We start from the raw sequence: 140177 nt of genomic DNA, 5'->3' as shown, positions 1-140177 counted from the left end.
TTTGTCCACCGCACACGAAGCAGACTCTATGGCGCTCATCTGCATCCACACCTTGCTGTACTCCGTTACGTGCTTGTACTTGTCTTTGGATGGCAGGGTGGCGTAGGCAGAGAAGCATTCAACAGGCTTTTCTGCGTGCTGCAGGCAGATGTCGAAGCCTGGCATCACACACCACAGCTGCACAAAGGGCACCAGGAAGCCCCGGTAGACATCGGAGGTGAGCTGGAACTGCAGCACGTCGCCGGCGCTGAGCTCCAGGGACACCTCCATGTAGTGTGAGCATGGGCTCCTCCTGATCCGGCCCACGTGCCGCCGGTACAGCTCCTTGCTCTTCTCCAGGAGCGAGGCAGCGGTCTCAAACTCCTCTCTCCTGATGGCCGTGAGCACGTTTTGCCAAGTCTGGGTGCTGAAGAGGGTGACGCTGCAGTCGCAGAGAGGTCCTTCCCGCAGGCTGTGCTCCTTCATTGTCTGCATGGAGTACACCCTCCTCTTCCACATGAGCTTGATGCTGTTCCGCTCCTCGATGAACACGGGCTGCTCTATCAGCTGAAGAGACCTGTAGCTAATTCTCTGGGGATCTGGAAGACTCTCCTTGTTCAGTGGAAACAGGGCTTTAAAATACTTGTTCATCCCTTCAATATCCACTACAAAGGCGACCTTCTGCAGGGCTTGGTCCTTCAGCTGGGTGGCCATCTGCAGGCAGTGGGCTCTCTTCTCATACGTCGTTGCCTGGGAATTCTTCTTGTTGAAGTCACGACAGAGAAACTCAATGTCATCCAAAGAATAGACGATGGGCTTCTTGTGGAGCACAGAATGAAGGTGCCGCTGGACCACAACATCCACGTACCGGCGGATGGGAGAGGAAGCCCAGGTGTACGAGTCAACGTGCAGGGAGTAATGGCCCACTTTCGACTGGACAGTGGAGTTGGAGCGACTGAAATAGGAGCGGCCAAGTAGCCTCCTGAACTCCAGGGCCACGGGGGCCAGCTTCGGGTGGATGTCATCAGTAACGACAAGGTCTAGCATCTTGTGGAAGTCACGCCGATTAGCAGCTGACTGCAGGTGCTGCCAGATGGGGGCCAGGAAACTGAACTTCACATTTTTAGAGGAGTCTTGGCTGGGAGGCACTTCTCCCAGGTGGTGCGAGAGATGGATGGACAAAGGAAGGATGTGGTTGTACTTGTTTTTCATGAGTGATAACTGTTGAGGGTTCGGCTCACACTGACACCGGAGAGGAGTGGCATTTCTCGTGTCCTCCTGGTTGGTGAGGAACTCGGCCACAAAACTGTTGAACATGATCATTAACTCCTCTATCATCTGATGGGACCCCCTGTTACCTGGGGAGCTTTCCTCATCCAGCCGGTCATAGAAACAGTCCTCCTGCAGCCGAAACTTCCGATGGATCCTGGAGAAGTGATAAGCCACAGCTATGCAGTCCTCCAGGGTATCGAAACGCAGGGGCTCTGACGCTCCTCTGTAGTGGCTCTTAATGCAGAGCTCTGCCTCTTCATAGGACAGCTGCCTGTCCGAGCAGATCACAGAGATGGTGAAGACTCCCTTTAACATCCGATCCGTTGTCTTTTCTACCGTGACAAATAAGGAGATCACACGCCGATCTTTCTGTGGCAGGAGGCTGCAGACATCTTGGCTAATGTGGGGTGGGAACATGCTCAGAGGCTCCTGGCTGGGAGCGTAGTAGGTGACACCCCGCTTCTTTGCTTCCAGGTCCAAGGCACTGCCTTTGGGAATGATGGCAGCCACGTCTGCAATGTGGATCCCAATCTCATAGTGATGCCCGAGATCCCTAACACTGACAGCATCATCCAAATCCCTGGCACCTTTGGGGTCGACAGTGAAGGTCAGGTAATTCCGACAGTCCTTCAGGTTTTCCTTGGCGAAGTTTAGTTTGCTGCTGGAGGCATATTTGGCCAACTCCTTGGTGACAGCAGATGGGTATTTCTTCTCCAAACTGTACTCCAAGTTGAGGATCTTTAAGCCTTCTTCCAATGTCAACGCTGCATGCAGAATCTCCGTTATTATTCCCAAAGGGTAGTAAAACCCTTCCCGCCAGGAGATAACCTGGACGCAGAATAACTGGCATCTCCTCATCTCCTGGCTGATCTTCTCACAGCTGATCACTCTGTACTTCCCATTGACAAGCCTGCGGATGGGAATGACGTTGGGTTTCTCCTTCAGCCCTGGGACGAATATTTTGGTGACAGTGGGATCGATGGGTATCATCACCCGGGGATCAAATTCATCCATCATGCAGATGAAGGTCCATTCTCTCTCTGCGCGCTTTAAGATGCCCACCACCTTCCCCTGAGGGCGGTGGCTGCCGCTGTCAGCCGTGATGTTCTGCAGGATTTCCACGAGCACCTCGTCCCCTGTGAAGGCTGTCCCGCAGTGAACTCTGCCTTTGATCTGAATGGTCATCGCAGGGGAGTCGTTGAGGGTGAAGGCAGAAGCTCTGTCAAACCCTTCTTTGATCAGCTCGCATCTCTTGTACATTTTAGGGTGCATGTGCAGATACTCCTGCATCATCCGAGAAGAGAAGCTGACGTATTCCTGCCTGTCTTTCCACAGGTTTGAAGCCTCAGACTTCACGTTCAGCAGCCCTTCTTCAGACACCGTCACCAGCACGTTCTTGCTCTCATCTAAGAGCTCCTGGAGGATAGGATCATCGGGATTCATGCTCTCAGCCTCAGAGCTCCAGGAATCCGTGTCACTGTCCTCCTCATCGCCCTCCGGGCTCCTCTTGCTCCAGCTCTCTTTGTCACATGCAGCCTGTTTTATCTGAGCCATCGTCAGGTTCTCCGGGAAGATGCTCCCCTTCTCGATGCACTGCTGGATAAAGCGTTTCCACACCTTGCTGCACTGGCCATGGGAGCACAAGGCGACGGCATCCCCCACCACAACAACCAGTGACTGAGCCCGGGTCATGATGGTGTTGAGCACTCTGGCTTCGTTGAAGAACTCGAGGTGGTGGGAGGCTGAGAGGCGCAGGCTTTCACTGGTGTGGACTGTGCTGATGATGATGACCCGGAATTCCCGCCCTGCACCAGAGGGGACAAGGGAGAAGTCACTCACAGGAACCCAACAGGAAAGACCCTGTCTGAATGCTGCCCAGTGCTCTGCCCATCTACACTGTGTTACAGGGCTGTGGGCTGATGTAGCCTCGCTTGGCTGAGTCACGGGAGCCACCTGTTCTGAACAGAACCATAGAATCATTCAGGTTGGAAAAGACCTTTAAGATCATCAAGTCCAACCATTAACCCAGGACTGCCAGGTCCATCACTAAACCATGTCCCTAAGCGCCGCATCTACACATTTTTTAAACACCTCCAAGGATGGTGATTCCACCACCTCCCTGGGCAGCCTGTTCCAATGCTTGACCACCCTTTTCGGTGAAGAAATTTTTCCTAATATCCAACCTAAACCTCCCCTGGTGCAACTTCAGGCCATTTCCTCTTGTCCTATTGCTTGTTATCTGGGAATAAAGCAGCTCTTGGGGATCGTGAGGGCCTCCAGGCACGAACCAGGATGGACGCCACAAGGCCACCCACCAACCACCCACACACAAGGGAGGGAAGGGCAGCGTGGAGACGGGAGAAAGGCAGGGAACTGGACCAGTGCAGCTGTCAGTGCCCATGGAGCAGCCCCTGCATGCCCAGTGCCACCGGCAGCCCCCGCCAGCTGCTCCTCATAACATGGGCAGACTTTTCTGTGAATCCCAAACTCCTCAGGGAACCGAGGGTCTTGCAGGAACATGAGCAGTGACCGTTCGCAAGAATCCCTCTCCCCTCAAGGACGGCTCTGCTGATCGCATGACAAATAACAAACAGCGAGAGGCACCCTGGTGATTTCAGAGCTGGGAAGAGACTGCAAAGAAAGGGTGTGGAGATCAGAAACACACCCCAGGGGTCAGTTAATCTCACCATGAGGAGTCCCAGCTGCACAATAATAATAAAAAAAAAGAAAAATAAAAACATGGGTGAGTCATAAACTAAGTCCTTGAGGACAAAACAGCCCTATCCCTCACTTGTCATCCAGAGCAGCAGACGCCTCCTTTAGTGAGTCGCTCTGTGATTTTTGCTGCGATTGGTACCCACAGGCCATCCTGGTTTCAATTCCCTTCTATTACCAGCCTCCCCCACTGGTATCTGGGGCTTCACATGATTCACACATGCTCAAGTCCCTGGGATTGCATTTACAGGGTTTTCACCCTCCTACAAAGCAACGTTCGTATATTTGAAACAAGTTGACAGTTGGGTGCAGATTTAATTTGGTGTGAAATCTTATTAAGGAAAAGACGAAATCAAAGATTTACCAACCAGAAGGGGGTGGAAATCAGCCAAAGGATTTCCAGGCACTCCCATCTAATCAGTGCTATGTGGGCTGCGGCAGCTGCAGTGGTGGCAGAGCCACAGGGAAGGGCAAGGGAGCTCTGCCGAACAACACCGCATGCACCCTTCCAGAGAGGTATTTTGCCACGAGATCAGCCAGTATTTTGCATTTTAGCAAGGAGGACAATGTTGAAATGGTGGAAAGACTTCTGCTAGCCACCCAGTGTCTCCTCCCGCTGCCCATGACACAGTGGCTGTGGCTGCTATAGACTCTCCTGTCTATCAACATGACTGGAGAAGTTCTCCCTAGCACACAGAAGACCTCAAAACGTAGCCAGGCACGACCAACTATTGCACAAGACACAAACCTGGCAAGTTTTCATAGTTTTCTACCACCACTTCTTGCAGTTGCTTTTTCCTCAGCTCTTGTCTTGTTGCAGAAACCTGGTAAGAAAGAAAGAGGCACAAGTGAATACAGTTTCAGCTCAGAAATGGCTCCCACCCAACACCAAGGTCCCTCACCCTTCTCAGCTGCAGGTTCTCCAAGAAAGTTACTCAACAGCAGCCACATGTCCTGGGATGACCTCAGCCAGTGCTCCCAGTCTGCCCTATAGCTGACCTGCCTGGAAGATGCTGAAGATCTTCAACTAAACCATCCCACCACAAGGCATGTCTGCTCCCACCACCCCTGACATACTATCCAAAAGGAAAGCGCCTCAAAAAAACACTGAAGGTATGCAAGATCCCAGATTCCCTACTTTTACTAGCACAAGAGACAGGTTTATTGTAAAAAGAGTCCAGAATTTATCTGGGAGTGTTTAGAGAGCAGTCAGCAGCAAGCGTAGCCCCTTCAGCTGGGAAACGCATGGTTCTCCTACTTACCTGCATCCCATGGGAGACCACGCAGATCCTCTTCAGATCTCGGACACCCCACTCATCTGGCCACCTCTGATAGATCTCCTTCACTTTCTCAACCACTTGTATTATCTCAGAGGCATTGTGCCAAGAAATCATGGACATATCTCTTTCAGCCACGCCAGACACGTGGCAGAACACGAGCGGGTAGATTTCGGGATGGGGTGGGATGTTCCCGCTGGCTTGGATAGCATTGCCTTTGCCGATGTAGAAGTGCTTGGAGACAAACTCAATTATGCCTGCAGTGGAACGATAATTCTCGTTGAAGATGATCCTGCTTTTCATGGCCACTTCGTGCTTCTCTTTCTGGTAGAACTGAAAGAGTCGGTTTAACAGGGTGTGATCAGCAGATTGTCCATCCTCAACACAGAACAGCTTTGGGGTTATCTGCATGTGGTCCCCAGCAAGGACAATCCGGGTCTCAAAAGTGGCGTAGGAGAGTGGAACCAAAGCCTCGCACTCCAGCATCTGAGCAGCCTCATCGATCATGATGTGGGTGAAGTAACCAGGGGCAACTTTCAAGTTCTTGGATAACATGGAGGTGGTAATAATGATGCGGTGCCTGTCGATCTCCACCTGCGTGGGGTGGCGGAAGGAGCGCTGGTCTGGTGAGATGCAGCAGTACATCTGCGTGATGGAGTCCGTCAGGTTGATGGGACGGTCCGTGGATATAATCCTCAAGGGAACAGCCCACGGATGCCCATTGGTTACGTAGTGATGGAAATACTCCCGGATATAGATGTCAGCAGCACTGGAAGGGAACAAAAGGGGAAACCATCAAGGAATTGTTAGTGCTGTTCCCAAATGCTATGACCATCATTCCAACGCACCATCTGATCACTCACCAGCCCGCACCCGAACTCTTCCCCAGCTTTGGCTGACAACACACTTGCCACAGGAGGTATTCACGTACGTGCAAAGACACCGGTGTTCACGCGGTGCCCGGTTCCAAGCCTGTTTTGAGGGTATGGTTTAAACAGGAGTTGATACTCGAGGCTAGGGCATGTCTTAATGCTCACATGGAAAAACGCAACGTGCCTAACAAAATCTGTGGCCCTGCTGCTCTCTAGGGCCAAGCCACCAGACCTCTCCTCCAACAGCTGACCACCCGCAGCCCAGGCGGGTGGCATGAGATCTGTAGAAGACGCCTCAGTGCAAGCAGACAGCCCGAAACAGGCCAGGATTAGCAGTCGCTCACTCATCTATTATACATTAAAAAACTAAGGCAGTAACAGCCTGCAGGATCGGATGTGGACACTCTTTTCAGTCTAACTGCTCTAATTTTAACAATCTTGTCCTGGTTTCTCTGAAGGCAGATTCAATGGCAGTCAGAGCAGATCTGCATTTCCTCTTCCCCAAACCCTCCCTGGAAAAGTAAAAAAATTGGCCTGTGTGCAGAGCATAATCATTTTGAAGGGCAAGCAGAGTGCAACACTACCCCAGCAAGGTCAGGCAATGGCTTTCTACTTCTGCCGGCACACAGTAAAGGCTGAAAGAACTGTCTCTCCAAGCCCACCCCCATTTTATAATGCTTTAAAATGCATATTTTTGCCTCTTTCCCAAAGACTTCCATGCATGCCAGGGTTCTTCCTAGCAGGATGTGCTAGAGCAGTTTAAGACATACCAAATAAAAATAATTTATTTAAACAAGTAATTGAAATGCATGCTAAGAAAAGGGCTGCTCAGCTCTGTCCCATGCACCCTGGCTCCCTCTCATCCCACCAGGCAAGTGATGGACCAGTTTGCTTGGACCCGGCCCACAGCTCTGGTGGCCTCTTCCCTCACCCCCTGCTAACCTGTTAGTGTGAGTGCAGATCAGCACCCGTGTTTTGGGCTGTCTGAGGATCTCCATGGTGGCCATGGCCAAGGTGAACGTCTTCCCGGTGCCGAAGGGCCCGTAGATGAGAAGAGGTGGGACCTGCCGGCTGGTGGTTGCCTGGCCCGTGATGAAGGAGATGGCTAGTTTCTGCTTGCTGTTCCCTTTCTGTGGTGATCCAAGAGAGTAGGGGACAGAGCAACTGGCAACATCTGGTAGGACCAGCTTCTCATCCAACAGGCGGTCCACAGCCTGATGCCACTGCCGGAACAGCAGCTGGTCGATTTGGAACTGGATCTCCACCTTGTGGGAGGTGTTTGGCTTGAATTTCAACTCTAAGCAGCATCTCTTTGGTATCTGTAGCCAGATGGTCTTCTCTGTGGTGGCTTTATGCTCCACACTAACCTCATATACCCGATTGTCTACAGGTGGGTCAAGTGCCAGGAAAGCGGTGGGCACAGACCTGCTCAGCAGATACCCCTCATCTGTGTCCGGCGAGAGGTTATAAGGGGTAGGCACTTCAGCAAACAGCTCACCAGAGAGGGCAAACTTCATCCCCACAGAGAGGCTTTGCAGCATGGGGGTCAGCATGATGAGGACCCGCAGGTTGAGTCTGAAAGGAGGAAACACCTAAATGAACCACAGAGAACTTGGCCCACCAGTTCATCAGCAACTGCCCCCCTCACTGCAGAGGGAGGATCACCACCGACACCCAGAGAGGGTCTGCTGGCCTCCTGAGCACACAGAAACTGTGCTTCTCGCTAATCCATGGCCACAGGACAAGACCCAGCCCTTCCCCTCCTATTGCTACAGAGCAAGCCACCCTTCTTGGCAGGTTTCCACTTCTCTGGGAAGGCGCCCCAGGACCCAGCCCAGAAGGGACGGAGGTTTCAGCAGCAGCATAGCCCCAAGGGTTAGCATGGTCCACAGCAAGGAGGAACCCCTCTGGATCCACACCTGGCACTTACTTGGCAACCAGGGCCTGTTCAGCTTCTTCCTCACGGAAAAGGAATCTGTGCATCCTCTCGCGATAGTTGAGGCGGGTGATGGGAACAGTGGCACCACCCTCACTTTGGTAGTCCAGCGCAAGAGCAGGAGGTTTGTACTTAGCCAGCAGAGCCATGTCTTCACCAGTCCTTGGCACGCTGGGAACAATGATCCGGTTACCTCTATCCCATCGCACAAAGTTGACGGGGCGGCTGCTCTCCCTGCTACTGGGGATGTGCTGGGGGGTCTCCCGCCGGCCCACCTTCACCTTGATCTTCTGCATGAGGACAGGGCGTTTGCCAAAGTCAAAGACCACCCACTGCTCGAAGATGCCCAGCGTGCAGCACTCCATGCAGACCTCCACCAGCGCGGCGGGTGGGGAGGAGGCCAGGGTGGCCACGTGCTCCCCCCGAATGTAGTGGAGGCCCCGGGAAAGCCCATTCCCCGAGAGGTAGAAGTTGACTCCAGGTTCCCGCTTCAGTAGTGCCACGTGCTGCAGAGGCATCTGCCAGTTGAGAGGAGAACAGGGATATGGTCAGGGCAGCCCACGGGAAGAGCCCAGCGGCTGACGAGGTCCTCCCAGCAGCATTTCCTACTGAAGGCTGCTGCAGGAACCGAATGCCATGCTGGATCTACAGCACCACTTGACATTCTCCTTAAAGGAGCTTATTTTTCATGCAACCCCACAGCAATTATTTTAAGGTCTTAAAGAATCCCAGGTTCCAGTTTTACAGCAACTGAGCCAGTCTGCTGCAGACGGGAAATCTCCTGTGTTGGTAAAGGGACAATCAGACCCAGGTTCCTGCCCACAACACCCACAAAATACTGGGCAGGGAAGCAGCTGAATCTTGTTATTTGTGATGATATGTGGGAGGTGCTGAGAGCAGCCGGGTCCGCCCCAGCCCCACCGCACACGATGAGACAGGAGATGTGGTGGCTGCTCCCCTCGCGTACAGCCCCAGCTCGGGCACCACCTGAGCTGCTCCTCAATACCCAACACACACCCTCACTCAGACACCCCCACATCCCTGTCCTTACGCTCCTTGCAGAAATAATAATTAAACAAACAAAAAACCCCAAAGGACAGCAGGTGCTGCCAGCGGCTCACAGCCCCCCACAGCACAGAGCTGGGCTTACCTGGGAGTGGACCTTGAACTTCCAGCAGTATTTCATCTTCCTGTCCTCCGACTGCACGTGCAGGGGCTGCTTACACACAACTCTGACACCCTCAACGTGCTCAGCCATCTGCGGGGGAAGCAGAGGAGGAGCGGGACTGAAGGCAGCATCGCAGGGACACTCTGCAGAGCCCTGCACGGAGCCAGCTTCATCCTTTGCCTTTACGCTACATCCTCCCAAGAGGGGATGGTCAGTCAATCCCCATGCTCAGGCCTCACCCACCGCTCCTCAGTGTCCCCACGCAGCAGCCTTGGGAAATGAAAGGACCCGGCACAGCAGTGTGCTCAGGTAGCCTGAGCAGGGTCTCAAAAGGGGGTGAGGGAAAGGGGGATGCAACATCCCTTTCTGCACCACCGTTAGAAAGGTGAGTGGTGGACCCTGTTCCCAAGCTCTTACCCGTGAGGTCTGTCGCGATGTGCCTGACCAACGCTCACCCACCCTGCACCCGTGACTTACAATCAACACCTCGTTGGAGCACATCTGATACTCAGCGATGAGCCGGTCCTGGTACGACAAGAGCCCTTCCTTCAGCGCTTGCTTCTTTTTCTTCACAGCAACCTTCACCCTCTGGATCCACTCCTGCAGCTCCTCAGGGGGAATGAGCCTTGGTGCAGCTGTTCCCCATCTCACACACCTCTGCTCTGTCGGGAGAGAGGTATCCAGGTGCGACCCATGCCCGGCAGCTTGGGGGTCCACAGGGAGCTTGTGGCTGCCTGCTGCCCCTGCCCTCTCCCTCGCTGCACTGGGTGGACGCCTTACCTGCTACACAGCGAGACTTGGTCAGCCCGAGCGGCGGCGTGCGGTGTACCCACTGGACAGAGCTGTCATCCGAGAGCATCTGCACGTGCTCCACGGAGGCGCAGTGGCTCTCGAAGCTCTCCTGCGAGCTGAAGGTCACCAGGCAGACCCGGCAGTAGAATTGCATCGGCGTGGGTGCCACCAGCTCGCCATTGGTGCTGCTGGTCCCCACGGCCGGCAGCAGGTCAGAGCGAACCAGGCCATGCTCCCTTTCGGCCTCCCAGATGGCCATCTCCACGTCGCTGTGTGCGTACCGGCAGCGCTGCGGGCCGTGCTTGCAGGGCTGGCCCTTGGAGACAAACCTGCAGTAGCTGAGGGTTGGCATGAACTCGGGGAAGGGCCGGATGGCAGAGTACTGCTGCTTCCTCCGGCTGTCTGACACCACGTGCACCAGGAGGGGGTCCCAGGTCCGGTGGGACTTGCAGAGCCGCCCCTGGCCGCCCACTGAGATCCGCTGGGGGGCAGCCAAAGAAGCAACGCTTGCAGATCTCCTGGAACTGCCCCCCGAACTCGCTGGCGATCTCGCTGGCGGCGCTGGCCGTGGGGTTGGGGGTGGTGGCGGGGTGACCCTCCCAGCTGCTCCTGCAGCACTGCTGCCTTCAGCTGGCGCCGCTCCAGCTGCTGCTCCCTCTCAAAGTTCCAGACTATGGCCTCCTCCGAGCTCCAGGCGAAGGGTGCACTGGCTCTTGTGCCTGCTGCAGCCCAGCCCCGCTGTGTAGTACCTGCAGACGGCGTAGCGGGCCGGGTGGGGAAGCCCGGCCGCCTGGACACCTTCCTCCAGGCTGAGCTCCGACGGCTGTGGCAGCGAGCCAGGAGGATCTCATACATGCACTGTGCTCCACCTCTCGCAGCTGGTAGGTGATCTCGTTCTCCTTGATGCTGCACTTGGAGCAGACCAGGCGCAGCTCCAGCTGCTGCTGGAGGCTGCCCAGCAGCACCGCCGGGCCGTTTGCCGTCGGCATCCTCGGTGCTGGCTTGAGCGGAGCAAAATTAATGGCGGGAAGTTCCTACAAAGCGCTGTCAGGGGGAGGAGGTGCCATGGGGTGGCCGTGTCCTAGCTCACTACGTACCTGCCAGCCATTGGTGAGAGTTCACAAAGCCTGACAAAGAAACGAGGAACAAGCGACTTAGCAGGAAACATCAGCTGGTCCCTGGCTGGGCGCGTGCCGAGGCACCGGCACAGCCTGGCCGCCACTCACCAGCAAGTGGCCAGGAGCCTCACTCAGCACCCACAGCCACCAGACACCCTTGCCCTCGGCACCCAAGTGCCTGGGCTCTGCCCTCACCCGCTCACCCAGCTCCATTCACCCGCCAGCCCAGGTCCCCAGGGGTCCGTGTCCCGCAGGAGCAGCAGGGGCTCCCGGCAGGACTCGGCTCGGTCCCGCAGCCTGCAGCCCATCAGCATCCACCACCCAACCCAGGAGAGCCGGCTGCAGCAGCGGCTGCCCCAGAGGGCCTGGCACGGGCCCCACAGTGGCCACCGACCTCCTCGCAGATCACTGCCCGGATGATTCAACTTCCTCCTCCAGCTGCCACGGCCTCCCCGCCTCGGTTAGCTCCTGCCAACTTTCTCTTTCTTTTTCCTGTTCCCTCCCCTGGGTCAGCTGGGCAGCCCCCACCGCTGCCCCATGCCGAGTGGAAAACCCAGCTCCAGCCCAGCCCCTTTCCCTCTGTGGCATGAAAGATTAATTGGAATTAATTAACAAAGCAACCACCCTCTTTGCTCCTCGGATGCGGCACCCAAGGCCGGGCGATGGGCATGCTGGAACAGGGACCTGCCAGCATCTCCAGCCAACGGCTCGGTAACACCCAGCCGGGAGAGCTTCCGTGACTCACCTCCCTGCCCTCCCCGGCCACCGGCTCCAGCATTTGCCAGCAGTTTCCTGGGTAACCACAGCCCAGGAGGATCCCTGGGAATGATGCTGCGGGGTTTCATGGCTAGGCCATGCGGCTGGGCCGACGGGAGCGTGGTGGGGCAGATCCGTGGGCAGCGTGTGCTGCCAGGCAAAGCCACCAGCCTTGAGCCAGCATCGCAGCCACGAAGGACCGGCTCTAGCAAAGCAGGGGAAGAGCAATATTTACTGCTGCAGTTTGGCAGACCACAGAGCAGTGGGACAAATTTTGCACTGCTTCTGCAGAAATACTTTTCATTTTTTAATTAACTCCTTTCCCCACCTCTGGGATAAACGGGGTGCTTGGTGCCAGAGGAGGTGGGCAGGGGGGTGCTGAAGCTGCTGCTTGGGCTGAAGCTCCAGGCAGCAAACGCTGAGCCAGGACCACAGGGGAAAGCAGCTGGAGCATTACTCACCCTCCCAGCTCACCATTAGCGAGCTCCTTGCATCCCATCCCCACGCCATAGCACCCACCCGCTGCCCAGCTAGGATGAAACAGCCTAATCCCACTTTGCCATGCATCAGGTAGGACACGCGCTCAGTGGATAAACACCAGCCCTGTTTATCTCTCAAGGTCTGGCAGCGAGCCTGGCGCTGGGCAGAAGTGCTAGTTTCTGTTTCAGTAAACCGCAAGACTCCGCGGTGGAGTCCCACGGCAGCGCTGACGCTGACTCTGCCATTATTCGGGTCACTGTGCCACACCGTCAGCTCTCCGCAGCGAGAGCTGAAACACCCCAACTTCTCTCTGCGCCTTTGCCTCCAAACCTTTGCTTGCAGCACTCCTGCGCTTGCAGCATGAGCTTATAGCCAGACGGGCAGCACGGCCCTGCCACAGCTCCGCCTGCGTTCCCTACAAACTGCCCAGAGCTACAGCACCTGCAGGGACCCCTGCGGTCCTGATCCGGCAGCATCACCTATGTGCTGCATCCTGCGCGTACCCAGGCCCAGCAGAGCTGCTGGACATGAACGCAGCGCAAGGAAGAGCATCCCTTACCCAGACCTGTGCTGGGGCCAGTGGAGAGCCAGAGTATCCCCAGCCTCTGACTGCAAGAAGGTCACGGTCATTGGAAGAAAACCGTTTCTGCAGCCCAGACGCTGCACAGAGGTCGAGAGCTCTTTCTTTGCTCTGGGTCTGCCACAAAAAAAAAGGTTGGGGCCACCACAGAGGTTTTGGTGCTGCCTGACTGCCAACTGATGTAGAAAAAATGCTTCGCACTGAAATGAAATAACTGAAAAAACAATAAAAATATAGGAGAGCACCTATAAGCAATAAAAAGGCTGGAGGGGGAGTGGGGCGCTGTGTCTCCTGCCCAAGGGCACCAAGGGGTGCTCCGCTGATCCCCAGCAAGACAATGAAGGCTACACAGCACTGGCATGGGGCTGCAGACCCTGTGCCTGGGGGCTGCTCTCGCTGAGACCCCCCAGGGTCGTGAGCACCTGCAAAACCCCTGGCTGCTGGGAAAGGAGACAGCAGCGTGCGGAGCTGTGGTCTGCCCTGAGCATGGCTGCAGGAGGGGAAACCCCTGCAGAGGCAAATATCCCCCCTGCGCCAGCCTGGGGAGACTGTCCTTCTGCAAATCGCAATGCTAAGAGGGAGAATTCCTGCTTGGCTTTCCCTGGGAGGTCAGGAATCGGCTGCAGTTAAGTCGGAGCCCAGGGCAGAGGCACAGACTCCCACTGCTGCAGGCTCAGCTTGCTGCAGGAGCTCCCAGGGTCCGGCACAGCAGGTCCAGCAGTGGGAGGGCAGAAGCGGGGGGGGCAGAGGGGACAGCAGCAGCAAGGGGCCGGGGGTGCCAAGCTGCTGCTGAACCACAGCCAGCGGGAGCACCCAGAGAGGGACCCAAGGTCACGCTCAGCCTCCAGGAGCCTTTCAGCTCCTTTGAAGCTGGCCTAGCGGCACCGGGGCTTGTTCTGGGGCTGACATCTGCAGCCTTGGGAACACTTTGGTTTCCCTCCAATAACCGTTTCCCCTTCCTCCTTCTGGAAGGTTCCTCCTTGCGACAAGCCCTCCTGGGAAAGGCACTTGCATTCAGGACTTGTGCAACATCTGTGCAACGCTGTCACTGGTGAAAACTCCAAAACACCTCAGTAATGCACACAAGAGAGGATGAAATCTGATTGCTGGCACTCGGCTCCATGGAGCTGGAGCCGAGCTTCCCGGTGCTGGTACATCCACAGGCGCAGAGCCCAGAAGAGACACGGTCCTGTGACACGGACCCGCTCAGTTAAACGCTGTGAGAACTACCCACAGAGGCTGCACAGGACAGCTGGGCTGGGTCTGGTATTCCTGCCTAGGCAGACCATCCGGGTTTGAAAAAACTAAGAGGGAATATTCCACCTTTAAAGGGTCAATTCTCTTGCTGTTTATTTTTTTTAAGAAAGCCTTTGATTTTGAGCAAGCTGCCAGAACATGATCTGGGTCTGGAGGTGGGAGGGAAGAGGAAGGGGAAGTACAAACTCCTCTTAAAGTCCCCACACAGCACCAGCACTCAAACCAAATTAAAGCCTTTTTCTCTCTACAACCATCTTATACCAGAAAAGAAAGAAAAAAAAAAAAAAAAGGAAAAAGCTACGGGAGCTTTTGCAATCCAAGCCCAGGCAGGGGGAAGATGCAGGGCAGGAGGGAGCTTGGGGAGCTGTACGGCATGGTAACTGTCCTGCCAATAAAACTCTCATGTCGACAGGGCAAAATCCAAGTGCCCAGAGGAAGGTGGGAGCTGAGTAAGAGCAGTATTTATCAGCAAGCCACAGACTGTGATTTGCAGGCTGAATTTTATACATTTTAAGAAAAAACAGTCTCCTTTAGACTCGTCCTGAAAAGCCCAGCCTGGCATTTGAAGCCACTTCCATCCCACTGATGGGCAAAACAAGTCAGTCTGGCAGACGGAGAAACCAGTTTATTGCGTGCCCAGCTCCACACCCACTCACCGCCCCAGCGGGGCGAGTATCTGCCTCCCCCGGTGGCACGGACCCTCGGGAGACACCGACATGGACACAGGCACCCACTGCCCAGCCCCGGCCCAGCCCAAACCGTGCCATCGCCTCGTTGGCGGCATTTCCTCCGTGCTCAGGAAGACACTTCGGGTCAGGGCCGGGCCACACTATGTCCGAGCATCATCCCCCGGCAGGCGCCTCGTGGGGCTGCGCTGACGCCAGGGATAATCACATTTCCCTGGAAATGGCGAGTCGAAGCAAGGCGGTGGCAGAAAAACACTCATCATGCCTCCGCGGCCGAGTCCTGCTGTGCTGCACCTCTGTGCCATCCCAGCCTACCGGAAAGTGGCCTTCTTCACAGGTCTTGCCGCAATTAATTATTGACAGGAGATTAGGCAATATGCTATGCTGGAGTAAGCCAAGTGCCCCTCGATCAGAGCAAGCAACATGGGTCAGAGTGCTGGGACAGCCCTCTGTGGGGATGGGGACAGGCCACCGGCACACCCGGGGGACTGTGCTCCTTGGGCGACCGCAGCCCCCACCCCAGTTATCGGTCCTGGCTGGGCACCAGACCTGGGCACCTGGGGAGTTTTTCCTCTCCTGACTGCGAGCGGCTGGAGCAGCGGTGTGAGACCAGCACAGCATCCCTGAGCACCCCGCGAGTGAACGGCACAGCTGGGTTGGCTGGAAGGGTTTGGCACCGTTGGAAAAGGAGCTTCACCGCGGATGCTGTCCTGTGCCACCCCATTGCCTCTGGTTATCGTCCCGGCTGCACCAAAACCGCACCCCCTCCGGTACTTCCTTCTTGAACAAAACCAACCTCAGAAATTCTTGGGGCTCCTCCTTTCCACAGTCTTTTTCAACAAAACAGTTCATTCCAAGTCCCACCCAGAGAGCTGGCATGGCTCTGCCAGCCTGGCCGCTGCCAAGCACCAGCCACAGCACCGCTGCCACCCCAGCTTGCATGCAACCCCCAGGCACCTGCACCCCCAGCTATTGCATTTGCTTTACCCAACTATCCAAAGTTGCCTGGCAGCTCCCAGACCACATCCCCGGCGCAGAGAGGGGCGACCTGCAGGGGTGGCTCACCACCAGCAGCACCCCGCACCCCTGCCAGCCCCGGGCTCTGCACCCCAACACCCGCATCCTGACATCACCTCCCACACCCGCCGCCAAAATCCAGCGCGGGCAGGGATGCTGCGGGCAGGGATGCTGCGGGCCGGGATGCTGCGGGCCGGGGCAGGAGCAGACGGGAGAGCTGAGCACCCCACACCGTGCAGCACCCTAAAGAACGCTGCAAGGCTAATGGGAGCACCCCGCGCCCTGCAGCCCCCCAGGGGGCTCCGCAGCCCCCTCCCCGCTCCCGGACCCCTCCGCCCCGCTCTCACCGCTGCCGGGGGCGTCCCGGGGACTCGCTGCCAGCGGCGGTTTCGTTTCTGGGGCCTCCCCGCATTCAAACCGGGGCCGGACTTCGCGGAAATTGCATCACGGCGGCCCCGCCCCGCCCCGCCCGCTGGCACCGGGGGGAGCCGGCACCGGCACCGGGGGGGGGGGGGGGGGGGGGGGGGGGGGGGGCGGGCAGCCGGCATCGGGGAGCAGCGCTCCACGCAGCCAACGAGAGGGGCGATACCCGGGGGTACCAGCTCCCCCAAGTCCCACTTCTCCAGCATCGGGGGACGAGATCCTCCTGCCCACCTCCGCCAAGCCCCCCCCGGTTCCCCCCAGGGCGGAGGGGATGCTGCCGCGGGTGCTGCCCGGGATGCTGCGAGGATGCTGCCGGGAGTGCTGCCGGGGATGCTGCCCGGGATGCTGCGGGGGGTGCTGCCGGGATGCTGCCCGGGGTGCTGCCGGGGCCGACAGCCGCTGCTCACCTGAGGAGGGGTCGGGGCTTTCCCGCACTCAGCCTCTGTCCAGAGCCCGGTACCGGCCGGCGCCGGGGAATGAATGAAGCGAATGCTGGAGCGGCCCAGCGGCAGCCCTGGTGCCCAGCCCGGCCAGCCCCCCCCCTCCCCGCCCGACGGCCCCGCTTAAAAAGGGCGTCTGGGAGGGGCAAAGCCCGCAGGTTTCCTTTCGGTTCAGCAGCACCAGTTTCGTTTTCCATTCTTTTCCGGGCCTGAGAGCACCCAACTGCAGAAAGGTCAACCTCGAGCCAAATAGAAATAACCAACCACCACCCCAAACCCAAACAAACCCAACGTCCCCCCCCGCCCCCCGCCCTCCCAGCAGCTCTGAGGCCAGCCGAGTCGCATTTGCAAATGACATTGTACCAGGCAGCAGCACCTACACCCTGGGTAGCAAGAACCTGCACCTTGGTTTGCAGGCACATGTCACAGCTCAAAGCACCATCCCCTGATACTCAGCACCCGAGGCCTGGGGGCTCCTCAGCCCCCCAGCATCACCCCTTCCCAGCTCACCCAGCCAAACCCGCAGCAGCTCAGCACAGCCCCAGCGCAGCACAAAGCAACATCCTCCCCACGCACGGTTTGGTGCTGCTGTGAATTTGAGGGTGATAGACACAGATAACCAGCAGCCTGAGACCCCCCCAAAACACAGGCATCCAACCAAAGGGCCCAGGAGGTTCCTCTAATGCCCACCAGAGCACAGGGGCTGCGGCAGCACATTGTCTCACCAGCCCGGACACGACGCTTCAGAAAGCACCAAGCTACAGCGCGGATGCTGTGCTTGACACAGCGATGTGGCCAGGCCCCCGCCTTCCCACTTAATAAAATTATCTTCATGCCAGCAGCCAGCTGCAAGCCCTGGAAAGCAACCAGGCAAAACATAACGCACCTCCAACCACGAGCGACTCTAGAAGATTGCAGGCACTGGAGGCAAAGTTCCCGGGCTGACAGCAACACTGTTAAATCCCTCTGTTGACGGATGGGCACATGGTGCTTGGTGATACTGCGCGGCTGCCCTGACATGAACCAGCATCAGCGAGGGAAGTAAAAGCTCATCCTTGAAAGAAGTGGGAAGAGGAAACAACGAGGAGCTGAGAGGCAGCCCGTGGGGCATTGCTGGCAGCAGGAGCAGGGAGGAAGGAGGGGCAGGGACTGGGTTCTGGCATGTTTGTCAACACTGAAGGAAGGAGCAAGAGGAACCATTTGTTTTGTCATTTTTTTTACCCATCGGATACCTCGGGGGGAGCCCCCACCCTGCTCCCATCCAGCAGCACCCAGGGAGCCCCGAGTGCTTTCACACCAGGGAGGGGTGTGGGGCAGCCCAGGCCTGTGGGTGCTGGATGGACCCTGCTGGAGCAGTGGGTGGCCATGGGAGCTGGCTGAACCCGCCTGGTCTGTGTCCCAAAGGCCCTGTCACTGCCAGACGCGTGGGCACGGCCACAGCTGCAGGGTCACACTGCTCTGCTCTGTGCCTCGTCACAGGGGCAAGTGGGTGGCTCAGCCTTGCAGCCCCAGATGGCCCCACAGAGCTCCTGCGATTGGCTTCCCTGCACAGGAAGGATCTTCCCAGCCTTTGCCTTGCAGCTGCCTGGGGAACCATTAGCAGGCCGGGCAGCGTGCGGGCCCCATCCCTGCCCAGGAAAGGAGTGGTCCCTTCCCCTGTGAAGATGCAGCCCTGGAGCCAAGTGAGGCCAAAGGGCTCCAGAAGGCAGCGGTTCTGGTCCCCAGCTCTGGCATGGAGCAAGTGCAGGCGCACGGATGTGCAACAGCATCCTTGGTTTGCGTTGCCCGCGGGCAGAAGCGGCCCTCTCCACAGCCCTTGCTCTGAACCACAGCAAATGACTCTGTCATAGCCCAGGCAGCATCAACCAGCAGTGAAAACCAGAAACAAAACACCCCCGAACAACCCCCCAGACGCCAGACCCCGAACGGAGCGTGCCAGGCTCTCCCTGGCAGAGCAGCTGGGGCGCCGGCGCGTCACCCTGGTTTACGGGTGGGATATTGCGGGTGGGATATTTGGAGGTTTCACTGATTTTACAGGTGGGACATTTTCCCTACAGCTCCAGGAGAAAACAGCTTTCACTATCTTCTCTGAAGCTTCTCCCCCTGCTCAGCACGCATGAAAAAGTGGTAGAAACAGAGGAGAAAGCCAGGGAGAAGCCGGGCGGTCCTGGGACTTGGTCCCCGGGCAGCAGAGCCGAGGAAGCCGCAGCGGCAGCTGGAGCAGGGAGGAGGTGAAGCTGCGTCACCGCATCAGCTGCGTCAGGTGGGAAGAGCCAAATCCCAGGATCTGCTGATTTTAAGACAAACACACACCCAGCTGGAAGCCCTGAGTTTCGGTTTCCGTTCCTGCGGCGGCGACGTGACCAACAGCCATGGAGGGGTTTCCCCCCAAAGTCATCACTGCTGCTCCGGGGGTGTGTGCTGCTGCAGCCCCCCCAGCCCCGGGCACGCTGCCTTTTGTGCACTGCACAACTGCCTGAGGATGGGCTGGGACCCGGGAGGGCCTTCACACGACGATGCTGGAGCATCTCCTGCCCTGGTAACACCCCTAACCAGCCCAGAGCAACCCGGCGGCTGAGGAACTGGGTTTCTCGCAGCCTCCTGCTCCCTGGCAGCAGCGCAGGCGTGCAGGCAGCGCTTGCAGGACCACGGCATGGCTCTGTTTGCAACGCTGCCGGTTGGATGTGGGTCTTTCCCAAATGCTGCAGGCTGCTCCCGCAGATGCCTGGAGGAGAAAACACAAACAGCATTGCTTCCATCATCACACAGTCTGAAGAAAAACAGTGACTTGGTATGAGTCACCTGCGTCCCTTATGTAATTTGCCTCTGGATATGAGTCTTCCACACCCGGCTGGAGCAGAGCAGCCCTGCACTCCCCACGGGACGCTGACCGGCCTTGTACCAGGGAGGAAAGGGGAGCACGACTGAGCACCCGAGGGGGCCCTGGGAAGGCAGCTGCCGGCAGCACCGGGCTGGCAGGGTGGGCATTGGGGAGCCCCAGCCCTGCTGCAGGGACCCCAGGTGGGTTGACCCATTGGGATTCACCCTGATGCTCCAGTTGCAGGGTGCATAACACCCGCTGCAGCCCTGGGAGCCCACCCCAGCTCCATGGCAGCACTCAGCCCCCGAGCGCAGCCTCGCTGGTGGGGTGCAGAGCTTGGGGTCTCCCCAGTGCTGAGCCTCAGACCTCGGTGCTGCTGTCAGTGCCTCTGGTCTGCAGGTGGGACACGCTCCCCATGAGTGACGCGTTACCAGCACTGCTGAAACCCGGGCTGAAGAGCCAGGACACAAGTCACCACACACACCACAGGACCTTCCCCCTGGCCAGGGTGTCTTGCGCAAGCCCCAACGGCCGCGTCCTTGTTGCATCCAGCCCAAAGCCAGTTATCCACACACCAACTGATCTGTTCCCAGCTTGCTGCAGATGACTTACCTTTGCTTTTCCTTCTCAAGCCTCAGCCCCAGCCCTACCATGAGTCACCGACAACCCTGCAAGAGCAAGGAAGCACCACGGCACGCTTGGGAGTGGCACAGCCCCCCAGGAGCAGAGCACACTGCCAGGGCATCCCAGAGCATCACAGCCAGTCTCTCCAGGGAGACGGGGCTGTACTGCCAGCATCTCCCTGCCGAGCTGCCCCAAATGCTGCTGCAAAGGGAGGGGAGGATTGCACCAGCCAAAATCTGCCTGCAGAGATTTTATTGCTTGGGGAGCTGTTTACTTCCCTAAGAAGCGTTGCCTTGCAGGGCAAAGTACGCCCACACTGGGAATGCTTTGCTAGCAAAGTGGTGTGTAGTCTCCAGGGCAGGTAAAGGTGCGTGGAACCAGGGAAGAGCTGCTGCCTCCTGCCCACTGCCCACTGCCGTGTCCCCAGCACTGTTCACACCAACGTGGAGATGCCACAAACCCCGCTCCACCCTGTGCTCAGATGCCACCTTTCAGATGACCTTAAAGAGGAGCCAGGAGGTCCCAGCAGCCATCACCTTTCAACCTGGCCATTCCCTCCTGACTCATAACCCTAGGATAAGCTGGAGGGGGTTGTCCAGAGCAGAGGTGGCTGGGGCAGGGTGCTCAGCCCGCAGCTCTCCAGGGCTGGGCAAATTCACCAATGCTTTCCTGCCTCAGCACTGCTAGGGGACGGGGGTCCCTGTGACCAGAGGGACCTATGCTCACTGTTGCAGCACAGGAGCGGGGGGTTTTGGGCTAGAAATGCACCCCCTGACCTGGCTCAGCACCACTGATCATGCTGGACAGGCAAGCAGAGGCTCATGGTGATCACAACCCTTTACATTTCCTTGGCCTGACATACTCATGCTGTCCCCAAGTACAAAGATAACAAGGAAGAAACAACTGTGATATCTTAACCGCAGGCAGCCTGGGAGGGGAAAGCCTCTGATTAGGCACAACTCCTCCTAATGTCTGTGGCCCCACGTCCAGGCTTGGCCAAAACGAAACAGAAAATAATGCCTTAGAAGAATAAATCATTTTTCCTCCTGACTGTGTGTCATAACTCTTCCAAATACAACTCAAGACACTGGCGGTTATCAGTGCTGGGCGCAGCCCGGTTCGCCCCAGCCGTGCCATGCATGACCAGACTTTGGAGCCAAGTTTCAGGCTCACAAGCCCCCACACACCCTGCCCACACCAGGGACACCCCATGAACAGCCCAGCCCTGCACAGCACCCTCAGAAGCACTGGGCTCATCTTCAGAACTACTGGCAGCTTTTCAAAGTTCAGACTGGTACTTTGCAGGAAGGATGTTACGGGCAGCACGGGGGGGAGATGGAGATGGCATTGAGTGCCACGAGCAAAGCCAGTGGCATCCAGTGACAGCCCCGCCACCCTCCTTGCACCATTTCAGGATGCAGATTTCAGTGTAGGCATGGCTGCAGGGAGATTTTTCCCAGGATGATGCTGCATCCACCCACATTCAAATCTCAGGCAAAGGGTGGAAAAATAAAACAACACAAAGCGCTCTGAGCATCCCTGAACAAGAGCAGATGTGCAGACTCCATAAAAAAACCCCAACTTTCTTAAAGACACCAAAGCTGTCTCCAGAAAGATGCCACTGCTCACAGCATCCACTGTGGCTTGGGGGCGCACAGGCTGGACCGGGGGGTGTTCAATGGCTCCCCCACCCATCGGTGGGCACACAGGCAGGACAGACAGACATCCCTCTCCTGCTTCATCCACTTCACACCAGCATCCTTGCAAACTCAAAAAGCCTTGAGACAACTCTGTCTCCCCGCACCTGCAGAACGCTCCCTTTGCAACACCCCTCTTCTTCATCACCATGTCCATCTCACCAGGGTTGGACCTGAAGACAAAATTAATTATACACAAAAATTGCTGAAAACCCCTGAAAATATTAAGTGGCTGAAGCTATGGCAGATCCTGCCCCCAAGAGAGGATGTGGGAACATTCCCCCAACAGCAGGAGCATGGAGAGGAGCCCCCTTGCAGCCTCCTCCCCATCCTTGGTGTCCAGGGCAGGGGCTGGGGGCTGCAGGAGCAGGTGGCACTGCTGAACTGTGTCCTCACCCACCCACCCCAGTGACCACAGCCTGGCCATGCCGTCCCCTCCCCGGGGCGAGGAAGGAGTTAACATGTATTTGCTAGGAGAAAGGAAGGACAGTCCAAGCTGGCCTGGCAGAAGAGGCAGAATTAGCCTATACTGGGGTGAATTAATGGTTTTGCTGGGGCGGTGACACACAGAACTGGAGGTTTCCTAACAGCAACCCTGCGGCTAATGGAGAGGGACCCCATGGCAACGGGCTGTGCCTCCACACGGACACACGGCATCGCCCGTCTGCTGCCACGGGAAAGGGCCAAGTGTCCACTTGAAGTGGAGCTGCAGCATTGACACCCCTGGGCTTCATCTCCAGGCTCTTCCCCCGGAGCAGCACATGCCCATGGGCTCTCGGCTCCATCCCCTGCTCCCACAGTGCCTTCCCGGAGCGCCAGGAGACGCCAGCACAGCCACAGCTCTTAACTTGGCCTGGGCAGCCCCATCCTACAGCCAGGCTGGATGATCCTCCATGCAATGGCTGCTCTGCCAGGCTCGCGGGGTAGCCCCAACCTTTCCAGTTCCTGAAATTAAAGAGCATCCTCTGCAAAGAAAAAAATAACAAATCCTTTTATTCTATGAACACATTTCAGATAAAAACTGCTCCCACTCACAGAGGTAGCACCAAAATTGCTTAAACTCACATGCGTGTCAGGGTCGACAGCAGCATCAGGAGGTTTCTCTCCCTTCCTCCAATGGGAGAATCACCCTCTTCTAAGGCAAAACTCTGCTCTTGTGTTCCCTTAACAAACCCTAGGGTTCCCCCCCACCTCCCAAGTTTCACTCCTGGTGTTTTAGCAGACAGCACCACAGCTAGCAGATTCAGACAAACAAAACACCCCTTTATCTTCCCTGTGGTTCATAAATCCCTCAAATGCAGTGGTGTATCTAAGCCCAGACCCTCCTCAAACACCAAGGATACAGTCAGAGCATCACAACGTGCCCACAACCCTCAAAGGATTTGGAGCATCTTTGCACATGTGCAGACAGCAGGAAGCACACAGTACATGTGCCGGTGCATTTTTAGTTACAAAAAGCACATTCCTGTCCCAACTCAGCCCCACTTTGCAAGCCCAGCTGTCACAGTCAGACACAGAAACACAGTCAACCAGCAGCGCTCTTTCAAAAAAAATATTTATTAGCTCATTAAAGTGACCTGTCATCGCTGCTGCTGCCAGATCAAGTTTGTAGAAACCCCAACACTTCAAGCACCTGACTCCTTCCAGCCAGAGACAGCGTGAGCATCGCCGCAGCCCCACGGCATGCGCGTGCCCTAGAACAGGACCAGGTGAGACTTGCAGCGAGCTGAACGGTCGAAGGAGTACTGAGGGGGCCAACCACCCCATTACAGAATGGCTGCTCAGACTCGGCGGGGAGGCAACAGCAGCATCCAGCTCCCACGGGATGAGGCGATCAGCAAGATGCTGGGGACCAGGGACCAGCCGGATCCTGCACCAGGGTCACACCTCAGTAATAAGCGGAAGCTCCTCGGAGTGCTGCCGTCCAGCTCATCTCCCTGCATACATCTCTGCCTCATGGCATGATCTTCACTACCAAAGGGCTTTGCTGAAAAATGGCTGTTTGCTTAAAAAAATCCCCCCAAAATGGATTTTTTCCTTTTTTTGTTTTTTTTGTTTGGTTTTTTTTTTTTTGAGAAAACTAGAAAGAGACCCTAATCCTCAGAAGTTACAGCTCTTCCTGGCCTTCTGGGTTTGTGTCTCCCCAGTCCTTCCCCCAGCAAACCTGGGCAACCCGCAACGACCAGTGTCATGAGAGCTCCTGCTTGTTCCTGCCACCCAAAGCCAGCATCACGCAGAAGCCAACCTCCCAGGGCTTGCATCTACGCTGCCATGTGGAGCCTCTTCCCGGCTGCGATGACCGCACAACATCCCGTGGACAACCTACCCTTGGTGTCCCCTCTCCCTCCCTGGAGCCCCCAGGCACCAGGCGCAGCCAGCTCCGATGCACCCCAGCAGTTCATGCCAGACCCCTCGGCAGCCAGATTGGTGCCTGCTCAGCACTTCGCCTGCTTTTCCCTTCGCTACTGCCTTCGCCCTGCCCTGCGCCCCTGCTCCTGCCCACTCTAACCGCTCCAGCTACACCTGCAGATGAGGCAAGGCTGACGAGCTAAAACAGAGTAACTATTCCATGAGAGCAGGGGAAGAACGCTTTATAAAAAAAAAAAATAAGCTTTTTTTTTTTTCCCTTCTCTCCTCCAAAAAGGGCAGAGCGTTTTTTTGCCTTTTGCTTCTTCAGGCATTATTTCCTCCCCCTCCTTCCCTCTGACCTGCACCTTCTCATTACAGACGTGAGCTGCTCTGAGTCTCGTTAACCCGTGCCCCTCATTACACCGCTCCTCATCCCACAGCGCAGCCAGAGAAAAAGGCAGTTCCACCCAGAGCGGCACGGCCAGCGTCCCTCCAGGCGAGTCCCCCCTTTCACTTCTGCTCTGCCTCGTCAGCCACTGCAGTCACCTCGATGGCGGCGGCAGCGTGCTCGTCCCCGGTGGCACCGGATGGGACGGTCACGACCGTGCTCCCGCTGGGAGCCATTTGTGTAACGTTCTGGATGGTCGTGCCAAGTCCTGGCAGCGTCAGCAGCTGGAAGGGGCTCACCACCTTCACGACTGTGCTGCCATCCTGGACTGCTGCCGTGCTCAGCACCGTCAGGTTGGAAGCATCCGGGTGGATCTCCACCGTGCCAGGGAAGGTAGAGCCGGCGGAGGCCAGTACTGTGTACCCTCCCAGCAGTGGGGAGGCCGGGGAGCTGGCGGTGGGAGGTTGGGACGGGCTCTTCCCTAGCACGGAGGGCGGGAGGGCTGAGACCACTTTGCCAAGAGGGATGTTGGCAAGCTGGGAGACGGGCACGCCGGGGGTGACGGCGAGCTGCGCTGGCTGGGACAGGACTTGGGAGGTGATGGCAGCTGGTCCAGAGGTGGCCCTGGTCAGCCTGGGACGTTTTAAAGGCGTGGGGACGGAGACAGGTGTGAGGGTCATCAGGACATTGTTGAGATGCTGTGATTTGTGCTTCAGCTCCTTCGCTCGCTTGCGGTGCTCGTCACACTGCTGCTCCAGCGCTGGAGAGAGAAGAGGGTTGGCTCAGCCCGGGCCTGGGACAAGCTTCCCAGGGACTGTGACACCGCCTGGAGCAGTGGCAGCCAGCCCCGCCGTGACTGGGTTAGCACGCACCAGCTTTAACACCCCCCCCACCCCCCACCCACCTCCTTACACAGGAACAACCCATGCTAGCAGCGATGGCCACTGGCAGAGCACCGGCATGTCCCAGGGGAATACCTGCCAAATCCCGCGTGTACTGCTCCCGCGAGCGATCCATTTGACACTTGTGGCTGGCCAGGACCTTCTTGACTAGGTCCAGCATACCAAAGTTCTGGACTACGTTGTTGAGTAAAACAGCATCTTAAAAAGAAGACACAGATCTTTGAGGAAAGCAAAATTCCCCATGCAAACTATTTACGGCTTGGTAAAAAGCCACACGACAGCAAACACATCAGCTGAGACGGCCAAAATCTGTGGGAGGGTAACGCAAGAGGCTGGGGAAGAGGAGAAGACAGGAGAAGTCATGAGAAAGTGCAAGAGGTCACTAGAGTACAAACAGTGCTCTCCTGCTTAGCAGGGGTGATAAGAAATCTGCTGGCACAGTAGCTGGTTGCTGCACTGTTATCCCGATGGCCTAAATTCCAGCTCGGTTCCCAAGCCAAGCGCTTGCTCAGACCCAGAGCCAGAGCCAGGATGCCCCAGGCAGAGGGAATTGGAGAACTGAGGCCACCTGAAGCATCCCCAAGCACAACCACGAGCCTGCCCAGGGAGCAGCCAGAAATGGGATTTATTGATGGTGAACTATCTCCCTGTAGTCCCACCAAGATATCCCCGAGGAGGAAAAAGAAAAAAACAAACCACAAGCCCCTCTGCCGAGATGATCCCGAGCACCCATGGCTGGGTCCTTACCGCTGAGCTGCAGCGGGGGATCCTGCGCTCGCTGCTGCAAGCCCTTCATGGTCTCCACTAGCTCCTGGTGGAACTCGTGGATCACTTCTTCCAGGAGACCTGTGTCCTTCAGGCCTCGCCAGAAAGCAAAGGTGTCATCTGGGGAAAGAGAGAGCACGGGAGAACCTCAAAATCCTCGGAGGGGGTTTGAAATGGCAAATGCGCTCTGAGATCCCCTTCTGGCCCCTGCAAGGGTGAAGCCCCGACAGGCTGCAGGCAGAGGGTGCTGGGGCAAAGCCCCGCCAGCGCGTACCCGGAGGGGCAGCTGGAAAAGGATACGCTTTCCCCACCCTCTGTCACACACAAACAGGACACCAATGCTACAGAAAAGCCTGTGGCTCAGAGCACACCAGAGGAACAAGTAAGATTTTATGACCCCTCTGATTATTTTTTTCCCCTCTTTCTCCTAGAGCCACACCGAGCACTTGGCCTACACTTTGATATCTTAGCGCTTACAAACAACTTCATCCCCAGCCGATGCTGCCGCCAGACCACACGCAGACAGGATACAGTGCAGCACTATGTGCCGGTAAGCAGCAAACAAATAATGCCAGTGGAGGCTCAGGCAGGGCTGCTCCAGCAAGAAGCGTGCTGCTCCTCGTCCCTGCTGTTTCCCTCTTTCCCTTCACCTCCTCCACCCACTGCCCTGGATGCGCTGAGCCCGAGCCCAGTGGGATCCTAAGCCGTACCTCCGATGCTGGTGCTCCAATCGCTGGCATCCTCACAGGTTTCTATGGTAATCGTAGCTGGGGATCCATTCACTGCAACCAATAGCAAAAAAAGAAAAGAAAAAAAAAACCCCAAGTCCTGATTTTTCTCTGTATTTTTCACAGGCTGTTTCTGAGGGAAGCACTCCCTTGCTGCATTTCTGTGACTTCTCCTTTTTACTGCACAGGACCACTTTTCCTGGAAGGTGGCTCTCAGAGCAGAGTGGAGAGAGATGCCTAAGCGGGTGGTGGAGCCACACGCGTTGCTGTGCCACCAGTACTTATTTTTCCACAGTCGAGTGCAACACCCTGGGGATTAGTTCTGCAACCCCTGCACAAGAACACACGCCCAAGAGCAGCATCTCCCTCCTGTTTCCCCCGTGCACACACAGTACTACTGCTCAGGGCAAAAGTCAAACAGATTTAGAGTCTGATTTGTTTTGGCAGTGCTTTTTTACCCAGCTTACAGTTTTGCAGGACTGGGATGTCTGGAGGGTTTCTAAAGCCTCAAAGGGGAGAGCATCCACCCGCTGTGTGGGGATGCAGGGGGGCTCCCTCCCTCCAGCTCTGCCACATCTCAATGCTTTTGTTACCATAGAGCCAGGGGAACCGGCGTCATTTGAGCCGTGCACAGGAGCGGGATGAATGGGAATCTGGCCAGAGACCTGTGGTGCTGTGTGGAGCGTTTGTAATGCTCAGCCGCTGCCACTGAATCCAATTACTCTCCTCCTTTACTCTGCAGCCTTCAGGGCTCTGGTTATTCCAGCCCAGCCCAGTAGCGTGGGAAGCATCTCCCCGTTAGTGAGCTGATGTCCGCGTTTGACAAGAGGGCTGGGGACAGGCTGCACTGTGCCCTGGCATCGGCTTCCCCACCACAATCCTGCGCTGTGGTGCTGAAGGCAGGTGCAGAGGCTGAAGGCTCACTCTGTCCTTGCTCCGCTCCCACAGACACCAGCAGGAGCCGAGGGTGTGGGGCTCTTTGGGGGCTCCTCAACTCTCAGAAGTAAAAGAAGTTAAGAAATACACAAGTACTTAAAAATCAGAGAGCTTTCCAGTAAAATAGTTGCCTGTAATTATAGGTTAGGTTAAGTTTAGGGCTACAGCTACGTAGCCACATCATCATTTAAATGCAGCTTTATGAACTACATACACGAGTGCAGATAAAAAAATAAATCTGTTGTAACCTCTAGTTCTTTTTAATCTTTCATCAGACAAATCCCATAATAATTCAGCTGAGGAGCCTTAATTGAAAATCCCTGAGTTATTCTGGAAGTCAGGTCAGAGCTGGGAGGAGGAGGGACCCCTTCTCTGGCACCTTGTGCAGGAGAAGCCAAGCTGATCCCTGCCTCCCGGGACAAGCCCTATGGACACAGTGCCCGACCGGCAGCGAGGACAAAAGGGAACTTCATCAATCAATGACTACTGTTTTCTTACAGATTAATTGTAGTCTTCTGCTTCAGCTACACAGTTTGGGGCAAGGCAGGAGGCCAGAAGGGCGGCTCTTCGGGTCATGCAGTGTTACAGAGCAACTAGGTGAGTTACTGCATCTCTGCCAAGATGCTCTAACAACGACTCTGCCTAGCTCTGCTATGGGGGATCCTGCAACAGAGCAGGGAGAGAAAGCAGAGGATAAAACAACCCGTAAAGCCAGAAAGAGAGGCAACCATAAGGGGTGTTGGTTACGCGGTGCTCGTTGTGCTTTAATGCTTTACCACCCCTGTTCAGGGTGCGAGGAGTGGCTGGACGTACCATCCGTAGAAGCAGGAGTGAGAGGGATGTACTCTGTCGATGTCTGGCTGGTCAAGGATACCCTGGCTCCGGTCAGGTCGATTTTGGTGCTCCGGCAGGTGTTGGAACAGACCTTTGTGTGCTGGTAGAAATCCAGCTCTCCTGAGTCCATGATCTTCCTGAAAGACAGGGAGCAAGCACAGGGACAGGCACATCAGCAGGAGCAGCGAGCTCTGAGACACAGCTCCTGGCAGCTTTCGCCCCCAAACTTCTTAAAAGTCTCAAGTGAAAAGCAAAAGCCAGGAGAACAGGCAGAGGCAACGTCCTGCATTCCCCTTGACAAGTGTACCTGTGTCCTGACCTCAGAGGCAGCATCAACTAAGAATTAATTAAACCAGCATCCACAGCCCGCTCCGTACTGGCCACATGCACAGATCCAACAACCATGCAATACTCCAGGGGCGGTAAAGCCTTTCAGGAGGCTGGGATGGGGAGAAAAAAAGCCCATTGTGCTGCAGCAGATTCAGTTTCTGACCACTTCCCTGCTGCATCCCACATCCTCCTGTGGGATGGAGGAGGGGGAGTGGGACTTCAGCCCTCTGAAAAGGTTCCTCTCCAAGTCCAACCCAGAGAGGATGAATTCCCTTTGTCCAAGAAAGAAAGTCCTTTTTTCACCATTGGAGCACTTGAGAGGCTCAAGAGACACATGAGTTTCTCCTAAGGATATATCCCTGTAAAACTAAACATACTTTGAGAAGCACTGGGACAAACCACTCTCAGCAGATGATCTGCTGGCTGGAAGCCTTCAGGGAACACACACCATTTAGAGCCCAAACACTGCCACTCCTGCAACGGCAGCACAGTGGGGAGAGCTTTGCTTCATCACCCTGGGCCACGCTCCCAGGCAGCAGTTTTAACCCTGCCCTGTGATGCTGAGCAGGGTTCTCCTCCCTGGGATCTCCTGACCTGCTCTGAGGACACCCCTGCCTTTGTATGAGCAGCACACACCTGCCCCGAGTGTTCCCACACGGCTGTGGGGTCCCCAGAGCAGAGGCAGAGCTGCCCTGTGCTGCTGCCCTCCCACCCCCCCAACAGCAGGGCAGTACCCAGACTCCAACCAAGCTGGTCTCACTGCTCTGAGCAGGCTTTTCTGCCATGGGGTCTGTAATTCTAACTCAGAACCCTGGCTGGGACAGAGGAACTCCTGGTTTGTTGAGGGAGGAAGAAGGTCCCAGCTCGGCCCCCCCAGCACCTCCCTGCCAGTGCCCTGCAGCTTCCAGCAGAAGGGTCAGCTGAAGCCTCAGCTCAGGGTGAGACAGCCTGCCGCCTCCTCCTTCCCATTTTGACTCTACACCTCAATGAGATGGAGCATAACCCTATTCATAAACTAAAATAAGGTGTCTCCGCTTAAGCAGAGGAGGTTGAAGCACTGGCACGTGATCTTCCCAGGCTAAGCACGCCGCCTCCAAAGCACCCCCAGGCCTTGCTGGCCAACAACAACCCCAGCTTCCCAAGATTTGCTCCCATGGGCTGCTGGGCTTGCCTTCACACATTCCTCATCAAGTCTTTTTTTCCCCTTGAAAGACCTGCCTTGCCAAAGCATAAGCCTATTATGCAAAATCTATGTGGAGCAAAAGCTGCTTAGAAGGAATACGGGAGCCGCCTGTATTGAAACAGAAGAATAGGGGCAAAGGCAATGTCACTCTGTGAAAAGAGTACAAAACCACTGACAATTCCTGGGGAAGGAGGTGATGCTTTTTTATCCTGCCTACAGGCAGAGACAGACTTTAATTAAATCACAGTCTCAGGCTGGTGTTCAAGAAGACCGTAGAAGAATTAAATTACCGTAGTTAAGACTACAGAAAAGAAATACTTGCATAAATAAGCTTTAAATAAGTCCTTGGGGGGGAAAAAAAAAAAAGCAATGTAAAGCAGACATGCTGCAATGGGAGCATTAGCCGATGACCAGACTGACTTCCATTTGGTAAGTCACACTGGGAACCTGTAGACAGCACGGCCTGATCACCAGCGGCCATTACAATTTTCAACGACCTTACACCAGGTGGGAGCTCAGTGTGCTTCAAGTCCTACAAAGACCAAGGAAATACTTGCCCCAGATTATTCCCTCGACACAAGGATAAAGGAAAGCCACTGGGCACACTTTGGGCCAGGCTCTAATAAAGGCAAACGGTTCAGTGGTGCATTTGCCGTGCCAAAGGCTCTGTTCCACTCCACCGTCATCCCCCAGAAAGTCTCCGCTGTTGCTCTGCAGATACAAACGAAGAGACTAACCGGAGCATGATCCCATTCATCCGGATCGCCCGCTTCCAATCCTTCAGGGTCGATTTGCCCGCCAAGTGGACAAACTCCTTGGGACTAATTAGGTGATCGTCAAACTGCAAAAGGCAGAAGTGCAACATCAGTGTGACAAGCCACAAGCCAACGACAGTGTGCCCTGCAAGCATGATTCAGCAGCAGAGCCGGGCTGCCTGGCCACGTCACAGCCTCAACGTGCTGTTTACTACCACAAAGACACAGGGATGACACACACTGCCCAACCTCAGAGAAAACACTGACCCAGTTAAAAAGATTAAAGACAAATATTGCTTTCACAGACGGTTGGTTAACAGCTGCTCAAAGCCAAGGGTTCAGGGGTGTGTGTGGCACAGGGGTTTGCTAAATACCCAGCCCAGGCGGGACAGCCGGGAAAGAAACTGTAACGTGTGCAAAGTGTAATTAAGAGCAGTAGCTGCTCACACTCTTGCTAACAAGCAGACTCACAACAAAAGCCAGGCTGTGACTGGTGACGTTTGGCTCCAGGGGCACGCTACACCCTCTGCAAGCAAGGGAAGGAGAAGCTCGTTCGGTCTTTGACCTCCTGTTACCGAGCCCAGCCGCTGGTATCAGTGAAACCTCTGGCCCCTCTCGCAGCGCACACACCCCCACCAAAACCAGCTCCAGGGAGCTGGCATACACCGTGTCAGCGGCCAGCTCTGCCCCCTGCTTTCATTGCCCCACACACCCAGCTGCGCCTGAACCCACGTGCTGATCTAAAAGCAGTCTTCAGCATCAGGCACTTCTCTACGGAGCTGCTTTACCCCGATCTCAGGAAGGATTTCCCAAGCCCAGGCCTCCCCTTTCCAATGCCCGCGTTGACCAACAGAGCTCACTCTGCACTACTGCACGAGACACTGCTTCTCTGAACAAGGACATGAGCTTTGGTGCCATGACTGATCTTGGGCAGCAGCATTATTCGCAGCTGTACCTGTCCTATTGCCTCACAGATGGAAAAGACCATCTCTCCTACGAAGGGCAAGGACCATCTTTCAGGAAACCCTCTTACAACAGAGCCCAGAGGGGACGCTGCCTCAGCAGGGTATTGTTTAGCCTGTGTATAACTGCCAGCGATGGCTTATGACAGCATCGCTCAGAATATGCTCCTGAATCATGCAAATTTTAACCACGAGTTACCCAGGACACAGTAGAAGCTCTTCAGCAGGTCCCCTACCACTGAACTTCTCAACAAATTCTCAACTTCCAAACTGTTCAGGCACTGGAAGTGCCCAAATTTCTCAGATTCTTCAATAATTCAGTTAAATTGAGGCAGTATCTCTCCAGCCAAGACTGCTCAACTTGGCCAAGGCAGCAAATACTAGGCATCACAGCACCAAGAAAATTTCCTCCTTCCCCACCACGACATGGTTTGATGCAAAGCAGTGTACCAAAGCTCATTAAAACAGGCCAAGCCAGGCGAGCCTGCAACACAGGCATGGGAAGGCAGGAGTCCAGCGCTGGGGCCCTTTATCTCACCTGCACGCACTTCACGTTGATCCCGGGGCACACAAATTTCCTCCAGATGAGGTTGGCTTTGCTGTCCCCACAGGTGATGGGGTAGACAATCTCTGCCTCCAAACTGTCCTCATCTTCAGCCATCTTCACTTCTCACAGGGAACAGAGGAAGGGGCAGATCAAAAAGAAACATGAGTCACAGCCCCCAGCTCACCACACCGAGGCACACGTACAGTGAAAAAGGAGTTTTGAAGCTCAGGATTAAAAAAAAACCCAAAGAAACCCACATGTAGATGATGCATTGCGGGGCGTGGTGGGGTTCATGGAGACCACTCACTTGCACTTTGCTACTAAAGCACCCAACCCCTAGATTTCTCAGGCAAGCGCGGACAGGCAGATTTATACTGATCTGGCTGCAGGTGAGTGCGTGAAATCCGCAAAGCCAGTGGCCAGGGCTGAAGAAAGTAAATTCTTGATAAAAATGAAAGCAGTGATATCGCCTGGGTAATTAAACAGTTTTACTTTAAAACTTTGGTAAATCAACTCCAGCCCAGCTGGCCACAGCCTTTGCTCACGAAATACACTATTGTTGTAACCAAAGCCAGGGAGTTCGCTGCAAACCCGACAGCCCCATCGCAAGCTGGGAGGGCAGGAGCCAGCCGCGGGCAGGTGCAGGGCCTCATCCTGCACCAGGAGAGGGCAGCAGCCGCCCAGCCAGCAGCTGCGGCTCCCTTCCCCTCGCCGGGCTCCCCCGGTGCTGGGCACAGCACCCCGGCACAGCACCCCGGCACAGCCGGCACCTCTGCACAGTCGGACCCTCCCGACCAGCACCGGCACCGGGCTGTGCCGCTTTGGGGCGGTGGAGCTGGCACCGCTCAACCGAGGGGCTACGGCAGGGGCTGAACCTACCTAGGACCGCTTCCTTCAGGTGCGTGGAGGCTGTAAAGGCGGCAGCAGCCGCAGCAGCTGCGTTTTCGGTCTCCAGTGTGTCTTCGTTTATGTCACCGCTGGTAAGAGAGTCGGAGAGGCAGAGTTAAACCATGCGGATGTGCCACCCCCGCACCCGATGCCCCACGGAGACATCACTTCCAAAGTCACTCAGACTACATTTTCCCACAAGAGCTGGAAGTCAGCTCTGGTTCTGAAAGGCTCAGCTCCAGTTGTCCGTAGGGAGACGCAGAGCCCCGCAGCAGGCAGGACCGCTGCCAGCAGCCCTTTGAATCCCAGCCCCACGGAGCTGCCTCCGGCACGCGGCCCATGCTGGGGAGCTGGCGTGGAAGGATGCTGTCAGCACGGCCCCTCGCTCAGAAGTCGCTGCCAGCCTCTGGCAGCTTTGTCTGAGAAGATTTCCCCAGGAAAAACATGTGTGAAATATGCTCCTGCTGTCTGGGTGATGAACTGGCTGAATCCCCCGGTACACGGGATACTCCCAGAAGCAAGACCTCAAGGAGCCACAAACATGCCCTAAAGGAGTTTGACAAACTGACAGAGGATCCGTGGGCAGAATGAACATAACATGAGCTGTAGACCCTCATGGTCCAGTCTCTGAGCCTCTTACAACTGAACACAGCCAGCTGTTAGTTAATGCCATGGCTATCTGGCTGCTTCCATCCGCACACACACACACACACCCCCCCCGGAGATCCCCGGCTTCTCTCGTGCTTTGCTGCTGGAGACACGCAGCTGGTGCTGGTCCTGCGCAGCACCCGCACCCTCACCATGCGCACGCTCAGACGGGAAAGACACTTAGGTCTGGGATCCAGGATGGTTCCTCACCCCCCGGTTGGGAGGGTCCGGCGCAAGGCAGGGAGCAGGTGCTGGTACCCCGACAGACCAGACCTGCGCACCCCAGCCAGCTCTCAGCATGAACCACATTCCTCATGGGTTTTGTGTTTGGTTTTGTTATTGAAGGTGTCTCATTACTGTGGCAAGCTTGACCTGCAGGGCCAGGGCTGGGAACACAGTTAACTTTTCACCTACTTCAGCACATAAACTTCCTAAGGAAAACTGTAAGGAGAAAATAAACCTGAAATCTACCCTGGTCTGGTACCACGGGTGAATTAAAAGAATGGCCCTAGTGACCCACTGGCAACCATGTTTCCCACCTGTGATGCCAGGGGACACGCAAATTCAAGAGCAACCGGTTTTTCCATCCTGGCCTCCTAACACACAGCTCCGGGGTGGAACTGCAGTTTCAGAGCATCCCTCCCCTTGCAGCTGCAGGGCAGGTACCTGGTGGGAAGCAGCACGGAGATAAGGGAACCTGTGTGGGCGGCAGCTCAGCCTCACCGGGTGAGTAACTCAGGAGATGGTGCTTCAGAGAGCTGAGCGTGGCCCCAGCTGTGGAACAAAAGCACTGCACGGTGTCACATCCACCCTGACCCTGGGAGGGAAGGGTGACGGGTGACACAAAAGGACTCAAAAAGGTAAACTGGGAGCCAAGGCATCTGCACACAGGTGGATGTTACAGAAGTGACAGCTTGACACGAGAAGAACGGAACTTGGGTTTTCTTCATCAGTTCGTGGCTTGGTTCTTGCACTTCTCCAGACACATGTGGAGACAAGCCAGCAATGCTGCTACAGCAGGGCACCAGCACCACAAGAGACAGCTGCCTCTGATGTGCCAAGCCCAGCACTCCACAGCCCTGACTGTCTGCCTCCAGATCAAAAACCTCCACTGACTTATCTAGAAGAAACACCCCAGCAGAAATTCAACACCTGAAACACAGCTTCCTCCAGGACTCCATCGCATTTGCACCGCTCCGAAAAAGCACTGAAAGGAATGACTGGATCGGGAGAAATAATCCAGCCCACAGTTTCAACTCCATCCTCCAGAGAAAAACAAACCAACCAACTTCAGCAGCTTGTATGAAAAATTCAATGAACTAAAGTCTGCATCTGCCATGGAGATGTAACTGGGTTGGGGGAAGAGAAAACCACAAAAAACCCCAGAGAGTTTCTTGACACTGCTTCCCCATCCCATTCCAGAGGAACAGACTGAGGCAGATACAGGAGAAGGAGAAAACTCAAACACCTTCCCAGCCCCAGTGGTGCATCCCACCAAGCCGGTCCTGCCTTCCCCAGTTGCCATGACAAAGCTGGGGGAGGATGGTTCTCGTCTTCCTCCCTGGGAGAATCCATAAACCAGATGGGAGGAAGAGAAGAAAGTGCGTGCTGATAAAGCAATGGGCTTGCCTCTCCTTTCTCCTCTGCTCCTGCCTCACCTGGAAACATCAGAGAAAAGGCCTCCATCAGAAACCTGTGCTGGGCTTGCCCATCAGAAATACAAGCACCTCATCAGAGCATCAAGTGCAGGTCCCTTCCGATCGCAGATGAAAGAGAAAAGCTTCTTGCTGATTATTACTATCTTCCCATTTCCCTCTGCCTTTTCCAGTCAATCTTAAAAACACATGAACTAATTAAGCTCTTAATCATTGCTTGTATAATTATTTTTTTTTTTAAATAGCAAACCATACCCAAAGGAGCACTAGAAATGGCATCAACCCTCAGGCTGAGCTTGGTTTCCGAGTGTCACATAAGACAAGCTGAAAGGCTGCTCCCCTTGTGAGTGGCGACTGAGCCAAAGCTGAGGAATCCCAGCTGGTGCTTGCAGCCACTTCCCTTATGCCAGCTGGGAGAGGGAGCCAGCGCCGCTCCGGCAGCTCCCCGGGAGGAGCAGAGCCTGGCAGAGGCAACTGTCCAAGGCTCCAGAGACTGTGGGTGGCTCGTGCTGCCACCCACCACCAGCCCTGCACCCCTGGGGAGTCCCAGCGGCTGGGATCTGCTCTGCAAGCTCAAGATCCACGTCCTTCCCATTGATCTGATGCCGTCCCGGAGCGTGGAGGAGTGAGAAGCCTGTCCACCGGCCCTTCTCCAGAGAGCTGCACGGAAAATCCTCAGGGAGACTCTGAATGCCTGCTGAGATATGCTCCGATCGTAGCTGCAAGTAAATAAAAATCATCCATCCTGCCAGCTGTGCAGAGCTGTCCTGCTCCTGGCCATCCAGGGGGCACTGGGAGGATGGGAAAAGGCTTCCAAAGTAAAATAGGAGGGGAAATAAGAGCAAAAGGAAACAAAACTGATGGAGCCAGCCTCTGTCATGATCCGTGTCCTCAGATAACACTGCGCTGCTGCACGTGGGTTGGCAAAGGCTCAGAGCCACATTAAAACCAGAAACCGCTCTGCATCCAGGAGAAGCCACATCCCAAGTTTCACATCTGGCTGCTTCTCCACAGAGGGAGCCAAGGAAGCCGCTGTGGGCCAGCCAGCAACACCCCTCCACCCCCCGCTCTCCTGGGCATGGATGAGGCGCTCAGAAGCGCTGGCAGAGGCGGGATGCAGAGGAGCGGGGGGCACCCCCGCTGCCCACCCTGGTGCTGACGGCTTGCCCCGGCCCGCGCCCCACCAGGGCTGCAGCTGCTCCAGAGTTTTACATCAGCTGGAGCAGGACAAGGGGAACAGCCCCTGTGCTGTAAGGTACCAGCTGCCCCCTTCTCCTGCTGCCCTGCCCCGAGCCACTGGGAACGACAGGAACAGCAGGGCGGATCTGAGGAGACAAACATCTCCTTTTTGCGAAGAGCAGCAAAGAGCCACTCGCCACCCCCTTATTCCCACACGCAGGGATGTCTGGATCAGACAAACCTGCCCGGATCCAGCTCCAGGTGTGAACCTGGGATTTTCTGCCTACTAAAAAGAAAAGCACTGAAACGTCTCTGGGCACTGTCCCATGAAAGACTGTGGAGACACAGAGCCAACAGCCTCCGCTACACGGGCCCTCAAGGTACCAGCCAGGCACTCTGGCCGTGGAAGCAAAGACCTGACCGACCTGCAGCTGAACAGAGCGTCCCGAGTGAACAGCAGGTCCGGATGCAAAACACCAACAAGAACGGCAGAAATTGAGCAAAGCAGCAGCACTTTAAAAATCAGACACAGTCACTCTGATTTTTTGAGCAGTGCCTCACTGTTCAGCGCTGCATGGTTTCAAGGCCACCTCTCTCGCTCCAATGGCTCTGCTCCTGCAGAGCTCTGCCGAAAAAACGGCCCCAAACCCGTGCTGGGAAGGGGGGCCCAGCTGCGCCGCGCTCACCACACTGCAGGCAGACTCATCTCTTGGGGGTACGCAGCCGAGTGAAGCAATCATGAAATAAATAACAGAAAAACATCTATTTAGCTACTGGTGTCCTGTTCCAACCCGGTTTGTGTCCCACTCCAGCATTTACATCCGCTCAGAAGATATTTTATTTTGGGTTTGCTTTTGGTTTTTTTTTTCCCTTCCCAGTTTTCTCCAAAACGTCCAACCCAAACTGTTGCACTGCTTTTTATTCCAGCTAACCCCAGCTTAAAACCACCACTGGTAACTCAGGTTTAATGGGAAAAGAGTGGAGCCTGCTCTGCAAGCTTGGAGCCACAGAGCCGGGAGCCCCGGGTATGGTCCTGGGGGTGCCAGCAAGGACCTAACAAGGAACTGGAGCTTGCCCAGGCATCGCCAAGGTCCCCGCTGTGAGAAGTGACACAGGACTAGGTAGCAGGAGATTAAACACACCCAGCCCAGCTGACTCCAACCACAGACAAGAGGTTTTCTAGCACATCACCATAGCGTACACTGACTTCATCTCTTACCCGTGCTGGGACAGGTTGGTGGTGACCAGCACCGTCTTCACCTCCTCCATGCCGCTTCCATCCACCGTGCCATCGGGCCGTTGTCACCACCACCACCTCCTCCATGTGAACGCTGACGTCCGGGGTTGCCATCGCGAGGCAGGAGAGCCCTCGGTCACCAGCTGCCTGCGGAGAAGCGAGGGGAAGCCCCACGTCAAAAGGTCCCCCCTGCTAAAACCGGGCACGGAAAGACCACCGGCGCGGTGGGAAGAAGGGGAGAGGTGGCTGCAGGGGACCCACGCTCCTAAGGAGAAGGGGATCAGCAAACCCCCAACTGCTCCATCCCCAGAGGGATGCGGGGAGGCTCGCAGCGCAACGCACGCTCTGCAGCCTGGCTGAGGGCGATGGGCACAGGAAGGGGCTGGGGCGCAGGTGGCGAGGGGCAGAGTATGGGAACAGGTGGGAAGCAAAAAAATGGCCCTGGCATTCACCAGACCTCCACGAAGGCACTCGGTTTGAAGGCGCGTTTCCAAATGTATTCCTACTATCTCAGAAGGGTTTCACGCTGCTGGAGGAGCTCATCACTGTCTCCTCCACGGCAGAAACGGGGAGTCTTCCCTCCTCCAAAGTCACACACAAAAGATCAAAAAAAGTACTGCAAGCCTGCAGGAACAAAGTGACATCCCAAAACTATTTTGAAGTGCACGTTTCTTGTAAATCAGCAACAGATTGAAGACAGCACTTAAACCAGACTTCAGCATCCGCCCCTGCAAAGCCACTATTTCATCTGCAAGCAGAAACCTGGGGAAAAACCCCAACAACCCCCTGATTAACTGAAGGCACAAGGCGCCGCGCAGCTTTATGCTCTCACGGTTTGTGTGACATCCCCGGCGGCTCCAGCCTCCATACCCAGAGCACAACGTAACCCACGGGCACAGCCCCGGTCCCCCGTCGCCCACCTCTCCTGACACCTCACGCCCTGCGCTTGCTTTCCTAGGGATTTCAGGTAACTATAGAATTAAAAGCAGTTTTAAGCCATTTAAGCAATAGGAGAGGTTGGAAAGAGAAATAAATATCCTTTACCAACACACAGATGCATAAACATCCTCCAAACACATCATTAACATTACAAGGACAGCGCAGTAAAATTTGCACACGCTATTTAGAGCCACAAAACTGTTCGCAAGTCAGCTTCTGAGGAGCTTCAGCCCGTCCCGTGAGCGAAGCACGGCTGCGCTGGGAGCAGCGCTTGCTCGCACGCAATGCCTGCGTCTCGAGAAGCAGGTGACTATGAAGCACCTCGGGGGGCAGCTGTGCGAGCACTCGCTCCCCTGCGAGGTCTGGCAGCTCCAGCTGGGACCCGTACAGAGCAGCGGCACCCAGCACGGCACCCAGCCCGGCAGAGGAGCTGCGTGGCTCCCAGCGCCTTTCCCGGGCCACCGCGCTGCCCCGACGGCTCCAACGTGACTTTGCAACAGGATTAGTGTCCTGCAGAAAGATCTGCCTGACCCCCCAGGAGATGAGCTCCCCCTCCCCGGGGCTCTTCCAAGCCCAGCAGCCACGGGTGGCGCGGTCCCTGCAGGGGCCAGCACGAAGCCAGCACCACTGTTTGCAGCAGCAAGGCACGAGGCGAGGGACGGCAACTGGGCGGAGGGCGCGAGAAACCAGAGGGTTTGCTACAAACCAGCACCGTAGGGACGGCGGAGCCGGGCAGGGCTGCAGCGCACCCCGGATCCATCGCTCCGGCACCCCGGCAGCAGCCGCTGCATTTTATCAGGATACAAACCGGCGCAGCGAGCGAAGGCGCAGCACATAGCGCAGGTGCTCAGCTGCGTCCACTTTAACTGCTGCAGGTATTCCTTGCGGTGCTGTCCCTACGCCTGTCCTTGGTTTGGGGGTAACCCCCTCCTTGCTGCGTTAGTGTCACCTGCGCCAGCCACCACCCCGGTGCCCGGGTTCGGGGTGCCTGGGTTTGGGGTGCTCTGGGCAGCCCACCCAGCTCCTGCAGGGAGGGGGGGCTGCACCGCGCTGCGGGAAGCCTCAGACTCCAGGCAGGAACCAGTGTGGGACGGAGCAAAATTGGGCTGAAAACACAAGTAATGACCAGCAGTGGGGTGCGGGGGGGCTGGGGGGGAGCAGGCTGGCAGGGAGCACCCCGGCTGTATCGGGGCTCAGGGGAGCCGCATGCAGCCCCCCGAGGGCACCATGGGCGGCACCGAGCAGGGTGCGGTGGGTGCAGTGAAGATTGCGGGAGGCGGGGGAATAATAACTGAAAGGGGACAAAATAATAAATAAAAGGGGGGAAATAAGAAATAAAAGTAGGTGGAAAAATTAATAAAGGGGGAAATAATAATAAAGAAAAGGGGGGGAAATAATAATAATAAATAAAAGGGGGGGAATTAAATAAAGGGGGGAATTAAATAAATAAAGGGGGGGAATTAAATAAATAAAGGGGGGGAATTAAATAAATAAAGGGGGGGAATTAAATAAATAAAGGGGGGGAATTAAATAAATAAAGGGGGGGAATTAAATAAATAAAGGGGGGGAATTAAATAAATAAAGGGGGGGAATTAAATAAATAAAGGGGGGGAATTAAATAAATAAAGGGGGGGAATTAAATAAATAAAGGGGGGGAATTAAATAAATAAAGGGGGGGAATTAAATAAATAAAGGGGGGGAATTAAATAAATAAAGGGGGGGAATTAAATAAATAAAGGGGGGGAATTAAATAAATAAGGGGGGGAATTAAATAAATAAAGGGGGGGAATTAAATAAATAAAGGGGGGGAATTAAATAAATAAAGGGGGGGAATTAAATAAATAAAGGGGGGAATTAAATAAATAAAGGGGGGAATTAAATAAATAAAGGGGGGAATTAAATAAATAAGGGGGGGAATTAAATAGATAAATAAAAGAGGGGAAATAATAGATCAATAAAAGGGGGGAAATAATAGATCAATAAAAGGGGGGGGAAATAAATAAATAAAAGGGGGGGGAAATAAATAAATAAAAGGGGGGGGGAAATAAATAAATAAAAGGGGGGGGAAATAAATAAATAAAAGGGGGGGAAATAAATAAATAAAAGGGGGGGAAATAAATAAATAAAAGGGGGGGAAATAAATAAATAAAAGGGGGGGGAAATAAATAAAGGGGGGGGAAATAAATAAATAAAAGGGGGGGAAAAATAAATAAATAAAGGGGGGGAAAAATAAATAAATAAAAGGGGGGAGAAATAAATAAATAAAAGGGGGGGAAATAAATAAATAAAAGGGGGGGAAATAAATAAATAAAAGGGGTGGAAATAAATAAATAAAAGGGGGGCAATAAGAAGAAAAAGAGGGAGGAAATAAGAAGAAAAGGGGGGGGGTGTGCATAATAAAGGGGCCTGTAGTATAACAAGGGGGGGAGCCTATATGACAAGGGCGGGTGGCCCATAATAATAAGGGGGGGAAATGAAAAAAATAGTACTGCCCCACTCTGAGGGAGGGTGAGGTTTTTGGGGTGCATTTGCTGCAGGGGCGGGCGCACAGCTGGGCTCCCACAGGTGCATGGGGGCAGCAAGCCGGGGGGGGGCGGGGGGGGACGCGGCGGGCTTGCAGGTGAGGGGGTGCACAGTGGGGGCAAGCTCGGGGGGGGGCGCACAGAGGGGGGGGTGTGTGGGAGGGGGCTGCAGGAGACCGCAGGGGGAGGGGGTGCAGGAGGAGTGTTGCACAAAAGTGTGTGGGGGGGGGGGGGGCTGTGGCTGCACAGACAGGGGTGCACAGGGGCGGGGGTGTGCGCAGAGGGGCTGTGGCTGCAGAGGGGGGTGCACGGGGGGTGATGTACAGGGCGAGGGGTGTCTGCACAGAGGGGGGTGCACGGGGGTGATGTACAGGGCGAGGGGTGACTGCACAGAGGGGGGTGCACGGGGGGTGATGTACAGGGCGAGGGGTGTCTGCACAGAGGGGGGTGCACGGGGGTGATGTACAGGGCGAGGGGTGACTGCACGGAGGGGGGTGCACGGGGGGTGATGTACAGGGCGAGGGGTGACTGCACGGAGGGGGGTGCACGGGCGGTGATGTACAGGGCGAGGGGTGACTGCACGGAGGGGGGTGCACGGGGGTGATGTACAGGGCGAGGGGTGTCTGCACAGAGGGGGGTGCACGGGGGGTGATGTACAGGGCGAGGGGTGACTGCACAGAGGGGGGTGCACGGGGGGTGATGTACAGGGCGAGGGGTGTCTGCACAGAGGGGGGTGCACGGGGGTGATGTACAGGGCGAGGGGTGACTGCACGGAGGGGGGTGCACGGGGGGTGATGTACAGGGCGAGGGGTGTCTGCACAGAGGGGGGTGCACGGGGGTGATGTACAGGGCGAGGGGGTGACTGCACAGAGGGGGGTGCACGGGGGGTGATGTACAGGGCGAGGGGTGACTGCACGGAGGGGGGTGCACGGGGGTGATGTACAGGGCGAGGGGTGTCTGCACAGAGGGGGGTGCACGGGGGGTGATGTACAGGGCGAGGGGTGACTGCACAGAGGGGGGTGCACGGGGGGTGATGTACAGGGCGAGGGGTGACTGCACGGAGGGGGGTGCACGGGGGGTGATGTACAGGGCGAGGGGTGACTGCACGGAGGGGGGTGCACGGGGGGTGATGTACAGGGCGAGGGGTGACTGCACGGAGGGGGGTGCACGGGGGGGTGATGTACAGGGCGAGGGGTGACTGCACAGAGGGGGGTGCACGGGGGTGATGTACAGGGCGAGGGGTGACTGCACGGAGGGGGGTGCATGGGGGGTGATGTACAGGGCGAGGGGTGACTGCACGGAGGGGGGGTGCACGGGGGTGATGTACAGGGCGAGGGGTGACTGCACGGAGGGGGGTGCACGGGGGTGATGTACAGGGCGAGGGGTGACTGCACGGAGGGGGGTGCATGGGGGGTGATGTACAGGGCGAGGGGTGACTGCACAGAGGGGGGTGCACGGGGGGGCTGTGACTGCACAGAGCAGGGACGCCATGAGGGGTGCACAGAAAGTGGTGCATATAAGGGGGTACACGGGGGGCCGTGGCTGCACGGTGTGGGGGGCACAGGGGGAGGGTGCGTGTAAGGGGGTGCACGGGGGGGGCTGCGACTGCACAAAGCGGGGGGGGCACTGGGGGCTGTGGCTGCATCGTGGGGGGGGTACAGGGGGTGCATAGAAGGAGGTACATGGGGGGCCATGGCTGCACGGTGTGGGGGTGCATGGGGGGAGGGTGCAGGTAAGGGGGGCACGGCGGGGGGCTGTGACTGCACAGAGCGGGGGGGCACGGGGGGGCCGTGGTTGCACGGGGGCGGAGGCGGGCACGGGGGGGTGCATGTAAGGGGGTACGCGCGGGGCTGTGGCTGCACGGGGGGGGGGGGGGGAGGCACGGGGGAGGGTGCATGTAAGGGGGGCACAGGGGGGGCTGTGACTGCACAGAGCGGGGGGGCACTCGGGGTGCGCCCGGCGGGCGGGCGCGGCTACACAGAGGTGGGGGGGGGGGGTCGCCGGGGGGGGCCGCCTCGCTTAAGACCCCCCAGGGCCGGGGCCGGCCGCTCCGCGTGGCGCCGGGCGGGCAGCCGGAGGGTGCCCACCCCCCTTCCCCCCCCAACCCCCCCGCGGCGCGCGCGTTCCCGCCGGCGGCGCCGGGCGCGAGACCGGCGGGGTAGGGGGGTGGGGGGGGGGAGCGTGGGCGCGCTCACGCCGTCAGCGCCGGGCGCGCGGGAGGGAGGAGGAGGAGGAGGAGGAGGAGGAGGAGGAGTGGGGGGGGGGGGGGGGGGGGGCGCGGGGCGGGCGGCCGGGCGCTGCCGCCGTCTCCTGCCGCTGCCGTAACGTCCTGACGCTCCGCAGGGACCCGGCGGCCGGACGGCGCGTGCGGAGGCCCCGCGGCGGCCGAGGCCAGGGCCGGGCCCGGCGCTTACCTCAGGCCGGGGTCCCGCTGCCCCGCTGCGGCTCCGGGCGCTCCGGCTGGGCGGCGGGCGGGCGGTGGGCGCGGGGAGGGAGGGAAGGGAGGGAGGGAAGGGAGGCAGGGTGGGGGGGAGCGGGGCTCCGCCGCGCGCGGCACTCGGCCCCCGCGCAGGCGCACGGCCGGGCCCGGCTCCCGGGACTTATTTCGCGGGGGCGCCGCGGCCCGAGCTGCCTGTGAAATAGGTGCCGGGCCGGCGCGGTGCGCCTGCGCGACGGGCGGGAGGGGGTGCGGGGCGGAGAGGGAGCGCGCCGCCCGGGGCTACCCGCGCGTGGGCGTCACCGTGGGCATCCCCCGGCTGCACGCGCGTGTCCCCCGGCCCGGCGCCATCCCGGGGCTCCTGTGTGCGTGCGGGCCTCCCGCGTGTGTCCGCCGCGTGTCGTCGTCCCCGTCCCCCCCCGTGTCCTGCATGCCCTGCGTTCCTGCGTGTGTCCCCGCGTGCCCCGCACACCCCTCCGGGGCTCTTGCACGTCTCCCCCCGTGCCCAGCGTGACCTCTGGGCTCCCGTGTGTCCTCCCTGCCCCGGGAGCAGCGTGCCCCCCGGGGCTCCTGCAGGGCCCCCGGCAGTGTCCTGCATGCCCCCCAGGTCTCCTGCGTGCCTGCCCCGGCCTGCCCCGCCAGTCCTCTGTGTGTATCACATGTCCCCCATGCCCCCCCTCCCCCGGACACCTACCCCCCCTGGCTCTCCTGAACATGTTCCCCCCGTGTCCCCCTCCCCAGGGCCCTGCATGCCCCCTGGGATGCCTCTGTGTGTGTGTCCTCCAGGGCCTAGTGTGCCCCCAGCCCCCGTGCCCTGCATGCCCCCCATGTCCCCTGCACGTGTCCCCTGGGCCTGGTGTCCCCCCCCATGTCTCCTGCATATGCCCATCCCCACTCCAGGGCCCAGCAAGCCCCTTGTGTCTTCTGTGTATCCGCCTGCCAAGGTCTCCTGCCTGCCCCCACCCAGGGCCTGGCAAGCCCCCATCTTCTGCCTGTGCCCCCTGTGCCCTGCATGCATCGGTTTGTGCATGCCCAGCGTGATCCCTTGCGGTGGTACATGGTGCCCTCCCTCTGCATGCACACCCTCCCTGGGCCCCCAAACGTGTGCCGCCCCCCATCCCAGGCACGGCTGCATCCTGCTGTGTGTGCTTGAGGCCAAGTGTGGGTGCTGGATGCCTGTTTCTTCCCCCCCCGTGTGGGGGTGTGCACGGGTGGGAGGTGTGCACATGCCACTTGGGGGTGCGGAGCATATTTGATGGGGGGACTGGGGCCTTTGGTGCCACTGGGGGACAGTGTGTGCCGCTCCCCACAGCATTTTGGGGTGTCCAGCGCGCAGCTCGGCAGTGGGTGCCACCCATGCTCCCTCTTGCCCAGGCAGTGCTGGCTGCCCCCACTGCTGGGCAGCACCGGAGGCTGCCGGGGTTCAGGGTGGCATCGGAGTGTCACCAGTGACCTCCCAGCCTGGACCATCCCAAGGGGGAGCGTCGGGCATCTCACCCTGCAGTGCTCTTCGGCACGGCCCGCGCTCAGAGGCCTAATAAAACCCGAAGAGATAAAGGAGTGCTCGGAGGGCTCTCGCTGTCCTTATCAGCAGCGAGTTGTAAGAGGGGAGATAGAAATGTGTGTTTTGCCCCTGCAAGGGAAAGTGCCCTCTCGGTGGTCTGCAGGCATGGTGGCTGTTCAGGGTGGCTCAGGAGTTGCTCCGTTAAGGCAACACCAACACCTCCTCCTACCTGAGATGCCCGCGCTGCCCCTGCACTTTGCAACCCCCTCGGTGGGTGCCCGGTGTGACGGCTGTCCAGCGGCTGGGCAGAGCCATTGTCCCTGGGAGGGGGACTCTGCATGGCACCCAGGGCATGCGAGGTGCTGGGGCGCTGCACGGCCGCCAGGCTGGTCAGGGGTCACATCAGCACTAAATATCGTGCTGTGGCTCTGCCCGCTGGCGTTTCCCCCAGCTGCCTCACGCTCACACAGGTTTTGGTGCAATTTCTGCCCTTTCTGGGTCACCGTGCCCACCAGGTCGGGGCTTTGAAAGACACGCAGTGCTTTTTAAGGGAGGACTTTTTCGCATCATCTTACTACACTGCGCTTTTTCTGCAAGTGAGTGGTTGACGCGCTCCAAAAAAGGCAGAGCCAAACCAGAGGCCCAAAAAGTCATGAATCCCTTTTTGAAACTCTCTGGATACTTTTTAGTTCTGTCGGGTTTTCAGAGCTATTTGGTGAGTGGCATTTTCTGCCTTGCGCTTGGGCTCTGGCTGGCCCGGCACGTGTGTGCTGTCTGATAGATTTGTAGTGGTTTATTTAATTATTTTTTTCTCAAAGCTCTTCCTTTCCTCTTTCCATTCTCCACATCCAAACCAAACCTGCCCAAAAACCAGCTGCCAGCTCTGCTTCCCTCATGTTCCTGCTTGCTTTCCAGTTTACCCAAGCTAATACTTGTTACGGTGATATTTCACAAAGAATTGGATTTCTGTTCCTTCTCCAAGATAACCAACAGTTACCAGTGATGTTAATTCACCTGCTGCAAATGGCCAGTAACACCCTTTTCTGAGGAAGCCTGTCTATATTTCTACTGATGCTGCTGTTGGCGGCTCCCCAGGGACCTGCCCTGCCAGCTGTGTCCTTGGACCTCAGCGGGGCTGGACGGGTCCCTTTGCCAACGCAACTGTCCCCCGACGGCGCCCAGTGGCAGAGGCATTATAGAGATGGTAAGAAGGCAGCAAACCCACGGAGGTGCTGCCCTGCTCCAGTTTTCCCAGCAGCCTGTGGCCTCTTGGGAAGCAAAACCTGGCTTTGCTGTCAGACCCCAGACAACAGGAACGTCCCTGGGCTCTCCCCTAGCACCCACAGCCGGGAGGGATTCACCTCCTGGCTCCTTATCTGCTGGCTGCTCCCGGTCCTGGGTCCTGCCTTTATCAGCTGGCAGACTCGCTCCTGCCTTTATCAGCTGGCAGACTCGCTCGCAGCCTTAGCATCAGTGAGGGTGCTGAGAAAAAGCAGCCTGTTATTTTTCAAACCTTCAGCAAATTACTCTGCAAAATCTTTTTTTTCTTTTTGCCTGTCCAGGTGTGCTTTTGCGTTCACCTTGCCAGAGCCGCTGTTCTCTTCCCTTCACTCAGCCACAGTTTGAGCCCTTTGTATGGATCCTTCCAAGAGTTACTTAGGTATTTTTGCTTTCTTGGCCTGGTTTTGATCTTTGAAGAAGCATTTTGGTTGGTTCTACAAGCTGCTGCCAAGACCTCAGCCTGGTGTCTTTAATCCCTCTGGGTCCTGCCTGCAGGCACTCAGCCCCACAGGGCTACTGGAGGGCGGTGGGAGCCTCTGCCCCAGCTGCTGCTCCTCTCTCCCCACCCTCTCCCTAACCGATCCCATTCCTCTGCAGTTTTCTCCTTCAGCTCACAAGAGGATGAAGGATCTGACTCAAACTAACTAGTTAGAGGGTGACCATGCTTGGTCTCTCTAATATATCTTGAATTTTGTGGCACCAAGGGCTGTGCCTGTCTTCCTAAGACAAATGCAGAGGCTTACTTTACCACATCCACTTGTTTTAGGAGCCTGGGTGAGTGGTCTGTAGCGAACCTTGGAAGGAAAGTGAGCAATGCTGCATTGGCAGTTAGGTCCTTATCTCTAAACTCAGGAAGGTCACGCTGCAAAATATAGAATTCCTGTTTGTGCAGCCGGCAGCATCCTGCACACATGGGAAGAGCATCAGGCGCTGACTCGGCGATGGCCCCCGTGCTCTCCTGTCCTCTCTGCTCTCCCAGAAGAGCTGCCCCAGGAATTAACATTCACCACCTGCCTTCCCCTCGGCTTAGCTTCTTGTGCACCAGGTGCCACTTGAGACTTGTGTGAAGTCTCCCACATGTTACTCGGAGAGGATCGTTAGGTGTGGGGCAGCCCATACGGGTGCTGCTGTTCAAATATCCCTTCGAGGGTGGGGGGCAGCAGTCAGTGACATCGGGCACTGCTCATGCCAGCAGAAGCCCCCAAATAAAAGCAAGTGGGGGGTCCTTTCTGCAGCTCTGGGGAAGCGGCCAGGCACCTTCCCCTCGGGTGTCCCTGTGGATTGCAAATGTCTCTGTTTCCGGTTGCAGCTTTTGGGGCATTTTTGTGTACCTGGCCCCCAGGATGTGATTTTGAGTGCTGGCCGTGCCGGGTCTCCCGGGCTGGGGCCCCTCTCGGTGGGAAGCACAGCCCCACTCCCCCTGCCGCGGCCAGCCCAGCGGGAAGGCTGGACCGTTTCTCAGGAAAAGCTTGCTAAGCAAGCAGTGGGTTTCTTTTAAAAAAGCAGCTCACGTGTTTTCTAGAACTGGATTTATTGTACTTGTAATTGTTTTATATCTTTTTCAACCTTCCTCTGTGAAGACTTTGCGTGCTGTCACCTTTCCAGCTGCAAGGGATGTCAGCAGTACCCTCATTCAAATGTCTTATTATTTCTTTCCTCTGGGAATGGCGATAAACTGCGGGTTGCTGCGTCTTTTATGCTGGGTGCATAGTACTCATACAGATGCTTAGTCTATTTTGTTAAATCTTTAGGTCAGATTTCCATTTAATGCAGTTTATTAGTATTCTCACAATACAAAGAGAAGCCTCAGAACTAAAATGATCCATTTATGGAGAGAGACGGACACATATGGTTTCATACCAAGTTTATTTCTTTTTTTTTTCCTTTTTTTTTTTCCCATAATCACTTCTTTTGCACAACAACAACCTCAAGTTGACAATGAAATGCACGCAGTAGACTGAAGGGAACCAGACAAGGCTCTGTTAGTGATGGAAAGTCCTTCCACGACACCACGCCAGCTCCCCACCCGGCACGAGCAAAGGTGGCCCAGGCTGCAGCAGGAGGAGTGAATCCTGCCCTGGAGGGCAGCCAGGGTGCTGAGCCCTGGGGTTACAGCTCAGCCCCGTGGCCACGCAGTCATCTTCCAAACCTCTGCCTGCAGCCATGGGCCAGTTTATTCCTCCTGGGGCGGACAGCTGTGTACCACGCTTGGTACTTCAGTACTTTCCATTTTCAGAGCACTTGAGAGACGTGTTTGTGTTGGCTGTCCCGTGGTCCCCGTGGGGTAGGGAGCGTCGGTGGCCCCTTGTCATGGCGTGGGGAGAAACTGAGGCATGGGGGATGCTGGGGCTGGGCTGCCCGGTGCCCCCCGTGCTCGCCTCCCAGCACCCCGGGGACCACGGAGCACCCAACCGTAGGCGTTGGCCAGTGCCCCTCTTTTGCTTTACTTAAAGACAACTGACTACAAAGGTGGAGTTTATTGGTCTTACTATGTCATCTCATCCCTAGCATGGATAGTAAGAAATCTCTAGCACCGTAAACAGCCATTCCCTGACTCATTTCACGTGGTGTAAGAGTGTATGTGCATATATCGTTTCCACGTATGCATTTCTGTGCGCATGTGCACAGCCCAGTGCACAGCCGCTGTGAGGGAGGAAAGTAATGCAGCAGGAGGGAATTAAACGGACAGGCTTTGCAGAGCCAGGGCCAGAGAGTCACTCCAGGCTAAGCAGAAGCAAGCAAGCTGAAGTTTACATTTGAAAAGGAGCAGCAATACCGACCTACCCCCAAGGTAGGATGCATGCAATCATGAACAGCCACTGTCCCTGGAAAGCCAGCTCAGAGGCAACCCCACCTCCGGGTTAGAGCAAGACTTTTTAATGACTTCAAATTAATAGGATGAGGAATGGGCTTAGTCCAGAAGCAGTCTGAGGGGCCAGCATCCCTGGGAAGCACCCGTTTACAGGCAGAGCCAAGCTCTTTGCTGTAAGGGCTAATACGAGCACAGAGCTGTGATTTGGGATCTGAGGCCAGTTGTCCCAGCTCAGCGCAACTTTGCTCATCACCCGGCTGTCGGTGCCAGCTGGGAACTTGTTTAGCTTTAGCTTCTCTGCCTTGCTCGAATCAGAGGCCCTGCTCCAGGAGTGCTCTTTGAAAGTTGGATGCATACACGTAATTCATTGTTACCATCTCGTCTTTCCTCCCTCACACAACTGCAAACGTTTGTGGTCCAGGCAGGGATGCTGCCAGCTGCCTTGAGGATGCTCTCCCTGCCACGCACAAAGTCTCATGTTCATATGCTGCTGCAAAAATGGGGTTGCTAACTGTCGTTACAAAGCTTGATTCATAAACATCTACGGGAATCAATGCAGAACCTCAAGCCCTCCCATAAGGAAGGTGGCCCTGGGAATCGGGGGGGTTGCATGCCATGTCTGTGACCGCAGGACGTGGGAAAAGTCTGGGAATGAGGGAGGCTGGGACAGTAAGGATGTTAATGAGGATACTTAATTAGTCTCAATTGAGGCATGAAGTATGCTGTTGCACACAACCATTAGCAACCCTGGGATATGGAAAGGCATGAAATAGCCATGATCCCAGAGGGTGTGCTGCCGGCCGGGCACGGCGCCGCATTAGCCGCTGGCCACAGCAGTGCCATCCCTCGGGTCTGGAGCGGCAGTAGGCGGGCGGACACCCCGTCTCCAGCCCAACCTGCCGGAGTTGGTGCACACAGCCAAAGCAATCACACATTTCCCTGATAGCGTCCAGTGGCACTGGACAGACGTCAAGCTCCCTAACATCCCTACTACATTCATCTGCACCGGGCAAACATCGCTCTGCTACACCTAAAGCATCTGGCCCCACGGATGAGCTTATTTCCTTGGCACAACGCGTCTCGGCAGCAGTTACCTGACGTTACCAATGCAAAACTCTCCCTGCACAAACCCGCTCCTCTGACCCAGGAGCTTACCCTGCACTAACACACTTCCCAGCCGCATCCACTGTCCCTCGCAGCACCAACCCAATGGAGGTGAGAAAAGTGAGTTTCTCAGTGCTCACACCTGCATGAGCACCCTGTGACGGGCCACTCTCTTGTGCCTTTCCCATGGGATTTTTTGCCAGGCAAAGGTATTGCAAGAATAAGTCCCCACCTGAGATCCAGGCTGGCCTCCAGGAAGGGAGAGGAGAGCAGGCGTGGGGCAGCACAAAGAACCAAGGTGGAAGATCCAGGCAGGAACCGAGGCCAGAGATGGGGAGGACACCTCTAACCATCACAACCTGCCACCGACCGCTCCTCCTTCAGCACACCCCAAACCTCTCGGCTCCTCTGGCTTCCCCTGGGGCTGCAGGGAAGAGCCTGGACCCCCACACACATGAGGAGGTTTGGGTTAACGCTAAATTATATGTACTAGAATTGAAGCATCACCTCTATTTCACCTCTCAGCCCTTCCTTCTCCTCCCAGCATGAGGAGCAGCCCATCACCGCTCTCACCGCCCTGCCTGCAGGACTCAGCTGCCTCCAGCTCCTGACTCCGTGATTTTCCAGCTGGTCTCTGGTCTGGCATCCCACCCTGCCGGCACCCTGCCTTCACCAGATCCTCTGACTCCTTCAGAGCCCCCAGAAGAGAGGGAAAACTGTCGTTTCTCTTGTTTGAAACTCCTGCTCATGAGTACAACATTTCTGATAATAGTAATCATAATAATCATAATAATCATAGTACTAAAAACAGTATTTACAACAAGCTCCAGGTCAGAATTACACACCAAGCAAACACTCAGCACCACAGAGAGTAGGACAGGGTTAATATCTCGCAGATACCTTCTCAGATCCCACAAACGTGCGGGACACAGACATTTGACAGTTTCAACCATTTCTTACACACAAACATTTTGTTTAAATTACTTTTAAATTTTTTTTTAAACTTTTTAAAATTTGTCATCACTATATGAATGAGGTGATGCTGGCGGTGATGCTGCGCTCTACACAGATGCTTATCTAAGACAGCTGCTACTATAAACTGATCATTAGCTACTGTTAAGAAATTCAACCCTCAGTTTCCTTCCCTTTTCCCTCTTAGCCCTAAATATAATTTATTATTTTTTTTGTCACTGACAGTGCTGGGGCATTCTAACAGTCCTGTGCTCCCGCCGGCCCAGGCGGAGGGGTTTGGGAGTAAGGAAGCCCACCCTTTTAGGAGCAGAGTCCCCTAACATCAAACTGTGGCCATTGGGGATCCCTCCCAAACCCAGCTGGGACTTCAGGGGAGATTAGCAAAGAGCCCCGGGGTCTGTTCTCCAGCAGCTGCTGCTCTTTGGCTTTCTGTGGGGTTTCTGCCACTGCCTGATGGTCACCCCAGGCCGTAATCAATTCTTCAACTAATTAAAGCACAAGGTAGATGGAAAACTTCAGCTTCTGGCAAAACACAGCAATGATTTCTTTTTCAGAGGGGAGGAGAAGCAAGGGGATCGCTATTCCCTCTGCAAACCCCTCATCTGCTCTAGCTCCTCGCTGTCCGCCACTGCTGCGCAGAGCATGGGGACCCTGGGTGGGCTGCGCCCGTGCCCACTCGGCACCCCTCGTTTGCTTAAATTATTCCCCAAGAATCCTGCAAAGCCCACCGCAGGAATCCCTGATCCCACCCATGGAATGGCTCTTTGGAGGCACAGCGTGCAGAGGATAGCAATTACTAATAATTAAACATCTTGGTGCCTTGGATGCCCCTTTGGTTTATTCTGGGGTCTGAGAGGGCAGCCCAGACGGAGGGGCCATCGCGAGGCAGGCAGGAGCAGCGCCCTGGTGTAAATACTGCCCAGGCACCCTGCGCCATGTCCCCGGAACACCGCACCGGTCTGCAAAAAAAAGAAGAACCCAGTGATCTCGAAGCATGGGACAGAGGGGAAGTCTTTTTACCTTCTGCTTCCAATGAAAGCAGCTTCCATGGAATCCTCTGCAAACCCTGGCTGCAGGACCCTGCTCCAGGGCTGAGTCCCAGCACGGCGTCCTGCGAGGCCCCGCGCCGGGAGGTGGCTGGTCCCTGCTTTTCGGATGCAACATCTCCACTTAGTTTCTCAAGGCAGAAGCAGAGGTGGGGCAAGGCGAGCAGGTCTCGGCAGGAGGGTGGCAGCCCCCTTGCCTGCACCTTGGCTACCTCCGCAGCTGTGACTCTCGAAGATGAGGAGCTCCGTGGGCTTTGACAGGCACCTATTTAGATGGGACATTACTACCATGCTTGTATCTTCTCTGCTCATCCCTACCTCCATCAAGAGGCAAGTTTTTTTCTTAAAAATAGGCCTTAAAAAGCGAAAGATAGACAAGGATCGAGCATGGGGACATCTCTTCACCCTTACTGCAGAATTACTGCCCCTTAGCTCCATCTCGCCCAAAGCCGCAGGTCCGGAGGGAGCAGCAGGCAGCTGGCGTGTGCTGCCCCCCAGGGTGCTGCCCCCAAGCCCCTCTCCACTCTCGGTGTCTGTAACGGCATCGAAGAGCGACATCCATCTTTGGAAACAGGGAATAAGGATGGTTATTCTGCTCACTAAAAGGCTAGTTCACAACCATGCACCGTCTCTACTGGATTTGCTCTCTTATGGAGTGACACACGGTGTTGTGGGAGCGCCGGGGAGTGGCAGAGCGAGTGCCCTCTCTCAGGGGTCCCGCAGAGCTGGGGGTGCCACCGCCACCCGCAGTGCTCCCCAGCTGCGCGGCCAAGACCTCTGGGGCTCGAGAGGGCAGCTCGCTCGACCGGCTCCTTCAGCCCGCGGGCACCCAGCGCACCAGGCCGTGCCAGGGGCACCAAGCTCTGGGTGGGGACCCTCCCCTATTTCCACACGGGTATCAAAGAATCCTGCAGAGACGAGGCCTTTGGCTCACTGCCTGCCTGGGCTGGCTCCGCGCACCGCTGAGGGCGGGAGGTTTCTGCACGCCGTGACTCCCGAGCCATCCAACCCTCTCATTCCTCTCTCCTACCGCTGGCAAACGTGGGGCTGTTCCCTGTTCCACTCCACACACAGAAATTACCACTTACTTCCCATTATTCTGAAACTGATATTTGGCTCAGAGCAAACACCAAGAGGAGTAAAAGCCCCAGATAAGAAATCCGTATCTCTGTGACACTGCTGGTTGAATTTATTAATATCTTAATTATTTTTTTTTACATCAGTTTAAGAAATATTTTTTTAAAAAAGGACAAAACCCTCCAAAGAAGCTGTTTGATTGACCGGTCGATTGACTGATTCTCTATTTCATGTTAACTAGTTGCTATTCTGCTTAGAGGTCCCTATGATCTGTGAATCCCCACAAGTACTGACTATTAAGGATGCAGAGATAGAGAAGCGTGTAGCTGGGGGACGAACACCAGGGGAGGGGGGGATGGAGAACCGAATGTTGCATCTAGACAAACAAAATAAAATGTGGTGGTTGGTCGATTGGTTGGTTTGTTAACAGGAATCAGGTGCTAGATGTGTAGAAAAGCCCTTTATCCAGAGATCTCCTCCCGCTGTTCCTTGTTCCTGCGAACTTCAGCTGCATGCAGTTCCTGCAAAGATGGGAGAGACACCACCAGGCTAACACTTTCTGTGCTTGCAATTTCTGCTTTCCTTCTCTCCTGCACACAGAATTGGCATCAGGCAAAAACAAAAGAAAAGACACTGGTCACCCATCCAACACACCCCGAGGGCAGCGGGTTATACCTGCAAGGATCAAAGCATCTCACCTGTGGGAGACTGGAGGTGATGCGAACCTACAGCAAACACGTTCGCGGCTCCTGCCTTCTGCAAAGCCCTTCAGCCACCCACCCGTGGATGTGGGGTGGGCCTGATCCTGTGCCTTTGAGCTTGCACTTATCAAGATCAGCCAGATGGTATTTTCTTTACTGACCTTGAAAGACACATTCCCCCCTCCTCATGCTGCTCCTGAGTGGAGCTGCTCCACATCCCGCTTCCTACCAGCAATGGGATGCTCACTCTTCTGTGCCCATCGCACTGGGACAAACCTGCAGGGACCAGACCCCAGCTCCTGCCATGGCCACCAGCACCCAGCCCTCTCCCACAGCATCGCACTCGCCTTCTCACGGAGCCGCTCCCTCAAGGCGGCAAGATGTGCTTCGCGGATCTCCCTGCTCAGCTCCATCTTGTAGTTGAGCTTCTCCTCGGCCAGGCGGCTGAAGTTGTTGTTCTCCTCCAGTGCCTTGTGCAGCACCTCCCGCTCATGTTCCCGCTTCTCCGCCAGCTGCTTCAGCACCTGTGCCTCCTGGGTCTGCCGAGGCGTAAGGAAACCGAAGAGGCTCTTCTAGCCTTCAGCTCCCCAGAAAGGCTTTCTGACCATCTCCTCTGCTCAAAGCCACACTGCCACCCCCCTCCATCCCATAACACTCTGGCTTGGAAGATACTTTGATACCTTTTTCCTGCGGTGGGGCAATGTCTGCTGGGCCCGGTGCTCCAGGCGATGCAACGCTGCGCCCACCAGCTCAGCAAAACCAAGGTGACCTTCACGTGGACGTTGAGTCTCCTCTCCAAGTGTCACCTCATCCTTTCAATGATTCCAGCTTGCTCTCCTCTTAGCCACCAATACCCATAACATTTATACTCTGTTTTACTCTACCGGTTTTCTCCTTTTCAGCAGTTTTCACCAGGAGACATTTCATACAGCACTTACAATAAAATGTGGCACAGCCAGCTGTCCGAAACACACAGCTGTGTTTCGGTGTGGTTCAGGCTGGTGTGTGACCACCTGCTACATCTGCAGCATCAGCTGGCGAGAACAGCCCCCACCGGCAGGTCACATGCAGAGGACACCATACCGTGTGGTTTTAGGAACAGGAGGACGATGATGATCATCGTGTCCAGTTCCCTGCCTAAACAAGGCTACAGAACCTCACTCCATGACTCCCATGTCTCACCTGACAATTTACAGTGGAATATAATGATAACTGTCAGAAGACTCTTCCCAGCCAATTTAGATTGCTCCTGCTAAGCCAGTTTTAGGGTTTGGTGCAACTGGTACCCATCACAGAAAAGTCACTGCTTCTACAGGACATCTCATTACCTTCCTTCTCTCCTCTGCAGCCTCCAGCCTCCTCTGCAGCTCCTCCAGGGACAGATCCTTCTTCTTGGGTGGGGAGGAAAGGATGGGGCTCTCGGGAGATAAATCTGAAGGCGACTTCAGGATCACTTCGAAGCTCTGGCCTGATGCCCTCTTATCCAGCTGCTTCACCTCCATATCTTTGGGGGAGGGGCAAAAAACAGCAACTCTGTGGAGCCATGACACTCAGGAAAGCATTCACCTGAGGGCACTGAGCTCTTCACATAGGAATTAGGGTGTTCCCATGCCCTGATATGGGTGATTTTGTTCTGTCTCCAAAATTTCCCGATTAGTGATCAGCTTCATCCCCCCTCTATGTCAATGCAATTAATTTAAATTCATGGCATAGTTACAGAATGGCCATATTGCTGTTAACATGTTACGCATCACCCCAGCATGAAGCAGACAGCTTCTGCAGGCACTTTCTGGGAAAATGTTGGTTATGTTAATAACATAAACTGTGAAAGGAGACTAAACAGAAAGACCCTGGGCTGAGGCATGGATTGCTGCTCCAGTTTGGGAAAGCCCAGCACTCTGACGAGCTCCCAAGTTGTCTGCTGGAGCATCACGCAAATGATGTCGTGGCCCCTGTGAGAGCAGGTTACGTACCTCCATACTGGTAGATGGTATTGGGATGGGGCTGGGTGTGGAAACAGGAGCAGATGAGGGAGAGCAGAGACAGCTCCTTCATTTTCTCCTTGTAGGCTGAAAAGTACAAAATAGCAATGAGAAGAGTGTCTAATGGCAGTGGCAGCTCTTTGTCACGGAGAAATGAAGCAAGTGGACAGAAGAAAACACATTTTCAGCTACCAGACTCTGTGGAATCTTTTCCAGGGTGCTATAGCTTGCCAAGAGGTTCCCAATGAGCATCTGTTCTAGAGCAGATTAAACTAGCTGCCAGTGTGGCAAATGTGGTAGGAAGACACAGGAGGAATTTGCCACATCTAGAGGTATAAGTTTCTGTGCAGGATTTTCACTCCGAAGGAGTAAAACACTGCAGCCCGTGTAGTTAACCCCATCGGGACAGCTGCCCAGACTCTTTCTCCATTCCAGTTCCAGACTCAGAGGTAAAACAACGCACATCAATACCTGGAAACATTGCTCAACCCCTGGCAAGTTAGGAATATGCATTTCTGACATCAGGGTGAAGAAGCAAGAGGCAGCCAGCAATGTGGAGAAAAAAAATGGGCATCTGAGTGAAGATACAGTTCAGGGTGCTGCTAAGCAGGGGGATTGCTGTAACTCAGCTTCCTGAGGTGCTTCCTTCCCTGCAGAAGCAGATAAGGGAGGGTGTAAGTGGATTCTGTCACCACCTTGGCCCATGCAGGCAGAGGCTGATGCTGGTCTGCAAATGCTGTCCCCACAGCCTTCTGCATAGGACAGGGAAATACACAAACCCTTCGAGCTCCACTGCTGCAAGATCCCTCCAGTTTGCTCATCATTCCTGTGACTGGAGGATGCACTGCAGCATCCGCAGTGATCACAAGTACACAAGCTGCTGCCCCAACGACAGCAGCACCACAGCTTGCAGTGGGTCTGTTTCTGGGGCAACCTTCACCTGTATTTTTGGAGTTTAGCACATTAAAGACAGTGAACTGTTCACTCACACTTGACAAAGAACCTCAGAATAGAAGGACTTGAAAACAGAAAGGTGCTCCATCAGGCTGTCAAGTTCTTTATCACACCAGTGTAACCCTTGCAGCAACACTGCCACATCACAGGTCAGCAGCTGAGGCTCAGCAGTGGGTGCTGCTGTCTCCCACATGCTGTGAGGCTCTGCCCCGGCCTGGCTTCACAGGGGACACCCAGACATGCGGGGAGAGTCTTCATGGCTGCGTGTCAGGCCAAACCTGCCCTGAGCCTCATGCTGCCCCTCCTCCTCCCTCCACCAAGGGCACAGACATGCTGCTGCTCTGCCTTGGTCCTACTTCTGGATTTCCCACACGTCCTTGTGCTCCTGGCCTTGGTTGACCCTTCCTGACCGAGCTGCCGTTTGACCTCCAGCCAGAGAAGAACCTGCAGCCTGGCCGCCAATGCCACCTTCAGAGCAAGACCCTCCTTTGGGCCAGGGAAGGGAAATCCCCAGAGCTTTGTGATCTGAAGAGGCATTAGATACAGAACAATTTTGAAAAAAGTATCACTTTGTGTACCACATTCTCTTAGGAGCATCTTTCAGATCTCCTCTGCCTTCCTGCAGCTACTCAGGTGCGAAAACAGTGATTTCATATGCCTGCTTCATATGTGCACTTATTTTTCCTTCTAGATACAGAACTTCATCCTAATTAACACCCTCCTTTTGCTAACCAACAGTCCCTGAAGCTCAGCTCTTTACTGAACATTTTTTTAGTTTGCTGCACGTTCTGATTTTAATACCCTGAGCAGTCCTGTAAATCAAATAGGAATAGTTTCCATCAGCAGAGCTAGCCACAGAGCAGGACATCTTTGGTTTTGTTCTTAATGAAAAATGTCACTGGAAAGCCTCTGAGAGTGCTGTATCGTGCTAGAAGTCGGGGCATGCAGCAACAAGCTGGTGTATCCCATCATGTGCTGCCAAAGGCCCTGGGGAGGGTCCCCTGGACTGAATGAGAGATGTTATCTCTTAATACGAACCATGCACCGGGGTCGTTGCTCTACCATTATGTCTGGTCCTGGGTGAAATCAAGACATTAAGCAGATGTGCTGCACCCGCAGCCCACTCGTTCAGTTGTCCCCTAGCCCCCGTTACGGAGCACAGCGCTGTTTGTGTCATTACTTGGACTGCAGTACGTCTGCCCTGCGCTGGTTCCACGCTCTGTGCAGACGAGTGCGCTGCGGTCCCTGCCTTCAGAGCTGCTGTAGTAATTCCGCAGCTGCCTCCATCCCACCCGGATCTTCCCGGCGGCGCTTTCCCTTCTGCAGCGCGCACTGACCGTTCCCCCCCGCCCCGTCAACTGAACGGAAAAGGAGGAGGGCAGACGGACGCCGCCCCGCCGGGATGCGGCACGGCCGTACCGAGCTGCGGAGCTGCTGTGCACACACACACACACCGACGCCGGGGCCGCAGCTGCCCCCCGCGCCACCCGGTGCCATCGGCGGCGCGTGCGGGCCCGGCCGGGGCGGGGCTGGGCGCTGCGGGGCCGCGGGGACCGGCGGGGGTCACCTCCCGCAGCGCCACCGTCGGGAGAACCCGCTCCCGCCCCGCGCCTCGGGGGGCGGGGGGAGCACCGGGAGCGGCCCGAGACCCCGCGGCCGGTGCCGGGGAGGGTCCGCGCGGCGCCGGGACCCCGGCCCGGGAGCTGCCCGCTCAGCATCGCACACACACCCCGAGAGACCCCGGCCCGGAGCTGCCCGTTCAGCACAGCCCCCTCCCCCGGAGACACCCCGGTCCGGGAGCTGCCCGCTCAGCACCGCTCCCCCGAGAGACCCCCAGGATCCCGGCCCGGAGCTGCCTGCTCAGCATCGCACACACACACCGAGAGCCCCCGGCCCGGAGCTGCCCGGTTACCACGGCCACCCCGAGAGATCCTGGCCCGGAGCTGCCCGCTCAGCACCGCCCCCTCGGAGAGACCCCGGGATCCGGCCCGGAGCTGCCCGCTCAGCATCGCACCCCCGCCCCGAGAGACCCCGGCCCGGAGCTGCCCGGTCGCCACAGCCCCCGGCAAGCCCCCAGCAGCACCGAGCCCAGAGGCTTTGTCACGAGGAGGGGGCAGGAGCGGCCCCCGAAGGAGTCACCCCGACCCACGGCCCCAGAAGTGGATGGATCCTGGGGCCCTCCCGGCCCCGCTCTGTCCCCGCGGTCACCCGTGGGACACAGCAGCACCCACAGCAACGCCCACGGCCTTGTGCGCTTTTGACCATCAGTGACAAATAGGCGGTATGTGTATCCAGCGCGCTGTCAACAGGCTAAAATAAGAAAAGGCCTCCTGTCAGGGGGGCAGATCCTCTGATCCAGCAAGTAAAAGCAAGAAACACAACGACTGGGTCACTTCAGGGGGCTGCCAACGAGCCCCTGGGCTGTGCCTCCAGCGCCGCTGGTCACAAGGACCTGCTTGAAACGCCCAAGGGTAGGAGATCAGCACTGCAAACCTCAGCACTAAAATTTAGTTCAGAAGTACCTGCACTCACATTTGACAATGGAGACAAAATTTTGAGGACATATTTATGCCAGCAGACAAAATCCTTGAGCCAAGGTAAGAGAGCTGGCTGGCCAGAATATGCTATGGCCACCAAGTCCCTTCCAGGACAGACTGTATGTCTTCTAGTGCACAAATGTACATAATTTAAGAACAATTAGACACGAAATGCTGTACTTGTTATTTAAGCATCTATTTGCATTTTTTACTTCTGCCAAGTTAGGAAACATAAATTCAGCTCACATTGAGCAAATATTGTATGTGTGCATAAATTAGTAAGGCGCTCTGGCTCAATTCCTAAGGGACACTACACCACAGTGTCACCGTGGTCTCCGAGGTACAGCAAGAGCTTTGTCCCACCGATGGGTAGAGGGTTAGGACAGGCTGCTCGCTCAGGTATGAATTGTGGATATTTTACTTTTCTTTTTGGACAAACGCTGCAATAGTAACAAGCTCATTCACTCTGGTATGGTCTTCATCACTAAGTCGTAACACTTCACAGCTTTCATCTCAGAATTGGGGTGAAACATTGCAAATAACGGAGTTGTGTAAATTGAGTGAATAAACTGTAGAAGTTATAGAAAATATATCAGAGTCCCATCCTGTAAAGGGGTGAACTTTCATTTAGTTGGTTTCATAGGGCCCTGGGTAGTGTTTAAGATAGAATACTATCTAAAAAGGACCAGTCCTCAGCATCTCTGAGTATTTATGCCCTGTAAACAGCACAGTCAGATCCTGCTTTGTTTATATTCCATTGCACACCCCAGGCCACAATTAATCTTTATTAAAATTTTTCATCTAACTTTTCTCTGTGCTCTATATATTGCATGGGCAAAACACCTTTCTCCCTGTGGCAAGGAGAAGAAGAGAGATCACCTGGGCGTTCATCAAGCCACCAAGAGGGCCGGGTTGCTCCCAGCTTGCTTTCTCTCCAGCCACTCATCTCCTGTGCTCCCTCTAGTGCTACACAGCACATACTTCACTTCCATAGCCTCGCTGCTTTGCTGCTTTGCACGAGCCCTGTGTACAGCATTTATCCGTGGAAAGTGTTTATCTCCAAGATACACCACCACCCCCCGGAGACACCATCCAGCTGCTCCTGGAGTGACTGTGGTGCAGGAGATGGAGGAATGGCTAGGGATGGGTGCAGCGTGTGAGCAACGGGAACTATCTTCCCACTCACGATGTACCTGGGCAGTGGTGCTCACCACTTATTAGTCATCAAAAAGTTTTGTTCTCTGCCTCCTAACCAGATAAAATTAAACTGCAGACTGCTTGAGTAGTCTGTCTTCTTGTTTAATGACATCCAGCAAAACAGAGTGAGGCCATTTAGGCACAACGCTGATACAGAGTCATTCATAATGAACCAGAGGCATAGCGAGACTAATTTATGTGAATTCAGGCACTTTAAATGGATGAGACCAGATGTGCTATGTCTAATAGCAAGGTCAAAGGAAGGTTATGATAAGGAAATAATTTGGTTTGCAGAGATAACTTTGGAGAAGTAAAAATTGCTTCCATAAAGAATATTATAGCATGAAAAAATGGGAACAGTCCAAGTACAACTATAGACAAAGCACAACCAGAAGGTAAGGAAGCTGGAGAGACAGCGAACGGAGTCCTTCAGCACAAAGACTGCAATGCCACATACACAAGAGCAACCCTAGTTCTTGATGAGCCTCGAGAGTGCAACAGACCCTAGATATTGTCACCTGCTCTGAATCTTAGCATAAAAATAATGGCAAGACCCTCACTTCAGTTTAACTCGCTTCCACCTTCTTGCTCCCCAGCTTCTGAAAACAGGTCAGTGGGGAGCTCACACAACCAGAAAACACTAGTGGGTTTGGGGTTTTCTTCAAATCAGCATTTGTACCCCACACTGATGCCATACACCATCTCAGCTGCTCCTCAGGAGATCTGAGGCCCAGAAGTTACTGTGGGTTCATGTGGAACCATCCATGGTAAGAGGCAGATGCGAGGGTTACTCTGCCTTCTGTCCGACATCTGCTAAACTGTCACTCAGGAAGGGTTCCCAGTCACCCGGCCGCTCCCCTGGGTTTCACCTGCAGCTCATGGACGCCACATCAACCTGTCTTCCGCACAGCCAACAGGTTAGCAAATCACCCAGGCTGTACCACTGGAACATGTGGGCTGCCCTCCAGAAAATAACCAGGGAAAGCTCCTCTTCTAAGGGCTTGGCAAGAGAGAGGGGCTGAACAGGCAGCGGAGACCCGGCAGCTGAGCTGGTGGGTGACTGTCAGGAAGGAGAGAAGCATGGCCTGAGTTGCTTCATAAAGCAAAGAAAGGAGCCCAATGCAGGCAGCTGTCCCAGGGTGTTTGTGGATTTGGCTGTCCCAGGGTGTTTGTGGATTTGGGGCAAACACAGAGGGTTCAGAGGGTCAGGTCTGGATGAGGCAAAGAGCTACAAAGGAGCTGGGGACCAGATAAGACAGCAGTTCATGAGGCAGAGACAGGAGTCCAATGCCATGAAGCATCAGGTACAGACATGCTGTGTGACCAGACAGCCACTGGGTCTCTGGATCTTGGTTTCCTTTGCATTAACCAGAAGATTATTTTACTTGCCTGCTATACAGTGGTAATATTTGTATAAACGCATTCAGAGAACACAAGGTTCTCTAGTATGACACTAAACATGTAGAGGTACCTTGAAAGAATAAAAGGATTATTTGGAAATACGCTGATCAGCTCTTCACCAGTTGGGATGTGCCAGAGCGCTACAGCACATGCACATGGCCTTTGGTTGCTCTCTAGCTCTTCTGTATTTCTAAATCACAGGCAAAGACTGGACCACTGGTTTAACTGCCCTCTGGACAGGAGATTATTTTTTTTTAAACATAAGCTTACACCCAGAAGAATAAAGCCCATGTCAGTTGGACACCTGGGAGGGATCAGCCAGCCATGCTGTTTCCCATTATTTCAGAGGTATAGAAGGTTTAGTGAGCTTCAGGTCCCTCCAAGTATTGTCAGCAAGAATCATCAGCCCCGTTCACCCTAAGAAAGCTGGAAGTTGCAATCCATCCTGCTGCCCACACTGCTGCCACCCAGGTCTTATCTGCAACCTTACAGCTGCCACATCACACCGCTCAGTCTCAGCTTTTCCTTTGCAGAAGGAGAATGTGTTCGTCTGCCAAAACAATGCCTTCCCCAAACTTGAACCAACATTGCTATGCCTCAAGAAAGAGCTCTTTTGAGATACGTAAGGGATCCTCACAGAGTCTACATGTTGCCATCAAAGAAAATATGATTTATATTTTAGAAAGAACAAATATTTTTGGAGGATTTTGACCCCTCATTTGGATACAGTGGTAAAAAAAAATATTAAAAATGGCTACAATAGATTTTTTTGGCTTGTAAAACTGAAGTCCTAATAGAAGTAACATAAGTTTTTAAGACCATATAGACTCCATCAATACCTGAAGAAAAGAGAACAGTGATTTCTTGAGAACACAGAGGTGGAGAGCTTGATGGAAAGGGCTCTGGCTCTGCGGCATGAGCAGTAAGTGTCAGGACAGGGCAATACCATACGGTGCCTACCAGTAAAATCCCAGAAAAGGGATTAAGGGGATAACCCAGACCTACACAAAGTCACACAACTCTCGCGTGTCTGTGTAGGAGGGGAAAACTTCAGGATCTGCCAAAGCACATTTACCGTGCCCAGTCGTAAGGCCAGGAATGACAAACCAGTGTTGCCTCTTGGCTCCACCTTCTCAGATGTGCAGACATTGGAGCAAAGCCCACGAGGCTGTCACCTTACTGCATCATTTTATAACCTCGCATCTCTTTATTCCACCCAGATGCCTACAAATGGTGGGGAAAGTTATGCAGCCCTGCAGGGTCCGGCCAGATGCCCCTTCTGCGGTGCAGAAAAGCCCAAAGCCTGGTGCGGCCGAGGTGGGGAGGGGGTGCGAGGGCTCTGCCCCTGCAACTGCCGGCAGCGGGGCCAGCACCGCATCTCAGCCCGCACTGAGCATGTGCCGCCCACCCCGCTGCTCCAGCGCGGAAAACAGCCACCATGGCCAGGAGAAACGCCTAAGGTGGCAGGGGGGAAAGAGGGAGGACTGCTGGGCTGGGGGAAGCAAGCCCCACTTCTTTTCAATCCAGGGATTTGTTTGTTTGTTTAAACAAACCCAAGAAAATCTTCCCAAGGGGAAAAAGAGCCCCCGGGCACCAGCTGCAGACAATTGCAGCTGCTCTCCCTTCAGCACGGGTCTGCGTTTGCTGCCAATAAAGAAGAAAATAATGAAGAAAGCAAACAAGACCCTCCTTAATTTAAGGATTTGCTTGCCTTTTTCTCCTGCCATTCCAGGCTACTCTCCATTCCTGCTATAAGTGCTATAGGTGATGGGGAGCTGCTCCCTGCAAAGGCAGCTGGGCGAGGCTCAGCCCTGCTCCCTCCCTTGGCAAACACTGCCCTATTCTCTTTCCTCCTGCCACATCACTGGTTTCCCATGGCTTTCTACTCCTTGAAATCATTTCTCTGCTTGGTCTGAGCCACAAAGAAGTGCAGTTTCTCTGAAGCACACACTTCTTCATGATCCTGAGTCTCCTTTAACAGTAAAACTGCATCTTTGGGAAGATGAAATATGCCATAGGCATATGTGGGTTGGGAGGGAGAGAATGCACCAACTGGAAAATGCATGTTATGCCTACGCCTGTCTCATCCACCACCTCGTCCATCTCAAGTTCGGTGCAACCTTGGTTTCGATGGCTGGTGAGCCTCAGCCGTCCCTCCCACCCCCACTCCGCAAACGAGGTCCAATCCTGTTCTGTAGAGAAGGCAGGCAGATGGGTGGGACCTCCTGAGCGTGCACTGCCGCACACCTTCATTGAGACAGGGATACTTGCAGAAATATATACAATAGCTGAAAATTTTCTGTCATAGAGACACATTTTTACAGTGCTGCTTTACTGTCTTTCATTGCATGCTAAGCCCACCGGGATCAGCTGCACCCTTACACCCATCCCCCCCTCCCCCCCATCGCTCTGTCCTTCTCTCCCCTGCATCTACCAATCTTTTCAAAGGAAAAAGGAATAGAGAAGGCACAGCAGGAAACACAGGCAAAGGGCAGTGGAAGAAGCAAGAAGTGTTGCTGGTCTCCTTCTGGCTGGTCCCCTGCTGGGGGGGGCACAAAGCACTGCCTGCTTTTCCTTTTTGTCTGCTGTTCCCCCTCAGCCCTCCATCCCAGCTCTCCAGGGTTTAGTTCCCCCGCCCAAGCTCCTCTTTATGGACTGCAGAATTCAGAGCCATTGAAAGAGAAAACTCAGCTTTTTTTTAAGAAAAAGACCCTCTAAACCCACCCACTATTCATTGTACCACTTCAGGCTTTTCTTCTTCACCCACTTCCCAGTTTCAGCCATTTGGATCCCTCCTCCCCAGCTGAAAGGGGCAAGACACATCTCTTGGGAACGGCTGGACCAAAGAAGCGCAGCATCCTCAGGGCAGGCTGCCATCCTGCAGCCAGAGCCGACCCTGGTGCCAGGCTCCCAGGCAGCTGCTCCGAGATCCCCGTCTGCTGTAGGGGGGAGGAAGGGCTCCCCTTGCAGCATTTGATTTCACCCAACGCCATCAGAGGACCGCTCCCCTGTAGCATCTTCTAACGAAGAAATGTGAGCTGTGGAAGAAATCTAGGGATGGGAAGCCCTGAGAATACACAGAAATCCATCCAGGTTTTTCTGGTTGGGTTTGGGGGATTTTCTAGGGCTTTACTGTCAGTCTCTTGTCCATGTCTTTCTTTCCGTTACCCATTTAGGCAATATACAATCTTCACAAAACAAAATGTAATTTCTGATTTCTCTGCATCCAGCTACACAGCATGTAAATTTTTCTTAGGGGAAAAAAAAAGCTGCATCACGTTACAAAAATAATAATAAATTGTCATGCAGCAGCATCTTCTTGTGGCATAATGTAATGGCAACAATATTTTAAACTGGCAAGTTTATCACATGTGTATTCATATTAAAATAAAAAGCCCACCTGCTATCTTGCATCAGAGGGGTGTGTGTATGGGGGAGGAAAGGGAACAATGCTGCCATACCAGCTGCCTCCTCATCAGACAACTCCCCCGAAACGGAAAAAAACCCCAACCTCAAACCCTCCAAATAATGATTAAAAACAATAAACCCTGATGGTTCTATAAGCACATCGATGACAAACCCCCCAGAAGATGCCTGTCCTACCTGAGACGGTGCTGGCCATGCTGCTGCGGCGGGCGCGGTGCGGGTGCTGCAGGATGGAGCGCAGGGAGCTGCGGAGGTGCTGCAATGCTGCGGGGAGGCAGGACTGACTCAGCTGGAGGGGGCTGCAGCCATCCGCGGCGGGGAGAGGCTGGAGAGCCAGAGAAAGGGAAGGGGTGGAAAGAAAAAGAAGGGTCACTAGTTCAGAATATTAATTAGCGTATCAGGCCTCCTTTCCTGGGTGGTTTTGACGGCAGATCCCTCCCAGGCAAGACTGCCTGCCAGAAACCCAGACCCACCGCGGGGGGGGGGGGGGGCGAGGAGACACACCCAGCTGGGCTCTGGCAAAAGATGCTTTTTCCTCTTCTTCCTCCCGTTCTTGTCTGCTCTAGATGGGCTAAACTGCTTTTTCCCTTGCTGAAAATGGAAATAAGCAAATTCTTTCTTCCTTCCTTTCTTTCTTTCTTTCTTTCTTTCTTTCTTTCTTTCTTTTTTTCTTTCTTTCTTTCTTTCTTTCTTTCTTTCTTTTTTTTTTTTTTTTTAACCCATCCATTCCAAGGCGGCTCCCACCCACAGGGCCAGGTCTGGGGTCTGGCTTAGCTAGGCTGAGGTGTAAATCCCAAATCCCAAACTGTGCAGCAGCTTTAGGCCAACAGCACAGGGAGGAGGGATCCCAGGCAGACTCAGCAGTTTTTAGGCATGTGGGTTTTTTTGCACCAGCACTGGGGCACAAAAGGGGCTGTGGTCTTGGCGGGCGGGGGGGGCAGGGGAAACTGCTGTAAAAGTAGAGGAGGAAGAGCAGAACAGATCCCTCTGGTTTCAGTGAGACTTCTCGGGGTTTCTCCCCTTGCCCCGGGCATCAGGACATCTTTTCCTATTCTATTCTGTTTTCTATCATTTCCATTTGTGGCTGTTGCTAGGGGCCAGTGCATCTGTGCTATCAGAGCATCACACACATGCCTGGGACCAAGGAACACTCCCCGGTCCCTGCTGCCAGCTGCACCCACCCGAGCAGGGCTGCACAAACCCCACCTCATGCGGCTGCAATCCCATGCAATCCTCCCAGCCTCTGGCCCTCTCCTGCCAGATGTTCTCCCTCCAGCTGCACATCCCCTCTGGCTGAAAACACCCCAAATCTCCTGGCACGCTGCAATGCAGACACTCCCAAACAATTCCAGCAGCTGCAGGGAACTACAGGTTGTTCGGGTGGCTGCTGGTGCTCTGGCTTGGCCAGGGGCAGAAGCCACAGGCAGTACCTACTAAAGTCAGTTAAAAAGGCAGAGATTTTCCTTTTTTCCTATTTTTTTCCCAAATCTTCAAATGTTCTATTCGTTCAATGCTGTATGTAAAAAAAAAAAATAAATAACAAAGAAAATAAGCCTAATTCAAGCACAATTGCCGGCTGGGTGGAGAATGGATTGGGAGCAGCCCTGAGGAGAAAGACTTGGGAGTGTTGGTGGAGGAGAAGACCAACATGACCAGGCAACGTGTGCCCGCAGCCCAGAAACCCACCCGTGCCCTGTGCCCTGGGCTGCACCACTGGCAGCGCAGCCGGCAGGCGAGGGGGGGCTCTGCCCCTCTGCCCCGCTCTGCTGAGACCCCCCTGCAGCGCCGCCCCCAGCTCGGGGACCCCCAGAGTCAGGAGGACACGGACCCGTGGGAGCGGGTCCAGAGGAGGCCACGGAGATGCTCAGGGGGCTGGAGCCCCCCTGCTGTGGGGACAGGCTGGGAGTGGGGGAGGGTCACCCTGGGGAAGAGACGGCTCCGGGGGGGACCTTGGAGCAGCTCCCAGTGCCTGAGGGGCTGCGAGAAACCTGGGGAGGGGCTGCTACTGGGGCAGGTAGTGACAGGACAAGGGGGAATGGCTTTAAACTGCGAGGGCAGATGTAGATCAGATACGAGGAAGAAATTCTTCCCTGTGAGGGCGGCGAGGCGCTGGCACAGGCTGCCCAGAGCAGCTGGGGGTGCCCCGTCCCTGGCAGGGTTCAGGGCCAGGCTGGACGGGGCTGGGGGCAACCTGGGCTGGTGGGAGGGGTCCCTGCCCGGGGCAGGGGGGTGGAATGAGATGACTTTTAAAGTCCCTTCCAACCTAAAACATTCTATGATTCTACAATAATATTAACACTATCCACAAATTTCCAATGCGTGTTTGGAACAGGAGTTTTTTTATTCCTATTAACTGCTCCCTGCTCTGCCCAAGGCTTGTTTTGTAGTTGCAACTCCCTCTACTTTCTCCTTGAGTTGAATCTTTAAGACTTTATAAGTTACCTTGAAGCCAGCAGGCTGAATTGTACACATTTCAAAAACACACTCCCCGTTAACAGAGGAAGGCAGCCACCCCAAGCACCCGAATGCCAGAGTAACTTCCCCCTCTGCTCAGGATGAGCTCTGCCTTTCACTTAGCCAGCAGACCTGAGAGGGTCTGTCTACCTCTTGCAACATTCTGGATTTTCTGGGCATAAATCCGGTATGCATTTTATTCCTTTTATTTCGAAAAAGGCACAGAATGCTTTCAAGGTGCCGTGGCATGTGTCCCAGTGGAATACACCGTATGAGAAGTGGAGAATGAATTTATGTGGCTCTGCCACACATCATACACTTTAGCTCCAATATTGTTCACACTTTCCAGATATCCTGTCATATAAATAATGTTAATACAGTTAATTCTGAATTCATCTGTAACACCAGGCAATATATCCTCCTTATCTGAAAAGACGGTTACATTCAAAGTTCTCCCTGATTTTCACTAGGGAGCATTAGAAGACACTGGCTATTTTTATTAAGATGGGGATTAGGGAAAATTGGTGAGTATTTGGTTAATTTGCCCTGTGCCTTCCCACACGACATCTAACCATCAGGCAACAACTGATTTTCATGGAGAATCAGCAAAGAAGTTGGTTTTGTAGCATGCACTTCTTTCACTACTTTATGGCAAATGTTTTCAACATCTTTAACAATAAAATATTCCTAGATGTCTTTCGATATAGGACGGGCTTCTTCCAATGAAATGCTAAAACCAAAAGAAAAATTCCCAAACTGACAGAAAAGGTTCTCTTTTCAAAACATTCCAAAACAGGGACCCATAACAATCCTAGTGTTTCATTCCCAGGAATGTTCACGCAGGGCAGTTCACAGGGGAAGATGTGCAAGTTGTGGTGGTTACCAAAAGGGTGACAAGCCTGGTGCACTTTATGTTGCTATTTGGGGCTGCAAGCCTGGCAGAAGCACAGTTTGCAACAAGAAATATTTGGGGAACACTTTTATTCAGTGACTAATTAAATAACATTGAAATAAAATAAAATAAAATAAAAAAACAAACCCCAAATCATCTGGTTTAAAAGGAAGGCGATGGGCTGTGACACAGGAGGCTGTAACTCATGGTTCCCCAGCAAAAGCATTGGTGTGAGACCTCCCAGTACTGTTTGCTGGAGAGCGGGAAGAAGATCTCTTAGTTGGCATGAAGAAATAATAATAATAGCATTAACAATAATAATAACAACAACAACAACAATTCCACACAGGGCAGCAGTCAACCCCCTGAAATTGTAAATATATTGTAAAATATCTGTTGTAAAATAATACAAGAGAAAGGAGAAAAAGAACTGAGGGAGAGAAAGCAGTGACAGCAACATCAGCACTAAGTCAGGAAAACGTTCCCTGAAGGCAAGAGAAACAACAGGGTTGTTCTGATGTTTCCTTTTCAGCATTGGTCACGTGCGCTTGAGAAACAAGGCCAAAGAATCTGGATCAGGAAGAAAAGGAAGAGTTGCACTAATTCCATCACGTAGAGGTGTAAAGGAAGGTGGGAATTCAGGTCACCATAGGGTCTGCTCAGCTACAACAGGTTAGAGCGTACGTAAAGTTAGCAATGCCAAGTCAGATGACTAACTACGAACGGTAAAGAGCAGCAAATGCTGAACACGTGAAGCTGCGAGCTCTGCTCTGGTGGTTTCCTTCTGGCCTCCACCAAATCACTAATCCCATCTGCCTTGGTTTCTTCATCTGTAAAAGGAGTATTTGCCTTCCTAATACTAGGATGATTGTGATTAGAACTGGAGAGTCAAAGTGGAAAGCTATTTTGTTATTTCCCAACAGTAAAGAGACAGAAAGGCTCTGGATTATCGGATTCAAAGGAATCAAATAATCTTGTGGTCAAATAAAACTTTTAGACTGTTGCTATGGGAACCATCACATCTCAGAAAGACAATGAATGGCAACTTAATCCCCTCCTATCTGAAAGAGGGAAAATAACCTTCATGACAACTGCAGGAGTTTCACAGCCATTGCAGGTCTTCAGCCTCTTTCATCCCACTCCTCAAGATTCTTGCTTGCCTGGGAAGAGGGCTCTTGCCGAGGCGGCCTCTGAACAAAAATGACAGTTATTCACTTTGTATTTCTGCACCGCACTAGCGTTCTGCTCGCTGGGTTCTCTGCAGTTCTTCAGCCACCCACACCCCCACCTCCCCACAGTGTTTAAGGGTTATCTTTTCCAAGGTTTTTTCTGTCCTACATTTTTTTTTTCCCCTTGAAGACACTACTTTAAATGAAAAATAGTTCATCCAAGATCTTCACCATGCACTAATAACTGAGCAACAGAAACGCCCTGTTCCTGCCGCCTGGGTTTGCACATAGGGCCTGTTATGGGTGTAAGGACCAGACTTTCATACAATCCTCTCTGCCACTCCGACAAATTTTTCAAACCTTTCCTCTTCTCCCTCTGCGACCTCTTGCCTTATGAGAACTCAGGGTTTATCCTAGGGAGCCAAACACCAGAAAGACCAACACCTTTATCATATCTGTATCCCAACATCAACAGATGCTGTAGCTTCAGTAAACCTTCAAAATTCTTTTGCAACCTTAGTATTTTTTTCTCTTTTCACTTACAACTTTTTTTTCCTCCATTCTGTTTTTAGAAGGAACTGGTGTAGCAATGCTGAAGACAGACTTGCCAATGCTGGCACTGCAGCCTTGGTCAAGTGAGGTAAATGGTGCAGAGGAACAACCCTCCAGAAGGAGGAGGAGCGCTCAGCCAGTGCTGACTCATTTTTGCCACTGGACACCAGCGTATCTACTGACTCATGCTCCTTTTTGGGTTTGGTAACCTTCCAGCTCTTCTCTCTTGGAAGGCAATGCTGCTTCCATCAACATCAGTTACGTTAAAATAATCTGGTTTGATACATTATTGATATTGTTCTTCAATGTAGGAAAGGCCTATTTACAGGAAATAATAATGACACAGTATTCCATATATTTATGAGGAATTTCAAACCTTTATTCTCCATTATAAATACCTTATCCCACACTCCAATTTTACAGTCTTTACAAGGTCATTTATTTTGCTTAATCTTGCACAACTGGTATCAAGTTAAAGAGTTCACGGTCAGAAACAGGAACAAAATCAGTTGTGACATTTTGAGTGGAGCACCACGGAGATCTGAAAGAATAACTCAATGCTCTCTAGACCATTTGCTGAATTAAAGACAGTTTACAAACCAGGCAAGCTCAGCTCAAGGAGTTTACAGGCTGGCAACCAAAACAGCAACAGCCAGCAGCTCACCTAACCCAAACAGAACATACCATGTTTGACAAGAGAACACCTTATGTAATATACTCAAGTTTAAGGTCTGTTCCTTTTAATAGTTATTACTCATAAAGTATCAGAACACTTCTACATACAAACAAGCTGTGCAGCTTGCTAGGAATAAATGCATTTTAAAGTAATAATAAAACAAGCCACATCCTGTTCTACATCTACGCAGTAAGCATCTAATGGCGTAAGATGCAGCAACATAGCACAGAGATGAGTATAAAATACTTTCTTCCTACCTTCTTCCTCATGTAACTGCATAAAATAGGGTTTTGCAAAATTTGGGGATCCAGGTAAACCATGCCTGTCCATTTATCCATTTGTGACTCCACTTGAATCTTACAAACTGAGTAATCCATCATTCTGGAGCAGACCAGTGTTCACTACAATCACACGTATCTGTGGGACCAACCCTCAGCCTGAGCAACTGAAATGCTGCTGTTGCTGTTCCTGGCCATGTGCATGGATACAGTGACAGGGGGCTGGAAGCTGAAGGAATTGTGCTGAAGAAAAGCAGGGAACAAAGGAGCAGCACATTCACCCCCAGCAGAAGATAACTGTCAGAATTCATCACTGTTCCTAATGCAGAAGCCACGAGGCTCAACGTAACGACATGAAACCCTCAAAGCTTTAAGGCCTCGAGTCTCAACAAATGATTTGTAGCATTCCGCCCTCCCTTGCACGCAGCCCCGCTGGAGCGTGGGACACACTGCACACACAACGCACGCTGCACACACAATGCACAGTGCACACAGGGCACAGCGCACACAGTGCACACACTGCACGCAGCACACAGAGCACCGTGCACACACAGCACACAGCGCACACAGTGCTCAGCACACACAGCACACACTGCGCACACACAGAGTGCACAGCACGCTTGTCACAGGGCTGCTTGGAGCCGCTATGAAGAGGGCCGCCAGCCCCGGGCAGCCCTCACACACTCCAGAGACCCGACAGGCTTTAGAAGCGTAGCCGCTCTGCTGTCTTCGGCAACCGGCCCGCCAGGCTGCTGTGCTCCGGGACCAGGCCGCGATCTCCGGCCCGGGCACGGCGGGGGGAGGCGGCTGAAGGACCCCACGGCTGGGCCCCGCCGCAGGCCCGGCTCCCGCCTCCGTCCGCCCGGCAGGGCCCACACCCCCGCACCTGACCCCCCCCCGCCTGCGGCCCCTCGGGCCACCCCTCACAGAGGCAGCACCGACCCCCGCGGCGCTGCCCCGGCTTGGTGAGGCCCACCGGCAGCCCGCCACCGCCCCGCGCCGCCGCCCCCCGCCGCCGTTCCCGGGGCAACGCCGCAGCTCTCGCGAGAGCTCTGGGCGGAAGTGACGCAGGGCGCGTGAGGGGTGGCCGTGGGCAGTCAGAAGGTCACGTGACACAGGCGCGGGGATTCCGAACGGCGGCGCCGGGGAGGTGCGGCCCACTCCGCACCGCACCGGGGGAGGCCGAGAGCGCGGCCCGTACCGCACCGGGAGGGGGAGGTCCGGGAGCGCGGCCTGAGCCGCACCGGAGGTGCTGGGCCCGGGAGCCCCCCGGCCGGGCTGCGGGTCCCGCAGCGCAGTACGAGTGTGCGGCCCGTCGCTGCGGCCTTCCCTCGGGCGGGCCGCCCTGCCCCCGGCGCCGTTCGCCGCTCCATCTGCCCCGGAGGCGCCGCCTCCCGGCGGAGTGAACCACGGCCCGCGCTGCCTTGCCGGTGGCGGCCGGACAGGATGCCCAGGGTGACGCTGAACGGCATCACGGTGGATTTCCCCTTCCAGCCCTACCGCTGCCAGGAGGCCTACATGGCCAAGGTGCTGGAGTGCCTTCAGAAGGTCAGTGCCGCCTCACTTCTAACTGGGCAAAACGACCTTTTGGATAAAACGGTGGTCACCATTCAGGTTGACTTTTGGTTATCTGTATGCCGCCTTTTCCAAATCTTTCTTGTGTTTTTATTTTACTGTATAGTTATTAAAACCGCAGAGGCGTGCAGGTGGCGGTCAGGAGGGGGATCAATTGGGAAAAGGAAGAAAAACTGTACAGGTTGTCCTTGTCTTCGTGCAGCCTGGCCTGCACTATTGGGGGTTTGGGTCCGTGGTGTTAGTTCTTCGGCTGTCAGTGTGACTTTTCATTTTCTTGCCAATAAGTTAATCTTAATGAATGTCAAGGAAGAAAGTTTTTTTTACAATAGTCACCTTTGTTCTGGATTTCTTTAACAGATCTTCATGGTCCCTGTTCTTCTGCAAGCTCAAACAAGCTTGTGGTGGAAGCTTTGGCTTTCCATGTGGCTCAGTATGCCCCCGTGTCACAGGCAGTGGTTTGGTTCCTGCTCGGCACCTCCTCATTCTAAAATAAAAGTGTTGTAAGCCTATTATATGTATAAATTATTTTCATTCTCTTGGACACAAATTTTCGCAGCAATGCAAGGTCAGCTGCTAGTTTTTCTGCAACTTCTAGGATTGTTACAGCCTTTACAACTAAAATCCAGTAGGACGAAGTGTTACAAGTACTTGCAAAATCTTCTGCCTAAACTGACGTGGGATATAGTCTCAGTTCTAAAGGACACTAGTGGTCTGTAATCTAAGAATCATTTTCTAGGTTTTGTTGCAATAACTTCCCATATTTTCATGTGTCTTATGCTAAAATGTGATGCACTTTAGTTGCTCTAAGTGTGGAGAATTCCTCTGCTAAGTAAAGAGTAATAGCTGTCTCTGGGTTTTAGATTGAGCCTCAGTAAGTTGATTAGACGATCCTACAGGTTGTGAATTTATAACAACCTTACGTAGGGCTTGTGTGTGTTTCTGTCGTGTGGTAGGGCCTGCCAGGTGGCAATTGCTTTTGTACTGACAATATGCAGTACTGCAAAGACCTGTTCTAGCTGCATCTCCAAGTTACTTTTTTGTTCCCTTTTTGTTTTATTTCTCTTCAATAAAGAAGGTAAATGGCATTTTGGAGAGCCCTACGGGCACAGGGAAGACCCTCTGCCTGCTGTGTTCCACTCTGGCTTGGCGGGAACACTTAAAAGATACTATCTCAGCCCGCAAAATTGCACAGCGTATGAATGGGATGGAACTCTTTCCAGACAGACCCATGTCGTCCTGGGGCAATGCTGCCACAGATGCCGATATCCCAAGTAAGTACTGCAGTTTTTATGCTCGGTAGAGGTGATACAGGAATGTTAATTAACATTTGCTTTTATCTATCTTTTGTAATAACTATGTAATTCTAAAAGTAATGGAGCCATTGTTTAGCAGGTGATGCACAGTTTCACCAATTTATAGATTTTAAAGGTGTGTTATACATTTTTAATTTTTCTTAGAACATTAGAAACTCCTTTAGCTCATTTTGTGTGTGTGAATAGTTTAGTTAGGTGACAGAATTTCTTGCTGCCTCTACAAGGCAAACTGTTACCCTAGTACCAGCTGGGAAAGGGGCTAATAGTATCTCTGGTTCTTTCCATGCTACTAATGTATTTCCTCTTTTTTTTTTTTTTTTTTCTCCTCTATTTGGCAGCTTATTACACTGACATTCCTAAAATAATTTATGCCTCCAGAACTCACTCACAACTTACACAGGTCATTAATGAGTTAAAGAACACAGTCTACAGGTAAATACAATTTAGGGTAATGTTCCTATTAAAAGAAAAGGTGGTGAAGCTGTCTGATTTAATTATTCTTTGAATTTATATGGATGAATGTATAAAAAAATTATACTCAGTGAAATGTAGTTCCTTAATATGCATGTATAGAACTTGGGTTTGGGGGTTTTTTTGGTATTTCACAGCTTCTTTTATCTCCTTCAATCATAGAATTTCCTGAATTTGGTCTGGTTTTTACCTGGGTGTTTTTTTTTTCTTTTTTTTCTGGAGCATTTCCTTAAGGCAGTGGGGAAGCCATTACAAAGTTGAATTCCTTAGGCTGATCTAAAGCTATAAAGAACTTTGTGGTTTTTCTATATCAACGTCTGTCACAGTTTTCAGCTGTTGACATGCCAGTGTGTTGACTGAGTTCTTTGGACAGGCAGTAGTGATTTGTTTATATGTGTCTTGTAAAGATACAGCCCTGTAATGAACAAAGAAGTATCGTGAATGTTTGTAGTGCATCAGTTCTTGTCATAAACTTACTCTGAAAATCACAGCCAGCTTGGAATAGTTCGTAATAGATTACAGACCCCAGCTTCTTCGGCTGCACTGTCATAACAGAACGCAGATTTTATAGTGGATGATGTAAGCTGCTGATTATTTACCTCCTGCTGTAAACTGCTGCTTATTATCTCCCGCTGTTACCAGGAGAAATGCAGTATCGTAAAGTCAAATAACATATATAGCTGTTAGAAACAGACAGAGTTACTTTGAGCTCATCTATTTCTCCTGAACCTTTTAGTTTTGATATATTTTACCCAACCTAGGCATATACGTGTTCTTCTTTCTTGCCTTATTTTTAACAGGTCTGTGTATTCTGTTTGAACAGGCCAAAGGTATGTGTTTTGGGTTCCAGAGAGCAGCTTTGCATCAATCCTGAAGTGAAGCGACAGGAGAGCAACCACATGCAGGTGAGAATAGAGTCTTGAAAGCATGCACAGTGAGAACATGGAGGGGTTTTGTTTTGGTGGGGGGTGTGTAATTCTGAACTCTGACATTGTTTAACCACTGGAGGCTGTAGGGAAAGACAGTAGTTCTAAACGTGTTTCAAGGAACTTCTGGTTTCTAGTTTTGTGAGGGCAAAATTAAATTCTGAGTCTCTGGTAGCATTTTCCATCCAGACGAGGACGTCATTGTGTACAGTGTGGCAGGCAACAGTTTGCACTTTACTTTCTGATCTGCCACTTAAGTGTTTTTCAAGAGCAATAATAATTTCAAAATAGTGATTCAGTGATTGATTTACCTGTTGTTTTACAAGTAATATCAGAGATTACTGTCTTGAAAAATATTAGTGGCAAAATATAACAAAATTTCCTCTGAGTGTCTGAGCGTTCTGTGCTGCATAAAAGAGAGCTTAACTTTCATGGTGGGCAGAGACACATGTGACTTCAAAACTGAAGAACTGTGATTAGTATTTATTCAGTAGCTGGTGTTAGAGAAAGCTCATAGCTCTTCTCCCCTTAACATGCTTCTCAGTGCTTGACAAGGTGTGCTACTGTTGGCTAAAATCTACTATATTTTACAGATCTACATGTGCCGAATGAAAGTGATGGCTCGTACTTGTCATTTCTATAACAATGTGGACGGTGAGTTTGGCTGTGGAAGTAAAGCCCAATGTTTTGGAGAGGGAGAGATTTGTTAGGCAGGTGGAGAAGTTTGGAAGAGTTGGCAGAATCTGCCTGTGTGTTTTGCTCTGTGTTCGTGTCTTTCAAGGAGGAAGAGTTAGAAAGTGGGTGAGAGTGATGATCAGGGTAACAATGGATTTGTGCGTAATACCTTTACCTAAGCTTGTGGTTGTAATGTAACTTTTCACAGAAAAGAGTACGGAGAAAGAACTGATTGAACCAATCATGGATATTGAAGACTTGGTTAAAAATGGAAACAAGCACAGGTAAAAGAACCCCCTCTGACCTTCCTCCGCCTTACTTGTGAAAATAGTGAAATCTGGGTTTCTGCTCATTTTTATTAATAACTTTGGTATGAACTTGACATATACTAAAATAGCAGAACAGTGATGGGAGCAAAGCAGAGTTGCAGAAACTGCTTCCAACACAATCATGTATGCACTGAGGCCTTAGCTTCTGTCATGGCAGTTTTCATTGTACAGCAGTCTATTTCAGTCCTTACTTGGGTAAAGACTGAGTTGGGTCAGAGTCAGGCTCACCAGTATTTTATTTCTTGCTTGAGCAGGGGCTACCAATATCATCTGTCATGACAAATGATATTGCAGTTTTGTTGAAGAGCATGACGTGATTGATTTGTTGAGATAAAATAGTCCACTGCAGCATTTACTTCTAGCTTAAAGGGGTAAAATAATAATGCAGTAATGAATGCCACTCTTTCTCCTTTAATTTATTTTTTCCTTTGTTTGGTTGAGCTGCACAGCTAGGTATTATTTTCTACATTTCTTTTTACTTGCCTTCTGTGAATAGAGCTAGCAGTCTGCCCTAAAATTAAACATGCCAGTTTCAGCTCCCTAAGAAATTAATTAGAAACCCTTGAGAGTGTGAAACATAGTCCATAAATGTTGAATGCACTCTTAATATTTTTGCAAGTATTTCTTTATAGTTTGTACTATTTTTTCTTTAAACAGAGCTTGTCCTTACTATCTTTCTCGAAGCCTGAAGCAGCAAGCAGATATTATTTTTATGCCTTACAACTATTTACTAGACTCAAAGGTAACACATATCTTTGCTTTTAGATGCAATTGTTCTTCTGTTTATCTTATATGCTTTTAGTGGATAAACTGTGAAGAACTGATGCACAGCAAGTGAATGCATTATGTCCTATACTTGAAAACTAATCAAAAGTTCAAATTCAAAACCATAGAAGATGCCATTCTGTGTTTTTTCTCTGTAAAGACTTCTCCCACATATAAGAATTGTTTTCTTTTTTTCTTTTTTCTCTTTTTTACTTTTATTTGAGATCTTGCTCTTTTTATAGAATTAGCTTTGCAGAATGTGATGCCCTTCTTGTTTGGTGATACTCACCTCCTGAATACAAATCTTCAGTCACATACTGTGTGGTATTTTTGCGTGCATCCTGAGACATTTTTGTTTCTGCAGCCAGCTGCATGATTTCTAGACTAAGGAAACTTTTTCGGTAGAGGTTGGACATCTCTTTTTGGAAATAATTGCTGGCTTTGTAAAGAAAGCTGTTGCAATAAGTTGTCCACATTTGATGGATAGAAAATGAAACCTTTGAAAACTCTGAAGAAATGAATCTGCAGACATCTTCATGCAACTTGGAGTAATTAATGAGTTATTATAAAAGCCAGATTACATTCCACTGCTACAAAAGGCAAAAAGACAATATGATTAATAAACTAAAAAGTAAAATTAAATTAAAAAAAAAATCTGTGACCACCTTAAGCAAAGAGGCACTGTGAAATGAAGCTATGCGATCTACTTCTGGAGTATGGTCTGGGCAAGAAACGGATGCTCTGAAGACACAAGCATAAATGTGTAAAAACAAGGCAGATTCCCCTGTTCTGCACCCCTCTCCTTCGAGAGCCCTATCGGCAAAAATAGTGACTGAAACCAATTCTGATAAACTTCTGCATCCTAGTATGGTACACCTGTTTCTTTTTTTTCTTTATGGAGGTTATAACTTACATTGTAATAAACTTTGATGTGAACTGAGGCTGTTCAGCCTGGAGAAAAGGAGGCTTAGAGGAGACCCTGTCGGTCTCTGCAACTCCCTGACAGGGGCTGTAGGCAGGTGGGGGTCAGTTTCTTCTCCCAAGTAACAAGTGATAGGGCAAAGAGAAACAGCCTCAGGCTGCACCAGGGAGGTTCAAGTTGGATATCAGGAAAAATTTGTTCACCAAAAGGGTGGCCGAGCTTTGGAACAGGCTGCCCAGGGAGGTGGTGGAGTCACCATCCCTGGAGGTGTTTAAAAGACATGTAGATGTGGCACTTGGGGACATGGGTTAGTGGTGGGCTTAGCAGTGCTGGGTTAACGGTTGGACTCATGATCTCAAAGATCTTTTCCAACCTAAATGGTTCTGTGATTCTGTGATGTGTTTTTTAGCACCTTCATTTCCAGAGAAAATGATTCTGTAGTTTATATATAAAGGTAACCACAGCAATTACTTGCGGTATTCTTTTTTTAAAAATAATTCAAGATACTTGAAAACTCAGGTTTTCTGTCTCATGAGCCAATTTCTCAATCAAATCTGTGTTTCTTTGTGGCCTTTTTGTCCATTCCCATGTTCTCTTTTTCGTCTTCAGAGCCGGAGGGCACACAACTTGGACCTGAAGGGGACTGTGGTAATTCTTGATGAAGCTCACAACGTGGTAAGCTGTTTCTGGTCTGTTGCCATTTTTCAAACTTCATCCAAAGAGGAAAACAGGCATGTGCCCTAACACAGTCTGTAAAATCTGTACTCAGCTATACATTGTAAGTGGTCATTATCATGAATAGTTGTTTCTGTGACAGTTAAAGCTTTGTAGTTTAATTAACAGTCCTTTGATGCTACTGTGATTTTCTGCAAGGTGATAGCTTCTTCCTGAAGGGTAGATCTCCAAATTTATGGGGTGCTTACTTTCTTGTTTGGAGAGTCCTCTTCCATGGTGTAAGAAATTTTGAAAGATCCATTCTTAAGCTCAGCTGCATCAGCTATCCAAGTGCAGTAGATGGCAAACGTGACTCTTAATGTTTCCAGGTCTTCACTTAAGGCGGGGGGGAAGGAGAAAATGCTGCATTATGAGATCTTCCTCTTGGCTGACTCAAAATGGCAGCCCTTTGCCTAAATAATGAAATGCAAAGGAACATTTGAAATGTGTCCCTTTTTTTCTGCCACATGAACAATCTCCCAGTGGGATTTCTGCAAAAGAGCTGTGGAGTTCGTTTGGTTTTTTTTCGTGATTGCATGTTCAGTAACAGGCCACCAGTGGGTGTGCTGTATTTGACTAGAGAGTGTTGCAGAGTTGCATCCAGTATTTGCTCCTTTCATCAGAACATCTTATTTCTGTTGAAAAACGGGTGGAGATCCAGTTGTAGTTTTCTTTTTTTTTTATCCTGCCTCCCCCCCGCCTTTTTAGTGTCTAAAAAATATTAATTGGTGCCAGCATGCAGAAATCAATCAGAAAAGCTATTCTAGAGCTACTCATTTTGCAATAGTTCTCCCACAGTACTGTCTGTTCCAAGTTAGTATGGGGGAACTTTGTAATTACGTTGAAATAGAACTGACCTCTTTCTGATTAGATTGTTTATACGTGCAGCCAATTCAGCTTTTTTTTTTCTCTTCATAACATTTCTTCATAGCTGTTGCAGTCAAATTTTTGTGTAGTTTACTATTTCCCTTCATTCCTCAGGGGAAAAAGATTCTTTTCATGAATGAAAATTATGTGACAAAATATGTGACTTATTTTTTCAAGGTCATAGAGAGTTTTGTCAAACTTACCAGTTTGAGTGTTCAAACAGTTACGGTTTTCAATAGAAGGTTAGTAGGTTTCCTTCTTTCCCTGTGATAATATTTGTTCTGGCATACGTTTTGGCCCAAATTTGGTGTGTGAATAACATGCATTCTACTGTTTGCTTTTTCATGGCCCACCCTTTATTTCTTTTTTTTCCACCATGCCCCCATCTCTGCAAGCTCATGAGCGGCAAGGGCTGTGTCTTTATATGAGTGAGTGTAGGCATACAAGGATCTCCTAGGAGTATGAGGGGGACTGGGAAGCAGCTCTTTCAAAGGACAAACTGATTTGCTAACTAAAAAATTGGTACTTGAACAATTTGTCATCAGGCAGCAAGCTATTTGGCAACTGTGTGGGAGAGAAATCTATTAGCAACAACATTAAGAATGCAGAGGAGGGTGACACCTATTAAAACGATCTTAATGATGGCAGTGATTTGCTGTTACATGGGAATGTTTTAACTGGAGGCCAGAAACGAAATGAAGCCTGGTTATCTGGACTTTATCATCTGTGAAATTGCTTGAACAAATAGCACACTGAGCAGTCCACGTAATGCTTCTATTCCTTATTTTTAGGAAAAGTTGTGTGAGGAGTCATCTTCTTTTGACTTGACACCCTATGATTTGGCTTCGGCAATGGATGCTATAAACATCGTACTGGAAGAACAAGCCAAAGTGGTTCAACAGAATGAAATAAAGGCTGAATTCAATATGGAGTTGGGCACTTCAGGTGTGTTGGCAACCACAAACCACCATTTCACTGGGAGTATAGGGTGCCAGTACCAAGAACTGAAACATAACTTTTCCTAGCAGTTCCTGGAATATTTACTGAGTAGATAAATTGCTGTTAATTAGTAATCACTGCCAGACAAACATGAAAAGATTTGGCTAAACCCATGTGACATGAGGGGTCTTGAAAAAGAACAGTGAGTGGAATACAGATGTCTTTCTATATACAGAGTTCTAGCCTTCATAGCCATAACATCTAAAAAGGCATAAAGAAACTAGGAATGAAACAGACCTCTCTGTATTCTCTCCTTTCTTCTGCAGGGCTGAACATGGAACTTGAAGATATAGCAAAGATAAAGAGTAAGGCTGTTTTTTGCTGTTGCTGAAAATTGTTGCTGAAATGGTTTCAAAAGGTCAACAACTATAAATGGGGTTCACAGAGCATTTCTGTGGACATTGTTCTTGACTGAGAAATTCATGGAAGTTTGTTGTCTCTTTCCGAGAATTTTGTGGAATGTTTACTTACAGTTTTTTCCCAAGAAGATGAGAGATTTGGCAGATGAATGCATCACTTCCTTCTTTGCTAGAAGTACTCTATTTTCTAATCTTGTCGGTGGGCTGGAGTTGTATTGATTGCATCATTCTGCTGTAAGAACATGCTATGTGAAGTTAATAGCCAGAGCCTGAGATGTCTCATGTTTACAAAGCACTTCCAAGAACAACTTTCCCTGTCTATAGAGAAGATTTTATCATTTAGCTGACAATTTAAGCTTCATCTAAGAGTTGAGAACTGGAAGTTCTTAAGGCTGAATATGAATATTTAGAGGTGACATCTAGGAAATGTTTTTGATCATTTTGATTTGTTTACAGAATTGAGAAAACAGCTAGATTGCTGTCTCTGGTAAAAGCCTTTGTAATAAAGTACATTTGAAAAAGAGGCTTAGATGTGTCCCAGAAGTGAGTTTCTGTGAACCCTAACTTTTTTTCCCTTCTTGATTCTCTTAAAGAAATTCTTCTTCAGCTAGAAAGTGCTATTGATGCAGTGGAGCTGCCATCGAATGGTAGTGGAGTCACCAAAGAGGGAAGGTAAATTTCTTCTCGTTAATGTGTTTACATGCTAAAGGCACAGCAGATTCTAGAGCTGGGTGACACTGGGTCAGCTTTGAGGATTGGCAGCACTATTCTAGCTTCTGGGAATAGTATTTTTCCAAGGTTTCCTTAAATCCCCTTTCAGTAGTAAACATTATTGCTGGTGGAACGTCCTTTTAAAGTGTTTCAGGAGTGGAAAAATCCTGTGCTGGGTGTATACCTCTCAGGTGTTCTGAACTGGAAGAAGCTTCTCGCTATGCTACTTTCAGTTTTGCGTCATGTTTTAAACAGAGGTACTAGTGCTGTAGTGATTTGGTTTGAGGTACCTCATTGCTCTAAAAGTCTCCTAAGCTAATACATACAGTACATAGTAAAAAAACAAATCATGGAAATTGCATGCAAATCTCTTTCTAAATTTTATGTATTGTATGTTATAGAGAAATTGTGGAAAATGTGAAGGATGTGGTCAGTATGCTTTCTGTCATGCCAATATTGTCTGCTGTCTTTATAACCAAATACTTATTTTTATTCCTGTGAATTTTTCTTTCTCATGGAGACAAGAATGTTTTGCTACTAGATGGTGAAGTTATTGCTGTTATAAAAGAATAACACTAATAGTGTCCATATGAGTATTTACGGTGTTTACCCCTTTGTGCTTTTCCTTTGTAAATTGCAGCTACATCTTTGATCTGTTCGCTGAGGCCCAAATAACATTGCAGACCAAATCCTTGCTCTTGGAGTCACTTGAGCAGATTTTACAGTTTCTTTCAGGCCGTAAGTGTAAATCTGTTAGTTGTTTCACTCAGACTTTTCTCTGTAGTGTAAGTAATTGGAAGTTTGCATTGTTTGGGGAGCAGAGGGGAGAGAAAGACTGCTTTGTTTAGGTTACAAAGCTTTTAAAAGCTAAAAATCTGACCTCAAATGCCTGTGTCTTTCCATTAAGACTTGCTGCAAGCTGCTGGGAAATGTTTTATGTCTGTTCGTGCAACAGAACTGGTTTTAAGAACTACTTTGTGTCAAAACCTGGGTGTGTACATATGTGTGCGTACACAGAGATTTTTGCACTCAACACTTTTTCTCCAAAACCGGAAGGATTGCAAAGTGGAGCTTGTTGACATTTTGCTGATGCCCCTTGTAGTGTCTTGAGCTCTTCTGGGGTCATGGAATTATGAAACAGGAGTACTTGGAATCACGCAATGTGGTGGGTTTTTTCCTTGTTTTAGCAAGCTTCTGTTCTACTGTCTATCAGCATCTCGTTCTTAATTTGCCCTTCTGCAAAGAAAAATCTCCAACTTCTACATGTGTTAAGAAAATTATTTAGTTCTCACTAGCAGGCTCTCCAGTAAAAGAATTGATGAGAGCAAGCCCAGTCTGTGGAGACTAAGAATATAGACTGCCAGTTCTGCAGGTGTATCCTTTGAGAACACATCTATCCTTCCCGTTATTTTTTCTCTTCCCAGCATCTTTCTCCTTTTAGGCTATTTGCTCTCTGCCTTAACAGGTGCATCTGTTTCATTTCCATGGTCAAATTCTTATCATCAGTGTATGCCATATAGTCTTTTAGCTGCTCTGTAGTCACTGTTTTAAGCATACTAGAAGCTTGGAGGTGATTTATAAAAGGCTATATCTATAGCAAAGGTTAGCTTTGTTTCTCTGCATAACTGCGTAGTCAGTTTTCTGTTCTTTTCTTCGTGAGACTAATAGTAGTCGTGTGAGCATTTGAAAAAGTAACCAAACAGCTTAAGCATGCTTATCTTGGTTTCAATTATCTCCTTTCCAGTTTTTAATGTAGAGGAGCCTCAAGAAGTTTATGTAGCTGTCTCAGATGACAGCTTCCCAATGTGTCAGAGATGTGAAACTTCCTTTGGAATGCTAGTTTCATGTTTCTCTCTGCATCTTGAATTATGTTGAAAAACTTGAAATAATTTGTTTTAGATAGTATTTTCAAGTCATTGTATTCAGTATGTTGTGCTGTTCAGGTAAGACATAGATCTGTACAAATGGATGTATGTTTGTGCTGTAAAAGTAATCGTGCGTTGTTATGTCTAGGTACTGGGATATTTGTCAATATATCTGGATTGCATAAGCTCTCGGATATTATCCAGGTAAATAACTAATGCTGCTTCTATATACATCTGAAGGATAGAAGAGCCGGTTAAAAAAATTAGGAAAGACATTGGGTCCATTTTATTCTTGATTGTATGTATGTCTGTGCAGTGATGGAAGTCTGTGGGGTTTTGAGGAGAAAGCTGCTGCCTAGCGGGATGCTCTACTTCAGTTTTTACCCAGGTTGTTGTTTTATGGTTCTGATCTCCTTTTGTGGAGATGCTCGATTTAAACTTGTCTGGTTTTAGCCTCCACCAGGTGGAGCTGGGTTATTGAGCTATTTACTTTCTAACAGCAGTGTTTGAGAATGTGAGACCTTCTCATGAAACAGGGCAGGCTAAAGAGAAAAGGCAAACAAAAGATAATTTAAGTGTATTTTTTTCATTTAATCATTAAAATAAGGGATCTGTAAAACAAGTTTTTAGTGCCACAGGAACTGAAAGTGGCACTTGTGGGTATCCATATAGTGTTTAGTCCTCTCGCTGTTGTAAGCTTGCAAAATATCAATTATGAAAAACCTGGGCCCCATAAAATTAGAAGGTACAGGGGGCCAGTGGCCTGAAATTCTGTTTCTAGCTTCCCTCTGAAGTTGACCGAAGTTCTAATATTCTTGAGTGATACTCAAAAAGAGGGTAATGTTTGGACAGCTTAAAGTTCAAACATCTTAGCTACTGGAAAATCTGCAGATGCTTAGGATTAAGTTAACTATTCCCAGAATTTGGTGATTTCAGACCATCATCTTGGCCTGAGTTACTGGGTGTCAGGTTGAATAAGACCTTTTCCTGACAGTGAAACAAGACTTTCATGTCCCAAATGCTTGTGGATTTTTTTGATAAAAAAGATCTTTCCCATCCATCTTTAGTAGGTGGGTGGTAATAATCATGACATTGTAATGTGTTAATCATTGTTTTTCTGTCTTGGTTTAATTATTTTGGTTTTAATTAAAAACTATAGTTGAGCTACTGATGCAAGAAATTTTATGACATTTAAGTCTGTCGTGGCTGGCAGTGTTTAGTCTCTTTGTAGTTCTCTGGTTTTGTTCTACTCGCTGTTAGCCTGCATGATAGATCAGGTGCTAGACTTTTTCAGAAATCATTGATGACAGATGATCTTTCTTCTGGAAAATATGCTGCTTACAAGTGTAATCTGTGTTTATTGGAAGGACAGAAGTGTCAAAAGACATGAGAAAACAATGGAAACACAGGCAGGAGGAGGGTAAAAACTATGCAAGAGCAGAAATGAGGGAGAACACAGCAATTTATTTATTCTGGAAAGTGAATGATTTCTGGGTCCAGCTCTGCATTTGGCAGCAGCAAATTAACTATTTTTTTAACCCCCTCCATAATTTTGTTGCGTATTTCCAGATCAATTGTTAGAATATTTGTTGTTAAAATCTTTTCTGTCTGGGTCTGGTACTGACTACGTACTTCAGTTTTCCCTTTTTGCTGAAGGATTTATAACATTCCCACTTACGTTTCCCTTTACCCAAGATTATTAGTGTTTATACGGTTTAGTGTCCCTTTTAAGTAAAATAGGAGGGATTAAATCACCTAGATTTCAATTTAGCCATGTTCTCTAAAAGACCTGTCCTGAGTCTTGGATTTTAGTCATTTGGTTTGAATGACACTGCTCAGGTCTATTTTGTCGTAGGTACCAAAATCTCCTGACAACATTCAGGTTGTCTTCCTGCTGCTTGCTGGAAAATCTGACAAACAGGAAGTGTGAATTGTTCAGTATTGCTGCTTTTCACCTAAGGATTTACTTGCTATCTTAGCTTAATTGTGTATCGCCGTCTTCTAGAATTGGAATTTAATAGAAAAGGATAATCTTTATAATTTGGACTTTTCCTAAAAACCCATTATTAGATACTTGTTGGAGAATAGTCAGCTCAAGTTAACGCAGGGATTCCTATAGGTGATTTTTTTAATTTTTATTTTTTATTTAAGACTTTCTGTGCTTACTCTGTCTATTAGTAGTGTATGAAGTCATGTTTCACCTATTATGCTGGTGGAGAGCAGCTTGTATGTCCAAAAGAACACCACAGAATAACACCCTGTGTAAAACTAGACATGAAGAAATGTATTCAAACTTTGCAGACCTGCATGATAGACAAGTTATCTAGCTGTATTTTGAACGGTCCTCATAGGTTTGCAATACTGAACTCATCAAATGCATGGATGTTTGTGAGGGAATATTTGCAGTGGCATACACAGAATTTTATTTTTATAGCAGTGGTTCAACAAAACCTGTATGTATGTTCTGATACAGTAGTAGCAATTTGTGTACACTGATACTAAAATGATTTGTACTGGAAGGTATCACTGTTCTTCCATGGGGAAGGTGAGGGGTGCTTAACTTAAATTAGTTTCCCAGGGTTCTAAACCTGAGAGGCGAGAAGATTCACAAGTAGAAGCCAGGTCTCCTGATCCCAGTGACAGAGTCCACAGGCAAGTGTGTGCTGCAGGACTGGGAATAATTGTCGGTGTGTGCTCTTTTAGCCTGTGGATGGATGACAGGTGACTTGATTTGGAAGAGCAGTCTTTTGCTGAAAGCTAAAATCCCTTTGCTGCTGAGGGTATGCATCTGGGCAGTTACTTCAAATAGTCTTTGTTGTCTTGAGATATTTTTAAGTAGGACTAGGTCACAGAGTCTTCGTTCGTTAAATGTGTTGCTTGCTTATTACAGAGCCTTGTCTTCAAGACTTAATTTCTAACAGCTTGTTTTTGCTTCCTTTTAGAACACTTACTAAAATGTCTTTTGTACACCCTATCTTTGGCTGTTTTCCAGAAGTTAATATTTCCAGGAATCATAATTTTAGGATTTTTTTAACTACTGGAGAACATCTTTCTTGTTGTAACTAGCTGATATTTTTATGTGCTTGGATAATTCCTTTCAGATGTCTAAAGAAATCTTGTTTGGAAAAATTAACAGAAGTTAATAAATATTTGAGAACCCCAGCTGTTTTCACTGAAGTTGCACTGGAATGCCATATGTGCAAAAGAGCATCACCCTTAGTCATAAGATACCACATACAGGAAAGGGGAAGATGCATAACTCTGTACAGAAGAGTTGATAGAAGCTTTTAATTTAATATATTGACAACTAGATATGATTACAAGTTGATTTTTCTTTTTTTTTCTCTAAGCAGAGCATTATTAGTATAGGGTATCATGGCTGAAACTTTATACTAAGGGAATTCAGAAAGTTTTTACACTTAGTTGTGATTCTGATCTCGTGAGCGTGTAGTGTGTTTGTTTAATCACAGCCCGAAGTGATGAACAGCATGAATAATAATACTGTCGTTTGTACAGTTTAGATACTGGCTTTATATTTAGATACTGCCTCGCATTTTTTGGAACAATGAGAAAGCCATGTGGTTAGCAGGAATTGCCTGTAAAAACAATATTTATTCAAGATTCTCTGTCTTTATTTAATAACAGGAGCAAGGAAATATATTTAAGGTTATCACTGCAGCAGCTTTTGTGGAGATACTTCTCAGTGCAAAGATACATTAGGGGTTTTGCTGTTAACAGTTGTTAAATCTTTCCTTTTGTTTATATCCACTTTTCCAGACAGTATTCAGCACTGATCCTCAGGAAGGCACAACAGATTTCATGCCACGTCAGTCAATATCTAAACATTATAAGGTATGGGATACTTTGTGCTCTACATTTTTCCTTGCTGGCATTTAATGTCTGTGCTTAGTGTATCCAAGACTTGGGAGGATGTGGGCAGTATAGCAGATGAAGATGTTGATTATAGGGAGGATATGTAAATTCTTCCAAAACAAAACACAACACCACTAAAGGAACTGTAGTTAGTTTAGGTTCCAAGGAAAAAGGGGAGCTACACAGTAATTAAATTTGGAAGGTGCAGCAAGTGTGAATCATTGAAAAATTTGATACTGCATGTTATGCAAGAACTGATGTGTTCTTCCAATAACCTGTTACCAAGCAAGTACAGCAGAGCCACTGAAACTTCCCTCCACCTCCCCCACAAAGTCCTTATTTATTTAGATTTTGGGACTTCTAGGCTGTAATGCTATAATGAATTTTAGGAAGATTTTTTTTATCTTTTAGCTAAAAGGTGGCTTTCATATTAAGTTTAAGACTTGCATCATTTGGCAACAAAGATAGTATCAGATCTTTCTAATACGGTAATATTATTTTTTTTTCTTCTCTGCATGTTTTATTCTGGTGGGCAATACCCAAATAATTGGGTTCTTTGTCTCTGCTCAGGGCAGCCCATGGAAAGCTGCTCTGATAATCTGACTCAAAATGACTGGTTAAATGGTGATCTACTTTTGCTCCTTGTTAAATACGTTAGGGAAGACTGGAAACAAAGTAGGGAAGACAAACGTGAAATAATATGACCTTAGTAACACTATAAAAGTGTTACGTAGTAAAGAATTACATTAAATACACTTAATATGGGCTAGCTTTTTTGAGTGATGAAGTGCAAGTTCATTTCTGTAGCCATCTCTAGAACAGTTTCTGTTGTTTTCCTTCAGGTACATATTCATCTAGATAACGATAATAAGAAAAAGAAACAAAGAACGGATCTCTGGAATTCATCATTGCCAAAAAAACAAGGTACAGGACTCTGTCTTGGGGAGGCTTATGCAAAAGCTGGACTGAAAACTACTTTGAGATATCTTCAGTTGTTTTCTCTTATTCAAATCAGAAAGAAGCAGCAATCTGCCTTACTTCCCATTTGTGAACAGGGAGTCCTCTGGCAAATTTTGGAATGTCATTGTAGGATTTTGAGTGAAACACCACCTATGTTGTCTTAAATGTTAGAAATGACTCTGAGGAGTGAAGGGCTGAACAGAGTAACTCAATGAGGGCACGCCTCAGATCTATCTATATGCAAAAAGTTTTTTAAACCCAAATGGCATAGTGGTGCTCCTCATGGTGCTGGGAAGTCTTAAGTTTGTGATTAGTATGCCTTGTTACTGTGGCCATGGTCCAAGTTAAAACCATCGGTAGATGTGGGATTAGGAAAGACTTTTTTTTCTTTTACCCCCCTTTGCTTTCCCTGCACTCAGTTAGTAGAGGTTTTTGGTCATTTGTAAGATGAAGAGACATGGAGCATTAGTATTGCCGCAGAGGTCCCTTTCTCTAGAACAGGGAGGTTTCTAAGGCTTTGGGACTTATAAGTTTGAAGAGTTCTAGGATTGTTTGAGGGTGTTTTTGCAGTTTTATGTTTCCAAGTGCAGCTCCATTGTGGATACAGTGAGTTGAGATGGTGCTTTTCACTTTTATAGTTTCTTCCAAGGGGAAGGTATCATAAGCAATCTCAATATAAAACATTCTTGTACCAGTGCTGCTTTCTGCACTACTGGATTTCTTCTAGTGCAATTATTCCAGTGAAATAAAATAATCTCCATTATGGAATGGTTGCTTGTATTGGTGTAGAGAAAATCTTCAGCCTAAGAATGGGAAGCCCTCCTTCAGGATCGATGCTGAGGTTTATGAAATGTTGTTATCCTCATATCAGCTATATTTCTCTGTATAATTGTTGTGTTAAACACAAAATTAGTGTTGCTAAGGCTGTAACTATCCTTTACAAGAAGGAGATTGATGTATAGATATGATAGTAAAAATGTGTGCCAGAAGTATTGTAAGAGTCAATTCCATGAAAATTCTTGATCTGTTGAAATTACTCATTTATAGCGGAGGAGTTACAATTGGTTGGCTCATTCTGAAGCTCTGCAGTAGGTTCATGTGAAGTGCCAGAGAAGTAGTGCTTGACAATGTGAATTCGAGGCCAGAAAATGCTATGCCAGGTAACAGCCTCGGGGCGCTGTTACCTTCTCTGAGATAGGACCTTTTTTGAGCAACTTCCAAAGTTCTTCCAGGCATGTTGTCACTTCTTGGGAGTTTCGGCCTCAGCTATGCTTTTAAGTCCTTCTTATTCAACTGAGGTTTCTCAGTCTCCTGTCTCTCTCCTCCCACCTATTTTGTTCCTTATGCTGTGCAGAACTTGGTATCTGCAACTACCTCAATATAACCATGCTTCAAAAGAACATATTTGGAAGAAAAACTTGGCTTCTGAATCAAAGGCTTGTCCTAAGGCTCCTATAAAGCAGTACTGAGTTTGGCTGCTTTGGACTTCAACATCTGTTCTTCCTGATATTTTTATTTATTTTTTAATAAATACATTTAAGTGGAAAACAAAACATTTTCTGATTAGAGAAGGCAGATGCAGATCTCTTTACCTAAGCTGCCTTAACAGTGTACTCTCCAAAGTTCTCAATTATAAGGCAAGGTATTAACAATCTACTTAATTATTCAGTTAGATGCTCTTGGGAATGTAAGTATTTGTTTCAGAGAATTCCTTTTCTTAAGGACAAAAGTAACATTTTTTCAGAAAATGAGTTACCACAAATTTAGTGGGTTTGTACATGATATCCCCTTAAATGTTTCCACAAAGTAAGTTCTGTTTCTGAACAGAAGCATGTTCTTATGGTAATCTGCAAATAATTGTTTTCCTGAGGTATTGCTCAATTGGAATTTGAAGTTAAAGGAATAATTCCAAGTAGATTTTGTTAAATATGTGTGCAGGAAAGGCTAATAGAAACACTTTACATCTATTGCAAAATGTGGAGGATTTATACATTAAAATGATACAAAGCAGTCACAGAATTATTTTGTGACACATACTGATACATTTGCTTTTCAAATAAAAACAGGATCTGCAAAGTACCCCTGCAAAAGACTAGCAATGTGTTCAGACTTGTGCTATGTGCAAACCTAGCAAAGGCCAGACGAGACTGAGCAAGTCTCCCGTTTCCTGTAGTGGTATAGCAGACTGTATAGAAATAATGCAAACCTTGTAAGATTAGCTGTTTTCAAAAGATTTTGTGAAGATTATTCACTGAAGTGTAATTCTCTACAGACTGTAATTGGTGAGGAGACGTGGCATAGCTTGGGATAGCAGATGAGATTGCTGCCCTAGCTATCTGTTCTGTGCACAGATGACATTTTTGAATGCAATATTGAACTGTTGCAGTTTTACCTTCAGATGAAATGTTCTTGCTCTTGATTTGCTTGAAATCACCATGTTGTAAACTATTAGCAACCCCCTTCTCCATGGATTAGCTGTCCTTGTTACCAGGATTGGAAAAAGCTGCTGCAGAGATCTACTTTGTGTAACATCCAGTGGTGTCTGCTGGTGAATGGGACATTTAAAATGGATTAAATATTGTTAAGTTTAAAGAAATAATGGCAGAACACCATGCTACAAATGCACTACAATTCCAGCTTCTCCAAGAATTGGGTAATTGGTGCCTGGCAGTCATCCTGCAGGGTTACAGAGGAGTACATCTCAAGCTGAGCATTGGCGAGGCAAATGTGCGTGGGTTGGTGGTGTTCTCTTCAAGGCCATCCCATATTAGCACAGTTTGCTTCTATGCTGGAATTTCTTAGGCTTCTGACATAAGTGACTTTGCTCTTGTCTGTAGATGCTTACTGGCCTGTCCTAACTGTAACTTGCACCAATTTTTAGTGTGGCTTAGAGATACAGAATTTGCTAAATTTTGGAATGTGATTCTTCTAGAATCTGGACATGATCTGGATGGTTTTGTCCAAATGAGATGGAAGGAGAAAACTTTAGCTTAAAATAAATGTGCTTTTGTAAGTCTAAGCAGTGAGTGAGTCACTGGGCACATGTTTCTGGGGATTTCCTGAAACTGTCAGCTCCTTTTTGGAAAGAGTCTTTGAATGAAGTGTGTAGGTTTAAAAGACTCACATGATATGTGGATGCTCAATCTTTGTTTTTTACTGAAACTAATCATGCAAAACAGAAACAAAAAGTAATGTTCTATTTGGCTGCTCTTGTTCTTGACATAGATGATTTTTTTTGTACCCTTGTTCCTTTGGTTGTCTCTGAAAAGCTGATGCTAAGTTTTCAGCAAGACCAGCAATGGTACAACTATAAGCTGAGCGATGAATGAAATTACTAGTGTGATATATCCATTTTTATTTATATCCTTTCTGCTGATAATTTATAGTATGCCAGATTGTCATGCCTGTTGTATATCCACATCCCACAAAAGATCTGAGCAGAAGTTGCAAGGTTTGGCAGTTGACTGTGGGAAGGGGAAATTTTAGGTGAAAGGTTTATACCCGTTGGAAATTCCTGATGGAGAAGGGTTTCTTCTCTTTTCAGGCAAGAGCAGGGGTGGAGGTATTTTGTTTTAGTAACTTTTGTCCTTCATCCTAGTATTCTGCAGTTCTTCTGTGATGCTTCCCATTCCAGTTGTCCTTGACAGCAGAAAATGAGTCGGTGGATGGAGGACTTTGCAGTTTTATCTGCTCAAGCTGCCTGTTACTTGCTGACAAAAAGACCTGGTGCTCTGTCTTGTCTAGAACCAACTTTTGATTGACAGAAAGACCTAGTGCTGTCTTTCCTAGACCATCTTTTGATTAAAAGTATAACCTACTCAAGGTGTGAAGAAGCAACAACCTTTTAAACTGTATTTTGAATGGGCATAGTAATTAAATCTGGGAAGGACAAAAGCAGAACAGGCCACGCATCTGTAATTTTAGCTTCAGATGCTGGCCATTTTGTTTTCAGAAGTTCAGGTGCAATGTGCTATATGCTAGTCATATTCTCATTTTTCTACATACAGACTTGTTGCTTATCGTTTTCTCTTTGTTTGATACAGGAAAGACCTTAAGCTATTGGTGTTTCAGTCCTGGCTACAGCATGCATGAGCTTGTTCGACAGGGAGTCAGGACAATTATCCTTACTAGTGGGACTCTCTCCCCACTCTCATCATTTACAATGGAAATGCAGATGTAAGTACCTAGATGGGTGAAGAGTACCATTACTGAAAATGCCCAATCTACTGCTGTGGGGTTTAGGTTTTATCTCAGGATTTTTGGGTGTTCTGGACTGATAACCAGTAAGGAATGAGTATGACTGGGATCTTCCTTTTGTGTTTCTTCAGCCCTTTTCCTGTTTCCTTGGAGAATCCTCATGTTATTAATGAACAGCAGCTCTGGGTTGGGATCATTCCTAAGGGACCTGATGGAGCTGTGCTTACTTCTACCTATGAAAGAAGGTAATGAACTTCCATGTGGAATTCTGCTTTGAAGTCTTGGGTTCTGACATTTTGGGTTCTGCTTACAGGAGGGTGCTAGTGAAATAAGTGTAGTTCTTGGATAAACACTGTGCTGAATAACAACACTCCTTTAACTACTGCTGTTGAAAATTTAGAACTGGAGGGCTGGAAGGGATCAAATGTCAGGGCACTAAGTGCATTAATTGTTCTTAACGGCTCTGACCAGCCTCAGCTGGGACCTCCACCCACAGCCATCACCCAGAGCTCCACTTAAGGTCAGGCATAGGTCTTCAATCACTGCCCAAGCTATAGGACTATGTCTCCAGCTCCATCATAACCACACCTGGCCACGGACCCTGTTGATCTGACCTTGACCTACTGATTGACTTCCTGGTCACTATGGACCTGCCTCACCATCCCTGGGCTATGACACTCTCTACTGTCACTGGATGTGCTCCTGGTTTACTGACTTCCATTCCTGGCTTGATCTTGGACCTTCCCCATCACTGTGACTTTGCCTGATGATCTGGACTTGTGATTGAGCCTGGCTACTGTGTCTGAGACTTCCCTGCTTGCCTTGCTCTGGTAGTGTGGATCTGGGCCCTGGCCGGCAAGACCCCTGCCCTGCATGCCTTCATGTCGTAGTCGGGTACCACCTCCCTGTCCTTACAGAGTAGTCGACCCTACCTGACTTGAAGCCCCATCCTAATTTCTTTGCTGAAAGCTTAATTGATTTGAAACATGACTGGCCTTTGCAACAACTATTTTTACTTTTAAAGCTTGTCACCGGTCACCATGACCAGCCTCTCTTTTACGTCTGCGTTACCTTCTGAAGGAAAATACATCCAAAGCTCTTCATCATCATCTTACTTGCTTTTCTTTGGCCTTTCATCATTTTGCCTGTGACTTTCTGCTCTTCAGAGTATACAGTGCTTCTGCTGCCAGCAGAATATACTGCCAGCAAAGAAGGCCAAAACTTGATTTCATTGTATGTTGACTTCCATTGTGCAATGGGATAGTCTCATTGGCATCTCTGCCATATACTTTTTTAAAAGGCAATTTCAGGCTTTGGTGCACATGGCAGAAAGTTCTGTGCTTGCCAGTTCTCTGAAGTTAGTAAAGAGTGGCATCGCTTTGGTGCTAGTACTGTGTGTAGGGTTGTGATCCTTCTGTAGGATTTTGAAATGAGGATCAATATTCTTCCATTTAACTTTCTTCTTGTAGTACACACATTTTTATGTAATGGCACATTAAGTCTGTTTTGATTTCAACATTATAGCCAAACCTCTGGCTGAGAATTCTGCAATGTAGCCTGCTGCAGCCTGACTTACTCTTTTTCAGCAGCACAGCAAAATTAAAAAAATAGATCTCAAAGAGCTTTTACTGAGGAAAGGGGAAAAATGTCAGATGTTCGACAGAACTGGAAAGGAACTCGGCAATTGTAACTGATTTTTACAGAGAAGAAGTCCGGAAAACCCTCAGACTGTTTCATTTTCAGAAGCTTAGTGTGCTGCTTCAGTGTATTTTGTTGAAGATGCTGCTTTTGAAGAGGGAAGGTTGGGGATCCCCCCGCAAGGCCTAAAACACTTTTTTTTTTTGTTTTTAAGGAAGGGAATTCACAGGGTTCGCTGTGTTTTGACAGTGTCTGTGGGGTGATACTGGTATTTGTAGGTCTTAAATAAATACATTTGTTCAGGTTTTCCCCTGCATATGTAAGTTTCCTGGCAAAACAGTGCACAAAAGTAAGGGCACTAAAAGAAAGAAACATAAAGGCATGAGGCAACAGGTGATTTTTCAGTCAAAGCTGAAAGAAACATAAGTACTGCTCATTGAGAGCAGTACTTTTTCAGTCAAAGCAAAAATTATTTACTTGGCTTATGCCACCAGTAAATAATAACCATAGTAACCAAATTCACCCTTTTTGCCCCTGCAGCCTCACCACACCTCACACACACATCAAGAATTATTTTAAATAGTTGTAAGGTTAGTCAGGCTTAGCAGCACCTGCAGACTTTTCTGGCAGAATTTTCACCCTTAAATTGTTAGTATTAATTGTAAAACTTATATGGCTGCCCATTTCCGCTTGTTACATTTTGATAGTACTGAAGCTTAGATCATCTTCAGTGCTAATAATAAGAGTATTTAATACAAAGAGAATTAAAACGAAGCCAAGGTATGACTAATTTTGTGTCCTTGTTAGGGGTGCTTGCCATAGGAAGGAGAGCAATTGGGACTGTGGATACGCTATTTTAGGTGAATATTGAAGTCCATATGCATGAAAAACAGAAAAGGAGATACATTGATGTCACTTGATTTTTCTTCTTTGTAGGTTTTCAGAGGATTATTTGTCTTCTCTGGGGAAAACAATTGGTAAGTGAAATGTGTGGATTTCAAAAATAGGTTGTTGCACAGGGTTTTTAGAAATCTAGAGATAGTAAGAGAAAGGTAAAAGATTGAATTGCATATCTAAATGCCGTCTGGGTTTGTGTGCTTCTGTTTGCTCAGGCAGCTGGCTGTTGTAATTGCATACAAAAATGAATTTGAGTCCTTGGTTTAATATAGGTAGTTCATTTTTATTGTTGAGTGTTTGTGTTTAGGAACCATGTTTTTGACCCAAATATGGTCTGATAGCGATGCAAACTAGAAAATCAATGCACAGAGGTGATGCAGCCAAGCATCATTTGCAGAGCAACTAAGGATCACAAGAAGTTAATGCAATTTCTTGTGATATTTTTAAAGGCACTGTGCCAAGCCTACCTTAAGTCAGTTTTTATTGTTTTGTTAATGTTTTACAAATGTAACAACCACAAAATTTTAACATGTGAGGACAGAATAAAAGAAGAGCATTTGTGTAGCTTGGCTAAGATATGATTGAAAGGAACCTGTTAAATCTAGAACTGTTTGAAGGAAGCGGAGGAGCGTGCTCAGAGGTGTTCGGTGCAGCCTAAAAGGTGAAGTTAAGAAAGTGCTTTCACAGAATACCAGATTAATGTTTTTTCAGTAAAGTGTATGCTATTTGACTAGAAAACTCTCAAAAGCAATCTTGAGGTACCTCATCCATTGCTTTGAATGTTTAGACTGTGGTAGAGAAAATGATCTCAAAATTGATCATACTGTCACGGGGGAAAATACAGCAGATGATGATGTATCTCTTTTGTCTATAGTGTTTGGTGTAGCTCATAATATCTCAACACTAGTTAGGCATCTGTATTAGAGTTTAGACCTTGGCAGCAAGGTTACTGAAATTACTTTTAAAAAAATGAAACAACTTCTAATACATGAACATACATGTCAAGAAAGTAGAAAATATTTGGAAGGAACCCATGCTGTATTGTTCCTCTGCAGGCTGTGTACTCCATCCCAGAAGGAAAATGCCCTCAGCTATACATTTGCCTATCTTGTTGCAGGTAACCTTGTGCGAGTTGTACCACACGGACTGTTGGTGTTCTTCCCATCATACTCTGCCATGGATAAGAGCCTGGAATATTGGCGAGTATGTTAATTGCTCTGCCTTCATTAGGTGGTTTGGTTAGATGTGTCGGTTTGTAGTTATGCTATCTAACCATGCTTATTAAAAATTTGTTGTTAACAAGTAAATTATAAAACCTGGAAAGTAACAACCCACATCGGGCTTACTTTATTATGATCAGAATGCACTGAAATGCAGTGTGGTAAAAACTAAACCCAAAGGAATGTTAATGCATCATCTCATCTGGTCTGATCTTAGAGTTCATTTAATTTCACCAGACTCCTCTTTATTAAACCTCCAAATTATAGTTGGTCTGTATTTCAGCTCTTAAGGAAAACAGTCTCATTATGAGCATTTCTCTTTTATTTTTAATTTGTAACTGTTGCAGCTCTAGCTTTAACTGCTATATGCTAGTGGCTTGAGCATCTCTGGTGAGACCTGATAGAACAGTTATGTTTTGAATGCGCCTCCTTAAAAGTGAGTGCTGGGACAGAGGTGTCATGCTATGGAGGGGGTCTCTGGGAGTTGGTTGTTGGGAACTTGCAAGTTGGAAGGAAAAGAAATGGATCTTCCATCAGTGTAATGTCTGAGCTGCACTAGCTGCAAGGAATCACTGTTAGTGGTGTTAGATGTGCATTTTTCTGCTTCCATCTCTTCCTACGTTTAGCAAGAGAGGGGTGGACAGTTGGGGGAGTCTGTGGTGACCATTCCTGAGCATTTCCTTTCTTGTTGGCTCTTCAGGTATGTGCTTACTTTAACGTGGCCATTTATATCTGTTCATTGCTTTTTTGTTTTTTTTTTTACAGGAGCGTGATTTTACTAAAAGAATAGAAGAAGTTAAGCCAATATTTGTGGAACCCAAGAACAAAGGAAGCTTTGCAGAGGTGTTTGCATTGCATACCTATAACGTTTTCAGAAACTGTTTTTGTGTTTAAATACCTTCTCTTAAGATGTATTCGGGTGTGAAACACCCAGATTTTATCCTAGGATAAAATTAAAACTCTGAGTGCTTCTTTGAGGTATAGTTCTTCTGTGCATCCTTCCTTTACCCTTTTGTCTGGTTGTGCAGGGTTCAGTCTTTATTTGAAATCCAGTGATGTAACAGTGGCTAACATACATATGTACTGAGCAATCAAGTTGGTAGAAAGCTGTCGCTTCAGTAGTCAGCATCTTCTAATGTTCTGCATTTCCTCCCAGTTCCTCGCAGCTTGTCATGCTTTGGGTATTAAGGAATTTTGCGGTGTCATCTTGTTTATTTATAGCTGTTCTGTTTGGTTCTTGGAGTAAATAATATCCTTGTATTGCTTTCATGGCTTGCCTGATTTATTCAAGGATCTGCAGAAACGCAGGACAGCTTTATTTTCTCACCAGAAGTATCTTGACATTAATCTTTTATGCTTACCCTGATGTATTCTAGATTTCACAGTAATGTAAGAATTTTGCAAAGCAAATGGTGTCTCAATGTTTGCAATTAGTAAAAGTAAAGAAAATCACACTAAGCCAAATTAATCATGTTTTAGACCTTAGTGTACAAGTCAAATTTAGCTAGTACAACTTTACTACTTATCCATATATATGTGAAGGATAATACTATTCCTGTTCTTGCTTAAACTAATTCATCTTTTAGGTAATGGGTGCCTACTATGATCAACTTGTCCGTCCTAAGTCCAGTGGAGCTTCTTTTTTGGCAGTATGTCGGGGGAAGGTAATTGAGTATTTGTTTTGTCTGAGATCAGTTTACATAGTTGATGGTGGGGGGAAACAACAATCATCCTGGATTTCAGTATGTTTCTGTTATTTGACTGTAATTATATGTAGGGAAAAAAACCCCAAAAGTAGAAGAATGCCCTGAAGCCTTTTCAAAATTACGTCAAGTTTACATATACCTCATTCCTGGTTTTATTGAAAGGGATACATCTTTGGGTTCTTTAAAGGAAATGAGCAACATACTTATTTCCTGTTGGCTGCCCATGGGAAACCTAATCCATTAGATGACAACAACTGGTTTGGAAGAGAACTAAAACATTTGTAATCAAACATGTTAGAACAACACTGCTGAAAACCAAAAATATATTGCTTAGCTGTAAAATAATTACATTAATTTCAGGTCCTTTGGATACATTTGATGGCCTTTCATTTGCATTTTCCAGTGCTGATAAATTGATCTATGATTATCAATGGAAATATTTGCAAAATTATAAATTGCTCTTTGAGCCTTTTTGCTGCTGTTTACTACGTACCAAGGGAAGATTTAACTTTTTGCAAACCTTTGGTCCTGGTCTCCAAAGTGGCTGTTGCAGCAGTGAAGAAAAAGCATGGGACTCTGGGCTGAATCTGCCTCTGCTTCCTACAATAGCGTATTATCCCGGGAGGTGCAGAGTTGGCGGAGAGATCATCTTTCCAGTAGCGTGCTGTTAGAGGAGAGACAGTTTAGTCTGTTTGGTCACAGGGTATCCTGGTTTCAGCTGAGATAGTTGATTTTCTTCTTAGTAGCTAGTGTGTGGCTGTGTTTTGGATTTGGTGTGAGAATATTGTTGATAACAGTTTAAACTCTACACAGCAACAACCAAACTCATCTAAGTCAAGGACTTCTCAGTTTCTGAGGCCCTGCCAGCGAGAAGGCTGGAGGGGCACAAGAATCTGGGAGGGGACACAGCCAGGCCAGCTGCTGACCCAAACTAGCCACAGGGATATTCCATACCACAGGACATCATGTTAAATGTATAAACTGGGAGGAGCTGGGCATTGGACAGCAGGTGGTGAGCAACTGGATTGTTACAGAGCATGCTGTGATTGCTTTTCTTAAGCAGAGTTGGTCATTCCACCTGCCCCCCCATCCCTGATGTATTCCATCACAGCTGCTTGTGCAGCATGGTAAACAAGCCTGGAGAATTGATACAGCTGAAAAACAAACCAACTTCCCCCCTCCAAATTTTTTTTCAGTCTGATTAACTCTGACTTTGTTCATTTAAAGTGATGTGCCGGCACAGTGAGCGCCGTTCAGGGGGCATGAGTGACAGATACTTGAGCAGATGTCAGCAGCACAGCTGGTGGCCATGACGCTATAGTCTGGTGAATTCTGAGCAGACTTCTGGTAGCTTTCCAGTAGTGCTTTGAAATTACTGTTTGTTTTTAACATCAGAGAGGGTTTGCTGTGTTCTTATCATGTCTTAACAATCCAGTGTATGGAAAGTTTAAACACAGGTATTGACTGACATTTAAGACATCTTCTGAATACAGCTGTTCTGCTTATCCAGGAATAAGACACGTGCGTTAATGGTGGTGGCTGAGGTATTCTAGAGGAAAAAGCTAAGCTTAAAAGTCCTGGTAATAAAAGCAAAAATCTAGTTGAAACTATTAATAATATATTCATAAACTACATTTGGCTGGGAATTTGATTTAATGGAGAAAAAGGGCTGATAGCTGCTGGATTGCTCTGAAATGTCACCTCAAATCCTGTTGCTAATGGAAAGCTCTGTCTCTTCAGGCCAGCGAAGGCTTGGACTTTGCAGACATAAATGGGCGAGGAGTCATCATTACTGGGCTTCCGTATCCTCCTCGTATGGATCCCAGAGTCATTTTGAAGATGCAGTTCCTGGATGAAACCAGAATTAGTCGTGCAGGTGCACAGGTAATACCGGGCAACTTTTCACTGTTGTCTGTGGGTTTGTGTCATTGTTTCTCCCTCTTGTCTCTGTGGATTTTTGCTTTCATTATTCTCCAGCCTTATGGGATAATGAAGAGCAAAAAGTCAACTGACCTTGGGAGTTTGTCATAAATACAGTCACTGTTTTTTTTGATAATGTTAACGGTTCTAAATTCTGTCTCCAGTGGCACAGTCTCAATCGAATGTAGGCTCAAGAAATGGTATAATTTAGTTTCAGTCAAAGTCTTTGTATGCATTTTGTCCATCTATGAGGGAATTACTTCATCCAGAGGGGTGACAGGCAGCAAGAATTCCCTGGGCTGGCTGGTTTGGGGTTTTTTGTTTTGATGATTTGCAAGTCTGAGGGGGGTGTGTGTGTGAGATTTTGGTTGTTTGTGTTTTGTTTTGTTTTGGGTTTGTTCTTTCTATTGCTTCAGGCATGACAATGAGCGACATTATGAATTTAGTTTATTGTCCTGCAGGGATAGCTGTTAGGTCCTAAATAATTCAGTGAGTCTGTTTTACTACCAAGGCTGTTGGTGCACCATGTACTAAATAGCCCCCCAGGCTGGATATTACTGGAGTTTTCTGTGCACCCTAAGTCAGGTGTGATATTCAAGTCAACCTCTATTTGGTTTTCATGGGCTTTTAGAGATCTGTCAGAAGATCTTGTTGGATATAGTGATTTCTTTTTTAATTTCTTTTGAAAGAAATAGTGACTGTATAGCACGGAAAATATATTTTACCTGGTAAAAAATGTTAATTCTTCCTCCCACCTATTGCAGTATTTATCTGGGCATGAGTGGTACAGTCATCAAGCTTCCCGGGCTGTTAATCAGGCTATTGGCAGAGTCATCAGACATTGTCAAGACTATGGAGCCATCTTCCTCTGTGACCACAGGTAAAACCTTGGCTCTAGAGCATAAACATGCATCACTATCTTTATATCCCAACACAGGTGTCGGTATTTTGTGTATAAAAGTGCTGATGTTACTGTTTGGAGAAGGCTACAGTTCATAAGTAATTAAACTATTTTATGTAACAGGTTTTATAAATATTGTACTACTTGGAGAAAGCAACTAGATTGTTGTCTTCTTCCAAAATATCCTGTCTTGAAGCTGCAGAAATATTAACAGTATTAATGCAAAATAAGCCAATTTGTTGAATTAGTGTTTATAATGTTACTGGAAATTATTTGGTAATAACTTATGGTTTTGCATTTTCTCCATCTCTCATTTGAAAAGGCAGTCACCAGCACTGCAGCTTTTTGAGAGGAGGATGGAAATGAAGAAAGGTTATATTACTGAAGCAATGTAATCTATATTAATATGGTACATCAATATTATATTGCATTAATATCCATCAATATAATATGTATAGGCAACGAGTTTAAGTGATAACCTTCAATGCTGAGGCTCGACTGGGGAGAGCGAGCACATTGCATTCAGTACTACTGTTGTACAGTTAAAGATTTTTATGGATTAAAGAAAGGAATTGGCTGATCGCATGGGACATGGTATCAACAAAGCCCTTTTCTCCTGAGTGCAGACCTCACCCCATTATATTTACTGCACTGTTTCAATCTCTTGTTGACTTGCTGCTCCTCCCTTGTCCTTTTGGACCCTGATCTAGTGGTTTTTTAATTCATTTAGGCCAACCCAGAAAATTCTCTCCTTTTCCAATCCTACACAGGTTTGCAGCTGCTGATGTAAGAGCCAAGCTGCCTTCATGGATCCGCCCTTACGTGAATGTTTATGACAACTTTGGGCATGCAATCAGAAGTGTTTCCCAGTTCTTCCGTGTTGCTCAAGAAATTGTAAGTGTCTTAAAAAAAACCACCAAAAAACCCCAACAAACAAACAAAAACCCAACAACCAAATTTTCTTGATAGTGTTAGAAACTGGGAATATTAAGCCAGGTGAGAGATGTGACCTGTCTTGTCACTTCTAAACATCGGAAGCTTTACGGGAAAAGCCGTATACCCCTGTTTTCTCCAAGAGCGAGCTGGGACAGGATGTGTTGTCATGCTGGGCAGCTCATGAGGTTAGATCACAAAAATAACTTCCTTCTCCAGTTCTTCCTAAATCAACACAGCTTTCACTGGATGATACACAAATACTGGAACTGATGTTAGTATGAAAAAGCTTTCTACTTCACCCTCAGGGGAGAGGGTATATGTGTGGAGGAATCGGTCAAACCCTTAGATTTCAATCAGAGCTGACTGGTAGAGTGAGACAAACCCATCAGTGGTTACTACGGTTCATCACTGGGTCATCATCATTAATATGGCTTCTAACTTAGTATTAAGAAGCTCCTTCTCTCGGTAACAGTTCCTTGATTGAAAAAGTAATGTTATAAAAAGATTTTCTAATTGATTGGAGAAAGTCATTGCAAGAAATGGGCTGGAAGCCAGACAGGGGAATTCTTTGTCCCCAAAGTGGAGGTTAAGGTTAAAATAAACACTTGAAATTTTACATACAGACTTGGCTGACCTCCTGGGAGATGCTTTAGCCAAATACAAGTTATTCAAAATAATAAGTTACAGATGGATGAGGCTGGATGACTTGATGATCTTTTCTGATGATAAATGGGAGCTTCATGGTAAAGAAGAACCACAGCCCAATGTGCTTTGCTAGAAGGAGCTATGTGGCAGGGATAGTGTTAGGAAGCAATTGCTTTAACGGGGTCATGACCCTTTTTCTCTTGCAGAGGTCACTTAGTGCTAAGCCTGCTTACTACACTTCATCTGTCTGTGTCACTTACTAGTTATTTGTTGCCTTTTTCAAAAGCACGTAAATCCAGAACGTGTAATGATCTTGCTGTCAAGGGTTATTTGGAGAAAAAAGAGGTGTCTTTGGGTTGTTGCTGAGACTTTTGGTTGTGAAGGAAGTGGAGTGGGAGAGTAGCTTTTGTCTACTATAACACTCCATAAACTGCTTGCAGATGCCGCCACCTGTGCCACAATGCCCTTCTGCCTCTGCTGGTTCCCTAAGTGTAAGTGATACGGCACCATCTACTTCATCTGAGCACGTCCTCTCCCTGAAAAAAGCCAAAAACTTGGATGACCATGTTCCCAGTTTGAAGAGGAAAAAACCAGGTAGGTTTGGGTGCTCCAGATAAACTTTTTTGTTTTAAGCTTAACCAGAAAAGGAGAAGCAAGAGACTAGAAACTGGAATGGGAGAGAAAGCAAAGAGAGCTAAAAGACTGATGTAGAAGTCTGATCAGAAGAAACGTAGCTCAGCGTTAGAGAACAGGGGAGCCAGCTGCAACCACAGAGCAGAGGGGCAGATAGGGCCTGAAAAGCATCCTGCAGAACAGGAGCAGTTTGATGGAATATCATAGATAGTTTAAAAAAAATGAACTGGAAGTTGGTTTCTGATGAGCACTGACTTTCATGTGCCCTTCTCCCATCCTGTTGTATAAATGACTGTTACACAGTAAGAAAACAAAGACAGCATTGTCCTTGGAACAAAACAGTATTTTAAAATTTGTGGTTAGCTAATGCCAGAGAAGAAAGTATTTTCCATGCTTTCAGAATGTTTCACTCTAGATTGCTTGCTGTTTTGGAACAGAACAATGAAATGGTTAAAGCTGTGGTTCCAGAACAGTTATGGCTGAGTGAGATGGTGATTTCACGTCACATCTAAGCCAGGGTGGCTGTGGGTTGTGATCAAAAGGAGCTACTTCGGCCACCACTTTTTTCCTGCCTCAATTTCCAACCATGTGCTTATGCTCCTTCCCTTGAATTGAATCCATCTATTGTGCAGCTGCAGAGCAAGCAGATGAGCTTGCTGAACCAATTTACCTTTCATCCACATGACTGGTAGATCAATTTAAAGGCTGGGCTGGAATGTGTGACTGGAGGTAACGGGAAGAAGCTGCATTGCCTCTTTCGGTGTAGATTTTGAGTTGCAGTGCATTAGCAAACAAAAAAAAAAAGGCTGGGGGGAGGGTTTATGAATTAGAAATTGCACTTTCAGATTAAAATCTTGCCTCAGATAATGAATATTGCAGACTTGTAGAATACATTATCTGAAACAAAAATCCACCATTGCATTAAGATCAACATCAAACTGCACCTGTAATTGTAGTTTTGGCTAAATAATTTATTGTACTGACTTTTTATTTATAGTGTAATATACTTCCATTCTTAAAATAGTGACTTTAATAACTATTGAAGTAATTTCACAAAATAGTGGGAATATATTTTGAGGAGAGTACCTTTTAGAAGTAGCCAATTGTTGCTAATTTGACACTACCTGCAGCTTTAAATTCTTACATTCAAAACCAAATACACCTGGATCCTGATTGATGTGTTCTTGGAACCTGAGGATGACTGTGTCTTATAGGTATTGATACTGTGAGAATTGTAGGCTTTAAAAACGCTTGTTCTGTTTAAAAATAATAAATAATTTCATGTCAGAATCTCTTAAAAACAGGAACTCAATTTTTGGGAAATCCATAATGCTAAAGTAGTTAAACACAGGCAGCTGTTGCAGTAAGACTTTTTTTCCATTGATACTAAGCCATTTTGAGGTTAAACATGACAATAACTTAAGGAAGAGTTTGAGAGAAGTCCACCAGGTTGTGGTAACAAATGCTTGAGCAATTTTGGAAGTGATTAACCAAAGCAGTCGTCTTACTAAGTCATATAATGAAACTTTGCAAGGCGTGGAAGATTAAACAAACAAATTCATCTGTGTGGATTACTGTGTAAGTTTTTGAGGTATTACTAAGTCAAAGAAAATACAAGAGATAGTGTGGAATGTTAATTTGTCATCTGTATTATGCTGTGATGCCAGTAAGTGGAGGTGGAGCGTTCAGCCTATGTGTGGAATATGAACAAGAGCTCGTCTCACCCAGAAGACAATGTTGCGGGCTCTTGGATGCATTGGAGTGCCATGAGAAGAGCAGCAAAGATGCACAGGAGGAAAGTGCCTTGGTGGGAGAGGAAAAGGTAATGGCAATTGTGTAGCAAAACATGCTTCTAAGTAAAAATTGTAAGCTCTAAAGCAAAATTAGTTTGGCATTGATTTAAAAGTACCAGCTCAAGAAAAACTCATGTAATCAGCACTGATTCTCATAACTAAGCTTAATCAAAGGGTTTCCTTGCCACATTCAACTAGATGACCAACAGGTACATACTTGTACTGCGCTCCATAGCTGCTGACCACTTAGGTTCCTGAAGTTACCCGTGCTCTCCAGAGAACAAGGTGTTCTCAAAGAAGAGATGGTAGCTACACACTTCCTCCTGGGTGGGAATCTGCATCAACATTTCATATGTGACCAGATACTGAATTAAAAAGAGGATGGGGGGAGGGTTTATGAATTAGAAACTGCACTTTCAGGTTAAAATCTGATTTGCCTCAGATATTGAATATTGCAGACTTGCAGAGTATGTTATTGGAATCAAAAGTCTGCTATTGCATTAAGATCAACAAAGCTGTTTCTGTGCTGTTCCTTTTCTTCCCTCTTGGATTAGTATTTTTAATATGTCAGTGATTAGGCTGTGTTCTTCTTGCTTTATCCCAAATCCCCATTTGCAGTTGTTGGTGGGGTAGCTCCTGTACCTGGCTACCATCAGCAGTATTTCGTTGCTGGCTTGCAGACTTGAGTTTGGCCAATGACTGGTCTGTGGACTCCAGGAATGCCTGTTGCAGCATATTTGAGTGGTTTGCTTAGGGAAAGAATTCCTAAGGGAAAGTGAGGAGGTGTAAGGAGTATCTCAGGAATATCTAAGGGGGCCTAAGGGAGATGGAGACATGAACAAAACAGAGAGAATGTACAAACCTGGTGAAATAAACCAGGATAGTGAGTATTTAACTTGTGTCCAGCTGAGTGAGAAATCTGCTCCATCGCCTATGGGCCACCATGACAGACACAAGAACTTATTCTTTGGAAACTCTGGCACATCTCCAGGGACTTGGTGATTCTGCTACAGTGTCTCATTAGGACAGCTGTACTGCTTTTGGCATAATTTCCTTAAGTCAAGTAAGTTGGTGGTCAGTCTTAATGGCTTGACTGCGCTTTCTGTTTGGTGTTACTACATATCTGTGGCTTGATGACCTGGCACCAGACATCCTTGGGAGTGTAGTCCTGAGACACGCAGAGCCTCTGAGGCAACCAGCTTTCACTCTGAGTCTAGTATTGAGCTGATTTTAATAAGCACTGGAGTTGGACTGGTAGTGGGGTTGGTGTGGTTTCATAACTTTCTTCACCATCCATCATAGTATCTGTGTGGCTATATTTTCTTTTATCAAGGTTATATTGTACCCTTGATCCCTAAATAACGGAAACTTGGCTGTGGTCATTCTGAAACAGTTTGCTTAGTGTGAAAAAGAAGAGAAGAATTCTTGCCTTTGTCATCTCAAAAAATCAAAATAGAAGAAATAGTCTCTCAACCCTTTTACAAAATGATTTGACAATTGCTCTTAATCAGTTTTACTTGTGAGATATGCCGTATGGAAACCTATCTTTGAGAAGTCTTATTTCTTCTGGATCATGCTATTCAAGGTGGTGCCTTTACATAAGCCCAGGATAAAGAAGATGGGTTTGATAGGTTTTCTGGCTTACTGCATGTATCATAAACGTTTGATTTGCTGCTTGTATTCCAATTCTTCATTCCATGACATGATGCTTAAAGAAAATACATTTAAATGTGCACTTAAATCATGGTCAGGCTTGTCTGGAAATCAGTATCCCTGCAGTATGATGAGTGCACTGAAGGCTTTATTTCTTGAGTACCAGCAGCTGACTACAAGCTGCCAAATCTGAGGTCATTGGCTTATTTTTTTTGTTTTAAGCATTGTTGGTTCAGTCATAGTTAATTTGACTTTGAAACAATGCTTTTTGAAACAACGCTGTTATGCACTGGTAGTCACATACTTGCCATGAAATTCTTTCATTGGGCAAGAGCAAAGAAATAAATCACTTTGCATATCTGCTTTTGCAACAGGTGAATAGAAACCAGCTGGCAATATGAGGCTATCCTGTGGTTTCTTCTGTTAATTAATTGATTGGTTTCAATGTGGTTGATACTGGCTTGATCTGATAATATTGGAGACTGCTATTAAGCAATTCTACTCCTCTTGCTTATGCCCACTCACTTCTCTTTTGGAGCTTTTGTATATACCAGTATTCCCAGTCACCGCAGTACAAGCATGGTTCTCTGTTACTGGGAATGGGAGATGCTAAAGAATTTGTCAAGCCACAAGTGTTTCTGCCACTGTCTCACCCTATCTGCCCTGATATTTTCTACAAGACTGCTTAGGCTTCCCTTCGCAGTACCCCAAGAAAAGCCTGATAATAGGTTTTCTTCAGAAGAGAAGTACTTCCAGGCAGGAAAGTGAAGGGGCATGTGGGGCATCAGTTACACACAGATATGTGTGTGCTCTCAGGGCTGCCCCAAAACAGCTGTAAGTCCAGCTTTGCTTAATTGGGAATCTGTACCCTCAAGACCACCTTTGTAATTAATTTCCTCTGTTTTGGTTTCTCTTTCTGAATTGTCCCATAAGCGATTAATTTCTAGAAATACGTATGTGTCCCAGGCTATGTTGCAATAATTTAGGTTGACTTGTTTCACTTTCTTGAATGGTGTCACAAACTGTTTTAACGAGCTTTAGAACTGGAAATGGCTAAATTAAATGGACGATAACTTTGAAAAGCATTTTTTTGGACCTTTCTTCTTTTCTTTTAATCTTCCCAGGCACAGCGTCTGTCAACGCTTTCCCTTCAGTATGAGAAGAGGTTAACTGATGAGCAGAAAGGAGGAAGGAAGAAAATAAAGCTAGTCAGCAATACAGTATGTGTTTTTATGTGTCTGTGCCATCCCTTTGATCCATAGACTGCTGTAATTTGAATTGGAAATTTCCAGGCAGACAGATGACTGGTGCCAGAACAATTTTTTTTTTTTCTCCAAACTGTAAATAATCACCAATGTACATCCAAAATCTTTGTCACGCTTTTTCTCAAGACATCATAGGGTCCAGGTAGGGCTAGTAGGTGAAAAGAATTGTTTTCTGACATTGACTACCTTGCAAACCTCTCCCGTTGAGCAGGTGTGGTGGGTGGTTTCATTCTTTTTGATTAGAATAAATAGTTCAGTTGAAAGGGACCTACAACAATCATTTAGTCCAAGAGAGCCTCAAATGATGCAACTGACGAGTTTTGTTTGGGTAAGCGATCACACCTGAACCCCACCTGCGGTGGGGCATTGTGTGTCGTGGTTGCGGCTGGGCGTTACTGTTGTGCCCTGTCTCCAAACTCAGTTAACTCATTATGCAGCTAGTTGCATAGGAGTCATGGTAAATTAACAAGAATTTATTGTGGGAGAATCACATGGGTGATATGTGCTGTTCAACATACTGTCTTAACCCGGTGCTGCCTCTGTCAGGCTCCATCACCTAGCAAACAAAACTGATAGAATTCATCACAGATCCTGAAGCTGATAATATCCAAGGTGTGAGGAAGGGAGCAGGTTCATTGCAGAAGGCTGTGTTTGCAGTTGGTTGCTATCTGCTGTCACGATGAGTCAGCCTAGCCCTCAAGGTTTGGAGTAAATGTCATTTCTCTTAAGCCTTCTCCCAAGAATGGAATTGTGCAATAAGACTTGGCTGCCTTCTCTAGGAATATTCCTCTGAAAGGGTCAGTTTTGTCAGCAAAGAAAGCGAACAGCGTTGCTCCCCTCTTCTGTGAGGGAATGAACGTTCACAGATATTAGAGATTCATGTTATAGAAATAGATACAATAATCAGCTGGATAAATTAACAGTGTATTGTGCCTCGGGGGTTGCCCCGTTGATACTGGGTTTTGTCAGGAAGGCATGTGACAAGGGTCCAACGGCTTCTGTGCTCACAGTGTCATCGTCATAAAGGACGGGTAGTTCTGAATGTGTTTCAAGTCCCTGCTGCTTGTGATTGTAGAATAAGTAAGTTTCCCAACACGAGAGAGTAACCTAGTTTACTTGTGTAGTGTCTTCAAGAAATGTCTTAGAAGAACTGAAATGCTGGAACATCCTGTGGTCTTTATCTCCTGCTTCAGAGATTTGTTTTCAGTTAATTGGACATTTCCAGGGGGTAGGCCAGTTAGATTTGTGTTTATTCTGTGGCACTGAACCTTTTCTTCTGTTTTGTTGGGTTTTTTGGGAAATAACATATGATGTGAAGGTGACTACCATAACTGCAAGAGACAGTATGTTACTGTTACTTGAAAACATTCATTGTCCTGTGTGCTGGCAGAAGTGTAAATATATTGCTTCCACCTGAACTCATGGGAGAGTAACTTCTCATGTCTTACTATGTAGTGAAAAGTCTTCCTGTGTTTGCAGCAAGATAAGAAAGCAGACCCGATGGACCCGAAGAAGACGCGTGCCATGCTGTACATCGCCATGGTGAAGGAGACCCTAAGCCAACAGAACTATGATCTCTTCTCTAAGGCTCTTCAGGACTACAAGAAAACAGACAACTTCCATACTATGTTATCTCAAATGAGCTCTCTCTTTGTAGAGGATAAAAAGAAGCATATCTTGTTACGAGGTATGATGACTTCCTTACTCTAGTTATATGACGTCACCTTTGTCTCTTACATAGATGGCTGTTTCAGAGGTAAGTGGTTTAGATTTGAAGTACAGATCAGTCAGGATGGTAATCATGAACATTCATCACTTCATATCCCCAGATCACACAGAAAATCCTAGCTTTCATATGTTTGCGTCTTGAGAGGCCTGAAAAAAATCACATTCCATGGAAGCTTTTGTTACTTTAAACTTTGCCTAAAAATAGTAGTATAGCTTATTCCCTGTGATTTAGGAGGTAAGGTCAAGAGTGTGGTTGTGTGAGTTGGATAGGTGCACTCATAAAGGGTTCAGTGTTAATACAGTAAATGAGTAGACAGAATATCTAGAGAAATTTTCTATTTAATGATGTGTATAAAGTTGAGTTATCTGGGAAAACGTGGATAGTTTGCTGGTTTAGCTGGTATTTTCTTGGCTTTTAACAATTGCAGTGACAGGAACTGGATTCCCACCAGTGTTTCTTCTAGTTTAACAGTGTTCTCTGTGAGTTTTCATTTGCCTCTCAACTTGTGAGCAAATGGGCAGGTTTTTCTGTGACTTTTTTCATCTACAAAAATAAAAAAGCATAGTTATGCATCTTGTAAATTTTTTAAGGTTAAGGAGAGGGAAGCACAGCATGAGCATGTAGTACTAATAGTAGCCACAGTCTCTTTCCCAATTTGCTGATCTTACTAAATGATTCCTAAATAAGAATAATTACTAAATAAGAAAATACTGGGTTGCCAAACGAAGGTCTAAGTCTAGTTTTCAAAAGTTACAGGCACTCAAAACCTAAAGTTCGTTTGATGTTTGGGCTTTTGGTTGGCAAGTGTTTTGTGGCAATTAAGTAAGATGAGGTGTAAACCTAAGTATATCAGTTATTCAAAGTATCAGCCTAGCAGGTACTTTGACCCCATGGTTGATGACTGTTTATGAAGCTCCAGGTACCTGTTTCACTGAGAAGCAAGCTACTTCATATTTGCAATGAAAAAATTACAGTTATTACCTACTGGTAATAAGATTGCTGGAATTTGCGTGACAGCTGACCTGTCTGTAACTTATAAGCGTGCTTATTGTATAGATAGTAGATAATTACATTTCAATTTTCAGTTGTATAGCTGGGTTTTTTTATCTTCGTGTTACCTAGCCTAGAATTGCTGCCATTGTATGTTTCTGTGGCATTTATTAGCTGTTGTGTACTGATTTATTTTTTTTTAATTCCCCCCACTTCCCTCTCTTTAATGAAAGAATTTTACCAGTTTGTTCGACCTCAACACAAAAAGCAGTTTGATGAAGCATGTTGCAACCTGACTGGAGTGGGCTGTGGCTACAAACCTGAGCACAGCCTCCTGCGGGAAGAGAGAGAGGGACTAGCCAAGAATACAGGTGAGCTGGCTTCAGCACCGTGCAAGCAGCTGTACTGTTTGGTGGACATTACTGGGTTGTAGAGCAAAATGGATGTGACATGTAGAAATGCAAGGACAGAAGGGAATTTATTTTAATATTGATCTATTTCTCTGCTCTGTATGATCTTGCCTGCCTTCCTGTGAACATACGCAGATGCCTGAGCGTTAGTTGCTGCGTAGTTAGTAATGATGCCATTTTATTTCAAAAGGGGTAAAATCCTTTTCAATTGAAATATTGAAATTGTGGATCTAGTCTGTGAATTTTAAAACTTTGTGTGGTTTGCTTTGTGGTAAAACTTTGCTACCCACATAGCGCCACCCAAATTGTGAACAGAGGGTAATCATGTCCTTGCAGAACCTGTGAAATCTTTGAAACCCTGCAACAATAAAGTCCTAAAAAAAAAGCAGGGTGTTGGCTCATCCTCTCCTATCAGAGAAATAAATCTACATCTTCAGGTGGTGTTTTCAGCCTAGAGTGGCATACTTTGAAATGCACCGTTCTGTGTTCATTCTTCCTAAGTTCACTGTTAACGGATGGATTTGATTTAACAGAAGAAAACCAGAGTCAGCAGAAAACTGCATTCTCAGAGGGCTCGTGTGCTCAGCTGAACCCCGGGCTCCACTTGAACCAGGGAGGAGTCCACTTGACAACAGGACTGAATAGTGCAGGTACCCTTCACGTTAAATAAAAACATAGCCTCCAGGTAATAACCTGTTATGCTTTTATTTCATCATTGACTGTAAATTCTCCTGGTGGGAAGCGATGGTTTTTTGTGTTCATCCAGCACAGTGGCTCACTGTCTGTAGGTTGGAGTGGTGCCAATTCAGAATTTTCAGCAAGGATTGTACAAAATGAAACACACAAGCCAGTAAGTTAAATCAAGGTAGATATGAAAGGAACGAACTAAAGCCAGATGCTTCTGTTGACACCAGACTGACCTGGTGTATGTCAGTGAGGGAAGGAAATGGTGCGTTGAGCACAGAACTGCTGGGCTTCCTGTTTATCCAGGGCTCGTGAAAGAGCAGTTTAAGGAGTGTAATTTTAGATTAGGTCATTATGAATCCAGGTAGGAAGAAGAAAACAGTTCCTTTTTTTTTGTCACTGGTAATGTGCATGCTCCTTGTGAACAGTCTGCTTTTTCTGCAGAAACGGAGACTAGCAAATGTATTCTCTCCCTGGTGTGTAATCTCTGTATGCATCCCTCTAATCTCATTCTGTCCGGTATTTATCTTTGAAGGCAAAGACACAATTATTATTTCATTACAGATCTTCCTGAGAACAGCTGGGAATTTTTTTGTATTTCTCACAAGGAAATGAGTAGGATAGTTGGACAGCTTAGAAGTCTTTCTTTAGAGGGTAAAGAATAGTCAAAGGCTAATCCTTTCTTTAAAAATAAAAATAAAAAGCTCATGTTTCCTGGAAGGTTTTAAAAGCTTTTGATGTATGAAGCAGCGTTGTTTCTTTTATTTGTTTTCCTGTTTTGTATTTTAAGAACATTTGAACAAAACAGAATCTTTGGTACTTATTTTGTCCTGAGGTAGATGAGATTAATTTTCACAGAAACTTGTTCCCACTAAAAGAAATTAAGAAAATACTTGAATTTATTGCTGTCATTATTTCTGTTGCTCACTCCTTGAGTATGCTCCTGTGAATGTGCCAGAAAGCTGTGTAATACGCAGTAAAAGATACTGATTATAAAATTCACACCCATGTTTTTCCCCTTTCAGGAAACTGAACTAAGCCCACCTTTTAAAACTTCATTATCTTCTTTAACATCTTTAAAAGCACTTTAACGGAGAATAAAGATCTGAATACCAAAAGGTGTGACTAGTTAATTTAGATCAGTTTCTTATCATACGCTTCACATTTGCATGCCTGTAATATGAAAAATAAAACCTTTTCCTCTAAAACGTATCAGAAATCAGGCTGATGTTGGGAACAGAGGTCTGCTTGGAATTTAGCAGGATGTTCATGGCAGCTCCCACCCTCTGTGTCACTCCTACATTGCTCTTGTGTTATCTTGTGTGTTATTTCAGCTTAGTTATTCTTTTTTGACATTCTGTTTTCCTGTTGGGAAACATGTACACATGCCTCTTCTCATTTTGTTAATAAGGGTTGAGTAACATAGTCTTTAAAATTGCTCTCACCAGTTTCCTTGCCCATGTGTCAGGCCAGCAGAGTTGGTTAAGCCAGCTGTTTAAAAGGCTTCTGCTCCTCCAGTGTAGCACAAAACCTGATTTATTGCTGAGCTACATGCACAGTCTTTTCTGTGTTGCCTTTTTCTCATTCCCTAGTCACATTTCTCATTGTAAAAGATAAAAAAAACCTCCCAACAACGCTAAAAGTGACCCCCAGAATTAATTTCCTCGGTTGCCATTTCCAGGAGCAGGTCTCGGTGATGCCAAAGGCCACGCCAGAGGGAGGTGTGTGGCTGTGCAGGCGGTGTTGGCTTGGTCACTTTAAAGTGGTCCAGGAGCTCCCTTCCAAATGAGAAGGGACATCAGTACAAAGGAGCGACCTGCTTGTTCCTCCCCAAGCCCTGCTCACCTGCGCTCTTTGTCCCTCAGGGCAGAATGCCAGTCAGGCTCCAAGGAAAGACACTGAAAAAGCTTCAAGCCCAAGGAGAGATCACCACCAGGCCCTCAGGACTGCCTATCTCAACGACATAAAAAAGGCTTTGAACAAAAGTGCTTGCAGCCGTTTCTACAAAGCGTTGTTAGATTACAAGAGGACCAATAACTATGACAATATGATCTCGGTGGTAGCAGCCCTCACCACCGACAGTCCAGAAGACTTTCATCTCCTACAAAGTAAGGGATTTTTTTTTAAAAATCACTTTTATTTAGCTGGAAAGATGATGTAGGTGCTGTGATCTCATGTGAGCAATAACCTTTCACTGGTCGTTAGTCTGCAAATTCTCCGCTTTCAGGAAAAACTTAGCATTGGTTAACTTCACCTCTCATCTTTCAGTTTAGCAAACCAGCTAAATGGAGCAGCAGGACGGATGTGTTCAACGAATGTCGTTTGGAGAGCTAAAAATGTCAAGATTATAAAATATTCCGTTTGCCCAGTTAGAAATTGTCCATTAAAACCATTGTATAAGACCTCAGTAATTCCAGTCCTAACCTTCAGTCAAGCTAACTTCAGTCCAATTATTTTGTTACCTTTTTTTATCCTCAGTTACTACAAGTGGTTGCTCTTTAGCAAAGACAGTGCTGACTACTGCACTGACTCAATTTTGCTCTCATGACCGTTGATTGCTATACTGGTGCTAAGCTCCTAGATGGCTTCCAGGTTTTGGAATAAGCAGTGGCACTTTTGATTTGCTGTTCCTCTACAGAGCTTCACTTTGAATAGTTATAGAACTGTGTCATAATTTAGTATCCTTATCATTCATAATAATCTTCTACACATTCCAAGCTATTATTTAATTTCTTAGTAGTTTGTTTTGGGTTTTTGCCTTTCATGGGGTTAATGATGAAAGGATTTAGGAAGCTATACAAGTTTTCAAAATTTGAAATAGGGTGGTTTTGTTTAAAAAAAAAATTTATTATATGCTTATCTTGATTGCCTTCGTGGATGCACCTTGGCTTGTGCTATGTAACACCTCAGTTCGACCTTCTCCCTTGTGTCTGCTGGGAACTCCTCTGCAGGGAATGATCCATAAGGTGCCTTCTGGGAAATGCTGATGTAGTTTTGGTTGTTGTCTTTAGGAAGTAACAATAACAACTACTCCATTGACCTTGAATAGATGTCGTAGTCTCCAAATTTTTAGAAAATAACTTTTCTGGTCCATGAACAAGTCAATGAGTCTTGATGCAGTGAAGAGTGGGAGGGAAGTTGTGTGGCGCTGTGAGTCATCCTCTCCCCCGAGCATTCCTTCTGACAGACGGAGTCAGTATCTTTCCTGAGCAAATGTTTTCACCTCAGAAGACTTGTGGTAGAGTTGCCTGTGCTTGGCAGTAAGTCATAATTGGGATTTTTTTAGAATTTCTGTATGTGTGGTGAATCATTGTCAACAACACCACCACAGAACAGCAACAAGGAATTTCCTTGTTGACAGTCTTTTTGGATACTGTGTATATACCTGATTTTGCTAGATCACTTGTCAGGTAAAGGGCTGGAGGAGGTATTTATGCTTAGCTGTAGAGAACGGAATAACTTTGAGGTAAATCAAGATTATTTTCAATACTATATAATTACCTGTCTTCTGACAAGGAAAACCTTGTAATAATGATGTGAACAAACCCAAAGTGTTCCACCAACCTGAAGGTACTCTGAGGAATATGGCTGATATTGTTCAGCTTCCAAAGAATTTTTCCCTTCCAAAGTCTCCCACGGTCACGCATTTATTGTGATTTTGACTGTATTTTCTTGTTGACAGGGTTTAACATGTTTGTGCGCCCTCATCACAAAGAGCAGTTCAAACAGATGTGTAAAGATTTGACTGGACTGGCCTGTGGTGAGGGAGAAAAGCAAGTGCGACAGCAGGTGCAAAGCGAGGGGAGTTCAGAAAGCTGGAGCAGTAAAGACAACAGCCACGGACAAGGTTGGGAACAAATATTTGTCTGGAGTTTAGAATCTTTATTTATTATGGTGGGTGGGCCTCCCCGCCCAACATGTGTGAAGGAAGATCAAAGCAGTTGACTGTGCAAATTGTGTTTCAAAACAACAAAAAAAAAAAAGCAAAAACAAACAAAAAACTTACTAGCTGTAATATAGAAGGCAGTGTGAGATGGGGAAGTGCAGAGAAATAAGAAAAAAATTATAGTGCCATCTTCTGTAAACTGTGAAGTACATTGTGGGTGAAGGCAGAATTTTTGCCTCTGAGTGAGGTGGGGGCAGGAGTGGATTGAGATCCACTCAGTCTAGGAAAGATTTCCACAGAGCTTTTTCTATATAAAGGGTCCCTTTCAATAATAATGCATGTGTTGGTATCAGAAACTTCTGTTACCAAATGGTATGGCATGAAAAAAAATAATTGTTCTTTTAGAAGTTGTGGGTTTAGAAATTGTTTTTCTTTTACAATGGCAACTTACTGAACTTGTTGCTAGCGGTGTTTTACGGAGCTGTGTGTTGTGTCTGTATCATGCTGGTTTGCATGTTGGTTGGTTTGGTTGTGTTTTTTTTTTTTTTTCATAACCAGATGCAGCTACTTCTGAGGGTAAGGTGCCGGAGGAAATTCAGAGGAATATTTCTTCCTCTCACTTTAAGCAGGAAAGCAAACTTGAACTGCCAAAGATTAAAGTATCAAAAGAAACCAGAAATGTGAGAGCACCCACAGGCTCTGGAGCTGTGCCTGTCTTTCCCCCAGAGATGGAAACAGACATTGGTAGGTATAGGTGAGATCTGGGATGTCTTGCTCTAATACTGGGGAATAAAGATAAGTTAAGAGAAAGGAGAATTATGCTGATGGTCTGTTATACATTGACTGGTTCATGCCTGTATTTGCACAGGTGCGATATTGATTAGCCCGGTTTGCCAAGTCAGATTTGAACTTTCTGTCACTTCCATGTGTTCTCTCAAAGTACTTTGTTGCCTTTATCACAATGGTGCAATAGTTTCCTGAGAACTTAGATAATTTTTTTTCTCTACAACTTCCTTGTAAAGTGAGGATGTAACCTCAGTTTCTAAATGGGGATCTGAAACACTGAGAGCCTGAGTGAGGTCATATGAAAGAAAATGTAACAGGGCCCGCTGTGCACTGTTAAGGTAGTCCATAAAGTGCATGCTCATTTGTTTTCTGGACTGCACTGGGAATGTATATGCATGAAAATCTCACAGGTGATTACTGGAATTTAGTCATGTCCTCCCTTCCTTTCTCTGTCCCCACTCCCCCTCTCTTCTAGGAAGATTCCAGTGCTGTAACTGCAAGTCTGAGGATGATGTGCCTTTTAAATGTCCATTGTGTGACTTCACTTGCTGCAAAACATGCTGGGAGCAGTTGTTAAAGGTTGTCTTGCTTACTGGTTTCAGTTTTTCCTGAAACTGCTGGAAAATGTTGTGCTTTTCAGGAGAACTACGTGGACAGCCCTGGAAACAGAATTCCTCTTTTTACAGAGAGTATGCCCAAATCCCAGTGGAAGATTTACCACTTGTTTCATTATTTTCCATGTTCTGCAGTGTGATAGGAGGCAGACCTCTGCCTTCTGCTGGGGTTTTTATACCTTTGCATCTCCTTCTGAGCTGCCTCCACATGTTTTCCTGTCTAAAGCTACACAGGCAACAAGCTGTGGAGTCAACTTAAAAAAAAGGTCTTGGTTGGTTTTTTTTTTAACATCAGAATCTTTTCCTTTTTTTTTCTCTCCTTGCTTAGTTTCATAATTTTCCCCGTCTAAAAACCTACTGTAAAGCACTATCATGAGACGAGGCACATCAGGAGCAGGCTGCCCAGGGAAGTGGTGGAGTCACCACCCTGGTGTAGATCTAGCACTTAGGGGCACAGTTTAGTGGTGGACTTGGTAGTGCTGGGTTAACAGTTGAACTCACTGATCATAAGGATCTTTTCCAACCTAAATGGTTCTATGAATCTGGGATTCTGAATTTATGCTCAAATATTTATCTCCTGTGTCATCCTGTCCTTTGGTTTTCCTGGCTGAGGAAATTGGTGGTTGAAATTCTTTAGGTAAGAGAATGTAATTGCTCCCACACTGTGTGTTTGGTGGCATCTTACCCAACATTGGATCCGGCAGCCAGGTGTTAGTAATCTGGGGCCCTGGGTATGGAAACCAAATACAAAGTTGAGTGGTGTCTAAAGATTTATAGGTGAACGATGAAGCTCAGAAACCTACAAAAACACTACAGAAGAGATTTCTTCAACTATGTGAATCTATGAGTAAGTACAAAATAATCAGTCATTCCAAGCTGTAGAAAAAGGTTTGGTTTTTTTTTCAAGAAGATGACTGAGTTATGTTAGCTAAGTGTAGAAAATAGTATACTAACATCCAAATAAAATATAACAACCAAGACAGACTTGGCCCAAGAGGAATACATAATAATGTCCAGACTGATATTCTCAAACATGTATCTCCTAGAGGGAATTCAGAATAGCTGTTCAACTAAATTTCATTCTCGGTCTGCTATGCCATATTTCTTCAAAATTAAAATCACAAAGTATTGATTTATAAGGAATATATGTAAGAAAGTACAAGAAAGCCAAAGGCAGGCATCTCATCTTTGCTGCAGGCTGGGCAGTCAAACCAGTCACCCTGGATAGGAGTTACCACTGAATACTCGGTTGTTCGTTTTATGCCAAGGTATAATGGGGATGAACATCTGACAGCCAGCATACCCTGCTTCAGAAAAGGCTCTAGGAAAGCCACGACAAGAATTTTAATAGCATGTGTTTGTAATTGTTGCTTGAGACTTGAGTTGATTAAGGAACAGAATGAGCTCCCTGGGGAGTTGTTGGGGGTTTTTTTTTTGTTAGGCATTTATTATCCCACAGGGAGATTATCTTATCTCATCCCATAAATTTTTTTTTTTAATGTCTGGGGAAAAACCTCTCTCCTTTTGCCAGTAAGATGTAACTTGCAATTGTTGTTTCATCAGCTTAAGAATCCACAAAAGTAGAACTGCTGCATATTGAGCAATTGTACCATGCTGTTCCATGGGTTTTGTCTTGAAATTGGTTAATTCTGAGGTCTGAAGTGAATGTGCATTTTCATACCTCATAGATCACAGAAATTGCTGTCTACGTGTTAATAGCTCCTTTATCTGATTGCACATCTCTCAGACTGGGGATTAAAATAGTCTGGTTTACTGGATTAGACTGTATTTGAAACCCAGGTGCTTGAATGCATGTTGGAGGAGGGCAACAAAGCTGGTGGAGGGGCTGGAAGGCACACCCTGTGAGGGGTGCTGAGCACCTGGGGTCTCTCGGGTTTGGAGAGAGGGGGCTGAGGGGTGACCTTATTGCTCTCTACAGTTTCCTGAGGAGGGGATGTGGAGAGGGAGGTGCTGAGCTCTTCCCCCTGGTATCCAGTGAACTGTGTGGAACAGTTCAAAGCTGTGTTGGAGAGATTCAGACTAGATACTAGGAAACACTTCTTTACTGAGAAGGTGGTCGGACGATGGAACAGGCTTCCTAGAGAGGGGGGCGATACCCCAGTGCCTTTAATAATACGCTTTAACTGTTGTTCAGCCCTGAAATGGTCAGGCAGTTGGACTAGATGATCATTACAGGTCTCTTTCAACTGGAAGTATTCTTTCCGTCCTATTCAGATATCCAATACAAAACTGTCTTTGGGGAAATGAGTCATTCCCCGTGGATCATTATTATTAATGCCTTCCATATTTGCCACTTCTCTGAATAATCTTGCTAGTTACAGTGAAACTTCGTCCCACGTTGTACCAGGTGGTGGCAGGTGTTTTTCTTAGCAAGGTGAATCAGAGCTTTGCTTTGTGGTAGCATACCACAGCCGTGTGAGGTCAATACAGCCATTATAATCTGGAAAGACCGATACAGTTTGAAGCAACTAATCAGAACATGACAGCAGACATACTGAGTCAGAGCAAAGGTTCATCCAGCGCAGCATTCTGTCTCTGACAGTGGCCAAAAAAGAACATGGCAAGCCTGAGTGATTATTCTTGCAGGTGATCTCTGCCCCAAAGCTATTTGCAGCACAAGAACTCCCTGAGCCAGAGGCTGCTGCTGCACATTGAGAAACCTCTGGTGCATTTCCAGCACATTAGCCAATTCCCTTGAACACAGGCGAGCTTGCCCATGTCCTACAGCAAGCGCTTCCACAGCTGAGCCCAGTGTTACGTGAAGAGCCACCACAATTTTTGCCATCCTTTTGAACTAGCTTCTTGCTAGTTCAGTTTAATGCTCTGTTTCCTTAACAAGGACATATAAAATATGCTTCCAGTTGTCAAGAAAATGCATCCTGGGTACCCTGTCCTTCATCAGCAGTCCTTTGGAGTCTTCCTACGTACGCCAGCAGCATGATCCATTTGCTTCCTCCATAGACAACATACATCAAAGTCCTTATTTTGAAGAATGTTTTTTTCCTTGCTTTGAACAACAAACTAGTGTGTGTGTGTAAGAAGCATCTTCTCACCAGCTGAGACATTCTGCTCCACTGTTCCAGAACATGAAACTACGTGGTCCATCACCTTTCCTTACCTTATGCTATAGCTCTAGTGATGAATGGGTCTCAGTACACATTAATGTTAGCTTGCTTACAGCATCATAGAATTGATACGATTCAAGTGTAGTTCAGTTAAGGAACAGTTGAATATTTGGTAGTTTGGGATATTACTCGAGGTCTGAGAGACACTTCTCCCAGTGATGAGGCAAAACTGTTCTGCCAGTCACGCAGATGAGGAGGAGGAGGAGGAGCAGCCTGGCTGAGAGCGCAGGATTGCAGGCGGGAAGGAGGTTATTCCATGTTTCTCTGAAACCGGTCCCAGAGGAACCATCTCCCAACACTTCCCTCCGCATTCCCACCCGTGCTGGTCGTACAGGCTGTGCGTGGCAAGGGCTGGGGGGGGGTGCCCTTACCAGCAGGAAATGAGCAACCCAGTTAGTGTCTGAGCCCTGAGCTCGCCCCGTGGCCCTGGGCTTTGTCACCACTGACTGGGCTGGATTGAAAACTTGCTAATAAAAATATTAGCAATTTTCCTTGCTAATAAGTTACTCACTGTGTTTCTTCAGCTCAGAAGTGCTTTGGTGGTGGTGTCCACAAGGAAGTGACTAACAGCCTGTCATTCAAAATGCAGTAACTTGGTTCTTGCAAATTGTTATGTCTATTCCGATTTGTTGTTTTACTGAAACAACTTAGATGGTGAGAGAGGCGATGAATAATTTTGGAATGTTTTAGAAGATTTTGGAGAAGCAGATAGAATTCCCTGGAGCTGGGAAAGGTTATTAGAGGGATTAGCGCTTGTGCACGTTGGAGGATTTTTGGTGCGTTAGGGGAAGCCTTGCAGAGCCTGTGCCAGTATACGCAGCTTTAGGGTGCCGTTTTTTGTGCAAAGGTCTGTTGCTGCTTTTCAATGTTTAAACGCATCATGTTTATTCATCCTCTTTTTGCAGGTCTTTCAGAGAGACTGAGCTATTTTGGATATCTGTAGTATGGGCAAATACTGTAAGATTTCAGAGTTACTTTATTACACTTAATTTTCAGAGCTCTTTGACAAATCGCTGTCTACTGGGAGGTAAAATGAGTTTTCCTCTCCCCCTCCATTTATGGTGTTTCAACTACTGTTTCTAGAATCAAAATACACTGCCTGAGCCTACTTTGCAGTCTACATCTTTTGTAGCAACAATTAACTTCGACACTGTAAGGAAACCTACAGTGCCACTGGTGTAGGCAACAATCATTTTAGCCTACTGAGCTGGCAATTTTTTTGCAAAGATTAATTTTTTTTAAAAAAAAACTTATTACTATCTCACTTTTGAAATAAGCAGAGCATTTTAATTTTACCAGTAATTTGCAAGATATAGAAAGAACAGTTGGGGTCCAGCTGCAGGTCAAATGGCTAAAGACCAGGCTTTAAAATAAGATGAGCGAAGAAGCAGACTGAAACCTGGATGGGGAAATGGTTGCCTCATGTACCCAGTCTTCCCCTCTTAACTGGGAAAGGTGTGGGGTGGTATGAAGAAATAAACGTACTTGGTTCCTTCCTCTACAAAGCTCTTGGTCTGTATCAGAGATGTCGGGGTATGCCCAGGTGATAGCTTCCTTCTCGTCTGCGCGAGAGGAAGCAGGAGTTTGGGGAGCACATCGGCCATCGCGCGGGATTCTACTGATAACAAGTACATCTAATTCTCAACAGCTCTTGCAGCTTCTGTGTTCCTTGTTCCTGTATTTGTCTTCCAGCTGTCACAGCTGTCATTAGGCTGAGACACCTGCTGTAAAGTTTGCTACTTGACCGGGAGGCTTTGTCCTCCTCTTGTTACTAGCAGTTAAATAACCAACTGCACAGTGACACTGTGTTTAAAAATAGCAGATAAAATATTCGGGACTGTCAAATGACTGGCATGGCTTGTAGTTGGTACTGGACGATCACAAACTTGATAGAGAAATTTAATATATTATCTATGCATTTTGTTTGTTTATTTATATAGAAGGTGAAGAAGTGCCCGGAGTGCCGCAGTGATGTGAAGAAGCAGCGATTAATCCAAGCTTTCTTCTGGGCATAATCGCACTGACAGAAAGGGCAAGTGCTTTGTATCAGCAGAAAGAAATGGCTGCACTCTGGCTCTCAAGCTGAACAGAAGCAGGATGAATATTTAAATATCTTCAATCCTTGGCACTGGATTACATGCTGTGCACCGACACGTATCACTTCTTCCCACAAAGGTGATCCAGCCTGGAAGGTCTCTCCAGCCCCTGGCAGGAGAAGGGGACAAAAGCAGCGTATTGTCCTGTATTGGAACCAAGAAGGTTAATTTCTTACTACTTTTAGCTCGTCAATTCTATTATGGCCACTCTTAGGCTTGAAACTTTATGTCCTGGAGACATCTGTCCTTCATGAGCCTCTCAGGTAATCCCAGATCCTGGAAAAAAACCCAGCAGTAGTGCTACAGTGGAACTGAGCTGGCTAGGTGAGGAGGCCAGGCTCCCCAGCCTACCGCGCTGGCGTTCCTGGAAGAAGTGATTCACTGTGTGGTGTTTGGCAGCAGCTGCTGTCTTCAGTAGCAGAAGATACTGAATTTTAAAGATGAGCTCTTTAAAAACAACTTCAGGGATTAGATAGCAAGCAGGAACACTCCCTTGCATCTGCTGTGTATCCCAAAGCCTGACTCCTTCATCGTGCTGGGTTTTTTTGAAAGGTGCTTCAAAGGAGGCTGTAGTTTCTGCTCAGTGCTGCTATTTCCATTGTGCCCGTGTGATCTGATGTTCACTTTCCAAAAAGAAAAAGGACCTAATTGGCTTAAAACTTTTAAATAAATCAAGTTAGATGGGTTACAAAAAACTCCTTCCACTCTCTCAGTAGTGGGTATGAGCAGTTAACCTGTCCCAATTTTAAATCTTCAGTAGCTGCTGTAAATTTAACTATAAATAAAATCCTTTTTGTTTTAATTGGGTTTTGTTTGATTTTTGTCAGTTATGTAAACAGTAGGTAGGAGTAAGTGGGAAGGTTTATACTGTGGGATTTTTGACACTTGAATACTTTTGATTGTATTTTCACTTGCTACTTAGTTGTGGGGTTCCTGTGATGACAGAGACCCTTCATATAGCGTATGTTTCCAGAATTTTCTGGGAGAACATACACTTCAATAATTTTAGGGGCAGGTTGGTTTTTTCCTCAGCGTCTAGGTAGATTCCATATCAGTGGAATTTTGGAAAATTTTATGTTAATAATTGATAACTCAAAATTGAAAAGTGAGCTGCATTTTAACAAAAAAATTTCAAAGGTTCTTATTTCCCCTGATTATACAAAACGGGTCTCTTTGTAGTTGCTGGGATATTGGTCCTCACTGAGAAATTTCTTTTTTCGGGTTGGGATCCCCTTGCCACAGGAGCAGCCTAGGGGAGCGGTGACGCCGGGCCCCTGGCGTGTGTGCAGGCTGGGCTCTCAGGCCAGGCTGTCGGAAGGGCAAGAAAAGCGGTGTTCTGAAATGGCAGCAAAGCAGGGACTTCCCGTACTTCATTAACCAGTAATTAGAAATAACAAAGATGTAGACAGGAATAAAGGGAATTTGGAGCTAGCATATATTCTGACGTGTTTAAATCTGTGAATGAATTTTACCTTCTATCTATTCACCTGTCTATTCAGTGCACTACTGATGGTGGTTTACATTCTGAAAAAAAGAACAAATCATGCAGAGAAAACCCTAGATATTTGAAATGTTAAGTGGGGAAAATTACAGGAAAATGTATGTATGCATAGATGTGTTGTAAAAAGGCGCAGGGGCAGGTTTGGAGTGATGGTGTCAGGAAGGCAGTAGGGGGGAACTTCTCCTTCCAAAGGACTCTGGTTTTGTAGCGTTGGTGACTGCGTCGTGTTTAATGGTGGCAGAGCTCTGTTTGCTGGACTGAAACCTTGCCAGAAGCATGGAAGACAGCTTTGTTTCCCAAAACCAAAGCAACTCCATACCTGAAATGTGCTTAAATTTATTTGTGGGTCAAGGGGGTTGTGATGAGCTTATACCTTCGCAACTTGGGCCCTGAGTGTTCTTTATCATCATTAGTTCTCCTTTTTTTCTTCTCTCTATAAAAACTTCTGTAGTGCAATAGTTAAAGGTATACTTATTAAAGAAGCAAGAAGGGTGATGCTCTTGGGGGAAGCAGATCAGCCGGTGCTGACGTTGTGCAGTGGGCAGGTTGGGGGGTCTGCACGGGGTGAAGCCCCACAGCCACCTCTGAGCAGGTCCCTGCAGCTGTTTAGATGTTTGTTTTGAATTCTTGTCTGTTCTTTCAGCCCGGGCAAAAGGTGGAAGGGGAAATCCAAGAGCTGGGTGAAGGCTGGGAGCGGTAAAATGTTAGTAAGATAGTCCACTCTGAATATCTCTGCCTGGGGAGAACTGCAGCTTACTGCTTATGCCACTGGAGGGAAACCACAGCATGGGACATGCCTTGGAACACCTTAATGATGGCTTTGGCTTTGCCTGATGGAATTTTATCTGCTATGGGCTGCAAAAATGCCCTCAGATCCAGCAAGACTCAATGAAATACTTAAAAGGTATGTGTGATTTGCTGGGGAAAACTTTTTTTTTTTCCCCCCAGCTGTGCTTTTTACTTGCCACCAGAGTTGTTTTAGTTCTGAAGGCTGCGCCTACATGGGAATGCTCTGTTGCTAGTCGGGGCAGAGGAACTATGTGAATATCTTTGTGCCTTCAAGAGATTCATAAATTCCTCCTTGTCCTCTTCAGCAGTCGGATCATCTTGCTGAAGAGATTTACGGTTGTGTGCCTTCGCTGGCTCCGCCTGCCCCAAAAGCTCTGCAGCAACAGTGTCCCCACCAGCGCATCTGCTGCCTGCAGATGGGATTGATCTGGAGCTGCTCTGGTTTTGTTGCTGCTTTCTGATGCAGCGGGTCTCGTCTGGGTCCCTGCTGTCAGCATGGCTCGGGCAGGACAGATGGGTGCTGACGGGTGCTGACAGGTGCTGGTGATGGGAGAGCATCCAGCCTGCAGGGGGTTGTCCTTGTCTGCAGCTTAGCCACTCATCACTTCAGTTGTAATAATGAAAAAAGTTTAATGATTCTGTTGTTCCTGACCGATCTTGGAGAGGTTTCCTGAAAAGCTACGCCCATCAGCTAAAAGAAGGTGAGCTGCTGCAGCCCTGACCGGTGGTGAGCAAATGGGTTTTTACGTGGTGGTGTCCTTCAGGTTTTACCATAAACCCCGAGGAACTCCTCTTGTGGGAGAGCACAGCTACAAGCCTGAGGGTAGGTCTCGGGGCACCTACCCTTGTAGATCACTTGGTGTCAGTAAATAGCAGCCCCTCACCTGCTGGAGGGTGTTTATGCCAGGGCTTCCAGCTCATCCTCGCCTGGCTCGCCTGGCTCGTGGCAGATGCCCAGAGCGATGTTATCTGGCCTGGGATCAGAGCTCTGGCCCTTCCCCTTCCCAGTTTTCCCACCTCTGCCTGGTAACTGGACACTCTGACTTGCACATTCCCCATGGCAGGTTGCTCAAGAACCGCTTCTCGCAAAGGACGGCGCGTTCCCACTCCCCACCATCCAAAGAGCTGCTACTGAATCTTCCCCGACCCCAGTGTGGTCCCCCTGAACGTGCTGGGAGTGCTGCTCCCCCTGCCCTGCCCCAGCTGCTTCCCAGGAACGGGGGTCTCCAGGAAGCAGCTGCCAGGATGGGACGTACCACCAAGTCATCTTGAAACTGGTTGAAATTACGAGAAGGAGAGACAGAGAGAGATCTTGATTTGTGAAGGCCAGAAAGTGAAAATGATAATTTTTTCAGAAAAATCTGTGTTGCTATAACAAGTGATTAGAGGAACTAATCCAAAGTGCTGAATGCCTGGGGAGATGAAAACTGATTGTGGACACTCCTTGCTGATTTTTGGGAAGCAAATGACACATGAGTTACAGATCATGAAGGAAGTAGATACTAATCTCTTTTTATTGTCCATGCAGTACTGAGCTATGACTATACCTGGAATATGGTCTCCAGTTTTACTGGTGTGTCACTGAAAAAACTTTCCTTGCTTTTTTTTTCCCAAATAAATCTGGAAGGATTTGGGAAGAGACCAAATTAACAAAGCAACTCTTCTATCAGGAAAGAGATGAACTGTGTCTTTGCCTGGAGAAGTGGCTGCCGACAAAGCAAGGAATTTCTTTGCTTTTCAGATTTTTCTCTAAATATTAGTGACAAACCCTGATTTTGCAAGAGTGGTTTTGAAGAGGGGTGTTGCTGGACACCCTGAAACTCTCAGAAGTGTGAAAACAACGCCCTGTGTGGGGAAGTGAGTCGGAGCCATGAGAATACGATGCCGAATTCCTTTCCTAAGCTACCTCCACAGGCCAGAGAATCAGTAGTAAGTCAAGCTGTTGTTCTCCAGTGATCCGGCAGTGCCGCCGTTAACCCGTTCGGGGGAGTCGTTGGGCCAGCAAAAGCACCGATGGGAAAAGGTTAACGGAAGGTCATTGTTCTACCAGACTCTTATTTCCCCAAAAGGCAGAGGTTGCCTGGGGAAGCCCTTTCTGCCCCATTAACATGGTATTTCACTCTCCAGGAACCAGTCTAACCAACTGTGGTCCTTGTTATGTTCAGAAGTCGCTGACGATAATGAGCTGCAGGCGGTGAGGGGCTGCGTACCTGATCCCTGGCATATCGCACCCACCCGGCAGCTGCCGTGGCGGGTACAGGGACCACCAGAAGGTGCCACCTCTCTTCACATCCTAGATCCTGTGGATTCCTGATGCGCTACCAGGTGTGGGCAGGTGTTCCTGGTGGGGGTTGGTTCAATGTGAGCAGAATACTGAGGGAGACAGGGAAGAAATGAAGCCAGTCAGAGAAACTCTTTTCGGGTAAGCCTTTTACAAACATCGCAGTGTGACTGTTCATCGCTTCAACCGACTCACAGGTTTGCAAAAGTCGTAAGTGACCTGATTTCTGTTGCAATTACTTGGAAAAGTCTAGATGTGTCAGCAAGAAGGCTGATAACAGGCCTGAAGCACCATGTGAAATCTACGGTAGGAAAACTGAGATCAGCTTCCCGGACAGGAGAGCTCGTTTTAACCCGCCAGCTGGGCAAGCCGTGCTGCGGGGCTTCGTGCTCGATTCACACCGGTGGTGAGTTTCACCCAGAAGAAATATCCTCAGGATGATGTGCCTCTGTCCCAGGGGAGTGCTGGGAGATTAACTGATACATTTAATTACTGGGATGATGCATACTGATGAAGCAAAACCCCAGCAGGCCTTGGCTCAGGGATTATGTCAAAAGCTGTTAGAAATCATCAGGATTATGCTGGAGAGCTGCAAATGATTGAGATAAACCAACAGTAAAATTAAAAACTTTCCAAGCAGCCTGTGAAAATCAGCCCATCACCTGATCGGTGTAGGTGCAAAGAGAGGCAGCCCAGGCCGTGCTGTCGGAACAGGACACTGAGCCCTTGGGCTCCAGCTGGAGCCTGTTCTTTAAGTTTATAGAGGTTTTTTTCTTTAACCATGTTGGGTAGAAACTGATCTGGCTGGAAGGAGCTTTGGATTCCTTCTGACCATCAGGGTTTCCTTCTCCTGCTGGGTAGCAGAAAACTGGATTTGATTTTCTTTGTAAGTTGTGTGTTTAGCTCTTGTAGGTTCAAGCTTTAACAGCGTTAAGAATAAAGTCCAGGAGATCCACCATCTGCAGGTCCAGTGCCCAGCTGGAGCAGGGGGGCTCATTCTGGTGCTGAGGAGGCAAATGCTCAGATGTTTGTTCTCTAGTGATACACAAAATGGTTTGGCTGCTGCCTCCTGAGGGGGAAAACCACGGCCTCTCACCTCCTGCCTACGGGTCCTCCGCGCTTCTGGAGGCTTTGCTACCCAACAGAGCCGCGGGTGTGCATGGAATGGGAGATGCTTGAGAAAAATGCAAATCGTGACAGCTGCTGGAGAAGCTTGTGTAATAATGTTGGGCTGCTTATAAAAAGCCTGTATTCCTTGTGGACAGCTGCATTCCCAAGTGGAATACCTTTTGTACAGCTCAAACAATGGTGGGAAACTTGTTCAGAGCTCCTGCACGGGCAGGCGAGGGTACCGAGCGCCGCTGCTTTCGGAGGCAGCAGCTGGTTCCTCTTCCTTGGAGGTCTTCAGAGCAGACCACAAAGCCTGACCTGAGAGCAGCAAAGCTATAAACAGCAGTTCCACAGAAAATTGCTCGTGAGAGGGTGTTTTAAGACCCTCCACGTGACGATGCTTGACAAGTTGTGCACATTCAGTGTGTTTATGGACCAGCTACTGTTTCCAGACTGGTGTCTCACGTGCTTCCGTTCAGAGCGAGCGAGGCTTTGCCGCCTGGTGTGTATTGTCCCTATTTTGTCTTGCAGGGCGGTACAGGTGGTGGTGCTTTACTGGTATAAAACCTACCAACTGGTTTTCTTCTTAGTCACTAGCTCAGCATGCCAGGCCAGGGATGGCAGAGCCCTGCCGAGTACGGGGGGCGAGGGGGGGTCCTGCATTGACAGGCGTGTAGTACAGCACCCATCAGAGCTCCCAGCTGAGTGCTCTGTGCGTTAGGGGGTGATCTGTACGTAGCTGTGTTTTCTTCTCTTGCATTGATTGGGAAGTTTAAAAACAAGGAAAAAAACCTGAACTTTTTTTTTGGCTAGCTGTTTGGAATTGGTTGCAGCTTTCCCCTTCTCTGCCTTGTGGCACAGCTCCTGCTAGGTGAGATGGTGCCTGGAAGGAAAGGGGGAGGCAGGGGTTTAGGTACAGTGTGTGCTGTGCTCTTTGTGGGCCCAGCCAGGAGCAATCCTGCTCCTACCCCAAAGAGTAGGTACGTCCTGTGGTTTCTTCCTTCCTGCTGTGCGTTCAGTGCGGAGGCGGAGCGGGTACAGCTGGAGCCTCCGCTCCAGCCTCTGCCTTCCCAGCATGTAAAGCACTTTGCAGGGGTGCCCTGGGCTTTTCTCGCCTTCAGAGGGAATCTGGCAAGGCGAGGCAGAAGGACAAAGCACCCGAGCCTGATGTGTTTGGCCAGGGCGGTGCAGAAGAGTAGGCATTGGGACACGCGTTCCCAGGGCTCGGCCGAGCCCTGTGCCTGTCCGGCTGAGTTCGCATTCCACCGAAATCCTTGAGGTCCAACCCTTGGGGCTAAGTGTCACCTGTAAGCTATTTAAATATCAGCTCCCTCGGCCGCTGGACGTTATCCCAGTAAAGGTAACCCCGAGTGTTTCGGTGTTATGGTTGGGGTTAGCGTGGTCCTCAGTGCTGCTGGAGGGGGGGCTGAAGCTCTGAGCTGGCTGCAAGAGCCCTGGGCTGCTCCAGCGGGCTGCTGCCCTCGCAGCACTGGGGGGGTCCCATAGTGCCCTGGAGCTGGAACAGCCCCACGGTGCCGGTTTCGCTGTTCAGAGCCACGGCGAGAATATTTCTGGGGACAGACTGTGCCCCTGAGAGTGTGAGACCAGTGCTGGTACGGGGAAGCTGTCTAACGTTTACAGCCAGGGAACAGCGCCTTCGCGGGGGAATTTCCCTGCCCTTCCCCAGCCCCAAAAAATTAAATATATACATATTTATATAAACCCCAGCCCTCACACCCCTCGGCAAAGCTTGTGGCTGCGCAGATCCCACCTGCCTCCTTCCTCTGCGCAGGTAAAGGTGCGCCGGGAGCCTGATCCTGCCCCCCACAAGCAGAAAGCGGGAGCGGGGGCAGTGCGGGGGGGAGGGGGCCGGGGGGGGGGGGGGCGGGGGGCCGGGGGCCGCTTGCGCAAGAGGAGTCGGTCTTTCCTGGGGCCGGGGCTATAAGATGCTGCCCGGGGAGGGGAAGGGCGCAGCGCGGGGCGGTGAGTGCCGGGGATGCGGGGCGGGCAGCCGCTCCCGGGCGGTGGATGGGGAGGGATAGGAGGGCAGCCGCTCCCCGGGGATGGATGGGTTGGGGAGGGACGGAGGCCTCAGCTGCTCCCCACCGCCTCGTTCACTCCCGCTGCCCCCCCCCCCCCCCCTCCTGGCCGCGGGTCCCACCTATTGCCGGGCTGGGGGTGACCGTCCCCCCCCGGGTGCTTACGCACGTCGGGGCGCCGAGTGCGTCAGGAGCGCGGCCGCTGTAAGGCTCGGTCAGGTTCTGCCCCTGGGCTGGGGAGAACCAGCACCTCCCTCGGGGGAAGGGCTCTCTGGAAAGCAGATGAGCAGTCCCCCTTTCCTGACAGCCCGTACCTATCGCTTTCTCTTTCTGCTCTGAAGCTGGACGGCTGGATTGGCACCGCTGCTACAGGGAGGAGCCGCCGCCCAGGGACCCTCTGGCCCCCAGGTCTCTGATCACGGCGCTTGGAAGCCCTCGGTGCTATGCTACCCTGCCACGTGCCGGATTCAAGGCATCCATCCAAGGTAAGGTACGGTCCGCTCCTGAGGCCGGGTGCGCGTACTTCGGAAAGGAAAGGGAGGCTGAGCCAGAGCCCGGGGTTCCTCAGTCCTGTACCCAGCAGCTGGGTTTCCAGAACAGTTTAGAGTTCCTACGGCACGTGCCTACTTACTTGCTGGTTTGGAAAACTTGTCCTCTGTTTCTTGATCTGCAGAGGTCTTTCCTACCCCAGGTGGTGGGGAAGCAGATGGGGTGGAGAGGAGGGGCATGTGCTGGAGCTGCTTTTAGTACTAAAGAGAGAAACAGGGTTCCGAAGGCATCAGAAAACGGGTTCGAGCAGCATCGTTTGGGAAGGATGCTTGTCACCTGGGATGGCAAGTGGAGGGCAGTGGGGGGGAGGTACGTGGGGGGCAGCAGCTGGTCCCCGGTACCACTGTATTGCTTTACCCCTGGGGCTGGAGGGTGCGTGAGGTGGAAGAATAATTTCTTGCATCTAGAAAGGTAACAAATTGTCTAACACAGCAGCCTCATTTGCTGCTTCTGCCTCTGCGAGGGGATGAGCTAAGGGCTCTTTGTGCTATCTCTGCTGCAGTGGATGTTTGCCCCTCTCCTCTTTTTCCTGGCTGAGCTTGGCTGCAGCGCCCAACCCACCTACCAGTGGAAGGATGCTGTGACGAACGAGAAGCTCACCTGCCAGCAGTGCCCGCCGGGGACCTTTGTGGCACAGCACTGCACCAGGGACAGGCAGACGGTGTGCAAACCCTGTCCGGATTTGCACTACACGCAGTACTGGAACTACCTGGAGAAGTGCCGGTACTGTAACGTTATCTGCGAGGAGAAGCAGGTGGAGGTGCAGCAGTGCAATTCCACCCACAACCGCGTTTGTCAGTGCCAGGAGGGCTACTACTCGGAGTTGGAGTTCTGCATCCGGCACTCTGAGTGTCCACCAGGCTCCGGTGTAGAGAAACTGGGTGAGTACCATAGCCAGGCAGCTGTGGCAGTGGGGTGCATGCTCCTGAGGCTCTTGTCACATCCCAAAAGCTCCACTGGAGCTAAAAATTGAGGCGTGATACAGCAGCCGATGATTGCCTGTAGCCTGAGCTCCCTTTTTGCTCACCAGCACAGTGCCATCCTTAACGGTCTCTGAAACTGCTCCTAGCTTCTTCTCCAGGGAGTGACTTGTTTGGGTTTTCCCTCCCACTTTCACTTTGAAAGCCTTTGCAGTCCCCCAGCACCACGCTTAGATGGGATGCAGCAGCCCCAGCGTCCCCGTGCAGCCGCTCGCCCTGCCGGGGTCCCAGCTCATGGGAAAGTCCGAGCAGCTCCAGCTCCTCTGACAGCTCCTTCTTCCAGGCAGGTAGTCGGGGAGTGGGGAATGCTAATTATCTGGACTGAAAAACACCACTAATGATTTAAGAGCAGGGCTGGTGAATGTGTGTAGCTCTGGGGTTACATTCTGCGGTTTTTATTGAGTAATTTGTTTTGAATACAGCCTCTCCATGAAAGGCATACGTAGACAGGATCCAGACCCATAAAATCAGCCTCGTTTCGATTTACCTCTGGGGGAGATTCACAAGCCCAAGACTCTGTCCCTGGCAAGATTTAAGTCACGAGAGGTTTTAGGGACGTTTATTTTTCCATTGTTTCCCTAGCACAGATTTGCCTGGTCATTCATTTAGTTGCCCCCATTTGTGTGTGTGTGTGTGTGCAAACTTTCTAAAAATACAAGTTGCCTACGAGCAGGTTTGTGCCTCGCTCTCCCCTGAATCAGCTCGGACCAGGCTCTGCCTGGAGACAACACCTGGGTGTAATAAACCAGCATGGGCAGCATCAGCAAAAACAGCGTTATCTTGTTTCATGCTTTGAAGTGTGGAGGCTTTGAAGTCTTCCCATGTGCAGCACAGAAGAGCTCCAGGCTCGTGGGCCAGAGGAGAAATAATTTGTCTGCAGCTGATGCTGATGGCTGAGGTTTGGGGTTTAATTTTTCTATAGGACGTGACAGTTACCAAATGCAGTAGTGCAGCCAAAGGGGAACTAGGTCTTGAAGCAATGCGGGGAAAGCCCTTTGAAATGAAACATCACATTTGGCTGGATTGTTGGCTGTAGGACTGATGAGCCATGTGAGCAAGCTGGGGCGTTTGAGGAGAAGCTGGTATTTTTGTTATTATTTACTTGTTACAAATGGTTTCTTGTGCGGGGAATGACAGCACCCCAGCTCAGGTGTCTGAACCCCACAGCAAGGACCGAGCGTCCAGCACGAGCGGGCAGAGCCCTGGGGCTGTGAGCGTTTGTGTGCGGACGGGGACGATGTGACCCTGTGGTCGGGGGCTGTGGGCAGACCTCGCTGCCTTTCGGGCTGGGCAGGTGCCTTGGCCCATGTGCGGCTCCTCGGGGGACACAGGCTAGTTTGGATTTCCCATTCGCAAATACCAGCTCAGGTGTTGGTGTCATCAGCCGGGCTGGCTGGGACTTCTGGCAGTAAAGCCAAAGCGATGGCCTAAAGTGGGTTGTGATAAGGCAGAAAGCTCGTTCTTAAGTGGACAGGTGAAGAGGAGATGGAAAGGCACGTGGAATTTGCTACCGTCAGGGCCATTCCCTCTTCTCCCTGGCAACGTGTGAGACAGCCCGGTGCAATCTCACTCGTGTGGCACTGTCCCTGTGAAACAGCGACAGGTCTGGCCCGGAGCCGGGGTGGGGAAGCTGCAGCACTGCAGAAGCGAGCGTTGCTTTCACCTTCTCAGTGACTTTTACTTTCACTTGGCCAGGAGCCTCCTGACTCCGCTCTGAATCAAAGGGCTGGTTTGGCACCCAGCTTAGCCATCATCCCAGCTTGGCTCGTGTCTCCTACTCAGGAGGTGGCCTTTTTTCAGTAGCAGATGAGATCTCCTCTTGTGTCTGGAGGCTGGTGGCAATTTATCAGCATGTGCCAAACGCTTCAGTTTGGGAGATGACCGGGGAAAGCATTGCTGTTCGTCCTACAAGAAGACACATGCTTCCCAGGGGAGCTGCAGGCAGTGATCGTTTCCAAAACATCACCCTCACCCTCAGATGGTGTCTGGCACTCTCTGCTCTGCCAGCATTGTCCCCAGCTCCTGCCCCCTTGCCAGCTTGTCACTGCAGCTGATGGTCCCCTTGCCTCCCCGTGCGCAGGTACCCCCTTTGAGGACACCCAGTGCCGCGCCTGCCCTCGCGGCTTCTTCTCTTCCTCCAACTCCAGCACCAAGCCGTGCCAGCCGCACCAGGACTGCGAGCAGCAGGGGAAGGTGACCAACGTGCAGGGCAACCAGTACCACGACACCCTCTGCACCTCCTGCGCGCCATGGAGGAGGAACAGCACACAGGAACCAGGTGAGCTGCAGCTCCGCGGGCAGAGCGGGAGGATGCTGGTACCATGATGCTGCCAGGGTGAGAGCGACCCTTCTGGTGACTTTTTCCTACTTAGATGCAAAATGAGGTGAAATAGCTTGTAAAAGAACAGAGCTATCCATAATTAATTATAATTGTGGATAAATAGCCTGTCTGCCTCCCTCCCCCTCCAGGGTCAGTCTTGTAGGGCAAGGGCAGGGTGCAGGGCTTAATCAGTGAGCACCGCTCAGCCAGAGCCCGTGCAGGCTCCTTGCTCAGACAGAACAAAGAGCTGGCAGTGAAATCCTGGGGTAGTTTTTACAAGGGCATGGGATAACTGGGGGATATCAGGACACAAGGACAGTTTTGGCAGCCGTTCGGCTGTAACTGATAGCTCACGGTGATAATCAGTAGCTGGTAATCAAGTTAGCAGATGCAACGTGAAGGGCTGAGCCACCCAGCCAGGCTCCTGGCATGCCTCCTGCGCTCGCTTCTCCCGGGCTTTCAGCCTGTTTTCCAGGAAGCTTTCATTGGAGCCGCAGCCTTGTATCGTGCAGGTTGAACGGAGCAGAGGCCAAGGCTCATCACCTGAGAGTAAGGGTTTGACCTGTTAGGTGAAAAAGTAGAAACAGGTGTCAACTGTGTCACAGTGATAGCGCAAATACAGCGCTGAGCTTGGCAGGGGCTTGGCAGGAGCCGCCAGCGGGCACAGCTCATAGGATCACAGAACACCACATTGGAAGGGACCTCAGGGATCATCTGTCGTGGAAAAAGCACAGGGCAAAGGAGCAGGGGAGATGATGGGCTGGTGCCAGGGCTGCTTTGTAACACGCAACCCAACCGATCTGGGAATGAGAAAGACTGAAGACCATCTCAAGGGCCTGACACCAGCCGCAGTGCGGCAGGCAGCTGGTTCCAGCCACCTGCTCTACCCTGAGCATCCAGCCAATATACACAGGAGAAAAATTCAATGTGACTGATCTGGGTGGCAGTGAACCTGCACCCTTGAACTTCAACCAACCAACCAACCAAACCCCAGTCACAGAGCCATAGAACAGCCCAGGCTGGAAGGGACTTTGAAAATTCATCTGGCCCAACCGTTTATGGGAAGGGGAACCTGGGTGAGGTTACCCAGCACCATGCCCAGCCATAAGCCGGAAACCTCCCACGATGGGGTCTCCACTGCATCCCTGGGGAGGTTGTTCCAGTATTAAAAAAAAAAAAAAAAAAAAAAGTCTTTCTTCCATCAAGATGGTGCTTGATAGAAAGATAGATAGATAGAAATAAAATAGATAGAAATAAAATCTCCTTCTCCACGGCGATGGAGTGAGGAGGCTGTTTTCCCCGGCAGCGTGCATGAGGAGCTCTTGCCTTTCCCTCCCCTGGTGCCTCCAGCGCAGGGCATTTTGCATTTCTCCTTCACATAGCCTGACTCACGCACCAGCTCCCTGCCAGGAGCGTGATCCTGCCAGCACGAGGGGATGGAAAGTTCTGTCATCAGTGGGACACGGTCCCAGGGAGAGGGGGTGGCCAGATGAGAGCACACACGTGTGCTGCCGCTCGGAAGGCAACGACACCCCCGGCGAGACCGGCCTTTCAGCTATTTATAGAGCGAGAGGCGCCCAGTGGAGCCCAGAGGGGTTTTTAACTCCAGCTCGTCATGATCTCACAGGGGAGGCGTGCAGGCACCTGCCGGCTGTGGCGATGGCAGCAGCAGAGCAACTCAGTAAAACCTCCAAGGGATGGAGACTGGGCAAGGGAGCCTGACCCACCCCATGATAACCGGTGAAACCGTCCCAGTTTACCGTGGTGTGAAACTGGGCTAGTCTCTCCCTGTTTGAGTAATCGTTTGACCTTGGAGTCTTGAAAATTCTTTCTGATTTCATTCCTTAGGCTGGATGTACTCCAGCAGTGCTTTAACCAGCTGGGATGAGGTCTGTCCAAAAGTCCTGATCCGGGCTGTGCTTGAAGCTGGTCCTGTCCCAAAAGGTGAAAATCTGCATGGGAAAACAAAAAAAACTTTCAGGAAAAATAACATGTGTAAATATTTACTGCAACTACTTCAGATTTTTCTGGAGTTTCCCTCTTTTTCTACTCCCTGATAGGGAGGAATATGGGAAAGGTATATTTATTGTTTTTCAAAATGACAGGAAGTTTTAACCATTGTTTTCTAACTGCTCCCTATAGGATGGGCTGCTGCTGGAAAATTCAGCCTGCGGTGAGGGCTGGACCCAGCCTTGCAGGGCAGTTAGCTGGCCAGTTAGCAATGCTGTATCTGGTGCTTTCCTCCCTTCTTCCTTCCAACCTCGCTTTTTCCACTTGCAAAATGCTTACTCTGACCTGCTTGTGCCACCACCACCAGCCGGTAGCGCCAGCCGGCTGGCCTCCCTTCCCCCTTAGGCAAAGGATGTGCCCACCGCAAGGCAAACGCTGCCGCATCCTTGGGCAGGGACCGGTGCTCTGCCTGGGCGCCGTGCGTGGGCAGAGCTGGGCAGGTGGCCCCCAGCTCCTGGTCATGGATGTGCGTGGCCATGTGAGAGCTAAAATGCCCTCGCCACTCTGGAAGATGGCTTGTGAGAGGTTTCCCATCAGGCTCACTGGGCTGGGACCCCCGGCCCGAGCTGTGGCCCGAGAGCAGTGCCCAGGTGAGGACAATGTCATAAAATCATAGAATAGTTTGGATTGGAAGGGACCTTAACGTCCATCCCCCCTGCAATGAGCGGGGACATCTTCAACTCAACCGGGTTGCTCAGGGCCTCGTCCCACCTGACCTTGAATGTTTCCAGGGATGGGGCATCAACCACCCCTCTGTGCAGATGTCCCATGGAGAGGCTCGGTAGGGCTGTGACCTGCTTTCCTGATGTCCCATGGTCACCTTTCCTCTAACCTCTGGGCGGTTTTCTCCCACCGGCTCTAGGAGACGACGAGTGTGAGCAAGCCATGATTGATTTTGTGGCGTACCAGAACATCCCCCCCCGAAAGCTGAAGCGCCTGCAGCAAATCCTGGAGCGCTCGCCGAAGAAGCAGGCGCTGGGGAGCAAGGCAGCCAGCCAGGAGAAGTTCAGGGCTTTCCTCACCAACCTGAAAGGGGATCACTATGAGGTCAGCAGGCAGCTGCTGGTCGCCCTGCGAGCCACCAAGCTGCACTCCATCGAGGAGAAGGTCCGCCAGCGCTTCCTCCTGCAATGAGAACACAAAGTGAACTTTTCGGGTGGTTTTTGGTTTGTTTTTTCTTCTGTGGCTTGATTAATTTATTAATCTTTCTAAACCTAACTTGAAGCATTAGAGATGAGCGATGGGTCAGAGTTAAGCCGTGCGGGGGCAGATGTGGTGGGTCCCACTCGGGTGCGGCTGGGTCGCTGCCTCTGGGTGGGATGCGGTGGGCAGCAGCATCCCTGCGCCAGTGGCCGGGCCGGCTCCTGGCAGCTCGCTGGGTGCTGGGCTGCTGATGTACAGCGGACACAAAGGTCAATATGTTATCAGAAGAGAAACATGTGGCCAGCGTCATTTTTTTTCTGGGGAAGAACCCAGCTCCCTCCTTTTAGAAAACTGTCTGGCTTTGTTTTAAACTGTGTGGGTTTGGTTTTGCTGGGGTTGGTTTTTTAGTTATTTAACAGTATTTCAGAGGATTCCCTTGCGTTTGTTAGCACACTTTTGTTTTGAGAAAGGCGTTTCCTGCTGAGACACGTGGGGTGAAGGATGCCCCTAAGTCACCGTTGCAGCTGGCTTTAGATTTATTTCTAAACTACCTGGTTTTGTATCATTTGTGAGAGATGTTTTCTAAAGAAACAAAAGATGTTATTTTATTATACAACTTCCTGTCACCAGAGTCCTTTCCTAATCTCATTTGGAGGAGAAAGGTAGTGTTGCAAGTCCCAGACCAACATCTGACTCCACTTACCCTTGCCCAGTTTTTGCACGTGCTTCACCCCACCATCACACGTCAGCCACCCACACGACACAACGGCTGCGGGCGAGCGGGGTGTTGCCTGTCTGCGCTGGGATTTGCTGCCCACACAGCCAGAGTGAAGGTCACATCTCTTGGGTTGACCCAACTGTGTCACCCTGAGACTCTGGTCTGTCCCCAGACCTGAGCAGATGCTGCAGCAAATGAAGAGGTGCTTCGTCAGCCAAGAGCTGTGCCTGCGGGCGCTCCTGCTGACTGCAGGCAGGGCTGGTTTTAAACCTTGTAGGTGCCACTTAGGGAAGTCGATAAGTGACACTCTCAGGCATTTTCCAGCCTGTGGCAATGATGACACAGAGCCTACATTTTCTGCCTTGGATGAGTTAGGCTTTTTTATAGCTCGCCAGGAATAGTTTGTGGTTCAAAAGAGGAATATTTCCCCCCACCGAGGAGCTGTTAAAAGCACTCTGAGAACATGTGCTACGTGGAAGTGCCCCCACCCTTCCTTCATGAGAGGAAATCTGGCATAACCAAGTACAGGAGGGAAATTTGACCTCCCCTTGCTGCCCACAGACACATCCTGGGCTATCCCTGCTGCAATAATGAGCTGTTCACCCCAGCCAGGCTGGATGGGCAGGGCTGGCCCTGCAGCACCACTTGCCCTTTTGCTGCTCCAGAGCCCCTGTGTGCCTGCTCACACCAGCCTGGCGCTGCAGACTCGCAGCTGGGCATCCCAGACTTGCAACCGTCTCACCCCAGTTTGGGGCTCAGCAATGAAGCCGTTCAGTGATGCTGATGTTGTCCTGGGTCAGTTCAGCCAGGGACAAAGAGAAGCAAATGGCTCAAAAGCAGGAGAGGGGACCTCTCGCTCCCACCCCTGCACCGAGCCAGACTGATCCTGGCAGCCCCTGCGCAGCTTTGCCAAGCCTGGCCTTGAAATCCTACAGGGGGGCTGCACAAGGGGCCGTAACTCCCCTTTCCAAGGCTCAGTTATCGCTGTTATCACTCAGTTATCACTGATAACTGTCTAATCTCAGCCCTAGTGAGCTGCTTTATTCCAGGGGGCTGCAGCTCCATCCCCAGGCATGATTTACTCCGAGCCCCTTGCCAGTAGGAAAGCGCCGATGGCACAGTCCATGAGCCATGGACAAAGAGGGTTTCCATCAGAGTAACGTGAGAAACAAAGCACTGCTGCAGCGCAGCACTTTTCCGCGAGGCAGCGTGCGAGGCAGGGCACCCAGCACTGGCAGGTCGAAGGCTGGAGCAGCCGGAGCCTCCGGCGTTGGCTGCGGCTCCACAGGGGATTCCCGTCCTGGCTGCGCTGCAGTTAGTCCTGGTGCTGCGCTAAGGATTTGGTGCCCTTGGTCTAAAGGAGAATGGGAACGGGGGGTTGATAGTGTGGGAGCTGCCTCCTGTGCTTTGTCCGTATCACCCTGGCTTCTTCAAACATGTATTCACCATGAGAGTCAGCAGGGGGAAGGAGGCAAAAGGAGAATATTATCGGCAAGAATCTGATAGTCATTATCTTGGACGCTGGTTTAGTTGGGTGATTTTTCCAAAGAAAAGAGGTG

At 49.3% G+C, this 140177-nt stretch overlaps 5 protein-coding genes across 12 annotated transcripts in view; 2 read left to right on the top strand and 3 right to left on the bottom strand.

Annotated features, from left to right (window-relative positions):
• The window catches only part of HELZ2 (helicase with zinc finger 2), a 20980-nt gene extending 10357 nt beyond the window's left edge, over nt 1–10623 (bottom strand). The window contains 9 exon segments of the mRNA XM_056354049.1: nt 1–3056; nt 4715–4790; nt 5229–6012; nt 7058–7690; nt 8046–8569; nt 9202–9309; nt 9697–9834; nt 9836–9879; nt 10000–10623. The exon segment at nt 1–3056 is cut by the window's left edge and continues 458 nt beyond it. Coding sequence (XP_056210024.1) covers nt 1–3056; nt 4715–4790; nt 5229–6012; nt 7058–7690; nt 8046–8569; nt 9202–9309; nt 9697–9834; nt 9836–9879; nt 10000–10363 — 5727 coding nt within the window. The 5' untranslated portion in view covers nt 10364–10623.
• Nucleotides 10624–22876: 12253 nt separating this feature from the next.
• GMEB2 (glucocorticoid modulatory element binding protein 2) lies at nt 22877–38338 on the bottom strand. Its single transcript, XM_056354613.1, is given in 10 exon segments — nt 22877–25407; nt 25625–25747; nt 26297–26434; nt 27025–27096; nt 28792–28949; nt 31063–31166; nt 32581–32708; nt 33469–33566; nt 38179–38255; nt 38257–38338. Coding segments are annotated over 10 exon segments (1590 nt in total). The 5' UTR covers nt 38311–38338; the 3' UTR covers nt 22877–24769.
• A 15642-nt stretch (nt 38339–53980) lies between these two features.
• Nucleotides 53981–66609, bottom strand: STMN3 (stathmin 3). 2 transcript variants are annotated; one of them, XM_056354924.1, is made up of 6 exons: nt 66593–66609; nt 66266–66413; nt 56565–56660; nt 55920–56095; nt 54939–55130; nt 53981–54411 (listed from the first exon to the last, which is right to left on the bottom strand). In XM_056354924.1, exons 2-6 carry the CDS (start codon nt 66282–66284, stop codon nt 54352–54354), a joined length of 543 nt encoding a protein of 180 aa, XP_056210899.1. In that variant the 5' UTR covers nt 66285–66413; nt 66593–66609; the 3' UTR covers nt 53981–54351. The 2 variants fall into 2 exon arrangements, with proteins under 2 accessions (XP_056210899.1, XP_056210898.1); XM_056354923.1 differs by lacking the exons at nt 66266–66413; nt 66593–66609 and adding an exon at nt 58566–58774.
• Nucleotides 66610–73218: 6609 nt separating this feature from the next.
• RTEL1 (regulator of telomere elongation helicase 1) lies at nt 73219–123980 on the top strand. 6 transcript variants are annotated; one of them, XM_056353859.1, is made up of 35 exons: nt 73219–73657; nt 74757–74955; nt 75336–75429; nt 76292–76373; nt 76988–77048; nt 77278–77353; nt 78056–78140; nt 79695–79760; nt 81458–81611; nt 81932–81970; nt 82618–82696; nt 83376–83473; nt 84749–84804; nt 88378–88452; nt 89316–89397; nt 93477–93609; nt 93762–93875; nt 96205–96245; nt 97283–97368; nt 98151–98228; nt 98972–99049; nt 100832–100975; nt 101776–101891; nt 102683–102806; nt 103934–104087; nt 105794–105948; nt 108697–108792; nt 110317–110524; nt 111790–111927; nt 112500–112616; nt 114516–114758; nt 116333–116497; nt 117095–117280; nt 117802–117901; nt 123023–123980. In XM_056353859.1, exons 1-34 carry the CDS (start codon nt 73556–73558, stop codon nt 117897–117899), a joined length of 3822 nt encoding a protein of 1273 aa, XP_056209834.1. In that variant the 5' UTR covers nt 73219–73555; the 3' UTR covers nt 117900–117901; nt 123023–123980. The 6 variants fall into 6 exon arrangements, 4 of the variants coding, with proteins under 4 accessions (XP_056209834.1, XP_056209832.1, XP_056209835.1 ...); XM_056353857.1 differs by having other exon boundaries at nt 117798–117901; XR_008824255.1 differs by lacking the exon at nt 117802–117901 and having other exon boundaries at nt 117166–117280.
• A 6991-nt stretch (nt 123981–130971) lies between these two features.
• On the top strand, nt 130972–138516 carry TNFRSF6B (TNF receptor superfamily member 6b). 2 transcript variants are annotated; one of them, XM_056353863.1, is made up of 4 exons: nt 130972–131388; nt 131950–132328; nt 134508–134705; nt 137620–138516. In XM_056353863.1, the coding sequence occupies exons 2-4, from the start codon at nt 131953–131955 to the stop codon at nt 137889–137891; spliced, it is 846 nt and encodes a 281-aa protein (XP_056209838.1). In that variant the 5' UTR covers nt 130972–131388; nt 131950–131952; the 3' UTR covers nt 137892–138516. The 2 variants fall into 2 exon arrangements, with proteins under 2 accessions (XP_056209838.1, XP_056209837.1); XM_056353862.1 differs by having other exon boundaries at nt 130973–131383.
• The last annotated feature ends 1661 nt before the right edge of the window (nt 138517–140177 follow it).

This window comes from Falco biarmicus, chromosome 10 (assembly GCF_023638135.1).
Source record: "Falco biarmicus isolate bFalBia1 chromosome 10, bFalBia1.pri, whole genome shotgun sequence".
Lineage (NCBI taxonomy): Eukaryota > Metazoa > Chordata > Aves > Falconiformes > Falconidae > Falco > Falco biarmicus.
The sequence above is the reverse complement of the archived record's forward strand: the minus strand, read 5'-3'. Positions and strand labels throughout refer to the sequence as shown.

Coding starts and splice junctions, on each gene's coding strand:
- STMN3 (XM_056354923.1), bottom strand. CDS start 58,704: ATGACACAAACAGCGCTGTGCTCCGTAACGGGGGCTAGGGGACAACTG. Junction 56,661..58,565: donor AGCAACGACCCCGGTGCATG/GTTCGTATTAAG, acceptor TGTACTTTTCAG/CCTACAAGGAGAAAATGAAG. Junction 56,096..56,564: donor TACCATCTACCAGTATGGAG/GTACGTAACCTG, acceptor CCTCCCCCAAAG/ATATGGAGGTGAAGCAGCTG.
- RTEL1 (XM_056353857.1), top strand. CDS start 73,556: ATGCCCAGGGTGACGCTGAACGGCATCACGGTGGATTTCCCCTTCCAG. Junction 81,971..82,617: donor AGATATAGCAAAGATAAAGA/GTAAGGCTGTTT, acceptor ATTCTCTTAAAG/AAATTCTTCTTCAGCTAGAA. Junction 117,281..117,797: donor AGAGATGGAAACAGACATTG/GTAGGTATAGGT, acceptor CCTCTCTTCTAG/GAAGATTCCAGTGCTGTAAC.
- TNFRSF6B (XM_056353862.1), top strand. CDS start 131,342: ATGCTACCCTGCCACGTGCCGGATTCAAGGCATCCATCCAAG. Junction 131,384..131,949: donor ATTCAAGGCATCCATCCAAG/GTAAGGTACGGT, acceptor TCTCTGCTGCAG/TGGATGTTTGCCCCTCTCCT. Junction 132,329..134,507: donor CTCCGGTGTAGAGAAACTGG/GTGAGTACCATA, acceptor CCCCGTGCGCAG/GTACCCCCTTTGAGGACACC.